Source organism: Lucilia sericata, unplaced genomic scaffold (genome assembly GCF_015586225.1).
Source record: "Lucilia sericata isolate MDLA Ls3-8-SP2 unplaced genomic scaffold, ASM1558622v1 Contig000146F_arrow, whole genome shotgun sequence".
Taxonomy (NCBI): Eukaryota; Metazoa; Arthropoda; class Insecta; order Diptera; family Calliphoridae; genus Lucilia; species Lucilia sericata.
In genome coordinates this window covers 31,877-176,055 of record NW_023994178.1, presented here as the reverse complement: position 1 = coordinate 176,055, position 144,179 = coordinate 31,877, and the positions used below count along the sequence as shown (strand labels likewise).

Sequence of the window (144,179 nt, the reverse complement as noted above, 5' to 3'; positions counted from 1 at the left end):
TACTCTTCTCTGGATCCAATAACGAAGGCTGTTTAAAATTATTGAAATCGGTCTGTTACGGATTTTACCTTTAAGTTTTCTTTGTGTTGAGAATAATTGATTTAAAAACTCATTTTAAAATTTTAAATCATATCTTCACTTCATATTAAACTGATATTGGTCTTTAATAGAATTAAACATATTTTGACGATTTTATTATTTTATGTTGGCAATTCCTTTTTATGTTTATGTTTATGTTATATGTATACAGCTTCTTTTAATTAATAGATACGCAATTAAATTTGCTCTTTGAATAAGTGATCTTTTTAGTGACAAATAGTGTTCTTTCCAGGAATAATTTTTGGAAAAAATAATACCTAGAATTTTTAATTTATCGACATTTTCAACAGCAGTGCTTTCTAAATTTATATTATAGGATTGGTTGTCACAAACCCTTTTCCTGCAAATATGTAATTTTTTGGTCTTTTCCGTAGAAATTTTGGCTCCAGATATTGAACACCAATCATTAATTTTGGTGAATACATTTTGCAATATGTTATTAGCTTCAGTGTTACTATTCTTTTTACAGAAGATGTATAATGACTCATTTATCATCGCTAAAATCATGGTCTAGGTTTCTTCGGCATTGTATAGACCCATTACTAAAAGGGGGTTTATTTAAGAAATTGGTGATATTTTGGATTTCAAATGACAAAATTAGTTATATCCCTAATGCATTTGTATTAAAAATATGATTCTGTTCGAAATATTTTTAGTATTTTTGCTAAAAATATTTACCTACGGAGGTGGGTACCTTGGCCTTCGAGACGGACAATGGATTTCCGACTTAGAATCCTCAGATAATAATAACAATAACATCAGATTCTCTCTCAATATCTGAGGCAAAGAGGATCAGGTGTCCCGAGGAGTTGACAACCGAGAATAAACCTTAAAATGAAAAAGAGCTCCCCGTCTTCTAATATACAGTCGAAACGAAGCTATGCCATACTCAGAGGAACCTCAAGTCAAAATCCTGCGAGTAAGGGTGACAATACCAAGCCAGATATTCCGAAGACGAAAACGTCGGCGAAATCAGCCTTCTTTTGACATATCACTTATTCAAAACTCTTAAGTTCATAAAATTTATCAAATTGGGATATCACTACAATTTTGGTACAGACTAAATTCCTTAGTATTGTATTTTCCATATTCCTGCAAATAACTGACAGTTTTCAAGCTATGACAATTTTGTATACCTCATTTTAATCCAGAAGAAACACACTTTCTTTTGATATATCACTTATTCAAAATTCCTTGGTAGGTAGGTAGGTACTTTCACATTTTCAAGTACGACAATTTTGTATACCTTATTTTAATCCATGAGAAACGCACTTTCATTTGACATATCACTTATTTAAAAATATTAAGTTCATAAAATTTATCAAATTGGGACATTATTACAATTTTGGTACAGAGTGCCTTTCTTAGTACATTGTATTTTCCCTATTCCTGCAAATAACTTTGACAGTTTTCAAGCTACAACAATTTTGTACATCTAATTTTAATCCATAAGATACCCACGTTCTTTTGACATATCATTTATTCAAAAATCTTAAGTTCATAAAATTTATCATTACAACTTTGGTACAGACTAAATTCCTTATTATATTGTTTTTTCCATATTCCCTCAAATAATTTTGACAGTTTTCTAGCTACGACAATTTTGTTCTCATTATACCCTACACCACTATAGTGGCTTATTTGGCACAAGGACGCTATTTGGCTATTGAAAATTATTGAAATCGGTCCATTATTTCACCTGGCCCCCATACAACCGGATCCCCCCGAATAGGGCCTTTAACCTCATAATTATTTTAAATGATCTACTATCTCTACAAAAATTGAAAAAACTTAGATTTTCGTAAAGATCGGGGATTATTTGACCCTAGCCCCCATACAAAGTCCCCTTCAGAAAATGACTTGAATGTCCACAATTCACTTATAAACACTAGGATAACGATGAAATTTTGCAAAAATAAGTTTTATATAAACATAAATCGATATTAAATTTATAATTTTTAAGGATCGGACCAATTTTTGCCCTAGCCCCCATACAACGGGACCTACCGATTTGGGCCTTTTAGCTCATAACTACGACAAATATACTACTATCATTCAAAAAATTGGCACAACTATAAAACATAGATCCGGACATTAAATTTTATAAGGATCGAACAAATTTTTGACCTAGCCCCCATACAACCGGATAAATAAATAAATTACTTGAATGCTCCATACAACCGGACCTTCCGATTTGGACCTTTTATCTCTTAACTACATACGTCTAATATACTACTATCTATCAAAAACTCGGCACAATGTGCTGATGTTTGTAACACGCAAAAATATTTGTTTTAATGTATACCAGTCGGTTCAGAATCACAATTTTCAATATAATTTGTTAAAATTTGTCACATACTCTTCTCTGGATCCAATAACGAAGGCTGTTTAAAATTATTGAAATCGGTCTGTTACGGATTTTACCTTTAAGTTTTCTTTGTGTTGAGAATAATTGATTTAAAAACTCATTTTAAAATTTTAAATCATATCTTCACTTCATATTAAACTGATATTGGTCTTTAATAGAATTAAACATATTTTGACGATTTTATTATTTTATGTTGGCAATTCCTTTTTATGTTTTTGAAAGCTCATTTTGTTATCGAACTTCTTTTATTTACAAACTTAACCATTAGCTAAATTGACCAATGATTACACGACATCTGCCAAGCTTGTGTTAGATCAAATGACAGATTGACACGTGCGAAACAAGGAAAAATAAATAGGAAAATTCATAATTACTACGCGTAGTACTTTTGGGCAAAAAGTCAGTTGACAACGTGCTTTCGCACAGAAAAGTCCTAGCCTTGTGCTAGGACGGACGAAAAAGAAAACAAGTGAGAGTGTTATATTCGGCTGTGTCGAATCTCATATACCCACCTTCCCTATAAACATCTGGGTGATATTACTCATCAAATTAACTGAGGAGGACTTTATATGAGAGAGAGGTTTTATTATTGACCGTTTATTATAAATCATAATTTCGAATATCACTTTCTGTCACTTTCCGTATGAAATTTGGTAGGAAGATTTACATTCCTATAAATGTTTCTTATATCAAATTTCATAATTGTTCACGTATTTTTAAATCAGCAGTGATCGTTAAAGTAATTTTCTTATGGACCGATCCTCAATAAATTTGGTAGAGAGATTTTAACTCGTATAAAACATACACAGATGAACAAAAGTCACCGTCATTTGCCTTATTAAATGTTTGGAGAGCTCCTGAGCTCTAAAAACAATTTAAAAAATAAAAATTGTTAATTCTACATAAACTATAATTTATTTAAAATGTTTTGTTGTTAAAACTATATTATTTTCACTAGCCTTATTTAGAAAAACAAATATTTTGGATTTTTGGCATATATGTATTTCTCGTGGACAAAATTCACCGTCACTGTATCTTAATTTGCTAAATATTAATAAATATTATAGCGATTTTGCTTCTATAAACGCTTTTATAAAATTTTCTGTAATATGGTTACTTCAACACTGATCTGGCACAATTTTATAACGATACTTCGATTTAGAAATTTTCTAGAACCACGCGTCTTTCCTTTGCAAAAGAGCAAGAGAACAGATTTTTGGGATAAAGTAATATTCATTGATGAGAGTAAATTGTGCATATATAAATCGGACGGACATGTATGTGTGTCGAATTTCATCGCTTTTCTCGTATTTCTAAGCCAGTAATGAGCTTTAACCCATTAGATCCCAACCATCTTCAAATCAATAAATTTAAATTTTTGTTGCAAAATACATCTTATTATGGGTTAATTTAAAATAAAATTTAAAAACAAAAAATTTATAAATTTTGGAAATGCGATTTTTGAGCTGTACTCGGATGGGTACAGCGGGACAATATGGGTATAAATATAAATAAATAAAAAAAATTTAAAAGCTATTTGTATTATTATACCCTTCACCACTATAGTGGGAAGGGTATTATGCGTTTGTGCTGATGTTTGTAACGCACTAAAATATTAGTACTATACCCACCTCGCAATCAAGATAAGTAAAATTGGTCCATTATTTCACCTAGCCCCCTACAACTGAACCCCCCGAAAAGGGCTTTGGAGCTCATAATTCAGTATAATATAAATGTATCTCGATAAAAGTTCGCAATACTAAGTTTCATACAAGCCTTGATGACCCTGCCGAATTTCGAAATGATCGGACTTCATTTGACCCTAGCCCCCATACAAAGCCCCCCTTCGGAAAACGACTTGAATATCCGCAATTCACTTATTAACACTAATATTGCAATGGAATTTATCACAGACAAATATTATATAAAATATTATAAATCTATCTAGCCCATTTTATCGGGATCGGTTCACATTTGCTCCTATCCCCCATATAAAGCCTCTTTCAGAAAATTAGTTTTTCGTCAATAAATTGCTTAAATAAATCGGAATCAAGGTAATATTCCAGATAAATGCTTTATTATGAAAAATAGATCACATTTAATATTCATAACTGGTGTAGGGTATCATATGGTCGGCCACGCCCGACTATACTTTCTTACTTGTTTTTTTTTAATATTTTGGTACATTCCTACATAAAAAATCGAATCAATTAGTATTGATCATTTTTCCATTAGATTAATTATGAAATGTATTGAATTTCTTTGTGAATTACCGTATTCAGTGCACTTTTTCGACACTTTATTGATATTTGTGCTAAAATAAATTAATTAAAATTCATCATATGGAATGTATTCTTCACTGACACTACTGTCATACACTTCCCATTCACCAAAAGTGTTGTCTGGTAGATCCTCCAGTAATTAACAGTATTTATCAATTCCTCTTTTTATCAATTTCTTCGCAATATTTGGAAAAATAATGGAAAATCTAAATGTGAACTGATTTTATTATAAAGATAATCAGTAGCACCTACAAGCCTTCTAAAATATTTACCAAAAAGCACATAAACATCCTTAATAGATAATTAAGATATATGAAAAAATAGACATGGGTAGTCCCATTGTACCCAAGCGAGTACACCAATATTTAAGCTTATAAAAATTAACTTAAAAACTAATTTTTAATTATTTTCTAAGAAAATCCTAATGGTCTGATCTGTTTACTTTATTTTTCTGTAAAATTCTAATCCATTCAACTCAAAATGTATGAGTTTGACATCAAATTGCAATGAAAGGGGCGAAAAATCGAAAAATTGAAAAACTCTGTTGACAAAAAAATTATTTAAAATTTACCGTTATGTTTTTATGACTTTATAATTCGGTACATTTACCCCCTTATTCACAAACAACATTTTTATTTTATAAAAGGTTTATAAAACAACATTTCCATACAAAATCTAATTTATAAACTGTTTATAAAATAAAAAATTTGTTTGTGAATAAGGGGTTACTCTTTAGATCCCAAAGTAATGTTCCAAAAATCAAATTTTTCAAAAAACTCAGTAATATGGATAATCTAGCTTTGTTTGTTTCTCGGTTGTTTTTTTGTACCCAAGCGAGTAAAGTGGGAACGAATGGGTTAAAGTTATTTTCTGAAGGAGAGCTCTGGCTCGTAAGAAACTTACTTATGTCGAATTTCATCTCTATACTCGTATTTTTAAGCCACTAATGGTCGTTAAAGTAATTTTTTGAAGGGGGCTTTATATGGGGAGTAGGGTTTATTATGGACCGATCCTCATAAAATTTGGTAGGGAGATTTTGGATCATATGAAACATATTTGTGTCGAATTTCATCGCTATACTCGTACTTTTAAAACAGTTTTTCCCGTTAAAGCTGTTTTTCGGCGGTCCACTTGTATGGGGGCTATCCGAAAACGTGGTCCAATATTGCCCATTTTCAATACCAAACAAACCTTACCTACATAGAATATGTGTGAAAATTTTCTAAAAAATTTGTTAGAGAGGTTTTGGATCATAAGAGACTTAAATATGTCAAATTTCATTGTTATAATAGTATTTTTAAGTCATAATGATCGTTAAAGTAATTTTTTTACCTTATATGGGGGGGGGGTGTGTTAGGGTCAACTATGGACCGATCCACATAAAACTTTGATAAAGCGATTATGGCTCCATTGAAACTTATGTGTGTCGAATTATATTATTCTTAAGCCAGTAATGAGCGTTAAAGTCATTTTATGAAGGGGACCTTATATGGGGGTAGTGTCAATTATGGACCGATCCACATAAAATTTGGTAGAGAGGTTTTGGATCATAAGAGACTTAATTATGTCAAATTTCATTGCTATACTAGTATTTTTAAGCCAGTAATAAGCGTTAAAGTCATTTTTTGAAGGGGACCTTATATGGGGGTAGGGTCAATTATGGACCGATCCTCATAAAATTTGGTAGGATCATAGGAAACTTATTTGTGTCGAATTTCATAGCTATACTCGTACTTTTAAAACTATTTTTCCCATTGTGATTTCCTTTAATAAAGAATAAAGAACAAGAACATATGAGAGAATACAGAAAAGTAAGAGAGAGAAAAAGTGAAAAGAGTAAGTAATTCCCCCCATAAGGGATTACAAAAAGAAAGTGGACATGGAAGGGAAATATCATTGTCCGTTGCTCTGATGAAACCTCATATGTCGCCTAAGTCACATCCTACTACATCTCCCAGTTCATCGAGGAATCTTCTACCTAGCCATTTCAGTCTCAGACTATGTACTCTGGGCAATAAAGTGAAAGATTTAAAAAAAAAAAAATAAAAAATAGAGAAAACATTAAAAGATGAACTCAAAAAAAGCTTACAAAAGTGAAGAAAGCTGAAGATAAAAATACAAGAACAAAAAGAACAATAAAATCCAAAAAGAAAATCGCTGAGAACAAATGATGAAAATAACGAAGTAAAATAAATTGAAACGAGTAATGTAAAAAGGAGACCAGCCAAAACGAAATAAGAGAAAAAACCAACAAGACCAGAGTCACCATCATTCAACATGCATTTTCCGGCACATCAGAATCCAGCTAATACATCAACTTAAGTATTAATACCGTAGTTATATAGATTTAATTTTATTATTATTATTAATAATATAGAATTTAACATTATTCATTATATCATTGTTATTTTGATTCCTAGGATATTACATGCAATAATATTATATCCTATATATATTTATATATATGTATAGTCAAACTCGTTTATAACGAACTCCGCGGGACCAGTCAAATTTGTTCGTTATAAGCGAAGTTCGTAATAAGACAGGTGAAGTTTTTGTAGTTCCAAAAATAAAGTGGCATTTTACGAAATTTTAAGAATATGATTTATAAATTTATTTAATATTCTTTACAAAAAACACCATTGATTTTATTTGTTCATATTTTTCTTAACAAATTTAAGTTTTTTTTTTCAACAAAGCAAAATATATCCTTATGATTTCAACACATAATTTTGAAGTTCGTTATAAAAAAGGAAAATTGTATGAAATTGTACTTGAAGGACTGAAAAAGTAGTTCGTTTTATACGAGGATTCATAATAACCGAGTTCTTTATAAGAGATGTTTTTTGTATGAAAATAGTAACCAAAATTGCGGGACTTGAAAACTTGTTCGCAATAACCGAGAATAATCGAGTTTGACTGTATATTAGGGTGATCGACTCGATTTTTCAACCGGTTTTAAAACCGATTTTTTCTGCTTTACCAGTGTCGGTTTTTTCTAAATGTTGATTTTTCGAATATCGAATAACCCGGTTTTTTCACTTTTTAAAAACCGGTTTCGAATACTTTTATTTGCTTTGTATTCAAAGATTATTTAAATGAAATTTTGAAGTAAATAATACAGCCCGTTTAAATTTAAAAATATTCGAGTCCAGGAACTAGGATATATTTTTCTAAAGCACCATTGGTTAAACTTTTTTGATCTTCCTAATTAATTAAAAAATTTTATTTGTAAAATTGATAACTGTTTAATAAAATTTTATTAATCTTAAGATTATATTCCAATTACAATAATTAATTTACCGCTGAAATATTATGGAAGTGTTGGAATGCCTATGAAAATTTCCTAAAAGGGCTTTAGAATAAGCTAGGATTACATAGTACCTTATGTTTAACAGAAGTGTCCACTTTTTTCCTAATTTTTTTTTATATTAAAGAAATAATGTAAATCAGACGACTAGATCTAAAGTTATAATCTGTTAAACTGTTAAAAATCATTTCGGGCCATGTTTTATTAATCAAATTTAATCATAAACATTAATTTCTTCAAATTAACATATATTTTTTTATTTATTATGAAAAACCGGTTAACCGGTTTTTTCTGAATTTGAAAAATATCAACCGGTTTTTTTGAAATGTCAACTATTCGAACTATTCGAAAACCGGTAATATATAATTATGTATGTATGTATGTATGTATGTATGTATGTATGTATGTATGTATGTATGTATGTATGTATGTATGTATGTATGTATGTATGTATGTATGTATGTATGTATGTATGTATGTATGTATGTATGTATGTATGTATGTATGTATGTATGTATGTATGTATGTATGTATGTATGTATGTATGTATGTATGTATGTATGTATGTATGTATGTATGTATGTATGTATGTATGTATGTATGTATGTATGTATGTATGTATGTATGTATGTATGTATGTATGTATGTATGTATGTATGTATGTATGTATGTTTGTATGTATGTATGTATGTATGTATGTATGTATGTATGTATGTCTGTATGTATGTATGTATGTATGTATGTATGTATGTATGTATGTATGTATGTATGTATGTATGTATGTATGTATGTATGTATGTATGTATGTATGTATGTATGTATGTATGTATGTATGTTTGTTTGTATGTATGTATGCATGTATGTATGTATGTTTGTATGTATGTATCGGCTGCACCGATTTTCTAGCAATTTTCACAGTGTCTTCCTGTATATCTGGAAGGAACTATAGGCTAATTTTTATTTCGAAATTTCAAATGCGAGGGGTGCCACGCCCACATACAAACTTAGTATTAAAAGTCGCATATCTCAGAAAGTACAACAGCTAGAGTCTTCAAATTTTGTATGGACATCTTTGACATCCATAAGATTATTTTCGGACAAAATGGGCGTGGCACCTTCCATATGAAGAAAATATTAAAAAAGTATATCTGAGAAAATATAACAGATAGAGTCCTCATATTTTGTCGGAACCAATTTAGTGTCAATATGATTATTTAAGGAAAAAGGGGGCGGACTAGAAGTAGGGGGCGTGGCACATCCCATATGAATTAAATACAAAAACTCCCTTATCTGGGAAACTATTAGAGTTAAAATCTTAAAATTTTGTACGAAGAACTTTAACATCCATGTAAACATTTTGGGTAATAAATTGGCGGACTACCAATGGGGGGCGTTGCTCCTCCCATATGAATGAAATATACAAAAATTCGTTTATCTGGGAAACTAAAAGAGATACTTTATTAAAATTTTGCACGAAGAACTTTAATATTTATCTGAACATTTTGGGGAAAAAGGACGGACTTTCATTAGGGTGGCTTGAAAATACAAAATCTCGTATATCTGGGAAATTATTATATTATTCAAATTTTTCATAAGTTACATTAAAATCTAATTTGGATAAATTGGCGAACTTGCAATAATTTGCGTGGCATCTCAATATGCAAAAAAATTTATATCTGAAAACTATTATAGTTAGAATTTTCAAAATCGTAGTGTTTTTATACCCTCCACCACCATCAGTGGTGATAGAAGGTATAATATAACTTTGTCATTCCGTGTGTAAAACAAAGAAATATTCATCTGAGAAGTATATATATATTCTGGGTCCTTATCAAATTCCAAGTCGATTTAGCTATGTCCCTCTGTCTGCCTAGAACACGCTCACGTTAAAACTAAGCAAAAGAAGTAATACCCCATTTACACATACACGAAATCTAGTACTTATGAGATTTCGAGCCAAATCTACTTGATTTTAACTAGATTTCCCATACAAAACAAAATCTACTTCGTAACTAGATTTCGTTAAAATCTGCTCAAAATCTAATAGTTTTTAGTGATGCAACTCTGTTTTTTCTTAAATAATACTAAAAAATACGACACTAAACAAGAAAAAAGAGGAAAACAAAACAAACAAAAAAAATTAAAATGTCGACAAAATTTTTATAAATTGAAAAACATGAATGAAAAGTTAATCTAAAATAAAAGGTAATGTTATATTTAAATATCTATTTTTTTATTTTAAATGGAATTTTGATAAATATCCCATTTTTCCTTCTTATTTTTCATATCACACACTTTTTCAAGAAATATTAGAAAAAATGAAATCTTCTTAAATGTCAAGAATAGTAAGTGTAAACGGACTAGATTTGGAAAAAGATTTTAAATGAAATCTACTAGATTTCGTGTATGTGTAAATGGGGTATAAACCAAATTCACCGAAAATATTCATTGTTATCCTAAGCAGTTTGGTATTGAAAATTAGCCAAATCGGTTCACATCGGCAAAATTTATGAATCAAAATATAAAACAACTCCGAAAAAATACGTTTTTTGCACATTCCGATGTAATTTTCACGAAAACTATGTAATATAATTCCATGAAAATCGTCACACAAAAAAATCTGCACAAAAGCTTGATTCCTGTTGAAAATTGCTAAAATCGGTCCACAATTTCATATACCTCCCACACAAAAGTACATATTCTCGGAAAATGAGTTTTTTTGTTAATAACTTCCGTCAGAATGTTGATATCTTCACAAAAATTTACAAACTAAAATTTTATGTCAATAGAATTTATTCAGAGAAAAAATTTTCTGGATCGGTCCATAATTGGACATAGCTCCCATACAAGGTCCCCTCCCGAAAATCACTTAAACGCACATAATTCATTACTAAATTGTGATATCCATATAAAACTTGGTACAAGTATTGCCCTCACATATAGAAATGTTACTATGAAATTTATTTCCGATCGGTCCATAATTGGTTATAGCTCCCATACAAGGTCCCCTCCCGAAATACACTTAAAAACACATAACTCATTACTAAATTAAGATATCCATATACAATTTGGTACAAGTATTGCTCATATACACAGAAATATTACTGTGAATTTTTTTCCGATCGGTCCATAATTGGTCATAGCTCCCATACAAGGTTCCCTCCCGAAAATCACTTAAACGCGCATAACTCATTACTAAATTAAGATCCATACAAAATTTGGTACAAGTATTGCTCATGTATACAGAAATATTACTATGAAATTTTTTTCCGATCGGTCCATAATTGGTCATAGCACCCATACAAGGTCCCCTCCCGAAAAACACTTGAAAACACATAACTCATTATTAAATTAAGATATCCATATAAAATTTGGTACAAGTATTGCTCATATGCACAAAAATATTACTGTGAATTTTTTTTCCGATCGGTCCATTGGTCGTAGCTCCCATACAAGGTCCCCTCCCGAAAATCACTTAAACGCACATAACTTATTACTAAATTAAGATATCCATATAAAATTTGGCACAAGTATTGCTCTTATATACAGAAATATTAATATATCAATATAAAGTTTGGTACAAATAATTGCTCTTATATACAGAAATATTACAGTAAATTTGTTTTCCGATCGAACCATAGATTGTCATAGCTTCCATACAAGGTCTCTTTCAGAAAAATACCTAAAGGCACATAACTCATTACCAAATAGTGATACCCATAAAAAATTTGGCATAAATACTTTTTTTGTACAGAGAAATGTTATTTCAAAAATTAATTAATTAATTAATTAATTCAAAATTTAGCACAAATATTGCTCTTATATACATAAATTACACTATAAAATTGTTTTACGATCGGTCCATATTTGGTCATAGCTCTCATACTAGGTCCCCTACAGAAAATCACTTAAATGCACAATATTACCAATGATAATGATGTAGATACAGAATTTTGAAATTTTGTCTTTATATACATACATAATTGGTCATAGCTCCCATACAAGGTCCTTTTACGAAAATCTCTTAAACGCACATTACGCATTACCAAATAAAGCTATTGATACAAAATTTGGCACAAATGTTATTTTGTATACAAAAATTATATTTCAAGATATTTTCACGATCGGTTCATAACATGAGTGCGGTTGGTCCCATACAAGTTTCCCTTCAGGAAATCACTTAAACACACATTATTTATTACGAAATTACGATACAGGTACAAAATATTACTGAAATATAGCTTTTATGTACAGAAATTTTGCTTAAAGAATTTCTTACGATTGGTCTATAATTGGTCATATCTCCCATACTAGGTCCTGCCCCTGAAAGCACTTTAACCGTATTTAACTAGTTGCATTATCAATTTGAGTAGAACAAAATTATATATATTTTGAAAACCCTTAAATCTTTCACACACATGCATACATGCAAATTATTAAAAATGTATCGATAAAGCATATCTTAGGGCGCTTTAAAAATATAAAAGAAAATGGCGTTTGTAATGTTCAATAGATCTTGGCATTGTAACGTATTTAAGCTGTTTAAATCTTGGGGTTTTTCTATTTAAGACATGAGAAAACTTATTTCTACAAATATTTGATCAATTAAAAAAGTATTAATATAAAAGTAGCTGGTGGAGGGTATTTAAGAATATAGCACTCTAACTTGTTTTATTTACATTACTTTAAGGGTAGCAAAGCACACTGGGTATAGCTAGTTGTATATAAAAAACCCTAGTATTAATATGAAAAAGAAAAACCTAAATAAGAATCACTTGAATTTTTAAGACTTTTATTTCTCTTTTGTATACTACATGAAAAGAAGAATATTTTTGTTTCAGTTTAAGTTGATCTTTTGTAAGTGATGTTGTGTTTTGTTAAAAAAGTTATTTTATTGTAAAAATTTTAAATAATTATGATGATCTCAAAAGCAGGAACGGATTTAAAAATTAAGGTAAATTTATTTTATACATTCTAGTTTTAATACTGACAATTTCCTCTTGGTTTTTTACAGAAACTGTAAAGGACGATGGCCGAGAATTTCAAAAGAAAATTAAGTTTAATTTCATTTATCTTCGTTAAAATTGTTTAATTATATTTTTATTGAATTAACTATGATACATGTTTATTATTTGATGATCATTTTTAAATAAACTTGGATAATTTTAAAATAAATATAAAAAATATATTTTTTTTCTATAACAAAGTCGGAAGACATGGTACTTTAACTTACAAATGCAAATAAGATTGTAATCTACATACATTACATTCTTATTTGCAAGCGTCATAGGCGTCTCATTAACTTCGCTTAGAACTCCACACATTATGTAAGTGAAATTTTAATTTGTCTTAATGATATTGTGGCTTACATGTGAGGACTCAAAGTCATACATTCGTTTTGGGCCACACAATACTAAAATATTTTAATGTAAAATGATTTATTATATATAATTTGTATTTATTTATGTAGTGTTCGTTAATTCAAATTAATTGTAATGCCATCTATGTATCAATGTCTGTGTTACTTATAAACTACAACTCTATTAACAGAGTTGTATTGAAATGTAATATATGTCAACTGTGCGTTTTTCTATGTATATGTGTGTCGATGATCTGTGTGTATAAAAGGCAGACAAAGATCAGTTGGTTTTGGACTGTTCACTAGGTAATATGTTTGTTTGACATTTGCCTTAAAAAACTAGACACTAGACGAAGTTTGTTTGACTTGTCTTTTGTTTATACAATATGGATAGAGTTTGTTTGACTTGTCCTATGTAAAATTATAAGGGCATCGTTTGTTTGACCTGCCTTTATTAAAATTATGTGTTGTTTCTTTTTATGTGCGCGTGTAAAATGTTATAATTAAAATTTTCTTTAAATAAAACCTTTATAACGTGATACGAAAAAAATATATCAGTGTTATTTTGTAATATTTCGTTAATACTGATAACGACCTTGGACAACGCTGAGCTACCCCAGCGTAGATGAGAAATTCCGTCGTTACAGTGGCGCCCGAGCAGGGACATAAAAATAATGACCGAAAGGCATTCAAAAAGAAAATAAATTAAAAACTGTGAAAATTTATGTTGTAATCCGGTTTTGTTTAAAAGAAAAAGATATATTTGTGAATCATGTTGAAAAATTCCTGGGCCTATACCTTAAGAAAGGATGAGTTGGTATCCTACTTGGATGAGTTTGGAATTCAACCAGCCCGCAGCGTGGACGAGAAGAGAAGGCAGATGGCACAATTTGTTGGTAGCCCACACTCTCCTGACCAATGACATCGTTTACTGGAGTTGCAGGCAAAGTATGAAAATTCCTCAGGTAACTTTCCAAAGCAAACCATCTCCAAGCATGTCACCATCGAAAGCTCCCAAAATATTAATTAACGGAGAATCGAGCCCACTAAAATTAGAATCAGGTATGTCATTACAAAATATTAATACCAGGAATACAGAGTTAGATGATTCATCCGAGAATAAAGTGGAGAAAAAAGAAAAAGAAAGACAATTAATGAAGAAACGCAATTAATAAAAAGCACAATTAATGAACATTATTGACTTAGTAGGAAAGTGGGGTATATGATGGAGGAAAGGATCCTCTACTATTTATTGAAAGATTGGAGGAAATGGCGGAACTATACAATGTCGATAAAAATTTCTTGTCTAGAACCATGCCTTAGTTATGCAAGGAAAGAGCATTGATATGCTTCCGAAATAACAACAATCATTGGGATACATGGGAATCTTTCAAACCAGATATTTTGAAAAGCTGGAAGATGATATCCGTAGGAGAGTTCAGCGATCAAGGGAAACTTTCAAAGAGTACGTGTTAGCCGTACAGAACTTGATGAGACATACGGAGATGACCGATGAACAAAAGCTAGAGCGGATTTACCGTAACGCGCATCCAAACCACCTGTGGTATATACATCGAAGGGATTTTACTAATTTAAACGAACTTCTATCCCTCGCAGACGATTTTGAAAGTATACCCACTACAAACAACCTTCCGGATAACCCCCGAGCTCCCATCAACTATGATTCTATCGAAAGGATTTCGAACCAGCCTGGTTAGAAATAACGCCTCAACATTAACCATTACCTATGGAAGTGATAAATTTAAGTTGTGATGAAAACCGAATGTGTGCAAATGTTAAAGTCGGAGAGAACACCATAACTGCTACTATTGACACAGGTGCAACCAGCAGTTATATTAGTGAAAATTTGGCTTATACCATTTTTGCTGCTTATCCAAAAGATACCACCAATCTTGAGGTCATACTAGCCGATGGATCAACTAACTAAATATGGAGTGCTATTGAAAGTCCTGTAAAAATTGGTCAAGGTCAACGAAACGTCTGTCTCTATGTTTGGATGATACCCTCTCTGGATGTGACCCAACATGTATGGTAATACAAAACCAACCTGGTTGTTCCGGAAATCCATCATCAACACCGACAGAAGAAATTGAAATATCACATACCCCTCCTACATCTGAGGACCAACAAACTTCACTTGATCAGGTAAGTGTATCCGTTTCAATGATAGACAGGACAACTTATAATGACCACGACGCCGAAAATCAAGAAACAATTAATACTTTTATTGAGAAAGAATTACAGAAGATTAGAGATATTCATGGGCCGACAAACCTAACGGAGCACCATATCGTCATGAAGGATGACCGTCCCATAAAAATTAGATACACTAATAGCAACCCGACCATGCATAGAACACACGTCCAGCCCATATAATTTTCCTATAACACTAGCCTAGAAGAAAAATTGCTCATGGAGACTCTATATGGATTTTCGCCAGCTAAATAATCGTTCAACCCCCGATGCCTACCCTTTACCGCGTATTAGCCACATTCTGGACCGACTAAGAGAAGTGAAATACATCAGCTGTATCGATTTAGAAAATGGCTATTGGTAAATACCAATAGCTAAAAATAGCTCAAAATACACAGCGTTCACCGTACCTGGCCGTGGTCTCTATCAATGGAGAGTGATGCCATTTGGACTACACTCAGCGCCAGCCACATTTCAACGAACCCTCGATCAAGTTATTGGAGCTGAAATGGAACCTCATGCTTTCGCGTATTTGGACGACATCACCGTTACGAGCAAAACAATTACTCAACATATGCAACACCTGAAGGAAGTATTTATTCGACTGAGGAGAGCCATTTTAGTAGTAAATCCTGAAAAATGTGAGTTCTTCAAGAAAGAAACCAAATATTTTGGCCATGTATGTGAAGAAGGCATCAAAACCGATCCCGACAAAATTGCGGTCATTTCGAAAATACCAGCTCCTAAAAATGTGAAGGATGTACGTAGATTTCTGGGAATTACATCGTGGTACAGGCGTTTCGCCCCAGACTTCGCAACATTTTCACAACCATTAACATCGTTTTTGAAGAAGGGCAAACATTTTAAGTGGAGTCCAGAACAACAAAACCTTTGAAGAATTAAAACACAAACTCACCGAGTCACCCATACAGGTTTGTCCAGATTTTTCCAAAACCTTCAAACTACAAACCGATGCAAGTGATTTCGGGTTGGTAGCAGTGCTCACCCAAGAAATCATGATGACCCTACCGCTGGCCATCTTGGAATTCGAAAAACAATTAACCTTGTTTGTAATCGTTACTATTGGCCAGGTATGTTCCGAGATATCTGCCGCTATGTGAGAAAATGTTCATCGTGCCAAAAATATAAAATCAGCCAACAAAAGCCAGCAGGCGAGATGCTAGTCAGAATACCAGAGGAACCATGGGCTACTATCTGTCTAGATTTTGTTGGATCATTACCACCAAACATGGAAGCACTATGTTACTTGTAATAACAGATAGATTTTCAAAATGGACTGAAATTGTACCCCTTAGGAAAACAACGTCGGAAAGCCTAATTTAAGCCTTCAGAGAACGCGTGTTGTCGAGATTCGGAGTTCCCAAAGTCGCTATAACAGATAATGGATCACAATTTACCAGTAAAGTGTTTCGAAAATATTTGGAAGAAATTGGTGTGTCACAACAATTCACTGCACCTTACACACCACAACAAAATCCTACGGAACGCGTCAACAGAACGATAAAAACGATGATATCGCAGCTGTCGTAGAACAAACACGCCATTTGGGATGAACTTCTTCCGGAAATCACCTTGGCCATAAATACAAGCTGTTCTGAATCAACAGGCTATTCACCAGCATACATAGTACAAGGTCGAGAACCGTGATTACCAAACGCATGATACGATGAAGTGACCATAGGTACAGGAGTACCAACACTTAACCCAAAAGAGAAGGCGGCTCAATTAAAAGAAGTTTTTTGGTTAGTGAGAAGTAATCTAGCCAAGGCCTCACAGGATCAAAACGGCATTACAATTTGAGACGTCGAATATGGAAGCCACATATAGGAGAGGAAGTATTGGTCCGTCAACAAAAGCTTTCAAAAGCCGCAGACCAATTTGCAGCCAAAGTAGCACCCAAGTTTGATGGTCCTTATGAAATAATCGAAATGCCATCCAAGGTCATTGTGAAACTAAAGAGTCGGAAGACAATGACATTAAATCTGCCTATATCTCTACACATACCCAGCAAAATCTTTGCTTACAATGATTACCATTAAGTACTTTATTAATGACTTACTTTGTATGTAAAGTCTAAAAAAATATCAAAATAAAGAAACAAACAAACATAAAACAGTTACTTTTTCTTTTTTTCCTTTTTTTGTGCACACGATATCGAATATCTATTTTTAGACAAACAGAAAATAAAATAGTATTTGTGTGTGAAAACTATTATTTGACGCACAATAAAACAGCTAAGCAGTGGTGTAGTGAGTGGAGCATCCAACTGGCAGACGGAAGGTATTGAGTTCAACCCCAGTCTGTGTCGACTTTTTATTTTTATTTTTTCATAAATATTCTATAAATAACTCTACTAAAAAAAACAACTTATTTCCAACCAAATAATATTGACTTACTTTTGGAACATCTCAAACAAAAATAAGTACTTTTTCTAGTAGAATTGTAAGCACTTTACTCGATGAATTCTGGTGATTTTTCTAGTGAATTTGTAAGCAAATATTTTGCTGGGTATAATTATAAAAAAACTTTTTGCATTTTATTTTCTTATTATTATAAATGTGCTGTTTTGTCTATTCGATAGAATAACGAATAAAATGGCAGAAGAAACAGAAATCTAACAAATACATAAGAAAGTAAAAAGTATACTAAGAGTGAGAGGTCCTATTAACGCGCATGATCAGCCAACCAGAGTTACATATGTCAGACGATGATCCTTAAACATCTTGACAATAAAATTTCGTGGCCAGCGTCAACATTTGAATGCCCGAAGACAAACAATATTGGGAAATTTTATCGGTACCATCACCATCTTCATCATCAACATCCACACATGCATCAACATACAACACAAAGTTCAACCTATAGAGAAATGGGGATGCACATCAGATTCATTGAAACCAGGATTTTTTCAAACTGTTGCAGCCGAATTATTTAAAAATTTGTTACCCGACGAAGGCAGACACAATCCTACGACAAAGATCAGTTGGTTTTGGACTGTTCACTAATCTAACAAATACATAAGAAAGTAAAAAGTATACTAAGAGTGAGAGGTCCTATTAACGCGCATGATCAGCCAACCAGAGTTACATATGTCAGACGATGATCCTTAAACATCTTGACAATAAAATTTCGTGGCCAGCGTCAACATTTGAATGCCCGAAGACAAACAATATTGGGAAATTTTATCGGTACCATCACCATCTTCATCATCAACATCCACACATGCATCAACATACAACACAAAGTTCAACCTATAGAGAAATGGGGATGCACATCAGATTCATTGAAACCAGGATTATTTCAAACTGTTGCAGCCGAATTATTTAAAAATTTGTTACCCGACGAAGGCAGACACAATCCTACGACAAAGATCAGTTGGTTTTGGACTGTTCACTAGGTAATATGTTTGTTTGACATTTGCCTTAAAAAACTAGACACTACACGAAGTTTGTTTGATTTGTCTTTTGTTTAAACAATATGCATAGAGTTTGTTTGACCTGTCCTATGTAAAATTATAAGGGCATCGTTTGTTTGACCTGCCTTTATTATAATTATGTGTTATTTCTCTTATGTGCGCGTGTAAAATGTATAATTCAAATTTTCTTTAAATAAAACCTTTATAACGTAATATGAAAAAAAATATATCAGTGTTATTTTGTAATATTTCGTTAATTCTGATAACGACCTTGGACAACGCTGAGCTACCCCAGCGTAGAGGAGAAATTCCATCAAAAAAAATTTATATCTGAAAACTATTATAGTTAGAATTTTCAAAATCGTAAAGTGTTTTTTTATTTACATTGCTTTAAGGGTAGCAAAGCACACTGGGTATAGCTAGTTGTATATAAAAAACCCCTAGTATTAATATGAACAACGTGGCAACTCTCTAAGCTGTCATAGGATAACTGATCAAAACAAACAAAAAATAGATAATAAGAAAAATCTAAATAAAAATCAGTTGAATTTTGAAGCCTAACAGAACGCGTGCTTATTTTATAAAGTGTAAATACACAATATTCACCATAGACCCAACAAAGTATATATATTCTGGGTCCTTGTGAAATTCCGAGTTGATTTAGCCGTCTGTCTGTCTAAAACACGCTCACTTTAAAACAACGGTGGCCAAACATGCTATTCTGTTATTCTCACTTATACACACGAAATATGAATTTCTCAGCAACAAAATAACCCAGCGGTAAATGAAACAAAGTACTAAGATAATATTCGATGACATCAGTATGACGTTCTAAGCGAGCAATTTAAGTACTTAGAGTGCAATGTATGCGTAATCCAACATATCATGCACTTTAATTATAACATAGATTACGATTTAACCAGAGAGTTAGCTGTATTTTTCATGTTGTTTTTTGTTTTCATTTCTTTAAAAAAAATATAGAACTAAAGTACCATAAGTTTATGTTCTCAATGAAAAAAAAAAAAAAAAAAACAATCAAAACAAATATACATAAGAATGTCAAAAGATAAACAAATCAAAAATATTAAATTAATTAAACATGCGAAGTAAACCAAATTAATTTCTTTGAATTTTCAATTCTTTTATTTTCTTTATTCCACATTTTAAACTTATAAATAAACAGTTTTTAATAAAATTTAAGTTTTTTTGTTTTGGTAAACAGCTGTTTGTTTTTGATTTCAGTGTTACCACTTTATCGTTTTTTATGCTAAAATCGTTTGAATTTTTTGTTTATATGTTGAAATAAACAATTGGCAACACTAAACTTTCTTACAACATTCGAAAAACATATGAAAAATTGTCGTAGGAGTTTTTTGAGTTTTGCATAGAAAATACCAACAACATTGTTATGACTATTGTAGTAGCTGCTGACATACAACTCTACAACATCGATTGAGAATTGAACATATATATTATATATTATGTATACTACATGAAAAGAAGAATCTTTTTGTTTCAGTTTAAAGTTGATGTTTTGTAAGTGAAGTTGTGTATTGTTAAAAAAGTTATTTTATTGTAAAAATTTTAAATAATTATGATGATCTAAAAAGCAGGAACGGATTTAAAAATTAAGGTAAATTTATATTATACATTCTAGTTTTAATACTGACAATTTACTCTTGTTTTTTTTTACAGAAACTGTAAAGGACGATGGCCGAGAATTTCAAAAGAAAATTAAAATTAATTTCATTTATCTTCGTTAAAATTGTTTAATTATATTTTTATTGAATTAACTATAATACATGTTTATTATTTGATGATCATTTTTAAATAAACTTGCAAAATTTTAAAATAAATATAAAAAATGTATATTTTTTTCCATAACAAAATCGGAAGACATGTTAATGAGACGCCTATAAACGCTTGCAAATAAGAATGTAATGTATGTAGATTACAATCCTATTTGTATTTGTAAGTTAAAGTAAACTTACAAATGCAAATAGAATTGTAATCTACATACATACAACTTCGCTTAGAACTCCACACATTATGTAAGTGAAATTTTAATTTGTCTTAATGAGCACATCGATGAGACAGCCTAGGACACTTTTATGTTTAATCTAAGTGGAAGAATAAGTGAAAGCATCACCACTGACTGCCACGAAATATCACTTAGATAAGCGAGTACATAATGTGTATTTTTACCGCAGGGAAACTAAACACAAAACAAAAACAATTTAGTTTATGAAATTATACACAGAGAATATTTTCAAAAGCCGTTACAAATAAATGTTAATATGAATACTTTTGACAGATTTATTACACACATAATTATATATAATTATATTTGTATTTTAATTTATTCAAGCAATTAATTGCCAAAATTTTATTGGTTAACCGATCGACGATTAATCATTTAAATACCTAATTGACACATGTAACAATATATAGAAAACATACAGTATATCAGTGTTGCTCAAACACACTACTACCATAGAGTACCATAGTTTTATTTGTGTTGGTAAAGCAGCAGAGAACAGAATTCAATTCAAAATAAAAGTATACTAATAAAATGACTATAAACTATAAAGTACATATATGCTAACTGTCAAATGTTTATTATGGATTTTGACAGCCAGCGTATATCAAAGTCTATATATAAAAAACTATCAACTGTTCTCTCATGTTCTCCTACATTAATTCGGCTTTCTCAAAATTTTGTTGTTGTATTTCTGTGTGTATTTTAAAAAAGTCGCGTACAGACCTTGCTTCGACAAGTGCTGATCAGCAACTGATTTGATTTTGTTTTTCAAGTTGAGAGCAAACCCACTGATATTGCTCATTATAAAAAGAAGAAGAATTAAACCTATAGTGTATGTGTATCAACTTAGCGTCAGCAGAATTTTCTTACCCTATCACGCGTGCTATGTAATGGCAATCTTGCGCTCCTCTGCAGTATATGCATTAATACCTACATACATACATTAATATATAAAACCACGATCGGCAACTCCTATACACAGTGTATTTTGGCAGTTACAAAATTTAGACAGACTACTCACACGCATAGAAAACACAATTCAGTCTCATATGAGCTGTCCTTGAAGGAGGTTGTGTTGTCGCTGGTTTCTTGCTTTTGCAATGAAAATGAACGAAAATATAATTATGCAGGTATAGATAATTCTAATTATCGTGGACTTTTTTAGCATCTACACTACATATTAAGTAGTTTTTAGAATTATAAACTTTATAAATGTTTTTTCTAACAACCTTAGTAGCAAATAACAAATATTTACCTAAATATATATGTAATTATGTTAAATCTTGACCCTTAATGGGTATATAGTTCATTAAAAACTTAGTTTTTTTTATTTCTATTTCAATATTTAAAATAAATATGTGCAAATAAGCCCAAAAATATTTGCTACTTTTAAAATAAAAAAATATTCGTTTTGTTTTAGATTAATATTACATATTTCTAAATTTCAGTTTTCCACGCATGCCTTATTGTGAAGATGAGAGTACAACTATTTCTCATTTCTTGTTTTTACGCTCTTACACTTATACAAGTGCAAAATGTGGTAGTATATGTCTGCTGATCGCGGACATAAAACAACAAATACAACAATACGTACATACATCAATGCATAAATCAATACATTAAAACATATGTATGTACATAAATACACGCGTAAAAAGTTATGAGTAAAAATTTCAGACTACCTCGAAAAAATTACGTTTTTTCCAATTCTTAAGTAATTTTCTCAGAAATTGCAAAAGATATTTCGATGTATTTTGTAACACATTATTTTTTAGTCTGGGATCAAGTATGTTCAAAATCATAACAATTGATCCAATATTTCCCATAGCCCCCATACAAAGGTATACATACATATATTCCCAGAAATTAGTTTATCGTTAATAACTCCTTCAAATATATCGGTATCAACACAACATTTTGTACATGCAAATATAATATAAACAGAAATCATACTACCAACGTAGATCTGTTTCGGTCCACAATTGGTCATGGCTCCCATATAAGGTCCACCTCCGAAAATCACTTAAACGCACATATTTCATTGAAATAAAGCTATTGTGATAAAATCCGAGTTGAATATGTTTTGTGTACATATAAATCATTCTACAAATTTTTTTTCGGATCGGTTAATTATTGGTCATAGCTTCCATATAAGGTCCACTTCCGAAAATCACTTAAACCCATATATTTCATTGCCAAAAAAGCTATCTTGTCGAAATTCGACACAAATATGTTTTATCTATATATGAATCACTCTTCGAAATTTTTGTCGGATAGGCCCGTAATTGGCCATACCAAAAGGTACACTTCCAAATATCACTTAAACGTATATATGTCTACGAATAATAAAGCTATCGGGATAAAATTCTACTTGAATAAGTTTTGTGTGCATATAAATCATTCTACTAAATTTTTTTCTGATCGCTCCATATTTGGTAATAGCTTACATAAAAGGTCTACTTTAAAAAATCACTTAAACGCACATATTTCATTATCAAATAAAGCTATCTTGATAAAATTCGACACAAATATGATAATGTACATATGAATCACTCTACGAAAATTTTCCAGATGGGCCAGTGATTGGTCCTAGATTTTATATAAAGTCCACTTCCGAAAATCACTTAAACGCATATATTTCATTAATTAAAGTTAATTAATTAAAAAGCTATTGGAGTAAAATTAGACTTGAATTTTTTTGCATATACATAAATCATTATACGAAATGTTTTCCTAATCGGTCCATAATTGGTAACAACTCCCGTAAAAGGACCATTTCCGAAAATTATTTAAACTCACATTAACAATCAACGTTTTTGGGATAAAATTCGACATAAATGTGTATTTTGTATATATAAATCATTATACGGATTTTTTGCGGGATCGGTCCATAAGTTGTCTTACCTCCCACATAAGGTTCACTTCTGAAAATCACTTAATACCACTTAATTCGTTATTAAATGATTATATCCGGATAAAATTCGACATGTTCGAGTATGTTCTCTGTATAGATAAATCATTATATTAAAATGATTTCGAACTGACCTATTAATATAAATTTTTCTGGGCCTAATCAAATTTAGTTCCACATATGCATAAATGTTAGTTAGTACCCCCAATACGGAAACACAAAAAAATTTTTAAATTATCTAAAAATTAGGTAGTTAAATGGGTTCTAATAACAATTATAGTACTCTAACTTGTTCATTTTCAAATTGGTCTTAATAACTTTGCATGAATAGAATTTTTGTTTCAAGAAGTTATTACAATAAGAGCGGGTTTTTGAGATGGTAATCAAATGCCAATTAATAATCAGATTAGTTAGTCTAAAAATAAATTTAATCTTATGTTAATCCCCTTTGATGTTTTTGAGTACAAGATTAAACTTCGCAGTGTTGCCATACAAAACAACAGAAAATGTCACTGTTTGTTATCAAAACAATGCATATTTTATAAAAAAGAAGAAGACAATTGTAAATTTAATATGAAAATTAATGAAAACTTAAATTAGAAACAAAAAAATTTATTTTGAAGTGTCCATAATTTATACTAATCAATAAATAGAACATTTTAATGTTTATATTTATAAAAATTTTATTAATTTTTTTGCATTAGCTGTTTACACTTTTGCATTTCGTGCTTAAGATTAAACCACCTCCATTGGGCGCATAAACTTGCAAACAAAATTAACTAATTGAGTACTCAAAAACATCTTTCGAGGATTAATTTTAATTTAATCGCTAATCTTTCACCTAAAGATTGGCCCTAAATAAACCTTTTATTAAATACACTGACTCAGTTATCTTTTGTTGTTGTGTAATTTCCTATATTCTGAATTATTTAAATAAAGTTTCTAAATGACATTTCTTACCTTCTTCGGTATGTACTTCTAAATGGCCAGCTTCGATTAGTTGCAAGAGAACATTTTGTGGTACATTAGAGTTATCAGTTGGTTGGTGGATACGAGTTTCTAATGAATGAAGCCCATTTTTGTTTCCCAAATTGCCTTTCTGTAAATATTTGCAAATTCGTTTTGATTCAAAAGTTGTTGGATAAAACATTTCTTTTTTATTATCTTTATTATCGGTACTGGTGCTTTTACAATCACTTGAATCAATGTTAATGATATTTTCCTCCGGTGCAGATTCGGTATTAAGGCAATTATTGCTGCTAACATTTGTAATACCTTCGAGGTCTGATGACTCATCAGAATCATTTGTTGATGAAATAGGAGATCGAACTTCCTGAAATGAAAGATGTAACAAAAAATTAGCATTAGTATTCTTTATATCCCAATAAACACTCAAAAATTCAAATTCAAGGATAATTTATTTGTTATATATAATTTCTTATTTTGTACTTATAAATTTTCTTTATTACAAAACGTTACACACAGAAAAAAGATCGATAAGAAATCGGTTTCCATTATAAATATTTAGTAAAGTTAACTAAAATTCCATCGCCGCTATTAAAAAACTATACATTTAAGTAATTTTCTATATTTAGAACTGAAAATCTATGATTGTAATCAAATTATGGTTTTAACAATTTCCGAATTATTATATTAACCAAATTAATCTTTCATATAATTTTTTTTTCTAATTCGGTAAATACAACCGAATTAAATTTAGCATTCAAATGTAATTATTTCAAATATTAGTATTTGTAACCGAAAAATAGGTTGAAGCTACAAATTTTTAGGTAAATAAACATTATTCCTCCATCACAACCAATTATCAGTAGAAAAAGTTAAATAGTCTAAATAAATTCGAAATTTCCAACCGATTATTGACGTTGTTGACGTCTACAAAAATATTTATTAAAAAAAATTGTTATTTACAAATATTTGGAAAAGATAAATGGAATTGCTGTTGCGGCTTGATGTTTAATGATACAGGCGTATAAAATAGAAAAAGGTAATGTTCAATCAAAAATCCATTTTGTAGTTGCTTTTAAGAGATTTCATTGCGTTTGCAGGAATTAAAGCAAGTAACTTAAATCTACAAGAAATGCAAACTGTTCAACGTAGAATATTTCGCCAAAAACTGAAAGAAAAGTCGCTCCAACCAAAGGTCAAACATGTACATAATATTCCCCTAAATGAGATGCGAGAAGTATTTAAAATGTGTGTATCTAAAAGCAATTTTACATATTTTATAAAATGTTATTGTTTATAAATAAAATCCACAAATAAATGCATAATAATTAATATTTCAGTTGTAAATACTAATAGTTTCAATTCTCATTACCGAATTATTTTTTTAAAATAATTCGGAGTTTCATGTATTCGGAAATGCTAATCGAATTTTTCAGTTACTGCAATAGAATTATGTGGTAGTTGTTAGAACCGACTAAATTCGATTGGAAACAAATTCGGTTACTCCAACGAATCTGTTTTCTCTGTGTACGAAATATATTCTATATTCGCATTTCTTTATTTCAAGCAACAAACCTCACCAACTTATAATTCCTCTTCCTGAGAAATTATAAGTTGATTAAAATATTTATTTTATTTTAAAATAAATATTTATTAAACAAAATAACGACTTTTATACATGGTCCTTCGAACCGGATACATGATCCTTCTCGCCTTCAGAGGTTGAACCAGTGGCTTGGACAAATTTAGAAGTTCTCAAGAATTTGAAGTTGTTCCCATCAACGGTTTGCCGACGGAAAATCAAGCAAGTAAAACAAAAGCTGAACCAAAGTGAGTATTCATGAAATTTTTTTGTTATGTGAAAAATTTGCCAAGTGAAAAGTGCCAATGATAAAAGTGTTGTACTAAGCCAAAATTTTATAATTTGCCAAAGAAAAATTAAAAAAAAAGTTTTCATAAACAAAATCTGGAAAAGTGCCGTGAAAAGCCAAAAATTTGTTATAAAATCTGGAAAAGTGCTGTGAAAAGCCAAAAAAATAAAAATAATTTTTTTTTTTATACAAAAATCTGGAAAAGTCCCATGAAAAGCCAAAAATTTTTATATAAAAAAAATTGGAAAAGTGCCGTGAAAATCCAAAAAAATTTTTTCATATAGAAAAAATTATAAAGAGCTGGAAAAGTGCAAAATTCCAAAAAATAATTTTTTTTTTAAAGATGGCGAAAAATTTTAATTTTCCAAAAATGCCACAAATTTCCAAAATAAAAATGTCGGAATATTAACAAAATAAAAAAATCTTTTAAAGTGTATTTAAATTGCCGAAAAAAAATTTAAAAATAAATATATAATTTTCTTCCTAAACATATCTGTGAAAAAAGTGAATAATTTCTTTTATTTAAATTTGCAAAAAAAAAATTGTTATGAGTGCATAAAATGTACAAAAAACCACCACCTTTTTCATGATAAATGTGATCAAAAAAGTTCCCAGCGGTAAAAATACACATTATGTACTCGCTTATCTAAGTGATATTTCGTGGCAGTCAGTGGTGATGCTTTCACTTATTCTTCCACTTAGGTTTAACATAAAAGTGTCCTAGGCTGCCTCATCGATGTGCTCTCGCTTAGAATGTAAGCCACAATATTATTAAGACAATTTAAAATTTCACTTACATAATGTGTGGAGTTCTAAGCGAAGTTAATGAGACTCCTATAAACGCTTGCAAATAGGAATGTAATGTATGTAGATTACAATCCTATTTGCATTTGTAAGTTAAAGTATTTTGTTATTGAATAAATATATATTTTTTTATATTTATTTTAAAATTATGCAAGTTTATTTAAAAATTATCATCAAAATTATAGTTAATTCAATAAAAATATAATTAAACAATTTTAACGAAGATAAATGAATCTTAATTTTCTTTTGAAACTTTCGGCCATCTTCCTTTACAGATCCTGTAAACAATCAAGAGGAAATTGTCAGTAGTTGTGTTTTGTTGCTAACGTTCAAAGGCAAAGTGCTACCAATTCAAAAATAAAAATACAAATATTAATGTGTTTATTTATGTCAAACAATAAAAAAATATTTTAAAATAAAATTTAAATCAAAGAAAATTACCAAATAAAAAAACCTTTTCAAGAAATTGTAAATAATTTCAAGATTTAGCAGATTTCTTCTGTGGAGTGATGCCAAGTCAGGTAATGTTCGTTTTGTTGCTAACTTTAAGCGTTAACACTCAGTGATAGCAACAAAACACAACTAGTATTAAAACTAGAATATGTATATGATTAGTGTTTATAAAAAACCGACTTTTGGAAAATCCGGTTTTTCGGTTAACCGAAAATTAACCATTTCTAGAAAACCGGTTTGTCGGTTAACCGAGTATAAAAAAACCGTTTAAACCGGTTAACCGAAATTTTTGGAAATCTTTAAAATATTATAATACATATTTACTTGAAAAATTTCATTTTGCGAAATATTATGAATTACTTAATAAGATACTTGCACTTTTTAGTATAGATATGTACATTAATATTTCATAAGAAAACAAACTTATACAGATCTGAAGATATTATTGATTCTATTATTCTATTATTGATCTTTGAATATATAATGCTTCTATATCAATAAAAAAATTATGTCCAGGACTATCAAGTATAAATAGTGTTCAGGATCGCGACGATTCATCGGGAACGGAAGTAGACGACGACTGTCTCGACATAGACATTGAGCCCCTGCTTTAATTGTGACCTCCCTCCACTCGGTACGTCTGTGGTTGTTCAAATTACAGTGAATGACGCTTAGGAATATTGACAGGCGTCATCCTGACTTCCTGTTAATCAACCTAAGCGCCATTACAGTTTGTGAAAAACCCCAGCAGCATAAATTCTCGGACAGCAACAACAATCCTTATGTTTCGATAAATAAGGTCCGTTTTGAGAACGTTTGAGAAACTTCTCGATTTTTATTATACTCACGCAGTAAACAAATAAGTGCATCCTGAATTTTATCATCAAAGTTATTTATTCGTCTTTATAGAAAACAAATTTCTTCATATAATGGTTGGTATTTGTTTAAATAGTTAATTTTTCATTGATTTAAATGCCAACTTTTTACTAATTTCCTGATTGTCTGAAATTGTAAATCTCCGTCTTATATACATAATATATGTTTAACATTTCCTACCATTTATTTAACAATCTTCATATGCACAAACGGAAAATAATGTCTAGAATTATCTATCCAAAATTTTTAAAAATCACAATAAAAAATCGAAAACATACAATTTTGTACTCAAAATTAGATTTTTTGAAACCGGTTAATCGAGACTTAAAAACCGAATAACCCGGTTAACCGAAAACCAATGTTTTAAAAAAAACCGGTTTGCGAAAAACCGAAATATGCAATAAAAACCGTTTTTTCGGATAACCGGTTTATAAACACTATATATGATGTAAATTTACCCCAATTATTTTAAATTTTTACTATAAAAAAATTTTTTTAACAAAACACAACTTAACTTACAAAAAATCAACTTTAAACTGAAACAAAAAGATTCTTCATTTTAGGCAGTATACAAAAGAGTGCTATATTCGGCTGAGCCGAATCTTAAATACCCTCCACCAGCAACTTTTGTATTAATACATTTCTAATTAATAAAATATTTGTAGAAATAAGTTTTCTCATGTCTTAAATAGAAAAATCCCAAGATTTAAGTGATTTTCGGGAGGGGACCTTGTATGGGAGCTATGACCAATTATGGACTGATCGAAAAAAATTTTCACAGTAATATTTCTGTGCACATGAGTAATACTTGTGCCAGATTTTATATTGATATCTTAATTTAGTAATGAGTTATGCGCGTTTAAGTGATTTTCGGGAGGGGACCTTGTATGGGAGCTATGACCAATTATGGACCGATCGGAAAAAAATTTTCAGTAATATTTCTATGCATATGGGCAATACTTATACCAAATTTTATATGGAGATCTTAATTTAGTAATGTGTTATGCGCGTTTAAGTGATTTTCGAGAGGGGACCTTGTATGGGAACTATGACCAATTATGGACCGATCGGAAAAAAATTTCACAGTAATATTTCTGTGCATATGAGTAATACTTGTACCAAACCCTATATGGATATCTTAATTTAGTAATGAGTTATGCGCGTTTAAGTGATTTTCGGGAAGGTTCCCTTGTATGGGAGCTATGACCAATTATGGACCGATCGGAAAAAAATTTCGCAGTAATATTTCTATGCATATGGGCAATACTTGTACCAAATTTTATATGGATATCTGAATTTAGTAATGAGTTATGCGCGTTTAAGTGATTTTCGGGAGGGGACCTTGTATGGGAGCTATGACCAATTATGGACCAATCGGAAAAAAATTTCACAATAATATTTCTGTGCATATGAGTAATATTTGTACCAAATTTTATATGGATATCTTAATTTAGTTATGAGTTAAGCGCGTTTAAGTGATTTTCGGGAGGGGACCTTGTATGGGAGCTATGACCAATTATGGACCGATCGGAAAAAAATTTCACAGTAATATTTCTATGCATATGGGCAATACTTATACTAATTTTTATATGGATATCTTAATTTAGTACTGAGTTATGCGCGTTTAAGTGATTTTCGGGAGGGGACCTTGTATGGGAGCTATGACCAATTATGGACCGATCGGAAAAAACTTTCACAGTAATATTTCTATGCATATGAGCAATACTTATACCAAATTTTATATGGATATCTTAATTTAGTAATGAGTTATGCGCGTTTAAGTGATCTTCGGGAAGGGACCTTGTATGGGAGCTATGTCCAATTATGGACCGATCCATAAAATTTTTCCTCTGAAAGAATTCTATTGACATAAGATATTAATTTGTAAAATTTTGTGAAGATGTCGACATTGTGGCGGAAGTTATTAACAAAAAACCCATTTTCCGGGAATATGTACTTTTGTATGGGAGGTATATGAAATTGTGGACCGATTCTGGCAATTTTCAGCAGGGATCAAGATCTTGTGCAGAAACGAATGTATGGTGATTTCCATTTAATTATCTTGCATAGTTTTCGAGAAAATTACATCAGAATGTGTAAAAAATGCTTATTTTTTCCGAGGTTGTTTTAAATTTTGATTCATAACTTTTCCCGGTGTGAACCGATTGTGCCCATTTGCAATACCAAACAACTTAGGAAAATGAAGAACATTTTGGGTGAATTTGGTAAAGCTCTATTGCTTCGTTTTATCGTGAGCGTGTTTTACACAGACAGACGGACATAGCTAAATCGACTCAGAATTTGATAAGGACCCAGAATATATATACTTTGTTGGGTCTCAGATGAATATTTCTTGGTGTTACACACGGAATGACAAAGTTATATATACCCTCTATCACCACTGATGGTGGTGGAGGGTATAATAAAACGGTACTTTAGTTCTGTTTTTTTTTAAGAAATATAAACAAAAAACAACATGAAAAAGGCAGCTAACTCTCTGCTTAAATCGTAATCTATGTTATAATTAAAGTGCATGATATGTTGGATTACGCATACATTGCACTCTAAGTACTTAGATTGCTCGCTTAGAACGTCATACTGATGTCATCGAATATTATCTAAGTACTTTGTTTCATTTACCGCTGGGTTATTAACAAAAGAGAATAATTATCAAAAGAGAATTATTAACGTAGTATATACATACATACACACGCACACACAATTGTTTACTCTTAAATATAACAGCTGAGTCAGCGTTGTCAACTATTTTATACCAAAACTCGCTGTCCATTTACTCAAAACGCGCTAAAAAGCTCTAAAATTAAATGTAAATATAAGGTCACTAAATATATAGTACTAGTGTAACCTGGGTGCCTCGCTACTCAATGAAAATTAAGTATAAAATTTTTATTACTTTTATAGTTAAGTACTAAGTACCAAACATCTCCCTTTTATAAGAACCGTGTGTCATTTGCTTCAGATCCCCACTGTAGAAACTTTAAAACGTTTGATTCTTGTGCGGATTCTTATTCAGTCAGAATTCTGCATGTTCAATATTATAGTACCATTTGAAGGACGAAAAAGTTTAAATTTACCCTTTTTCCCCCCGTGGATCCGCTCCTGTGTATGGATATCACATATAAAACTCGAACGACTCAAATCTGCATTCATTTGTTCCAGAAAAATTGTGCTTTCGAAAAGTACCAAACAATTTACCCGAATTTGGTCCTATATAGGCCCTAGTTCTCGAATTTCAAAATAATATACCAATAGTTTATTTTGTGTGAGTTTATTTATATATTTTTTAAATATTTTTTCAAATTTTATAAAAATTGGCTCAATGAGCTTGAATAAAATTATATTTCCCGTATTCCCCTCTTTGGTACTTTTTTTTCTTCCCAATGAAATAGAAACTATTTTGTTTTCGTAAATATAACAGAGTAAGTCCGTAAAAAATTTTGATTATGTTTATTAGTTAAAAAGTTATAAAGTACCAAAAAAGGTACCAAAATCACCTTTGTTACTCATTTTTACCACTTAAAAGTACGAACTTCTAAAAAGTACCAGGCACCCATCTGCTCATATTAAGAGTAGATACAGGTGCATTTTTTGTATCACTAATATTATGTAAGATAAGTAAGAAAACCATTTCCAAAAATCCCTCCTTAGTGGATCTACATAACCAAAAACACATCCACTGTTTAAATTTCATGATTCTATGTCCAAATACAAAGCATGCCATTAATTAAGGTTAATACAAATATGTATGTTCGATTTTCTTATTCAATGACTCTTCCTACCACCTCAAGATCCTAATAACTAATCAAAGCGATTTTTGCAAAATTTCCCATAATAAATTTGCATTTAAACCCTTCATTTCCAAAAATACCAAGAGGCAAAACTTTGTGAAAAAATAAGTAATCAAGGAATTGTTTCCTTCGCAGTGAAATTATCAAAAAAAAAAAAAAAACAGAAAACTTTTATGAATCAACATTTTGAATTTTTTATATAATTTTATAATCAATTCAATTCTCGAAATCAATTTTCCCTTCGAAGAGAATGAAAATTTAAAGAGAACACAAATTTATCTTCTATTGGTGAATATTTCTTATTTTAGTTTTTTAAATATTTATGTAACTACTGTCCAAAATTATTCTGCTTATTTATATTGCTCCACTAGAGTAATTTTATGTTATTAAAAAGAAAGAAAGAAATGAAAAATTTCTTCAAAAACAAAATAGGTAAAACGCGCTGATTCAGCGCCTTTTTCCAAAAAAGCGCTAAGAGTAAAAAATGCGACTTTTGTGTTGTTAAAAGGCGATAAATCTAGCGCCAAACGCGCTAAACTGGCAACGCTGAGCTGAGTAATAATAATAATCATACTCTCTTTAATCAGCTTATAATATAACTATGAACGAAGAAAAAGAAAACAACGAAAACAAGCACAGTGGGTCATATCAATAAAAAATTCTGTGAAAAATTAAAATTTACTGAGAAACGATGATTACTGATATTAAAAGAATATTAAACGAATTAATTGTTCTCAATAAAGCAGAAAGTAATCTTAACTTAAAAATATAATAAAGAAAACTACATTACAAGGAAAATACATAGCGACGGAAAAATTTATCAGCAGTTAAGAGGAGTTGGAATAAAGAGAAATTAACACAGTTGTAAAAGCATATAGTGAATTTAAAGCTCTTCGGTGGTGTGTTGTGCATTTTTATGTCAACCAAGAAAAAATAAAAGAAATTAATTCTAAGATTTCTGAAATAAGTGATCAGAGATCTTAAAAATCCAAATCTCTTTGGATAAGACAATTTAAGTGCACAGTGAAGAAAAAACAAGTCTACATCAAATCCAAATAAGATTTTGGAAATAATAACAAAAAAAATTTTAAATTCTCGAAAAAAATAGTTTCTCTTTTTATAAAAAAAAAATTGGCAAAATAAGAAATTAATAATAAGGCAATTGCTTGTCTATACAGGAAAAAATCGGAAATTTTTTAATAATTTAAGGAAAAAAAGGGAAAAAAATTCAACATTAAAAAGTATTTTTTGGCACAAACTAACAAAAATTTCCAAAAAAGAGAAAATCAAATTTAAAAAAAACCATATCTAGTATATTAAAAGCAATTGCTTGCTTTTAATATACTAGATTTGGTTCAACAAAATTTATGATGATTTTTGACAATTAACAACAATTTCAATTGCTTGCTTATAACTAAAAAATTTTAAAAAAAGAGAGATAAGAATATATTTTCTTTAAAGTAATTTCTTGTTTTAAAATTAAGCAAGAATTATTTTTTTTTAAATACTCTTTGACAAAACGGTATATCTTATGAAATATCTGATTAATTAAGTGACTTAGATATCCAATTACTATCACAATTATACAGTCCACTATTCTACATTAAAGATTCTTACAATCTCATCAAAAGAAATCCAAGGAAAGGATTACTTTTGAATTATTGAAATTCGAATTACAAAGAATTCAATAATAATCAGTGAATTTACGATTCACAACGGTGCTTTTACGAAGAAAGTAATTTATTACAAAAGAATTCAGTGATAATAAGTGAATTTCCGATTCACATAAACACAACGTGCTTTTACGATTATAAAAGAATTCAATGATAATAACGTGAACACAACGTGCTTTTACGAAGAAAATAATTTAAATCCAAAAGAATTAAATATTAATCCGCGATACGAAAACGTGCGAGTACTGGTAGATAATCAAATTCAGAATCTTTTCAACATTCCCGCAGCCGTGAAGGAAGACAGCGAGTCTCTACAAAGGATCCACAGTTCCGTAACAGATAGCTTAGCAATGCTTCAGGGGTTAGGTGTGTCAACAGATTGTTGGGATCCAATGTTAGTTAACTTAGTTTACTCGAAGTTACCTCACGAAATGTTAGCGCATTGGGAACAGTCTCTAAATACTAGTTGAGAATTACCACCTTGGTCAGATTTAAGTGATTTTCTCTTAAATAGATGCGAAGTAGTAGAAAGAATTTCGACTATAAAGGTTGCAAAATCTCCTTCTCTTAACAACAGTGATTCTAAATCACCGATTCAGATGTACGCATCCCAGGAAAGGCTTGATTTGAAATGCAACAGGATCACAACTTAAGAATCTGTCCTCAATTTCGTAAACTCTCTATTCAAGAAAGGGTAGATTTCATATTCAAGAATCAATATTGCAACAATTGTCTCTTACCTTCCCACACTAAAAAACATTGCACCAGCAAAAGTATTTGTCTAAATTGTAACAAATGTCATCATACATTGCTTCACATGCGATCATTTAATCCTTTTCGAAAAAATAACGATCAGACCAAAAATGGTCAAACAAATCCGCACAATAGGTCTGATCCCAAAGCCTCAAATAATCAATCTTATGATTTAAATAAAGACGATCAAGAACCGTATACTTTACAGACAATGAAACCTAAGATTAATGCAAACTATGCTACAGACAGCACAAATATTTTATTGCGAACGGCATTAGTGCAGATTGAATCCAGAGGGAAACTATTCACAATCCGTGCGCTAATAGACCCCGGTTCCGAAAGAACTTTTCTCTCGGAAAAGATTCAAAGACGACTCAATTTACCATCAAGAAAATCTTATTCTGAAATTATCGGAATTGGAGACCAATATCAAACGGCAGAAAAAGAATGTGACATAGTCTTGGTATCAAAAATAAAGAATTTCAGACTTCCAGTAACAGCTATTGTATTACCAAAAGTAACGAACCAAATTCCCTCCACCTCCTTTAACGTTGCAAATACAGCTAAACTTGCTGATCTTGATCTAGCCGATCCCCATTTTAATATATCTTCGCCTATTGACTTAGTTCTTGGAAATGATAGCTAACGTTTTATTAATCTGGATGGAATTAGACGAGATGTGTGTGGTTCGGCCACAGCATACAGAACCGTATTTGGATGGGTTCTAAGTGGTTCAGTTCAAACAAAACCTATTTTTCGTTTTCAACAAGTGTTAAATCTGCAGAAGAAAATGATTTAGATAAATTGATTCAGAAGTTCTGGGAGCAGGAAGAGTTACCTTAGGCCCGTCCAATCTCCTCTGAAGATGAATATTGCGAACAATTCTACGCCCAAACGACGAAGCGTTTACCAAATGGTCGTTACATCGTAAGATTGCCATTCCGACAAGATTTTTCAGAGACCCATCAAGCCCATCAAGATTTGTTGCTCTAAGTCAGTATGTACGTCCGGATTCAAACATTAACAAAAAATCCTCTACACAGAATCAATATAATGAAGTTCTCAAAGAATACATTACCTTAGATCACATGGATGAGACAACGTCAAAGGAATTATTCTCAAATAAAAAATGCGACTCGTTTTATCTCCCACATCCAGAAAGTAAGACAACAAAAGTTAGATTAGTGTTCAATGCGTCCCGTAGAACAAAATCAGGTTTTTCATTTAATGATGTGTTATACACAGGTCCCACACTACAAGCAGATCTTATGACAGTAATAATAAACTGGCGATTTTATAAGTTTGTGTTTAACGGTGACATACAAAAATGTATCGTCAAATATTAGTAGATCCAAGAGACAGACCATTCCAGCGAATACTTTTCCAAAAGTCCCCCCGGGAGCCTATCAAAGATTATCAAATGAAGACAGTTACATTTGGGCTATTAGAACATTACTTCAATTAGCATCTGATTATAAAGATCAATTTCCAAAAGCTGCAGCGATACTGCAAAAAGAAACATATGTCGATGACATTCTTGCAGGAGGTCATTCTATAGCAAATGCATTAGAAGCACAGGCTTAACTTATTAAAACGCTTGAATTCGCAGGTCTTTTACTAAACAAGATCACGGCAAACAACTCCCAGTTGTTAACTTCTTTTCCCAAAGAAGACTTATATGATTCAGACTTTCTCAAATTTCACGACGCTAGTACAATGAAAGCTCTTGGCATTCGTTGGGACGCAGTAACTGATTCCTTCAGTTATTATTTTGAGCCTATCCCTCAGGTATCTCAAATAACAAAAAGAAAAATAGTATCGTCCGTTGCCAAGTTGTTTGACCCCGCCGGTTGGATATCTCCAGTAGTGGTCAAAGGAAAACTTCTAATTCAACAACTATGGCTAGAAAAAATTGATTGGGATGATATGGTAAGTCCAGATTCTCTCCGAATCTGGAACGAAATTATCACTGATTTACAAAAAATTCAAGAAATCCAAATTCCTCGTTGGATTCAGTTCACTCCCGTGGACAATATTCAAATACATGTGTTCTGTGACGCATCAAAATTAGCCTATTGTGCTGCCATTTATATACGCATAGAAACGTCTTCTTTAGTCGTCTTCTCCAATCTGTTGATAGCCAAAACAAAAGTAGCTCCTTTATCAGCAATCAGATTACCTAGACTTGAACTGTCTGGTAGCGTTATGCTCGCAAAACTTGTACATCATACCATCACCTCACTTAACCTAGCTGAGACCGAAATAAATCTATGGTGTGATTCATCAATTGTCTTAGGATGGCTAGCAAAACCACCAGCTACTTGGAAGGAAATTTATGTGGCTAATCGTATCGGACAAATTCATACATTACTCGTTATCCAGAGACCCTAGCGATTTAACTGCCTTGACTCCAGGACATTTTCTTCGAGGTGGTCCAATTATGTCTTTTCCTGAACAAACAACTGATAATTTATCATTAATCAACCGATGGGAAAAAATTAAAGCTATTCATCACAAGCTGCCCTATAATGGAAAGAAGAATATTTAAAATCCATGCATAAAAAATATAAATGGAAATTTTCTACTCCCAATTTAAAAATAGGTGACTTTGTGGTAGTAATGGATGATCTTTTGCCCCCTTGCGAGTGGCGGCTAGGTCGAATTGAAAAGGTTCATAGTGGTACTGATCATTCAGAGTTTCCTGGCCATGAGACCGACTCAGCGGAACCAGGTAGCGCGTAGCCTCCACTACTGCGTTAATTGTCTGGCAAGGACGCACGTCGTGGCTGAATGCAGCAGCAGTGACACCTGCCTATATTGTCAACAATTGCACCACACGCTGCTGCACCCCAACAGACGCAATCGCACCGTAAGGCGTAGTGTGCACGAATGGCTGGGAGAACGGACCAAGGACTACCGGCTCACCTGTCCGAAATGGGGTGTCTGTAGTGACAGCTATCCGGCCCACCACTTCAGGCCACACCAGAAACGGCAACAACAGCAAAAAACGCCGCTCCACTAACTCGAGAAATGGCACCACTAGCACCCGCATAAGGCACCACGCCATCCGCCGCCGCAATCGCACCAACTCCCATACCAGCAATCGCACCAACTCCCACATCAACAATCGCACCACACCCACATCAACAATCGCACCAACAACAACCACAACCAGCCACCGGCTCCCGATCAAAGGATTCTGTCCGAGGCGATCCGACCTTAGTCGTGGTACTATGCGCCTCCTCCGAACCATAATTTGCACAAGTGCAACGAGGGGCGCCATGTATAAATTAACATAATGTATTTTTTTAGTGTTGAATTATACAATTATTTATTATTATAAGTAGTTATAAGTTTTCTTTTCTTTCGTTAAATGAAAATCGCGTTTTTAAATGAATTGTAAACACTATTCTTAACATTGTATAAAAAACTTATGTTAAACTTAACGAAAAGAATTAAACCGATATAACGTTGTTCAAAAAAGCCTTCAAGGCATAAAAATATAAAATGAAAGTTCAGGTTCAACAAGTAAGAGTGTTATATTCGGCTGTGCCGAATCTTGTATACCCACCATCAAAGCATTGCCGAAAAGGAATGCTTCCTAATAAATAAACTCATTTTCTGAAGGGGACCTTATATGGGGGTAGGGTCAATTATGGACCCATCCTCATAAAATTTATGAAAATGATTTTAGTTTCTATAAAACTTTTTTATGTCGAATTTCATTGCTATATATGCTTCTTAAGGTCAGATTTGAGCACTAAAGTCATTTTCTGAAGGGGACCTTATATGGAGGGTAGGGTCAATTATGGACCGATTCTTATAAAATTTCACGAAGAGATTTACGTTCCGATAAAATATGTTCCATGTCGAATTTCACCGCTATAGATGTTTATTTTAGACAGTTACGAGCGTTAAAGTCATTTTGTGAAGGGGACTTTATATGGGGGGTAGGGTTAATTATGGGCCTATTCTTCTAAAATTTTACAAAGAGATTTATGTTCATATAAAACGTGTTAGTGCCGAATTTCACCGATATTGATGCTTCTTTTAACCAGTTATGAGCAATAAAGTAATTTTCTGAAGGGGGCCTTATATGGGGGCTAGGCGAAATCGTGGACCGATATTGCCCATTTTCAATACCAAACAAACTGCCAACTAAAAGTATCTATGCAAAATTTCAGCTCGCTAGCTACTTCCGTTTGGACTCTATCGTGTTTTCAACAGACAGACGGACACTCAGACGGACGGACATGGCTAGATCGTCTTAGAATCTAATAAGGACCCAGAATATATATACTTTTATGGGTCTTAGATGGATATTTCAATGTGTTACAAACGGAATGACAAAAACAATATACCCCCCATCTTTTTTGATGGTGGGTATAAAAACAACAGTCAAAGGGTTAGTAAGCATCTCTTGCTTAATAAAATATTAGCTATAAAAAAACTAATCTCTTCGGTTTTTTTCATTTTCCTATTTCTTTATTTCAAGCAACAAACCTCACCAACTTATAATTTCTCTTCCTGAGAAATTATAACAAAATTTGGGCCAAAAATATATCTTTTCGGTTGATAGTAACCCCTTAAAATAATTTTAAGCATAAAAACCATTCGATTATAAAATCTGTCTTTCGTATAATATGATCAAATATGAAATACAGGAGAAATTCGTATACTTTTGTGAGGTAATTTTGTGGACTTTTTTAAAATAAAGCTAAATTAATTTAAGTAAATGTAAATTTTTCAAGTTTTAAAAAGCGTGATTTAAAACCTAAGGACTGTCTAGACAATATAACAAGTTAATTTATTTATTTTGCACACAAAACGTATTTTTAAATTTGGTTTCTTTTCATGGAATACCCAAATTCGAATACTTATGAGAGACACTGTATGTGCGTACATAATTTTAATGGGAAACTATTTGGTTATGTATGTCATATTTATATATAAATTGATTGTCTTATAAATTTAAATTTTTTTCATTTACAAAATTATAAAACTCGCGAAATAAAAGTTGCGTTGAAACAGGGAATTAGGCCTGAGAATTCTAAGGTCATTGCAGGTAAAATCGCAGCGTTACAGATTAGGAACAATAATTATATCGATTTCACAAAGCAAGCGGAAGAACTTGCAGATGCACTTAAAATATCACTCGTTATAGAAGGCATAACTAAAACAAAAACACACGAAATGGCAATTGAGCAAACGGTTAATGTGTGTAGGTTGAATGCTAAGTCAAGTCTGGTTAAATCTATAATTGCATCGACAGCTTTTAGTGATCCTAAGGATGTGGTAGCTAAATTAATTGTTGAACAAACAGTTGAGACAACTGAAAACCAGATTTTATCAATTCAATCTTGTAGGTACAACCCACATTTTTATAGAAACCACAATCAAAACCGTTTTAATAACAATTTTAGTCGTGGCAATGGTTATAGACGAGGCAATTCAAGAGGCTACGGGAACTATCGTGGTAATTATAATAATCGCTACAATAATAATAATAATGACAATTATAACAAGCAAGAGTGTTATATTCGGCTATGCCGAATCTTATATACCCATCATCAAATCAATGCCATATAAATAAACTTTGATATTTTGAATATTTTATTATTATATATCGATACTAATGTGAACATCAGGGTAATATTTGAAATAGTTCTCTTAATGGGGGTTCAACAATTGACAGTGAAGATTTCGGATTTGACGGAAGGAAAATTTCAGTTCCTTATTTATTTCAAATTTTATAGTTCTATTTATATTTTAAAGCCAGTAATGAACATTAAAGTAATTTTCTTAAAGGGACCTTATAAAGGGTTAGGGTTAATTATGAACCGATCCTCATAAAATATGGTAGAGAGATTTTAGCTTAAAATTAGTTTATGTCGAATAGCATTGGGGTATTCGTATTTTCAGCCAGTTAAAATAATTTTCTTAAGGGGACCTTATATGGGGGGGTAAGATTAATTATGAACCGATCATTCCTAAATCTCGTAGAACGATTTTTATTTATACAAATCATATTTATGTAAAATTGCCAAGCAGTAATGAGCGTTGTAGTCATTTTCGGTGGGGTAATTATGGACTGATCCTCGTAAAAATTCGTAGAGAGATTTCGGTTCCTATAGAACTTATCAGTAGTTGTGTTTTGTTGCTATCAATGAGTGTTAACGCTTAAAGTTAGCAACAAAACGAACATTACCTGACTTGGCATCACTCCACAGAAGAAATCTGCTAAATCTTGAAATTATTTACATTTTCTTAAAAAAGGTTTTTTTATTTGATATTTTTTTTTTGATTTAAATTTTATTTTAAAATATTTTTTTATTGTTTGACATAAACACATTAATATTTGTATTTTTATTTTTGAATTGGTAGCACTTTTATCGACGTTAAAATTAACTTGTATAATTTTACACGTTAACTCCTAACGTTTATAAATTTTAAATTTATATGAAATTGCCTTTGAACGTTAGCAACAAAACACAACTAGTGTCGAATTTCATCGCTGTACTCGCATTTTTAAGCCAGTAACGAGTGTTAAAGTATTTATCTGATGGGGATCTTAAATGGGGGGTAGGGTCTATTATGGGACGACCCCATTTTTTAGAGAGATGTTAGCTCATACAAAACTAGTTTATGTCGAATTTCATTGATCTACTAGTATTTTTAAGCCAGTACTTAGTTTTCAAGACATTTTCTGAAGGGGCCTTATATGAGGGAGGGTCAATTATAGACCGATCCACATAAAATTTGGTAGAGAGATTTTGGTTTGCATAAAACTTACATCTGTAAAATTTTATTGCTGTACTCGTATTTTTAAGCCAATAATGAGCGTTAAAGTAATTTTATGGAGGGGACCTTATATGGGGGGTAGGGTCAATTATGGACTGATCCACATAAAATTTGGTGGAAAGATTTTGGCTCCTAAGATATTTACTTATGTCAAATTTCTTCGCTATACTCGTATTTTTACGCCAATAATGAGCGTTAAAGTAATTTTCTGAAGGGAACCTTATATGGGGGGTAGGGTCAATTATGGACCGATCCACATAAAATTTGGTAGAAAGGATTTGGCTAGCATAAAACTTACTTATGTTAAATTTCATATAGTCGTATTTTTAAGCCAGCAATGAGTTTTAAAGTAATTTTACGGAGGGGACCTTATATGGGGGTAGGGTCAATTATGGACCGATCCACAAAAAATAAGGTGGAAATGTTTTGGCTCCTCAGATACATACTTTTGTCAAATTTCTTCGTTATACTCGTACTTTTACGCCAATAATGAGCGTTAAAGTCATTTTCTGAAGGATACCTTTTTACGGGGGGGGGGGGGGGGGGGGGGGTTAGGATCATTTATGGACCGATTCACATAAAATTTGGTAGAGAGATTTTGGCTCGTATAAAACTTACTTCTATGAAATTTCATTGCTATACTCGTATTTTTAAGCCGGTAGTGATCATTGAAGTAATTTTATGGAGGGGACCTTATATGGGGGGTAGGGTCAATTATGGACCGATCCACAAAAAAATAGATGGAAAGGTTTTGAATCCTAAGATACTAACTTATGCCAAATTTCTTCGCTATACTCGTATTTTTACGCCAATAATGAGCGTTAAAGTCATTTTCTGAAGGGGACCTTATATGGGGGGGTAGGGTCAATTATGGACCGATCCACATAAAATTTGGTAGAGAGATATTGGCATGAAACTTGTGTGTGTCGAATTTCATTGCTATATTCGTATTTTGAAGCCAGTAATCAGCTTTTTAGTCATTTTCTAAAGGGGACCTTATATGGGGGTAGGGCCAATTATGGTCCAATATCCGCCATAATTCAGAATTTTATTCAAAAAGTCAAAAAACTGACCTATGCGAAATTTTGTGGTATTTGCTTCATAAACAACGAATTTGTGAATGTTTGAAGCTCTTTATACAATATGCCGGGGGGTACATTTGTATGGGGGCTATGTGAAGTCGTTGACCGATTTTTCCCATTTTCAATACCAAACATTTCTGATCAATAAAAAATATTTTGGGAAAATTTCATCTCAATATCTCTTTTTTGTGGACGCTATCGTGCCAACAACAGACAGACGGACGTAGCTAGATCGTCTTAGAATCTTACGAGGTCTCAGAATATATATACTTTATGGGGTCTGTGAACAATATTTCGATGTGTTACTTTTTTGATGGTGGGTGTAACAAGAATGGAAACAACTTTTCAAACAATAATAGATACAGGTCAAATAATCGAACAGTGAGGACTCTGCCTTTAAACGCAGATGTCCCTCAGCAAGATCTGTTGGGGGAAACAGATCAGAAATAGATAATTCCAAACAAGTACGTTGGAAACTGTAGACCATTGTAAACCAACCAAATCAGTTTTCAGTTTAAATTTAAATTACTCGGACTTTATCCATTTAAAATTTACAGATTCAGACAAAGTACAAAGTACATAATACTTTCTTAGTTGATTTTCAAGCGGATGTCTGTAAGCGGTTGTCTATAATAGTTTCAATATTACTACAAAAGGTATACTTGGTAAGGATTTTCTTAGAGCAAATAAATTCAATATTAATTACGACAATATGTCTATTTCATTTTGGTATTACAATAAACTCTTGAAAATTCCCATTGAACATGGCACAGATAATGACAAATGTATTTTTCCACCTAGGTCGGAAGTCTTTAGAATTTTGAATATCGGAAAATTATCCGAACCGGTTTTTCTAGACTCATAGGAAGTGTGTGATGGAGTATTTGTAGGTAAAGGTATCGTAGATTCGGAAACATCAATTATTAGGATAATTAACGTGACAGATCAAGTTAAATATATTAAAAATTGCAATATTAAATCGGAGAAAATTTCAAATTATAACATTTATACACTTAATACGGTAGAAAAGGGAAACGAAAGAATTGAAAAACTCAAAAACATACTAAAATCACAAATTCCAAGCGAAGTAGAGGGGAAACTAATGACTTTGTGTGAGAAATATTCTGATATTTTTGCGCTTAATTTTGGCCATGTACGTCTGTCTGTCTGTGTGATTGTTGAAATCAGTTTTCAGAAGACCCCAGATATCTGCGAGATCCGAATTTGTGTGTGTGTCGAATTTCATCGCTATATTCGTATTTTGAAGCCAGTAATCAGCTTTTTAGTCATTTTCTAAAGGGGACCTTATATGGGGGTAGGGCCAATTATGGTCCAATATCCGCCATAATTCAGAATTTTATTCAAAAAGTCAAAAAACTGACCTATGCGAAATTTTGTGGTATTTGCTTCATAAACAACGAATTTGTGAATGTTTGAAGCTCTTTATACAATATGCCGGGGGGTACATTTGTATGGGGGCTATGTGAAGTCGTTGACCGATTTTTCCCATTTTCAATACCAAACATTTCTGATCAATAAAAAATATTTTGGGAAAATTTCATCTCAATATCTCTTTTTTGTGGACGCTATCGTGCCAACAACAGACAGACGGACGTAGCTAGATCGTCTTAGAATCTTACGAGGTCTCAGAATATATATACTTTATGGGGTCTGTGAACAATATTTCGATGTGTTACTTTTTTGATGGTGGGTGTAACAAGAATGGAAACAACTTTTCAAACAATAATAGATACAGGTCAAATAATCGAACAGTGAGGACTCTGCCTTTAAACGCAGATGTCCCTCAGCAAGATCTGTTGGGGGAAACAGATCAGAAATAGATAATTCCAAACAAGTACGTTGGAAACTGTAGACCATTGTAAACCAACCAAATCAGTTTTCAGTTTAAATTTAAATTACTCGGACTTTATCCATTTAAAATTTACAGATTCAGACAAAGTACAAAGTACATAATACTTTCTTAGTTGATTTTCAAGCGGATGTCTGTAAGCGGTTGTCTATAATAGTTTCAATATTACTACAAAAGGTATACTTGGTAAGGATTTTCTTAGAGCAAATAAATTCAATATTAATTACGACAATATGTCTATTTCATTTTGGTATTACAATAAACTCTTGAAAATTCCCATTGAACATGGCACAGATAATGACAAATGTATTTTTCCACCTAGGTCGGAAGTCTTTAGAATTTTGAATATCGGAAAATTATCCGAACCGGTTTTTCTAGACTCATAGGAAGTGTGTGATGGAGTATTTGTAGGTAAAGGTATCGTAGATTCGGAAACATCAATTATTAGGATAATTAACGTGACAGATCAAGTTAAATATATTAAAAATTGCAATATTAAATCGGAGAAAATTTCAAATTATAACATTTATACACTTAATACGGTAGAAAAGGGAAACGAAAGAATTGAAAAACTCAAAAACATACTAAAATCACAAATTCCAAGCGAAGTAGAGGGGAAACTAATGACTTTGTGTGAGAAATATTCTGATATTTTTGCGCTTAATTTTGGCCATGTACGTCTGTCTGTCTGTGTGATTGTTGAAATCAGTTTTCAGAAGACCCCAGATATCTGCGAGATCCGAATTTTCAATAATTCTATCGGATATACGATCGAATAGAACGCTATTTAAAATCAGCCCAATCGGCCCATAAATAACGAAGATATGAGTAAAAATCCGAGACCACCTCTGAAAATTTCATGAAAAATTTACATTTTTCGTGCATGCTTACACAAAACAGTAAACAAACAAAAACAACACACAGTATCAAACGGTAATTTTTTTTTTTTAGTTTTTAAGATTCCAATCTTACGGGCTATTTATGGTCAATCATTTGTTACCAAATGTATAAATAAAAATCAAAATATTTTCATTTTCAATTTTTATTATTTACCCAACGTTTCGTTTGTTTGTTTCAAACTTCTTCAGGGGTTTCCTTTTTATTTTCGAATTCTAACGACAAAACATATAAATTTGTTCACTATAAATCATTGAAAACTTAAAATGTAACAGTTTAACTTACGAAATTCTATTGTTTACATTGTTTGTCAATTAACTTATTATTTAAAAAACTGGACTTCACGACACAGAAATTAATAAATAAATAATCATTACAAAACAAACATATACCGTAAGTCAAACTTAATACTAGTATCACAGAACTTCAACTGATTTAATAATTAAATATTGCAGCAGAATATTGCAGCTTTGTGTTATCCTTGTCCTCTTTCGTATTCATGGTATTGTGTATTTTTTGTTGTATTCTTAAGCTTTCAAGAGTGTATCGTTTGTTCTCTTTTTGTTCTCTGTCCAATATCTTTACATTATCAAAATCCATCTTATGATCACATTCTTTTAATAATGCCGTCGTTATTTTTCCTTTTTCAATATCTGTTTTGTGTTCATTAACTCTCGTCCCTAACATTCTCTTTGTCGTACCAATGTAAACCATGTTACAACTCTCCCGTTCATTACCGTCACATTTTATCTCATAGACCACATTATCATTCTTTAGTTTGTCAATTTTTGTTTTGTTGTTTGTAAATAGATGCCTCAGTGTCATATTTGACTTGTAAGCTATTGTTGCTGTTTTCTCTGTGATCATGTTCTTCATTGTTTTTGTCTCTGTTAGTTAATTTTTTTTGTTATTGTGATTTCTTGTTTATAAACACAAAGCAAAGAATGAACATCACGTTACGTTGTTATTGGCTAGAAACATGAAATTAAGTATGTAGAGCCTGGATTAGGCGACACATTAAAGTGGACTTTTAGGTACTTTTTCGTTCTACAAAAGGTACTTTTTGAATTTTCTATAATATTGAACCCTCCACCACCATCAGTGGTGATAGAGGGTATATATAACTTCGACATTTCGTGTGTAACACCAAGAAATATTCATCTGAGACCCAACAAAGTATATATATTCTGGGTCCATATCAAATTCTGAGTCGATTTAGCTATGTCCGTCTGTCCGTCCGTCTGTCTGTCCGTCCGTCTGTCTGTCCGTCCGTCTGTCTGCTTAAAACAAGCTCACGTTAAAACTAAGCAAGGGAAGTAAACCAAATTCACCGAAAATATTCATTGTTGTCCTAAGCAGTTTGCCATTAGCCAAATCGGTTCACATCGGCAAAAGTTATGAATCAAAATATAAAACAACTCCGAAAAAAACGCTTTTTTGCACATTCCGATGTAATTTTCAAGAAAACTATGCAATATAATTCCATGAAAATCGTCACACATTCGTTTCTGCACAAAAGCTTGATTAAGTGAGATCCCGTAAAAGGGGACTTTTTGGTACCTTACCGTTTTGCAATTGGTATTTTTTGATTTTTTGTAATAAAACTGTTTTTTTTAACACATCATATAGAACTCTTACTTGTTCAGTACTCGATTTGTTCTCCGGTTTTCATCAAGGGATATAACTTCTTTTAGTACAAACTGTGGTTCATTTAGATGAAAAGTTTTACCATTTGGTTTAAACGTGGCTCCAAATTCATTTTCACGCATGATGCTTTTTCAGGTTTACCTCCAAACCAAGCATATTTACATATCGATGATATAATCGTTATTGGCTGCAGTATGTCACATCATCTTAAAAACTTGGAAAATGTATTTATGACGTTTAGAAAATTCAATTTAAACATAAATCCATATAAGTGTAACTTTTTTAGACCCGAAGTAACGTTTCTTGGGCATAAATGCACTTCAAATGGTCTTTTACCAGACGATTCAAAAATAGAAATAATTCGAAATTACCCAACACCTACCGATAAAGATGCAGTTAGGAGATTTGTTGCCTTTGCAACTTATTACAGACGATTTATACAGAATTTTGCTTCAACAGCTGCACCTTTAAATTTCATTACTAGGAAAAATGTACATTTCCACTGGGATGATAAATGTCAAAATGCTTTTGAGAAATTGTGAACAAGCTTAGTTTCTTCAACACTACTACAATACCCAGATTTTTCGAAAAAGTTTATTGTAACGGTGGATGCATCGAAGATAGGTTGTGGCGCAGTGTTAAGTCAAGACTTTAATGGCAGGCTTACCAATATATTTCGCGTCAAAATCATTTATTAAGGCTGAACAGATAAAACCGACAATTGAGCAGGAACTCCTGGCTATTCATTTAGCTATAACACAATTTAGAGCGTATATTTACGGAATTTATTGTCAGGTCAGACCACAGACCTCTAGTGTATATACAGAAACTAAAAGACCATGGCATTCGAATTTTAGAAAAATTAGAAATTATGTTGACTAATCCTATAGAAATAATAATTGATGACAAGGAAAAGAATAGATTAATGACCGTCTATCATAATGATCCACTCTTAGGAGGGCATTGTGGACGTAGAAAACTATACGCAAAACTGAAAACTAAACTATAGCTAAATTCGTGAAAAACTGTGAAAAGTGCAATCTGAATAAAGTAAAACCAGGAAATAAAGAGAAATTAGTCATAACAACACCTATTCAAGCATTCGAATTATCTAAATATTTAGTAACTATAGCTATACCAGACAAAAGTTCAAACACCATAGCTCGTGCAATTTTTGAAAATTTCATTTTAATTTATGGTTCTTTTAACACACTAAAATCGGATTGTGGCACAGAATTTAGAAATCAAATATTAACGGAACTGTTAAAATGTTAAAAGTTGAAATGATCTTTTCTACTGCAGTGTTTAATGAATCTTTGAGATCTTACATTAACGAAAATCTTTCGGAATGGGATACTTACTTAAAATATTTTACATTTTTCCACAACACCACTCCAAATACAGTTTTTGATAATAAGTTTTCACCATATGAATTAATTTTTGGGAAAGTGGCAAAAATGCCAAAAGAAATTACAAAAACTACTATTGAACTAATATACAATGTTGAAAACTACAGTAAAGAAATAAAATATCGTTTACAAAAAATTAGTAAAAGAATTGATAGATAAACATAAATTACGAAATAAAAATTATTTTGATAAATATGCAAAACCTTTAAATATAGGAACAGGTGATAATGTTTTAATTCAAAAGCAACCATATGATAAATTTAAAAGTATTTACGATGGTCCATTTATCGTTAAAAAAATCAATGGATGTAACGTAACTGTATATGATAGCAAAACGAAGAAAGAGAAAACAATTCATAAAAATAGAATCCGAATATTTTGAAAATTATTAATTGAAAAACATCCATTTTACCAATATTATTAAAGAACAAGTTTGTAATTTCATATAGGTACATATTCATATTCATTTTGAAAAAGGGAGGAAATGTGATATGATTTACTTTCAAAATTTAGAACACATATTTGAAAAATTTCAAGTACAATAAATACATATGCAATTGTAGTAAGTAATATACAAAAAAATATACATAACAAATTATAATTATAAACTTATAAGTTTGAATTTATTATACTTATTATAAAGTTAATTTAAATAATGTATTTTTAAATTAAAAAAAAGCAAGAACTAATCAAGTCTGGTACCTCTTGTTTAATTCTTCCTTTTTTAATATAAATAGGGAGATGTAGTGAAGTGAAATTACTATTCCCATCCCTGTACAAAATACAACACTTAAGATCTTAGAATAAGGATTTAAAGAATAATAAACAATTAAATAAAAAGAGTCAGTCTGCACTAAACATTAACAGTCTTATGCAAAAAAACTTACAACATGCTTACTAATCGTTTTTAAGCTAAATTCGATAAAAGTTTATCCAAAAAGGATAATTAGCTTAAAATACCTGTAGTAAACCATTGTTAAATATACGAAAGTTAATAATGGTTCAACCGTACTTTAAACCTATATTAAAGTCAAATGTCATTATTTTATTACAATTTATAACTGTTGACGTTTTGTGAAAAATATTGTTGTGTTAATTTTTTAAATAAATTATAAGAAAATAAATAAATAAAAAACAATATGGATACAGTTTTCCTTTTACTTTCAGGCTTTGTCTCCATATTTGTTCTTTTCTTTTTGCCAAAAATATAAATTTTGTTTATAAAATAGTTTAGTGATGTATAAAATATCAATGCAAATTTAAAGAAAACGTTACTCGATTACTTTCTTTAATCAAAATATAATATTGCAATTACATTAGTTGTTTTATTTGATTTATACGTTGTTTTTATTAAATAAACAAATACAACCCCATTTTTATGTTATTAAAAACAATTATTTTATATAAAAGCATAAAAAAATAATATTAGACACGAATACCAAATGAACTAATAATCGTTCATATACAACATTATGAAAATATTGACAGAATAAAATAATGGTATTGCCAGCATCAAATCTAAAAAAACATTAAAATGTATTTTAGTTAAAATACTGTTTTTGCATATACTTTTTTAATAATGGATTATTAAGCTAAAAGTCGTTGTTAACTAATGTACACTTTAAGGTCATAATAAGGTTTTTTTGCATAAGACTGTAAAACAATAAAGTTGTGTTTTTAATAAATGGTGTTATAATATTATATACATATATGATTCTAGGTTCAATAATTCAGAAAATAAAAAAGTACCATGAATGACGAAAAATTTCCAAAAACTCCCCTTATAAAAGGGGAATGAAAAATAATATATTTTTCATTCCATCAGGATATACATACATCAAAAAATAAAATTTTAAATTTTGAAATTTGTACAGAAGTTAAATAGATTCGTTTAATAAAATAAGATTTTCTATGGATCCCTTCATGGTCCAACCCTGATTTTTAATATGTTGTTGTTCATGTTATAAACTAATTTTAGTAAAGGAATAAAGAAAGTGGGAGAGAGATACCGCTTTTAAGATATCGTTGACTCAAGGACATTTTTTGATATCATTATCCTTATTTTAAAACCATAATATTTCTAATAAAATATTGTCAAGCTACGACACATAGGCATTAATTACAATCTTAGAATATATACAATATCAAATTTAATCCTTTTTGGAAAAACTTTGTGAAATATGTACCGAATTTCATCAAGAGCGGGTGTGTTCAAAATTTTTTCGATATTAAATATGAAAAATTTAGTTTAAAATGCCTATAAATTAACAATACGATCTAACTTTTTAAAATCCTTTGGGGAATTGGGTCTATTAACCTTCCTATACCTGCGCCAAAAACTATGACACCAATACCAGCGTCGCACAGTGGTATAGGAAAAAAAAAGAGGGAAATAATTCGGTAACTTCTAAACGGTTAATCCGATTTTAATGAAATTTGGTGTGCACAAAGAGGAGGTGTTGTCGAGCTTAGGTTTTGAATTTGGACCTTATAGGCCAACCAGGGGCCCGGCGGGGGGTCATCAAATTAGGACACCTCGGCTATGTTAAATTTTTAAAACGATCCTATTTCTTCATTTGAGTTCCGATTTAAAAAAAATTTCGTATATAGAATCTCCTCATCGAGCACTATAAAAAATGTTGTCATAGCAGTAAATTATCTCTTATAGTTTAGGAGATATTCGCATTTGAAAATTAAAATTTTAAAATTTTTACCGTCCTTACTTTAGTTTTTTTTGATAATAGCAGGTCCAAATATTCCCGATTTTCGCCACTTTTTTTTTATTCGCTTAACAACAAGTTTGTATGTCAAGCAGTGAAAGAATTATGTAAAAATCATGACTGAGTCCAAAGCTATAGGCATTTTAATTTAAAAAATTAAAAAAAGGCGATTTTTTGTCATTTTTTTGGGGAAAAAGTATATTTTTCTTTTTAAGTTATCTAAAAAGTTTCTAAGAAGATGTATATAGAATTTATCCTTTTTGGAAAGCTGACTTTACATAAAATACGATAAATGAAACAAAACCTAAAAATTTTTGATGCCGAGGGGACCAGGTCCATCCAAAAAAACCCTATTTTTTATGGAAAATTCAATTTTGAGCAAAAATTCTCAAATCGCATAGTCGATATCAAATTATAGTGACCTGTTTTATATGACCCAATATGTTCTTAATCATTTTGTAACGGGTTTCGATAACCCCGCCCCTGGTATGGATATAATAGGCAAAAAACTAAAAAATCCCATTTTTGGGATTTTTTAAAACTTTTTTGGGAATTCCGGGATTTCTAATAAGAAAATTCGAAATTTTGATTTAATTTTGGATTTTAAGTAAAAAAATCTACCTAACTGTAAAATTTCATCAAAAAATATTCATAAATAAAATTTTTATTGCAATTAGAAAAATTTGTATCTTCGCAAAAACTGAATAAAAAACATTTTTTAATTTTTTTTAAAAAAAGTATTCCGCGAATTTTTTAATTTTCAAAAATTATATACAGTTTTGAAAAATAGACAAAATTACCTTTCCATTGATATATAACATGCCTACCTAATGTTTTTTAAGTGACAAATTAATTAGGGAAAACTCAACATCTTTTAGAAAATTTACCTAGCACTATTATTTTCATCCATATATGTAACAAATTTAAGAGTTAACCTTATGGATGAAAATAATAGTGCTAGGCAAATTTTCTAAAAGATGTTGAGTTTTCCCTAATTAATTTGTCACTTAAAAAACATTAGGTAGGCATGTTATATATCAATGGAAAGGTAATTTTGTCTATTTTTCAAAACTGTATATAATTTTTGAAAATTAAAAAATTCGCGGAATACTTTTTTTAAAAAAAATTAAAAAATGTTTTTTATTCAGTTTTTGCGAAGATACAAATTTTTCAAATTGCAATAAAAATTTTATTTATGAATATTTTTTGATGAAATTTTACAGTTAGGTAGATTTTTTTACTCAAAATCCAAAATTAAATAAAAATTTCGAATTTTCTTATTAGAAATCCCGGAATTCCCAAAAAAGTTTTAAAAAATCCCAAAAATGGGATTTTTTGGTTTTTTGCCTATTATATCCATACCAGGGGCGGGGTTATCGAAACCCGTTACAAAATGATTAAGAACTTATTGGGTCATATAAAACAGGTCACTATAATTTGATATCGACTATGCGATTTGAGAATTTTTGCTCAAAATTTAATTTTCCATAAAAAATAGGGTTTTTTTGGATGGACCTGGTCCCCTCGGTATCAAAAATTTTTAGGTTTTGTTTCATTTATCGTATTTTATGTAAAGTCAGCTTTCCAAAAAGTATAAATTCTATATACATCTTCTTAGAAACTTTTTAGATAACTTAAAAAGAAAAAGATACTTTTTCCCAAAAAAATGACAAAAAATCGCCTTTTTTTAATTTTTTAAATTTAAATGCCTATAACTTTGGACTCAGTCATGATTTTTACATAATTCTTTCACTGCTTGGTATATAAACTTGTTGTTAAGCAAATAAAAAAAAATGGCGAAAATCGGAAATATTTGGACCTGCTATTATCAAAAAAACTAAAGTAAGGACGGTAAAAATTTTAAAATTTTAATATTCAAATGCGAATATCTCCTAAACTATAAGAGATAATTTACTGCTACGACGACATTTTTTATAGTGCTCGATGAGGAGATTCTATATACGAAATTTTTTTTAAATCGGAACTCAAATGAAGAAATAGGATCGTTTTAAAAATTTAACATAGCCGAGGTGTCCTAATTTGAGGACCCCCCGCCGGGCCCCTGGTTGGCGTATAAGGTCCAAATTCAAAACCTAAACTCGACAACACCTCCTCTTTGTGCATACCAAATTTCATTAAAATCGGATTAACCGTTTAGAAGTTACCGAATTATTTCCCTCTTTTTTTTTTCCTATACCACTGTGCGTCGGCCTGTGGAACATACATTTGTACAACTTATATAATTACTGTTATTAAAAAAATCCCAATTATAATGGGATGAACGTTTAGTAAATAGTGTTTTAAGCTATAAATTTTGCGGAAAAAGGCGTATTATTTAAGAATTATAAGGTTTTTTTACAACCATTACAAAAAGCAAAAAATCTTGAGAGTTACGAAGACAGGAAAACAAATTGGTACATTTTAAGGGACATAAAATTTACGTTTAAAAAATATATACTTAATTGCCTGACACTGTTTAAAATAGCATTCAGAGCATATCACTTCGTCATGTTCTAAACGAAATTTTTTTGTATAATTTTGTATAAGAATTGTAGTTCTAAATGCTGATTAGATGGACGTATAAAATGGCCTATTATATCATTCTGAGTTGACACTGCAACTAACAGTTTAAAATTTTCTTTTTTATCTTCGTTATATGAATACCCAGCAAAAATATAACAAAGTACTTCCAAAAGAATAACATTTATCACCATTTCAAAAGTGGCACTAATTGAATTTTTTGCCTTCTGAGGAAGTGACGTTTAAAGCCTTCCGAAGAAGCGAACATAATTCTATTTTTTCAATGTTGAAGATATATTTTTTGTTCTTACATTTTTAAGAGATAAAAAATGTTATATTTGGGCTTTTGTATTAAATGTGTCTATTATCCTAATTAATCTTAATATTATTTACGTCAAATTAGTTGTATTCTATAATAATACAATTTCACTTTCGAATAACTTTCAGAAAAAGACGATTAAAATTACTTCTTGAGAATGACTTCAGAATTAGTGAATTTGGAATCAAATAAAATGAACATCCCTTATATGACAAGCCTGTGTTAAAATCATCACTTCTTCAGGTCTTTTTCAGTACTTCCATGGAGTAAAATCTACTTCTTTTTCGCTTCTTTGGAAATTCTTTTGTTGCTGGGCTTTTTTTATATTCTTCTTAAACACTTATTTTTTGATGATTTTTTACAACTTTAGTTATTATAAAATGCTATTAAATAGGTCGAGCCCCAAAATGTAGTAATGGGTAAAAGATAGAGCCCTGCATGAGTGACTCTATTTGTCACCCACAATGAGTAATCCACTGCATTGCACTCAACTCATTTTGTATTTTGAATATTATTTACAAAGAGTGTGTACATTTGATTTTAATAATTCAAATTTTTGTTTTACTCAATCATTGCGAGTATTTTTGTGTAAGTGTACGTCTACATTCAAATCGAGTAAGTTAACAACTTACGTATATTAAAAGAATACAAAATAAATATTTTGAATCGAGTTTTAAATGCCAAAAGAAAAATAATTTAAAAAGAAAAATAATAAAAAAAACATGATATCGCAAATTAATTTAAAAATGAAAACAATGAGGTATATCTAATTAATAAATACTAAACCGTATGATAATTTTTTAATTTATATTATATTTTATTGTAAATTGGAACAGAATTCTAGCGACGCCGTTGATAGCCCAGCATCCGTTTCCAGTGGAACTAGCTTGTTAAGCCATGATATAATAAAAACAAAAATAATTAACCAAGAATATAAATTAAGCAATAAAACGGGACGTAGTAATGTATGGAAAATGATTATAAACGACTCAGGTGAAGAATTGTTAAATGTAGTCGCGTGTCGATTTTGCTTTAGCGTGTATAAACATAACAGTAAATCTACTACAAACTTGGTATGACATAAATGCTACATCGCCACAAAAGATCGGGATAACGTATACAACGTTTTCGTGGATAGTGACACAAAAAGGAAAGCATTGTATATATTTACCAAATGGATTATTGAAAACTGCAGACCTTTTACATTGGTGGAAGATTCCGGTCTTCATGAACTTGTTACCTTCGTTTTGACCATCGGCTCAAAATATGGTAAGCACGTCGATGTAAAATCATTACTTCCACACTCAACAACAGTAGGAAGAAATGTTTGTAAGCTTTACGATGTAGCATTTTCTGAGATAAAATCCGACATCACTAAAGTAAAGGACATTGGGTTCGCTCTAACCACCATTTACACAAATCATTTTTGGCAATAACAATGCATTATATAAAAGATACACAATTGAATAACGTTTTGTTGGGAATACGCAGCATGAATGGCGAAAAATGTACTAGTAAGTTGTATATACCATTATAAAATTTTAATGGCCACTGATTTCTTATTAATTATTCTGAAATCCTTTAGGTGATAACATATACTGCAAAGTTTGTAACATACTTAGCGAATTTGATTGTGTATTCACTGAAAATGTTACCGTCGTGACGGACAGAGGATCAAATATGGTTGCTGCTTTCCGCAGCACTGCCCATATATATTGTATTAATCATCTACTGAATAATGTTATTCAGAAATCCATAGATGCAGTCCCAGAAGTAAAATTTATTTGCGATGTAGCCACCAATATAGTGGGGTACTTTAAAAAGTCTGGGATAAATTCAAATATAAGAAAGTCCTTAAAAAGCTTTTGTCCATCAAGATGGAATACTTTCTATTATCTGTTGTCGTCATTAAAAAGCAGCTGGGACGAAGTTGTTTTCATATTACAAGAAAGGCATGAAATCTTGATATAATTCGATATAATATATTCGACCCTTTGAAGAAGCCTCAAAGATACTAGAGGGAGAGAAATATCCAACAATTCATTTGGTCTACATTTATGTAAACAGCCTTCAAAAGAAATGCGCTGAAAACAACGAGGATATAAGTATTGCCCAGGCTTTGAAAAGCAAGCTTAGGCACTACTTGGATACTGTACACAGAGGGAAAAAGAAATATACACGCTTGGTACCAAATTGGCACCAAAGAGTTTGTAATTTTTCAATAACAACCGTTGTCAAAGTATATACATACGTACGACAACACTATGTCGCAACGTTATCAACATTGCAACAATTCGTTGTCGAAATCTAAATTTTTTACACATACGTTTGTTAACATTTAGACAACGTACAAAAAATTAAATGTTTTAAAATATTATTTAAGTCACTCATGCAGGGCTCTAGTAAAAGAAACACTTTAAAGTTATGTATTTTAAGTTCATTTAATTAGTTTTTTATTAATATTTAGTAGGATTAGTAATTTTAAAAAAAAATTTGGTAAATCTGTCAGTTCTGAGTCGATTAAGCTATGTCCGTCCGTCTGGCTGGCTGGCTGTCCATGTAAACCTTGTGCGCAAGGTACAGGTAGCAATTTTCAAGATAATTCGATGAAATTTGGCACACACTCCTTTTTCGGCCCAAGGACGAAGCCTATTGAAAATGGTTAAAATCGGTCCATTATTTCACCTAGCCCCCATACAACAGAACCCCCCGAAAAGGGATTCTGAGCTCATAATTATGTTAAATATACCTGTATTTTGATAAAAGGAGGCACAACTAAGTTTTATACAAGCCTTGGTGACCTTGCCAAATTTCATAGACTCTAGCTCCCATACAAAGTCCCCTTCAGAAAATTACTTGAATGTCCAAAATTAACTTATAAACACAATTATAGCGATGAAATTAAGCACAATAAAATATTATGTAAATATAAATATATTCACAAAATGTTTTCAGGCTTGGTCCATATTTGCCCCTAGCCCCCATATAAAGCCTCTTTCAGAAAAATAGTTTTTCATCCATAAATTGCTTAAATGTATCGTAACAAAGTAATAGAAATTAAATGCTTTGTTATGAAAAATAAATCACATTTAATATTCATAACTGGGGTAGGGTATCATATGGTCGGTCACGCCTGACTATACTTTCTTACTTGTTTTTTATATAAGTTAGTACTAGGGATGCCAATCCCGATCCCGAAAATCCCGGGATTAGAAAATTCCGAATCCCGGGATTTTTTCAAAATGAATCCCGGGATTTGTTACTAAAATTTTTTTTAATTCTTTTTTGAGCCATAATTCGCTTGAAAATTACGATCTTAGTTTATTTTTGACTTATGCAGAACAAAATTCAGCACAGCTAATCTTGTACATTTTGAACCTTTTATTTTTTAAAGTGGTATGATACCATATATAGTACATACAAATTTATTTATTCATTTCGTCGCAGAAAGCATACACATTCTTTGTCTATAGTAGACTCATTATATTTAGGCCGCAAATTTGGACCATAATTAACACAAGAAATCCTAAAAGGACCTTCTCTAATTTGATGCCAATATTAATATCAATACATTACAATCAGCTATTTGATGGAATTCATTTTTAAAATATAATCGATTTGAATCTACAAAAATCATACATACAATTTCTGCGGCTTTTCATACAAATTATCATATTTTTATACCCTTCACCTTCGTGAGAAGGGTATATATAAGTTTGTCATTCCGTTTGTAATTTCCAAAAAATATGTTTTTTTTAATTGATTCTCTTAAATGGAAAGTATTTTGTTGTCTGCGTAGTTTTTGCAAGAAAATAATAAACCATTCCTCGATCGAAATTCATCATACCTTTTCAAATCGATTGATTTCAAATCGTTCGAATTCCATCACATACCGGAATATTTATTTTATTTCGGCACAGTCAAATATAAAATGTATTTTTTAAATGATATCTAGAAGGTTTTGCATTTCAAGCTTTCTACGAATCTGAGTGATAACGGTAAAGGTAAATTAAATTGTTCTGAATTTTCCAAAGAAAAGGTTAATTTATGATATAAATTGATATTCGAAGGATTGAACGTTATATTTATTATACCCTACACCACTACAGTGATTAGGGTATTATACATTTGTGCTGACGTTTGTAACGCATAAAAATATTTGTCCTACACCCACCTTAAAGTATACCGATCGACTCAGAATCACTTTCTGAGTCGGCCGTCGTTTGACCCTAGCCCCCATACAAACGTCCAAAAATTTACTTATAACCATTAGTATTGCGATGAGATTCAGCATAACTAACCTTTATATAAAATTACATCCCTCTTCCTAATTTTTTGAGGATCGGCCCATATATTTAGATTTTCATCAATAAATTGCTTAAATGCATCGGAATTAATGTAAAATTCAACAAATTTTTTATGAAAAATAAATAATTTTTAAAATATACCCATGGTGTAGGATATCATACAGTCGGCCATGTCCGACTATACTTTTCTACTTGTTTTTATTTGGGAAGTATGTATGTAGTTACCAAATTTCTGAAATTATGATATTCTAAAAGATTTTATTTAAGAACTGGAATTAATTGGATTGCTTTAATTTAAATTTATCTTCTGTCGATTAATTTCCACAAGATTAAACAATTTTCTTCACAAACAATAAGATTTAAGATTTTCATGTATAAAATAATTAAATTTATGTAATCCCGATATCCCGAAAAATCCCGGGATCCCGGAATATTTCAAAATCCCGAATGCCGGGATTTGTAAAAGCCGTCCCTAGTTAGTACGTATTATTTGACAGTCCTTTTTTAGCACTTTTTTTCAACGAATTTGCTCTTTTTCGACTGTCATTTTGCACTTTTTTCTCAAGGAGTTCTGGCAACACTGCTTCTGTGCATTCGTTAAGTTTTAATTTGTGTTGGGGCGATCTATACAGTTGCCACTCTCTTCAGTCTCTTCTTTTTTCTTATAAGATCCGTTCAACAGCGTGTACTGATATATTTTTATACCATCCACCACCATCATTGGTGATAGAGGGTATATATAACTTTGTCATTCCGTGTGTAACACCAAGAAATATTCATCTGAGACCGAACAAAGTATATATATTCTGGGTCCTTATCAAATTCTGAGTCGATTTAGCTATGTCCGTCTGTCTGCCTAAAACACGCTCACGTTAAAACTTAGCCAAGGAAGTAAACAAAATTCACCGAAAATATTTGTTGCTGTCCTAAGCAGTTTGGTATTGAAAATTAGGCAAATCAGTTCACATCGGCAAAAGTTATGAATCAAAATATAAAACAACTCCGAAAAAAATACGCCTTTTTTGCACATTCCGATGTAAGTTTCACGAAAACTATGCAATATAATTCCATGAAAATCGTCACACATTCGTTTCTGCACAAAAGCTTGATTCCTGTTGAAAATTTCTAGAATCGGTCCACAATTTCATATACCTCCCAAACAAAAGTACATATTCTCGGAAAATGAGTTTTTTGTTAATAACTTCCGTCAGAATGTTGATATCTTCACAAAATTTTACAAATAAACATTTTATGTCAATAAAATTTATTCAGAGAAAAAATTTTCTGGATCGGTCCATAATTGGACATAGCTCCCATACAAGGTCTCCTTCCGAAAATCACATAAACGCACATAATTCATTACTAAATTGAGATATCCATATAAAACTTGGTACAAGTATTGCCCTCACATATAGAAATATTACTATGAAATTTTTTTCCGATCGGTCCATAATTGGTCATAGCTCCCATACAAGGTCCCCTCCCGAAAAACACTTAAACGCGCATAACTCATTACTAAATTAAGATATCCATATAAAATTTGGCACAAGTATTGCTCATATACACGGAAATATTACTGTGAAATTGTTGTCCTATCGTTCCATAATTGATCATACCTCCCATAAAAGGTCCCCTCCCGAAAATCACTTAAACGCACATAACTTATTACTAAATTAAGATAAAATTTGGCACAAGTATTGCTCTTATATACAGAAATATTGAGATATCCATATAAAGTTTGGTACAAATAATTGCTCTTATATACAGAAATATTACAGTAAATTTGTTTTCGGATCGGACCATAGATTGTCATAGCTTCCTTACAAGGTCCCTTTCAGAAAAACACCTAAAGGCACAAAAAATTTAGCATAAATACTTTTTTTGTATACAGAAATGTTATTTAAAAAATTTTCCACGATCGGTTCATCTTTGGTCATAGCTCCCATACAAGATTCCCTCCCGAAAATCACTTAAACGCACATAACATATTACAAAATATTGATATCCATACATTTAGCACAAATATTGCTCTTATATACATAAATTACACACTATCGGTCCATATTTGGTCATAGCTCTCATAGGTCCCCTCCAGAAAATCACTTAAATGCACAATATTAATTACCAAATAATGATATAGATACAGAATTTTGAAATTGTGTCTTTATATATGTACATACATAATTGGTCATAGCTCCCATACAAGGTCCTTTTACGAAAATCTCTTAAACGCACATTAATTATTACCAAATAAAGCTATTGATACAAAATTTGGCACAAATATTAGTTTTGGAATACAAAAATTCTATTTCAAGATATTTTCACGATCGGTTCATAACATGAATGCGGTCGGTCCCATACAAGTTTCCCTCCAGAAAATCACTTAAACACACATTACGATACAGGTACAAAATTTTACTGAAATATAGCTTTCATGTGAAATTTTGCTTAAAGAATTTCTTACGATTGGTCTATAATTGGCCATATCTCCCATACTAGGTCCTGCCCCTAAAAGCACTTTAACCGTATTTAAATAGTTGCATTATCAATTTGTGCAGAACAAAATTATATATATGTATTTTGAAAATCCTTAAATCTTTCACACACATGCATACATGCAAATTATTAAATATGTATCGATAAAGCATATCTTAGAGCGCTACAAAAATATAAAAGAAAATGGCGTTTGTAATGTTCCATAAATCTTGGAATTGTTACCGATTTAAGCTGTTTAAATCTTGGGGGTTTTCTATTTAAGACATGAGAAAACTTATTTCTACAAATATTTGATCAATTAAAAAAATATTAATATAAAAGTAGCTGGTGGAGGGTATTTAAGATTCGGCTCAGCCGAATATAGCACTCCAATTTGTTTATATTTATTTTTTATTATACGGGGATACAATTTCTCTGGAGCTCATAAGAGTAACGATAGTGGGTGAATGATCTGAAGATAGTTCCAACGAAGGTTCAATTTGAATAACTTATGTGAGGATGCCTTTTGGCACGCCAAAGTCACACAAAGTATTTTTCGTAAATCTGTTGGCTAGTATGTAGGTTGTCAAAGTGCCGGTTCACACAGGTAAACTTTTTTGGGAAACTTTTGATTTTGTGTGTGAGAGAAAACACCTCCCTTTAGGGAAATCAGACCTGACCTTCATAATGTGTGCTTAGCGGCATAATAGCCAGCTTCCAGAAAACGGATTTCCTGTAATTGAAATTCTGGGGGTGCATATATCGATTTCGGTGATATTCTTCGAGACATATGGTAGAAGCCAGATGATAACACTAGTTAACAAAGATATTGCTCAGGATATAAAACCTATATGGATTTTTTTATTTTGGTCGTCTGATGCTATACGCACAATTGGGACGAACAACGAATTTTCATCGTCAGAACACACTAAAGTATATAAAAATACGCACAATCAATGCGTATGACGAAATTCTTCGTACTTAACGAACTGAGCGATAGGTTTATTTCTATTTCATATGCAGACGAACGACGAATAAAATGGTTTAGAGTGACCGTGGCTTCCAAAACGAACCAATACAAAGTTTGAACACAATTTCATTGCGGTATTTAAATCTTGTACACATGTAAAGTTTCAAAACATAGCAAAGGGGTTTTTTTATTTTCCATTCTAAAATATAGAAGTATTGTTTTCAGTAAGTCAAAAAGCATCAACTTTAAAACTGATGCGCTGATTGCCATTTCGCTGCGTTTCTAATACTTGTCGATGGCGTTTTGAAACAGTATGCATTGTCAATGTCAATGCGGCGTTATTTGTTCTTACACAAAGCAACTGACGTTTTGGAAGTTAGCCCGTATTTCATTTTAGATTTTTTGTTTTTTCTAAATAAAGTTACATTTTCTTTAAAGAAATGTTTCTTCTTATGCTTATGGTAAATAAATAAAATTAAAACAATTTTTATTGACATTGTTTTCTTTCCATATTCAAAAGAAAAATATATTTAATGAATTTTTGAAATTAATTATTTGATTTAGAAATATGGTCACCCCATTCAGTATGTAAACAAAAATAGATTTGAAAATTAATTAATTTCGTACAATTTGTTTGTACATATTTTGAATAAAAAATATTATTTAATCGTGAGATTATGTCGATAAAGAAATATCGGAGATTTAAAAATAATTCGCAGTGCCTAAAAGTTTATTGTGTTCCATGTGACGAATTTTCACAACCAATTTTCGTCAAGCAGTTCTCAGTGTTGAACGAAATTCGTAGTTCGTCCCAATTGTGCGTGTACCACAAGTCCAAAAAAATATTAAAACAAATCTAGGTCGTAAAATTTTTTAATTAATCATAAAGAAAAAAATGCTAAAAAAGGGTTAATTTAGGAGGAAAACATTATACATATATGTAAAGTTGTAGCTATTTATACTCTACACCACTTTAGTGGGGAGGGTATATTGGGTTTGTGCTGATGTTTGTAACGCATAATAATATTGGTCCTATACTCAACTTAAAGTATGCCAATCGGCTTAGAATCATTTTCTAAGTCGGTTTAGCTATGTCCGTCCGCAATTTTGAAGGTAATTCAATGATCATAATACATGATCTTCTATTGTCCCAGGGACGAAGATCGTTCCATTATTTCACCTAGCCCCCATACTACTGAACCCCTGAATAAACCTTGTAATCAACCTACAGGTCGCAATTTTGAAGATAATTCAATGAAATTTGGCACATGATTTTCTACGGTTTCTATTGAAAATTGTTAACATCGGTCCATTATTTCACCTAGCCTCCATACAACTGAACCTGACGAATAGGGCTTTTAAGTTTATAATTATGTTTAATATACTCGTATCTCGACAAAAAGCTGCAAACTCAAGTTCTATACTAGCCTTGATGACCCTCATGAATTTTATAATTATAGGGTCTCATTTGACCATACCCCTATACAAAGCCCCCTTCAAAATTTGACTTAAATATCCACAATTTTATTCAACAATAAATCGCTTAAGTATATCTGAGACAAGGTACAATTCAACTTAAATGCTTTATTATGAAAACTAAATCACATTTTATTTTTGTAACAGGTGTAGGGCATTATATGTTCGGCCTCGACCGACTATAATTTGTTACTTGTTTTTATATAAAAAATATTACTGGTCTTCCTCACAACTTTCTAATAATGGATTCCTGGATTCCATGAGGGGATTCCATGAGGGGAGCGGCACCTCCCATATTAATTGAAGACAAAATTTCGTTTATATGGAAAACTAATGGAACTAAATTCTTCAAAATTTGCACGAAGAACTTAAATATTTATCTGAACATTTTGGAGGAAAAAAAGCGGACTTTCATCTGGGGGGTCTTGAAGCTCCCATATGAATCAAATAGAAAAATTCGTATATCTGAGAAACTACTAGAGCTAGAATCTTCAAAATTTACATGAAATATTTGAAATTCATGTGAACATTTAGAGCATAACGGGCGGACTTTCAATGGGTGTTTTGGCACTACATATTAGAGCCTGAATCTTCAAATTTTACTTGAAGAATCTTAACATTCACCTGAACATTTAGAGTAACGGGCTGACTTTCAATGGGGAACTTGGCACCTCTCATATGAATTAAATATAAAATGTTGTTTATTTGGGAAACTAATGGGACTTGATTTATAAAATTTTGCACAAATTAGTTTAGTATTCATCTGAATATTTTGGACTTTCATGTGGGGAGCTTGAAGCCCCCACATGAATCAAATAGAAAAATTCGTATATCTGAGAAACTATTAGAGCTAGAATCTTCAAATTTTGCATGAAGAATTTTGAAATTCATGTGAACATTTAGAGCAAAAATTAAATACAAAATTTAGTGCATCTTGGAAACTCTTATATTATTCAAATTTTTTATAGATAGATGGAAATTGGAGATAGAAGATTGGTGTTTAATTTGGACACATATGGAAATATACACGTATCCCAATATATAGAATATTTAATATAAAAAAAATAAAAAAATATATTTTTTGCTTTTATAAACTAAAAAAAAATTAAAAATTAGCTGGGCCGGATGGCATTTTGCCAGCACTTTTGCAGATGGAAGCGGAACTGGTTTCCGTAAATCTGTCTCAGATGTTCAATGCATTCAAGAAAATTCACACATACACCAGTTAAATGGCAGGATGCAAGGGTAATATTTATACACAAACCAGGGAAACCTAGCTATGAGACGCCTAAGTCATATCGACCGATAAGTCTTACGACCTTCCTATTTAAAAGCTTGGAACGGATACTCAACAGCATGGTTAAAAGCAGTATAGCAGGCAAAGACCAGATGGCTACCAGGCCACTCGGGAGTAGTCAGCAACGGAAGGTCGAATGTAATAGCTTTAAAGGGAAGGGAGCTCGTGATAGTTAACCAGACGAACGCAAAACCTTTCGACGCAACAAAAGTTTAATTAAAAATATGGGTGAGAGAATCCCATAAGGCCTCATGGAATAATGAAACGGTGGGTAGAACCACAAAGATTCTATGGGGTGTCCCTGATGAGAGCAAGACGAGAAATCTTCTCAAAAGTCTGAGGTTAGTATGATGGTACGTATACAAAATTGGACGTGCGAATTTAGACGAATGTATAGCATGTGGAGAGGACAGCGAAACTCTGGAGCACCTTCTTTGCCACTGTCATTTATTCGTCGTAGTTAGATCTTGGAAGTCATGTTATTCCGGAAATAACGTTTCTGACTAATTGGAAAATTCTTAAGATTTTCGTCCAGGAAGCTGAACATTGAAAAATAATACATCCAGTGAACATTTTTTTCATGAAAAGGAGCGCACAACAGGTCCGATAGTGGCTTAGGAGTATTTCTTCGGATTTGATCCTCCCATCAACATAGCCTAAAAATATTAATTTGTAAACAGAAACAATATCCAATTCAAAATAAACAAGTAAGAGTGCTATATTCGGCTGTGCCGAATCTTTTATACCCACCATCAAATCATGTGTCTTTCTACTACAATATAATCATTTACTGTATTTTTCCCAAACTGATTTGTCATATATAAATAGTAGGCTTCACGCAATATTTTTGAAATTGTGATATCATACCTTTTATGACAGTTTTTGGAACAGCGCTAATATTGGCGTGATTATTTTGTTAAATTTTCAACTCCTACATCTGCATATCAGCGGCCAAAATACCGATATTGGGCGACATTTTTTTATAGACCGAAAACTGCTACTATTCTACAGGAATATTTAAGATATATAAACTTAATTTGACAGAATTTAGATGCACTATAAATGCATAAGAGCAAAAGAAAAAATGCAAAAATGCCCTTAAAAAATAGTGTTAAAATTTTTAATTTTTTGTAATCCCTTTAGAAGCTATGATGGTTGTAATGTTGGCCATCACCATCAAACAATGGTGTTTTTCATCATCATCTCCGAATTTAATAAAACTTCATCCAATTAATGTTCCATATATAACTTGTATAATGACAAATTTTGGGCCTTATAACTTTCGTGGATTTCGAAATATAGCATTGTAAAGTTTAAAATCTGAAAATTTAAAGTCTCATCACATCTAAAGGGTTAATGATAAAATTTTTGATTATGCACAAAGAAAAAATTTTTTGAAATATTTTTTGAAAAAGTGCATCTTTGGATAATACTAAATGCACTTTTGAAGCATTATAAAAGTGTGAAATTAAGCTCATTCTTATTGATTTTTCCTATAAAATCAATTATTATTTCCTATAAATTCTACAGTTTCTGTTCTGTAAAAAATCTCGCTCAAAATCAGTGGTTTCCGCCTCAGATATGCAGAGGAAGGAGTTGGAATTTAAAAAAAATATTACAGCATAGTAATCACTGATACAAAAACCTTCTAAAAAGTTGTGATATCACAAAAACGGGAAACATTTTATTTTTTGAAACGAAGCCTAATAAATAATAATACATATAGTCAGGGTGATGGTAGTACTTTTTTTTTTTATCATATTTTATAATTTTTTTTAATGATTTGATGTCCTGTAAATTTACTTATAGTAAATTTTAGACCGATCCTCCTAAAATGTTGGCTTGTATAAAACTTGTTTTGTCAATGCTTTCTAAGCCTTTTATGAAGGATTTGATCCTAGTTCTAGTTCATGTTGAATTTTATCGTCACTTATGGGTGTTAATATCATTCTATGAGAAAGGCCATTTAAAAGGGATAAGGTAAATTATGGACCGATTCTGAAAAAAACAATTAGAATTATGTTCCTATAAAACTTGTTTATGTTGAACTTCATTGCTTTACTATAATTTTAAAGAAGTTGTTTCTTTTATGTTGAATCAAGTTATAGTTATGAGCGTTGAAGCCATTTTATGAGGAGGTCCTTTTATGGTGGTAAAATCAATTATGGACCGAGCCTCTTAATATCTGGCAGAGATATTTTAGTTTCTAAATAACATGTTTATGTAAATTTCCTTTATATGCTTTTAACTTTTAAGTAATTTTCTGAGAAGAACCTTATATGGGGGGTAAGGTCAATTATGGGTCGATCTCCATAAATTTTGGCACATAGATTTTAGTACCCCGAAAACTTGTTTTCGTCGAATTAATTTACTATTATTTTGAAGCAAGTTATAAGCGTTAAAGTCATTTTCTGAACTATACTCGTACTTTTAAAGTAGATATGCCGTTAAAGCTGTTTTTCGGGGGCCCACTTGTATGGGGGCTATCCGAAAATATATACCTATATTGCCCATTTTCAATACCAAACAATCCTTATCTATAGAGTATATATAAATGACTTAACACTAATTACTGGCCTAAAAAGACAGTACAGCGATGAAATTCGGTATAAGTAAGTTTCTTACGAACCACAGCCTCTCTACAATTTTTTTAGTATCGGCCCATAAATGACACAACACCTCATATAAGGTCCCCTTCAGAAAATTACTTAAGCGATCATTACTGGCTAAAAAATATGAGTTATGAAATTCGCTACCGAATTTCACGAGGAATGTGTCGGTAATTCACAATACCCCCCATATAAGTCCCTTTTAGAAAATTACATTAACGCTAATTACTGGCATAAAAATGCGAGTACAGCGATAATATTCAATATAAACAAGTTTTATATGAACTAAAATCGGTCTACAAAAAGTTATGAGGATAGGTCAATAATTCACCATACCCCTCATATAAGATCTTCTTTAGAAAATTTTATGAAGAAAATTCAGAAAATAACTCTTACTATAACTGACCCTAGCCCCTATAAAACGTTCCCTTCAGGAAAGGTTATTAAAATACGAGTTTTCCTTATTTAAAATACGAGTATTGCGATGAAATTTGGCATAAACAAGTTCTATGCAAAACGAAATCTATGTATAAAATTTTATGAGTATCGGTTTATAATTGAAGCATATAAAGGTCCTCTTCAGAAAATTACTATACGCTCACGGTTTAAAAATTCAACAAAAATATTTTGTTTTTAAAAATAAATATTTTGTTAGTTCAAAAGACTCGGTCCATAATTGACTTAAGCCATATTCCAAATGTCACCCTGCACAGTGGGGCAGAATGGAAATTTTTTGGAATTAAATCTGGCATTTCTAAACGGCTGATCCGATCGGGATAAAATTTGGCGTGAGCGTAGCCAAGGAGTATTCGAGTTTAAGTTTTGAAGATGAACCCTGCAGATGCCCTAGGGACGGCGCTGTGACGGCTCAAAGTAGGGTACCTACGACATGTAAAATTTTTAAACTCGTGCCATTTTTTTGTTTTTCACCCAAATACAATTTGTATATTTTCTGAAAGCGCTCGACGAGATCTTGAAAAAACATGCTTGGACATACTACTTATCTCTTATAATATCAGAGTTATAGGCATTTAAAAATTTAGTGATACAAAATTTACCATACCTTGGTCCGCCTTTTTTTGATTACCGGGCGTAATTTTGGACCAAATGGACTCAATTCTTATTAGTTAGACAACAAAATTTCCAATAATATACAAAAAATTTCAGATCAATATCATTTACAGATCCAAAAATATACGTTTTTTAATTTAAAAATTCAAAAAATTTTAGATTTTTGCCGTTTTTTTACCAAAAATGTGTCTTAACTCTTTTATTAATAAAATAAAATTTTCTTTAAGAACATATAACAATTTTATAGTTTTCTAAAAGGTATCTTTACGCAGAACGCTTTAGCGTCTTTCTGCGTCCTTCCGAATATGACCTATTTTTTATCAAAACTTCAACTTTGGGCGACATGTTCTAAAATCCCAAAGCTGGGATCAGAAAACTGAAAGCAGTTTTGGAAACCTCAATATGTTTTCTATTTACTCCAAAAGTATTTTCCCAGCCCTGAAAGAAATGTGGACCCTATGGGCAAAAAAGTAAAAAAGCGTTGAAAATTTCATTGAGTTTTGTTCATAAATAAAGATTTTGTCATATATTACATATTTGTTTAATTTTTAAAACTATGATTAATATCAAAATTTTTTTTTAGTTAGATATGGAAATTCTCGATTCTTTACAAAAATTTTCAAGCCAATATCTCAATTACATTCAAAAATATGATCATTTAAACTTGTATCCTTTAATTTCATATTTTTCATATTTTAGTATTAAATATGACAGAACATATTTAAATCTTATATTTACATATTTTCTATTTGTTTGCTTATCCTTATAATTGAAAGGTCCTATTATGCTTAAATTTTCAGAAATTTATAACTATTTTTTACCTAAATTTGTTCGACAGATCATCTCATTCTGTTTCGTTTATGATCATGTAGGTAACAATATTTCGATTCATTCACTAATAAGAAATATCAATGACTGAATTACAGGTTATAGTCCTAAATGTTAATAGGTAGACAATTCGTAATTTTTTATTTTGGAATACCTGTACCGGAAATGACAAGAATTGGTATATAAGTAAACTTCTCAGATTTTAAGTACCATATTTAATAAATCTACAATGAAGATTACATTAAAGTACGAAGAGTTGTGTTCCGTTTTATGGAGTGTATCTTCAAAAGGGCCAGAAAGAATTGAAGACATTTCAAATTATATAAAAACTACATATAGTAGAAAAGTAGACAAAACAGGCATATCAAAAATTGAAAACTTTTTAAAACTTTTTGATGTAAAAAGTAAGTCTGTGGATGGAAATCAAAAGAAATTTCGATTAAAATTTTGTAGTTGGATGGAAACTACTACGGAAATCTCAACTTACAACACATCAACAGGAGCGCCTTGCAAGTCATACGAAGACTTATGTTCAAGGTCAAAAAAAAGAGGGTCACACAAAAACTTTTTTCAATCTCAAATGAGGAAATTGCTGATACATTTAACGAAATGCTGAAAAAGGAAAACCAACCTATGGATATCGTACATATTGCAACTATTCTTCCTAATGCATCACCAAAACGACTTAAGCGAATTGTGGAAAGTATACCAACTCCAACATCACAATCAATTTTTACTGAAGAGAAAGCAATAGCGCTTATGTTGGAACTGGGTCTCAGTCGAAATAAGTACCAAATATTAAGGAAAGCTCTGCATGAAAAAGGACTCAATATATTACCATCATACAAGGCGATACAGGAAAAAAAAACTATCCTACCATCACCTATTGCTGTTAATGATGTGGAAGCTTGTATTGATATATCATTTTTGCTCGAAAACACAGCATCAAGTATTGTGTCAGACTTTTCAGAAGACCAACTAAGGAAAATTCATAACTGTGATGTTGTCTTAATGTGTAAGTGGGGATGTGACGGTTTATCAGCACTTCCAGAATACAAACAAGCTTGTGGAAGTCGGACATTAGCAGACTACAAAAGTGTATTTATGTCATCATTAGTGCCATTACGAATTCGTTCATATTCCCTTAATCCATCATCGTCAAGCATCGGAAATTCATTTGAAGATATATGGATCAATACAACTCCTGGTTCAAAAAATGTTTGTAGACCCATTGGATTTGAATATATAAAGGAGTCAAAGAAAACAACAAAAGATTTAGTGGAATATTTAAAAGATGAAATAAATGCACTGGAGCCCATTTGCATAAAAATAAAGGAATTCTCTATTAACGTATCATATCAGCTAAGCTTAACAATGATTGATGGAAAGGTCAGCAATGCCATAACAGAAACTTTTTCCTTCTGGAGATGCTCAATATGTAATGAGAAAAAGTCGCAATTCTCAAATATAAACAAAAGCAGAAGTATTAATGAAGAAGCCCTGTCTTTCGGAATTTCACCACTTCATGCCAGAATACGATTTTTGGATTACTTTTTACACATAGCATACGACCTCAAATATAGAAGTGTGCCAGAGAATCTTACTAAATCAACAAAAAATAATGAAGAATTGAAAGAACTGAGAGCTGCGGAAAAAAGCAGAATCCAAGAAGAATTTAAAGTTCAGATGGGATTAAACATCGACAAACCACTTTCAAGTTGCGGTAGTACAAATGACGGTAATACGTCGAGAAGGTTTTTTTTTGTGATTTTGAAATTACTTCAAAAATAACTGGAATCGACAAGGAGTTGCTTCGAAGATTTTAATGGCACCGAATAGTAAACATAAAATTAATGAAAATTGATTTGGGGAATACACATCTGAAATTTCTAAATTACTTGTATCTCTGTATCCATGGAGGGAACTAACACCAACAGTACACAAAGTATTGTGTCATGGTCAAATAATAATTGAATCGAATATTCTTCCACTTGGAGAGTTAACAGAAGAAGCCCAGGAAGCGAGGAATCGAGATTTTAAGCATGTTCAACTATTCAGCTCAAGAAAATGCTCCAGGCAATCACAGAATGAAGATATTTTTAATAGTTTACTTCTATCTTCTGATCCTGTTCTTTCAACTATGCGAAAAAGATGGATTTGTTATGAAACTCTATCATCTCAAAACAAGGAAGATTTAAAGGACTTATATTACCTTCTGGATATGTATACCGATATGACAGATTATTTTATAGAAAATAAGTAGTGTTAGGAATTAACTATATAAGTAGGTTGTAAGAATTAATTGTATTATGTTTAAGATAAACAGTTCAAATAAAAAAGCTATTATACTAACTGATGATATTGTATTAAATTCTGTTTTATATTTCGGTGGGCGGGAAAGGTGGTTTGTGTGGGGTGATTTAGGTGTTGTTGTGCGTGGCTCATAATAAAATTATATTTTTTTATTGTACATATATACAATGTTATAGTCTTTAATAAAATAATTAACTAAATAATTTTTAAAAATTGTCCAAATATTTTATTCAACACCAAAAGTATGTTCTGTCATACTTAATACTAAAATATGAAAATGATGAAATTAAAGGATACAGGTTTAAATGAACATATTTTTGAATGTAATTGAGATATTGGCTTGAAATTTTTTGTAAAGGGTCGAGAATTTCCATATCTAACTAAAAAAAGATATTAAGGGATAAATATGGACTAAATTGTTGTAGCTATCTGCGACCCTATTAAAATTTTGATATAAATCATAGTTTTAGAAATTAAACAAATATGTAATATATGACAAAATCTTTATTTATGAACAAAACTCAATGAAATTTTCAACGCTTGTTAAATTTGTCAGTTCAAATAAGAAAATGCTAAAAAAAATTGAAAAGGTCAAAGGGCATCCCGCAATTCCCAAAAATAGGAATGAAAATCCCAAAAATGCGATTTTTTACTTTTTTGCCCATAGGGTCCACATTTCTTTCAGGGCTTTTCTTTCTTTTGGAGTAAATAGAAAACATACTGAGGTTTCCAAAACTGCTTTCAGTTTTCTGATCCCAGCTTTGGGATTTTAGAACATGTCGCCCAAAGTTGAAGTTTTGATAAAAAATAGGTCATATTCGGAAGGACGCAGTGGCAACATTTTCAAAAAATAGGACAAGTTTTTTACGCTAAAGCGTTCTGCGTAAAGATACCTTTTAGAAAACTATAAAATTGTTATATGTTCTTAAAGAAAATTTTATTTTATTAATAAAAGAGTTAAGACACATTTTTGGTAAAAAAACGGCAAAAATCTAAAATTTTTTGAATTTTTAAATTAAAAAACGTATATTTTTGGATCTGTAAATGATATTGATCTGAAATTTTTTGTATATTATTGGAAATTTTGTTGTCTAACTAATAATCAAAAAAAGGCGGACCAAGGTATGGTAAATTTTGTATCACTAAATTTTTAAATGCCTATAACTCTGATATTATAAGAGATAAGTAGTATATCCAAGCATGTTTTTTCAAGATCTCGTCGAGCGCTTTCACAAAATAAAAATCTTTGTATTTGGGCGAAAAACAAAAAAATGGCACGAGTTTAAAAATTTTACATGTCGTAGGTACCCTACTTTGAGCCGCCACAGCGCCGTCCCTGGGGCATCTGCAGGGTTCATCTTCAAAACTTAAACTCGAATACTCCTTGGCTATGCTCACGCCAAATTTTATCCCGATCGGATCAGCCGTTTAGAAATGACAGATTTATTTCCAAAAAATTTCCATTCTGCCCCACTGTGCCCTGATGTTTATAGGGCAGCATTTCTTTTACGGCATACGGTTTGATGGTGGGTATATGAGATTCGGCACAGCCGAACATAACACTCTCACTTGTTTTGAATTGAAGTTTCATTTTATTTCAAGTGTGATAGTTTAGAAACAAAAAATATTTGTTCATTTTATTTTGGCAGTATGAAAGAAAAATCTAACGACTTCTCTCATAGTTTGTGGTACGATTGTATGTCAAAAAGTTACACAGAAGAATGTGATAAATTTACAAGTTTAAAGCCAAACAACTATAAACCTTTAATTGCTTTGTATTTTCTAATCAGTAAAATATGTGCATAGCTACTAGTGTCATTTGCGTTATAGGTATGTACCATCATATAAAATGAAAAAAAAAAAATATCAAAACGGGAACTTTGCTTACGACTTTACCAATATATTACTCATCAGTAAATACTGAATGGCACATAACTCTAAATATACACATACTTATAATTAAAAAAAGTAAATACTTGCATATATGTTTGTATACATATGTATACAAAGATATACATACATGCAAATGTATGTAAGTCAGTTTCATCGATTTAAAAAATTATTTAAATATAAAAATTTTCGCAAAGGGAAACAGTGTATATAACACTATTTTGTTGAATAGGGTTCCTCCTTTTTTGAGAGTTTTAAAAAAGATAAGTATACAGAATCACTCTCTTATTTGTGCTCTTAAAACATAAACAAGCTGAATAACCTCTATATTAAAATTGAAACAATATTCACTTCAGTCAATAATCGAAGTTCGTGCGGTCAAGATGGCTTCAAATGAATTGTATATTGTAAATTTTAAAATCCAGTTAAATTTTCGATATATTCGTATACATACATATGTATGTATAACATATAAGAACGAATGTACATACATAGATACCCATGTATATAGTTTATGAGTTAACTACTAGGATTGGCTTGTTAATGAATTAATTTTAACTTAATTATTATTATTAAGCGGTTTAAGAATAATTTTTAAATTACGCATAACTACATTTGTCCTTATTATCAAAATATTTATTTTTGTTGTAAAGGTGATCTCTTTTAAGTAATCATAACATTATGTTGGTATCACTTTATGAGTTATTTTTAACTTAATCATGAGTTAAACAAATATAAAAATTGTAAATGGTTATAAAGGTACGTATGTATGTAAATTAACTTAATTATTTTTTATTTGTGAATTTCTTAAAATTACTTAATCTCTAAAATTCTTTAGTAACTGAAAATGTAATTTATACAAAAATGTATGCAAAAAGAGTGCCAAATAAAACAATTAAACAAATAATTTGCAATACAAAAGTTTTGAAATTCATCATGTCTATTCCTTTAATGAAAAATTAGTTTATTCCAAGAAGCTATTTTTCAAATTTGTATCCTGCTGCCAATATTTGGTGAGCTAAATCAAAGCTCCTTTTTTGAAGTTTTCATAATTTTATCCATATTTCTTACAAAGAAAATATACCTATTGGTACTTTGGCATCCCATAAAAGGTCTTCGAAAAGCGCTTCAACGTCATATCAATCAAGTTTTGTGCAATTAAGCAATTTTTTTAATTTTTCGGAAAGATTATTGTATTTTAAACTTTTTACATTCCATCAAGTTAGTATGAATATATTAAGATATGAAACGTTGAAATCAGCTAAAAACTGATAAAAATAATTTTTTTTCGTAAAAACAAAAATTTATCAAATCTGTCATTGATAAAGTAAATTATCAATTTGAATAATAAAGCTTATATTTGTGTTGCATCTTACTTTGATATTTTACTTTAGCAAAGAAAGATTTGGTAAATTTTTGTTTTTAGGAAAAAATTCTATTTTTTCAATTTTTATCTGATTTCAACGTTCCATATCTTATTTTATTTATAAAAGCATGAGCTAAAATAAAAAAATATTTAAAAATATCTTTTCAAATAAAGTGTGGGTCAAAAATTTAAAAAAATATATTTAGATCTAAATATTTTTCACATTTCCGTAAAAAATATAAAAGTGTGTGTAATTTTTAAAAAGTACAAACAAGACTCTTTGAAACAGTTAAAAAATATTAAATCGGTTAAGAAAATTTTGAGATATAATTTTCCGACAATTAATGCAGAATCAAATCATGCTCATACAGATCCTGCTAAATAAAAAATAAATTCTGAATGATCTTGAATTGTAAAAAAAATTGAAAAAAATATATTTAGATCTAAATATTTTTCACATTTCCGTAAAAAATATAAAAGTGTGTTTACTTTTTAAAAAGTACAAACGAGACTCTTTGAAACAGTTAAAAAATCTTAAATCGGTTAAGAAAATTTTGAGATATTGAATTCTCTAAGAATTTGTTTTTGGAATGTTAAGGGCCTTAGTCAACATAAGAATGAAGTAGAACAATTCCTGCTACTTCAGGAAATTGACGTACAACTCGTCCCTGAAACACACATTACCCTAAAGAATTTTTTCAGAATTAATGGATACTACACTTACGATACAAAACATCCAAGTGGCACAGCCTGCGGTGGAACCGTCATTTTAGTGAGAAAAAATATTAGACATTTCCCAATGTCAGAATACAAAAAAGACCATAAACGCAAACGGCCCTAAATAACCAAAAATTCAAATTCGATTTTATTTGTGATTCTAATGTATTGCATCAAAACAATGTATTGCCTCAAACACCGAAAATTGGACTCCTCCGACCGTAATTATCAATTTTATTGACAGAAAACGAAAGGTTATCTACAAAAACATTTAAATATTAAGGGTTAAGGTAAAAAGTCCAATTTATCCTTTTTTATTCCTTTTCATAACAAATGATAGATTTCACTATTAAACAATTTGTTTATTTACTACAAATAAATCGCGCTGATAGAAACAGACTTTTCATTTTAAATAGTTTTTTGCTTCTCCTGTAAAATTTTAAAAATGTTAGATAAGGGCGTTTGCGTTTTAGGTGACGATATACACTATTAATCGTTACATGAAACGCAAACGGCCCTAACTAACCAAAAATTCAAAATCGATTTTAGTCGATTCTAATGTATTGCATCAAACAAATGTCCACATAAAAAATTGGACACCTCCGAGCAAAATTAGCGAAATTTATTGACAGAAAACAAAAGGCCCTATCTACAAAAGCATTTAAATACTAGCTACGTGTACCCACGTTGCCCGGGTTTCTTCGAAAAGTGAAGAGAATATTTTTCTATCTGTAATGACTTTTTTTGAAATATATATCAAAATTTAGCTTATAACGATAAAATAGTTATTATATTTTTCTGCATTTTATAATCCTTAAAGTGAGTTTCTGGACCAAAAAGTCCCTTAAAAATTTAGAAATTAAAAATGAGCTTAAATTAGGAAATTTTGACTAATTTGTAGAAATATTTAAGAAACTTTTTTTGAGAAATTATACTGAAATCAGCATTTTCAATCACTAGTAGGGAACTATGTACACTTTCAAATTATTTGTTTTATTTTTTCCACGTGCAGTAGATTTTAACAACTGTTCAGTTTAACAGTGTAACCTAACACCGTACTTTGAATTGTAGTGCCCCTGGTGTAAAGAGGCAAAAGTCTTCGGGGGCATTTTATTAATTTCAAAAATACGTACCAATAACAGTGCAAAATTTCAAGCTTTTTTTTTACTGTTCGAAAAAGTACATGCAATTGACACGCTTATGAGAAATTCTGCACCATCATTAAAAATTTGCTCTCATTGATTTCAAATTCCTTTAAAAAGGAACAAAATTAAGTTTTTTTCTGTCTTAGGAAAATATGAAGAATCCTTGAATCTTGACAGAGAAAACAAACCTACTTTTAATTTGACAAACAATTTTGAGTTGTTCATTAAAGAGTAAAACCACCGTTTTTTCGTAATTGTTTCTCAAAAATACATCCATTTATAAAAAAGTATGTTTAAAAATATTATTTTTATTCATTAGCTTTTATGCATCCACACTAAAGTTTTGGATGGATTTAGACACCACTTATTAAATCCGAAGAAATAAAGGTGAAATATAGTTAGATATTCAAAAAGGTTACCCAAATAATTTTACTTATTAAAATATCCACATCTTCCTCTAATTGATTAAAAAAATACACTGTCTGTTGCCAAATTTCTGGAAAATTGGTTCATGTTTTTTTTAATATTTAGCCTAGAAATTTGTGTTATAGCTCTTTTTTTTTAAGTGAACATAAAAATGTGCCTAACATCCAATCAATATCATATAGTCATTTTGATGATTCTAGCTCTAATAGTTTCCCAGATATACGAATTTTTGTACTTAATTCATATGGGAGGTGCCAATCCTCCCTAATGATAGTTAATAATGATTATTAAAATATACAACACTGTCTGTTGACAAATTTCTTGAAAATTGGTTCATGTTTTTTTTTAATATTTAGCCTAGAAATTTGGTGTTATAGCTGTTATTCTAAAAGTGAACATAAAAATGTGCCTAGCATCCAATCAATATCATATAGAGTCTAACAGTTTCCCAGATATAATAATTTTTGTACTTAATTCATATGGGAGGTGCCAATCCTCCCTAATGATAGTCCGCTCATTTGTGTCCCAAATGTTCACATGGATGTTAAAGTTCTTCGTACAAAATTTGAAGATAGTTTCATAGAAAAACGAATTTTTGTATTTAATTCATATGGGAGGAGCCGCCCCACAGTGAGATATTTGGCACTTTTAGAACGACAAAAATAAAAAATAAACGCTTTCCAATTGACTTGACTGTTATTATAGTTAACAATAAACATTCCATATATGTGCTCAAAGTTGCTCCTTTTTTGTAAAAAGCGCGGAATTTATATTTTATTTTAAATTTTAATAAGAGTATACATTTTTGTTAATGTTCTATTCAAATATTTGCGAATATTTTTACAATTTGAAAAAAAAAAAAAAATTCTAAAAGTTACTACCATAATATTCAAACGTTGAAAATGTGTTTAAATACTAAAATGGGTTTTATTAAATTTTTGCAGAGACTGTGCAACAGATATTGAAAATTTGCATTTTCTTATAAATAAATCGTAATCTCTATAAAATTGTCTTTATAAAAATATATAAAAGTTCAAAATCGATAGCAAAAGTTTTGAGATATGTACCTATATGCGACCAAAAATTAAATTTTTATCAATGTGTAATTGTAAAAAATGGGCGTGGCAGCAGTCTTATCGTGATAATTTTTATATGGAATGTTTGGCCAATTGTGTGCTAACTGTAAAAGTTGTTGTAGTTTCTAAGATATGCGACTTTTAATACCTATAATATATGTGGGCGTGGCACCTCGCCTACTTGAATTTCCAAAACAAAAGGTAGCCTATAGTTCCTTCCAGATATCATTATAACAGATTTCATGAAAAAGTTGGCGTAAAAAGAGGCGTGGCGTGGCATCCGATCCAGATCTTATATAGTATATAGTTCCTCCTGAGGTCATACCTATCGGTATACCAAATTTTATGTAAATTGGTTCTGTAGTTTTCTGTACGTCTTGATTGAAAATTTTGTATAACAATTATATAGAAAAAAGTGAGCATAAAAAGAATCGTGACGTCCAATCACGATTTTATATAGCCTATTGTTCCACTTTAGAATAAAACTATTAGTGTTCAAAATTTCATGTAAATCGGTTCAGTAGTTTAGCCGTGAAAGCGTAACAAACGGACAGTCTCATTCATATAATTATAGGATAGGATAAGATATATGTATGTAGGTAAGGATACTTTTATAAAAAGTGGACGTAAAAGGGGGCGTGGCATCGGATCAAGATCTTATATATAGCCTATAGTCCTTTCCGAGCTTATTCCTATCCGTATGCAAAATTTCAGGTTGATCGGTTTAGTAGTTTTTGCAAAATTGGTGTAATAATAGTTTTACAAAAAGTGGGCGTAAAGAGGGTCGTGTCATCCGAACATGATCTCATATAGCCTATTGTTCCTTTAGGGGTTAGACCTATTAGCGGTCCAAATTTCATGCAAATCGGTTGAGTAGTTTTGCCGTGAAAGCGTAAAAAACAAACAGTCGGTTTTATATATATATATATATATAGGATTAAAGGTAAAAAGTCCAATTTATTCATTTTTATATACGCCATTGTCAACTATAATAACAAATAATAAATAGGTTTTATTGTTAAACAATTTCTTTATTTATTACAAATAAATCGCGTCGGTAGAAACAAATGAATTGTTTTTTGTTTCTCCTGTAAATTTTTAGAAATGTTACAATAATATTCCCGACTAATTGACTTTGTAATCAAAAATATAAAACGATCATTTATTTCAGTGATCCCTTCACTGGACCTCTCGTCAGACCACTCACCTACAGTTTTAACGTTATTAAAAACCCCAAAAAAATTTGGAAAACTATCATTCTGAACAGAAAAAAATGCACAATTTTTTTTCTTAACAATTGTTTGCTTAAATTTAATTTCGATTTTTATAAATATTTTTATTTGGGTTTATTACGAATTTGTTTGATGTTCACACAGAAGGAAAATATTTTCTAACAAACACTTTATTGAAATAAATTTAATTTTCAGTAAATATTTTTACAGATTCAATAAATGTTTTTGTTTGAGTTTTATTTTTATGTCAGCATGCAACAATAAAACCAGTTTTGGAATGTACTAAAATGTATTGATATAATTCTTATTTGGTCTATAACATTTACCCCTTTATTCACAAACAACATTTTTATTTTATAAAGAGTTTATAAAATAAAATTTGCACACAAAATCTAATTTATAAACTGTTTATAGAATAACTACCTTATTCACAAACAACATTTTTATTTTATAAAGGGTTTATAAAACAAAATTTCCATACAAAATCTAATTTATAAACCGTTTATAAAATAAAAATTTTGTTTGTGAATAAGGGGGTTAATGTATAAGTGTTTCAGTTTTCACAGTACAAAATAATAGTTTCTAGAATTAGAAAGATTTTCATAAAAGTGTTGTAAGTATATATGTAATTTTTAACAAATTTTAGTTTTAAATTTTTTAGAAAAATTTTAGTTAAAATTTAGTATATATTTTTTAAAAAAAATTTTTAAAAATTCAATAAAAAATTTTGTTTATTATTATTGCCAAATACAAAAAATAATTTAACTGTTTCAGATAACATATTTGCTTGAATCTCAATACAAATACTAATAACTTGTGTTATTGTTTCGGTAAAATAATTGTTTGGAAATGTTGCGAATATTTATTAATGTTTTTCGTAAATAGTATATTATTTTATTAAGAAAAATCCCGAAATTTTTCAATTTCATAAATAAAATATAAAAAAGAATGAAACGGTTGTCAAAAGTACCTAAGTCTACTGTCATCCGGTACCTAACTCTAAGAATGTATTAGTAGAATTCTCAAACCAACATACATACATAGTTGCAAAAAATCGTATTGAAAAATATTAAAAAAAAATTATTACATTTCAATTTATACTTTGAAAGGTTTCTTAAGATATTTTGCACATATTTTATCTATAAACATTCTATTTTTTTTTAATCTTTAATATTGAAAAAATAAATTATTTATTTGAAATATCTTTTTCGTTTTTTTACAACATTGTTTTTTTTTAGTTTTTATTTCAACCAACAAAAATTCAATTAAAAAAAAGTATTTTTTTTTTTTTCGTTTGTAAAAAATATATTATTTTCGGGCTATAAAATGTGTTTAAATTGTGCAAAAAATTATAAAATATAATGTTAAGGGATAAAAAAATATTTCAAAGTACTATTATCTTCAAATTTTCGCGAAAAAGTTTTGAAGTTTTGAGAGAGAATTTTTACATATGTGTTGGATTTACACAGCACTCGTCTGTGAGAAGAGCGTTATTGTTGTAAAAAAATGACAACGTTTCACTTCTTGTTTATTCTTTGGTTATAGGTCCTATTTTAGTAAAATTTTGAATTTCATTTTTTTCTGTATCGTTTTCCTAACAAGAAGACGAACTGGTTAAACAAAAATGTATGTAAGCTCAAACTTGCCACAAAACATTTCATTGAAAAATGACCATGAAATACAATCCGCCGTCGATATATTTACGGATATCTTACAATATGCTGTCAAAGAACACTCAGATGTCAATGGCAAAAATCGCGATCTCCGAACATAAAGGTTTAACTTAATCAGTGCCAAAGAAGACTTCATATCGCCTTAAAAAATAATAACGAATCTAATCTGAGAAATTATCTCAAAAACTTAGACCCTACTAAGAAAACATAATAAGTCTCTGGAAAGCTGTTAAAAATATGCAATGCCCTATTGCATATGAGTCACGCTTAAAAATTACATATATGAAAGATCTTTTCAAATCAGATCTAAAGATATGATCTGTTTACGTCGAAATATTTGCAGGAATTCCCCAAAGGAGTATTATTCTATATATTTTATATACTGCAGATATACCAACGAGCGCACTGACACACACATTTACATTTGCGGATGATACCGCTTTTGTAAGCATACATGATTCTGAACAACTGCAGTCTCACATCGGCGAATTAGAAAAGTGGCTGGACAAATGGAAAATAAAAGTCAACAAAATGTACTCGCGTTGAATTTACTTTAAGACGAGAAAATTGTCCTCCGTATAATATAAAAATTCATCAACAAAGTCATGTGAGATATCTTCATCGCCGTTTAACATGGACTCCTCACATTGAAGCCAAGGTTTATTAATAAAATTAAAGTCCGCTCAATTGTACTGGCTAATTGGACCACGGTCTGCTCTAGACTTGGAGTACAAAGTGCTTTTGTACAAAACAGTTATAAAACCGATATGGTTATTTGGCATTCAACTGTGGGGAACATCCTCCTCATCTAATGTTGAAAAATTACAAAGAAAGCATTCAGCACTGTTAAGGTACACACAGGTGCCCCGTGGCAATAGTAATATTCATAGGGATCTCAATGTCCCCATAATACGCGAGGAGATCGAACTCTCTTTTTAACCTTGCCAGGGAGTTGCTGTCATTTGAAGGTCAAAGACGACTGAGAAGAACGGAAACCCTGGATTTTGCCAGATAATTAAATTATGGAGAACTTTTGTTGAAATTGCAGCGGCAATAACAACCTTAGTTATAGTTTAGGCAGTGTTGCCAGAAAATGTATTTCAAAATATGCTAAAACTTAAAAAACTAAGTGCTAAAATGTTCTACAGAAGAAAAAAAGTGCTAACATTTTTTAATATAACAAAACAATATAAATGATTGTTATACCCTACACCACTATAGTGGGAAGGGTATTATGCGTTTGTGCTGATGTTTGTAACGCATTAAAATATTAGTTCTATACCCACCTTAAACGATTTAACGATGTCCGACCGTCCGTGTGTCCATGTAAACGTTGTTATCAAAGTACAGGTCGCAGTTTTTAAGACGAATTAAGGACGAAGCCTATTGAAAATGGTTAAAATCGGTTCATTATTTCACCTAGCCCCCATACAACTGAACCCCCCGAAAAGGGCTTTTGAGCTCATAATTATGTATAATATAAATGAATTATGTATAAAATCGATGAAAGTTTACACAACTAAGTTTTATACAAGCCTTAATGACCTTGTCGAATTTCGAAATGATCGGATTTCATTTGACCCTAGCCCCCACACTAAGCCCCCTTCAGAAACTGACTTGAATATCCGCAATTCATTTATTAGCACTGTTATTGCAATGAAATTTAGCACAGACAAAAATTATATATATTATATAAATACAAATCTATCCAGCCCATTTTATCGGGATCGGTCCACATTTGCTCCTATCCCAGGTCACTTAACAGCATGCATTTCGAATCAATTCTTTTCGAATTTGTATTATACGATTTCGAATTTTATTTTTAATTATAGCCATTGAAATAAAAAGCCTTTCAACTTCGGCATTAGAAAAAATGACAATAAAAAATACACAATTCATTAAATGCATTTTCACCGATAAAATTTTCAAGATTATATACATACTTGAATTTAAAAAGACATTGTATCAGTTTTTTCATCAAAATGTTGTTTTGTAATAGCCAACCACTGATTTCCATTAATATTTTTATCAGTTAAACTATACTCAATTTTTAATAGAAAACACAGAAATATTTTTTAGTTTTTTTTTTATCAAGCAAGTTATGCTAAAAAGCATTTAGCATAATTTTAAAAAACTTCAATGCATTTTCACGATGCAAAATGCTAAATCTAGCGCTGAAAGTGCTAAAATGGCAACACTGAGTTTAGGTTAAGATTTTAATACTTATTGTAAATTTCTACATAAGAATGATTCAGTAAAGAATAAATAAACTGAAAAAAAATAATAATAATATGAAAATGGGAATGGGAAAATGATCTACTCATCTAGATAATATAAAAGGCATTATATAGCGTAATGGGTGTTTTTGAGTGTCACAGTTTTATTAAAATAATTTTAGTAAAAATATCGTATAAAAGTCAAAAAAAAAGTTAAAAAAACGTTTTTTTCAATACCTTTCGATTTTTAGGGTATATTGAAGATTCTAAAAATGGTACTATAATCTACTCTACTAGACCTACAAACTTCACTAGGTCTCGCGATGAGTGTATTGATTTTTTGTAATTTTGTCATACCGTGTTATTTTCTATATATATGCAATATTATCGCGATTTATTGAAAATTTTGTAGCATTGTTGTAATAAACAATCCTCTCTAAAAGATAATCTAATACCCCATTTACACTACAGCGAAATCTAGTACTTATGAGATTTCGAACAAATCCAGTTGATTTTTACTAGATTTACCATACAAAATAAAATCTACTTTATTAGTAGATTTCGCAAAATCTGCTCAAAATCTAGTAAACATAGAAATGCAACTATGTTTTTTGCAAATATTACAAAAAATACGACGCTGCAGAAGAAAAAATTATATTTGAAACAAAACACACTAAAAATGAAAATAATGTAATTTTTCGGACTTCGGCCGGGCGCAAGGTTTTTATCCTGGGGGATACATTATACACTGGCTTCGCTAAGAATATAATCTCCCTGTATGAAGAGTGTTCAGCCTTATGCCGGATATTTAGGAAATCTTTACTAAGCAGAGCCAGTGTTGGTCATATTATTGAGTGGTAAATCTTTGCGTCCGGCCGTAGGCCGGCTATTTGGGAAATACTTATTTAGCGAAGCCGTTGTTGGACATACCATAGAGTAGAAAGTCCTTGCGCCCGGCCGCAGGCCGGCTATTAAGGAAATCTTTATTAAGCGAATAAACTGAAATGTATTAAACTTTGAAGACCCACTCGAAAGTATGAGCGACCCACCTTTTTTATAGATGTCACTAAAACCGACTTTGTTATTTTTAAATGGTAACTTATTTAATTTTAAATAAGTTCCATTCACTTCCGAATAACTTCCAAAAAAAGAGCATGAAAATTTCTTCTTGAGAATGTCTTCAGAAGTAAAGAATTCGGAATCAAATAAAAAGGACAACCCTCCTATGACAAGCCTGCCCAGCAAAAAAAGAACATCCAAAGAAGCGAAAAATAAATAGAATTTACTTCATGGAAGTACTGAAAAATAACTGCAGAAGTGATGGTTTTAACACAGGCTTGTCATAGGAAAGATTTCCTTTTTATTTGATTCCAAATTCACTACTTCTGAAATCATTCTCAAGAAGTAATTTTTATGTTCTTTTTTGGTAGTTATTTGGATGGGAAATTGTATTATATAATGCAACTAATTTGACTTAAATAATATTAACATTAATAAGGGAAATGGACACATTTTATATAAAATCCCAAAAATTTTTTAAACATAACTTCCACAGAAGGTAAAAAAATAACTTAGTGCTACTTTAGAAGTGGTGATAAATGTTCTTCTTTTGGAAGTACTTCGTTTTATTTTTGCTGGGGATATCTATAAAAAAAATTTTTAACTCAAGAATAACATTTTTTCAATATTTGGTTCTTAATTTTCTCCTTTCTTTCAAAATGGACCTTATTGTTGTTTTTTTTTTCTCATTTCCTTTAAAAGAAATTTGTGTCTGACATACTATCGAACAGTACTAACCATATAGTAGCATATAGTCGAAAGGGATTGTCAAAGACCTAAGTCCGATGTCAAAAACCTAACTGGTGAGAATGTATTAGTAGAAGCACAAAAATAAACACAGTTGTTCATAAGGTACTAAAAAATAAATGTATTTTTGACACGTTATTTTTTGTATGTTATTACTGGCATTTTATATACTAGTAAATGAAAATATTAGTTAATTAATTTTTTTGAGAAGATATCTCATCTTAAAACATATTATAAAAACGTCTTTTTGTTATTTTTTCTGCACTAATGGAAAAAGAAAAAAGTATGTGAAATGCTTTTTTCATTTTCAATACGAAAATTTACAACTTTTCTTTTTTCAGTTCTAATTAAAATGAAATGTCAAAGTATTAAAAATATTTTTTTTTTTGTAAAATATAAATTATTTTCGGGGTTTTAAATAATAAATATTAAGTTTAAGTGATAAGAAAAACTATTAAGTGCTAATACCCTCGCAATTTCGCGAAGAAAATTATTAAATATTAAGTTTAAGTGATAAGAAAAACTAGTAAGTGCTAATATCCTCGCAATTTCGCGAAGAAAATTTTAAGTTTTGTGAGTGCGTTTAGTTCTCTCAAGTGTGTTTTATTCTCTCAACAACCCCTTCAGTTTCGCCTATACCCCACTACTATATGGTACTAACCTTGGCGCAAATTTCTTCCAAATCGATTTTTTGAGTTGAATTTAGCGCGATAGGGCCATGTTAACTGGTGGCACCACGGCTCTGAAGGGGAATTCGATTTTTTTTTTTAATTTTGGTACTAAACTCTTTTTGGATTTTAGCAGCTAATAATTGGAAAATGTATGCAATTATTGTTCCAATAAGATATAAAACACAAAAATCGGTTAAAAATTTTAAAAGTTATTACAAATTCCTCCGATCATTTAGTGTTACAAACCACAATAATGAGAAACAAATTTTGAGAAATATAAGATAGCGTAACCGTATTTGGAACTCCAGTTCCAAACTTTTAGCAAATTTGTTAATCAAATTTTAAAAAATCTCCAAAATTGTAAAGAAATTAGATCGATATCTCTCACATGTTAGCGTTACCTGATTTGAATTTAGACTGTTAGGCATTTTATATAAAACTTATAAAGATTATATAATTTAAGATTATAGAAAACCTATATTTGAAGTTTTAGTGAAATCGAATAATGTTAACCCATAGACGGCGAAGGTCAAACTCAAGCTATGCAATATTGGGAAATCCTCTTGAAACCATAGTGAAATATTATTTTGATTTAAACCGATTTAAATGAAACTTAGGATAAATATATTTATGATGACAACGAAAAAATTGAAATTAACCTTTAAACGTAAATATATTTTTATCTATATATGAATATAAAAAATAATATGTATGTATGTATGTATGTATGTATGTATGTATGTATGTATGTATGTAATGTATGTATGTATGTATGTATGTATGTATGTATGTATGTATGTATGTATGTAGTATGTATGTATGTATGTATGTATGTATGTATGTATGTATGTATGTATGTATGTATGTATGTATGTATGTATGTATGTATATGTATGTATGTATGTATGTATGTCTGATGTATGTATGTATGTATGTATGTATGATGTATGTATGTATGTATGTATGTATGTATGTTGTATGTATGTATGTATGTATGTATGTATGTATGTATGTATGTATGTATGTCTGTATGTATGTATGTATGTATGTATGTATGTATGTATATGTATGTATGTATGTATGTAGTAGGTATGTATGTATGTATGTATGTATGTATGTATGTATGTATGTATGTATGTATGTATGTATGTATGTATGTATGTATGTATGTATGTATGCATGTATGTATGTTTGTATGTAAAGTCGCGTATCATAGAAACTACTGTAGCTAGATTGCCAAAATTTTGTATGAGTAACTTTTACATCCATATGTTGACAAAATGGGCAGCCTAGCTACAGTGGGCATGGCATATCCCATATAAACAAATCTTAAATTAGTATATCTGAAAAAGTATGTTTAGTATCGACAAGAATATTTAGGGGCCGTGGCTCCCCCATAGGAATTACATACTTAAATTCATTTATCTGGGAAATTATTGCAGTTGGAATCCATGTGAATATTTGGGAGAGAAATGGGACTTTCATAAGGGGGCTTAGCACCTCCCAAATGAATTAAATACAAAAATTCGTTTATCTCAGAAACTATTAGAGCTAAAATTCTAAAATTTTGCACGAACAACTTTGACATCCATGTCAACATTTGTGTAATAAATTAGTGGACTTCATTTTATGGGCGCACAGTGAGACATTTGGCACTTTTAGAACAACATTAATCAAATATTAGTGATATTGAGTTCTTACAGTTAGCACACAATTGGCCAAACATTCCATATAAAAATTATCACAATAAGACTGCTGCCACGCCCATTTTTTTCAATTACATATTGATAAAAATTTATTTTTTAAAGAGAAGTAACACTCAGGCGTTAATGCCTATAAATACATAGGCCGTGTTACTTTCTTTGGAAAGGGATAGAGTAGAGGAGAAAGGTGGTGAAAGTGAAGGCTAGAAGAAAGCTTTTTTTATTTACAACTCTGTAATTGCAAGTTATGTTTATTTTTAGAACAGTGTTGCAGCGCCTCTGGTGTTGAGTAGGCGCATTAGTTTAAGCTTTTTATAGCCAATTTGTATTTATTTTACTTCATAAGAAAATACTTTATAAGAAAATGCAAATTTTCAATATTTGTAGCACAGTCTCTTTAATAAAACCCATTTTCGTATTTAAAAACATTTTCAACGTTTGGAGTCTGTTTGAAACGTGTTAGTGTTATCCGATTTGTCTCAAATGCTCAGCATTGCAGTTTTACTGCATTCTCTTTTATAATTTTTACAAACATGTTTTATTAATCATCCCTAATGAATATTATGGTAGTAACTTTTAGAATTTTTTTCAAATTGTAAAAATATTCACAAATATTTGAATAGAACATTAACAAAAATGTATACTCTTATTCAAATCTAAAATAAAATATAAATTCCGCGTTTTTTACAAAAAGGAGCACCTATATGGAATGTTTATTGATAACTATAATAACAAGCAAGTAATTGGAAAGCGTTTATTTTTTTATTTTTGTCGTTCTAAAAGTGCCAAATGTCTCACTGTGGGGCGGCTCCTCCCATATAGAATCTTCAAATTTTGTACGAAGAACTTTAACATCCATGTGAACATTTGGGAGACAAATGGGTGGACTATCATTAGGGAGGATTGGCACCTCCCATATGAATTAAGTACAAAAATTCGTATATCTGGGAAACTGTTATAGCTAGAATCTTCAAAATCGTAAAGTCTGACTTTTATTTATATTGATTTTTGGGTAGCAAAGCACACAGGGTATAGCTAGTAATTATATAAAATATACGTAATAAATTAACAAAAAATTCGATGCCATTTTCAAGAAAATAGTGCGTGATAGAGAAAAACATATACCAGATTCGGTTTCAGCAACTATAATATTGTCGAATTGGTTTCAAAAGTTTTCACAAACCATCAACTCGTTGGCCTATGTTATCTGTTAGTGCTATTCAAGTGGTGGATAATGTATCTACATACATATACGAGTTTAAAAATATAAACTAAATCTTTAACTATTTATTGCACACAAAAGTATTTACTTGTGTATAACCATACATTAGGGTGGGTCGAAAATACACTTTTCTCTCGGATAAACTTTGTTATGAATTTTAACTGAATAATTCTTATGTCAAATAAATTTTGTAAGTTTAGTATGAAAGGTTAAACTTTGTTATTATTTTACGAAAAGTTTAGATTAATTGGTTAAGTATAGGCATGGTAGGACGGGTTTTGAGAAATGTTGCACTCAGTTTTATTGTTTATATTTTTTTTTATCGCTTGAAGTGTACTTTTGTTACCTAATTAAATTTTTTTCAGTCCGAGTAATAGTGCAAACGTCAAATATATGACTGTAAAATATATTTCAATTGTTTTGAGGGTAAGAGCTCGCGCATCGCTGCAAAAGTTTGTAAACTCGTCTATATGGGGAAAATTTCACTTTTTCGAGTTTTTTAAATAAAGTAATAAGTATTAATTTTCGCATCATTTATAGCAAAATCATAATTTATACAAAATTGCTTTTAAAAATGATAAAAGTACTTAAAATTGGTTAAAAAATTTGAATTATTAAAATTTCTCCCCCCAGAATTTTGTGGTTCTGATGACACATAAAAGTAAATATAATAATTTTTTTTAGTTCTAAAAAATTTTACAAAAAAATATAATGTATAGATTTAAAAATGTGCTAACACGAATTTTTGTTCAAATTGGATAACAATTACTCGGTTTAGCCTGTGGTCAAAAAGAGATTATTTTAATTAATTAAACTCCCGATAGAACTGACCGATAGAGCTGAAAATTTCTGGCCTAATATTCAATAGTACTATTATTGGTGCAAATTTCATCCAAATCGGAAGACATCGATTTTAAAAGTTGGGTCACTTGACACGAAATTACCCATATGTATATCCCTTGTTAAATTCATTTAAAGTTTGAAGTTGCTTTTTTAACAGCATTGGTCTTTTTCAGAGACAGAAAATAATTATTATCTATGAAATTTTTGCTTAAAAAATCAGTATGAAAGAATCGTCCTAGAAATGTTTTGAATGTACCAAAATGTTTCCCAGACCTTTTTTAATCGATTTCTTTAATAAACTTTTTCTTGATTTTTATAATAAAAATTGAAAATAAAAATAATTTTTGATTTTTATTCTATTTGTTTCAATAAAAAATTATTTATGTTTTTTTAATAATACTCAATCAGTAATTTTTATTTATTCAAACAAAAAATATAAATCAATCAATGATTTTTATTTTTCTAAACAAAGAACAAAAATTACCTAAAGAATTTTAATTTTCCAATTTTCGAATCTAATTTCTGCACAATTACAGCAAATTTGGTCGATGATATCAGTGATAAAGAAATTTTGCCAATTTTCTATTAATCTCTGTTTAAACCCGATCATTTTTAATGTGTTTTAAAGGCAAATATCGCATATTGAGTTTTATAATTAATTTCAAAAAATAAAAATGGTTTAAAAATTATTTGTGTTTTTTATTATTGATTTTTATTTGAATAAATTCTCAGTAATTTTTACGGAAAATATAAAAAAATACAAATCAAAAGCAATTTGTATTTTCTGAGAAATGAAATACAAACCAAATAAAATTTTTAATTTTATTTTTTTAAATAAAAATAATAACAATTACTGTCTCTGGATTTTTTAAACTTAGACTAAGCGTTATCCAATTTGAACAAAAATTCGTATTAGCACATTTAAGAATCTTTTTTTGTAAGAATTTTTAAAATATTTTTCTTATATTTACTTTTATACGTGGTCACAAAATTCTCGGGAAAAGTTTTAATAACTCAATATTTTTTCGAAAAAGAGAAATTTTTCATATAACCATTTACAAATATTCCATGATCCGTGTGAAAAGCGCATTTTCGACCCACCCTACCATAAATGTATGTTGCTACGTACATATATTTACGTACGTATGTATATACATACGTACAGTACTAGTAATTTTAATTTATTTTTACCACATGTGTCTTCAAATATTGATAGAATTGATTTGGGATTTTCAAACAATTTGATTTGTTGATGAACCATTATTTACTAAATAACGGATCTGATGGTGTAAACGATTTTTCAATAATATAAATTAAAACATATTTCTTAACTTTTCATTTCGCATATGTCACCTTATTTGGAAGCTTGAACGTTGAGTATATAAACATACTGCTGCCTACATCAACAAATATATTAATAATATACACTGTACCAAATGATTATAGCACTTTTTTAATTATATCGGATACCGTGCCGGAAATCGATTGCAATGTGTAAAATTTGGTAAAAAAAATAGGACTACTTTGATTCCTTCACAAATACTACCATTCAAAACTATATTTTTTTATTATTTAAACAAAATAATATCCTTTAGAGCAGGGGTTCCTACCTTTTTTACTTCGCGCACCCCTTGAGAAATTTATTTAATTTCGCGAACCTCATATATATTTTGATACCTAATTGTACTAAATTGATTGTTCGTTCAAAAATTGTGTTTCTTATATAAACCTAATACATAAATTCCCATGTCGAATAAAATTAGAGATATCATATATAACATGATGTTTAATTTTGTGACCGAACTTTAAATTTCTCGTGTATTTCTCGTCAAGGTAGTGAAAAGGTTTATTTATCAAGTGTTGTGGACTAGTGTTTAATGAGTCTGGTTTCTACAATATGTTGCGATTGCAGAACGGTGAGCTGAGTATGTAGGCTTATGTGTCTCCAAAGTTTTCGGGAATATAATACAAGAAAGTTGGACTTCATTGGTTGGAGTGAGTTTTCCTCATAGAATATCTTTTGAACACTTTGTGAAAGTACTGTGAATTTAGTATTTAAGTATGAATTTAAAAATAGCTACGTTTTATGTTATTGCATAGTTTTGACATTTCGTCGCGAAACTCTATGGACTTTCTAATTTATTTTTTATGAATACCCAGCAAAAATAGAAAAGTACTTACAAAAGAATAACATTTATTACCACTTCAAAAGTAGCTCTAATTGATTTTTTTTACCTTCTGAGGAAGTGATATATTTTTTTGGTATATATTGTGATATATGAGCAATTATCAAAGTTTTTTAATTTTAAAGTTAAAAAAATCAAAAAATTTGTTTGATAGCACGTTCAAAATATTTTGTGTCAACATAAACAAACCCTAATGAATCCTGATGAATCCCTTCGCGTTAATCATTTTGATCGAGAGGCGCAAAAGTTATAGCGGTTTTCACTTAAATATTAAAAAAAAAATTAAAAATAGTATTTATATATGTAATATTTGAAAAAAAATTGCACATAATTGTAAAAATAATTCAAATTTAGCGCATTAAATACATACCATAACATTTATTTTAAAAATTTTTTAAAATACACAGTAAGAAATTTAATTTCAGTAATTTTTTAACTTGTTTCTTATAGTCTTTGAAAAATCGCGAATTAGTCAAATTTAAGAAAAAAACTTTGAATATCTGAATTATACGAGCTTGATTTCTAAGGGAATGCTATTAAAAAATTATAGTTTGAAGGAATTAAATATTTATAGAGTGATGCTTTTTGATGCTAGGTACATTTTATTTGGCCCACAAAAACTACAATTATTTAACTTTTTTGATGCGCCCAGTTTTACATTAAAGTATAGAGAAAACTTGCAAATGGTGATAATTTTGACGAATTTTAAGCATCATCCATGATGTGCTTTGGCAAAATGTGTTTAGATAAAAGTGACGTCTTTGTAGCTTACAAGGACATTTTAAATACTTTTATGATTCCAAACCATTGGGTTTGTCATTATCTTCATGTCTATTCATTAAAGGTATTTTCAGACTACAATACTGAGTATTAATACTTGTCAAAAATGTTTGTATCATAATACAATTTACTAGTCTAAATATAATTTGTAATTTGATTTTCAAAAATATTACTGATTTTTTTGGCATACGGTCGGTATTCATAAATTTTTTAAAACAATTCAAAAACTTTTTTTTTTTCAATCGTATTCGGTATGTATTTTATAAATACAATAAAAAACAAACAAAAAGTGTAAAATACATTAAAAATAAGAACGAAAAGTGCATAAATAATTGAAAATTGGATAAAAAATATTACAAATATTATAGTGTAAACATAAAATGTATTTTTCTGATTGATTTTTTGAAAATGCGAATTATTTTCATAATATTTTTAATTTGAAGTGTGTTAATACTCAGTATTGTAGTCTGAAAATACCTTAAATGTTTGTATAAGTCGATTTGATATATAAAATCGCAAAAATAAAAAAATGTAAATTTGCAAAATTTTTAAAAAAGTTCATAAAATTATTGCATTCGAATATTTTTGCATGCTCCTCCGATTTTAATTTCAAAATAACAAAAAACTCAATTTACGCAATAATTCAAATTATTTCCTATATAAGTGCGAATGTGCCGCGCTAAAAACTGATATTTTAAAAAATTTACGTTCAAGTTTTCCAACTTTTGTAGCTGTCGTACCCATCTCTCATTCAGGGCACATTAACGAGATATATACCATACTGTGTATAATTACATCAGCAAACCACTGTTGTCCCAATTTTTGTATCTTATTAAGGGGCGTCGGCGCCCGTTCAAAAAAACTGTAAACAATTCAAACTGGAAAAAAAAGAATAAGTGTCTTTAGTTAGCACTATAACGAATAGTGTCCAAAAGTTTAAAGCTATGGACCAATAAATAAAAAAGGTGAAAAAATTAGTTAGTGACACACGTTTTTTTTTTAATTTTGTAAACTTTCAAAACCGATTACGTTTAGAAATGAAGACCTAGAGTTTTACAATTTTGCAATTTTTAGGCTGGAAGTCTTGTGTATATAATCCTGTAAAAAATTTGTTTGACAATTTACTCTTACCAAAGTTATTAACAATTTAGTTTAATTTCAAAGGAATTAAAAAACTTTGATAATTGCTCATATATACATACATATGTATGTGGTATATTTTTTTACATTTTTATGGGTTAAAAAATTTTGTATTTGGGCTTTTGTATTAAATGTGTCTATTACCCTAATTAATGTTAGTATTATTTTGGTAAAATTAGTTGCATTCTATAATACTACAATTTCAATTCCGAATAACTTCCAAAAAGAGCATTAAAATTACTTCTTGAGAATGACTTCAGAAGTAGAGAATTTGGAATCAAATAAAAAGGACATCACTTCTTCAGGTTTTTCAGAGTTAACAAAGTATCATGTCGAAACTATAAAATATGTTTTGCATAAAGGGGGATACAATATTTTACCACCGTATGCAAAGGTACTAGATGAGAAGAAAAAATGTTAATCCAGTGAAGTTAAAATATCAGAAAAAGAAGCCTCAGTTGATTTGCAAAGTATAATGGATCACACCACCAAGCGTTAATTTAAAAGTTTTTCTCACGAAAATATTAATAATATGATCAATTTGCACTCTTATGTAAAAGTGGGGTTGCGATGGCTATTCCAGACATTCAGAGTACAATCAAAGTTTAGCACCTGATGTTACTGACAAGAACCTGTTATTAGTATCGATGGTTCCCTTAAGTCCCATCCATCATCAACAAGATATTGTCGTTCAATTTCTTTCGAATTCGCTAAGGAGACTAAAGAAAAAGTCCTAACAGTTGTTAAGAAAATAAAGTCCGAAATTATCTCTTTAGGAAATACGATTGTTATAGTATTCGACAAACAATGCAATGTAACACAAAATTTAGTATTCACGATGCTACATGGCAAAACGGATCCGAAAGTTTCAAATACTGCTTCAGCAGCCGTATGCTATATTTGTAAAGCGAAGCCCTCTGAAATGAACCATTTGGATATAATATCAACAAAAACCATTGATAGTGAAGCTTGTAAATTAGGTATTTCATCATTACACGCTCGAATAAAATGTATGCCTTTTCAAAAGTGGTCTGCAATTGAATCAGAAAATAAGATATTAAAACAAGAAAACGAACTTGCGAGTGGATGCTGTACAACAATAACCTGGGTCGTATAATGACGGAAATATGTTTCTTTTCTAATCCTGCTCTCGTAGTAGATTCCGAATTACTCTCTAAATAATTACACGTTGCTTGCATCATCTGATCCCTATATAAAAGTATAAGATGTCAACCACGTAAACATATTTTGGAACTAGATGATGTAGTAAAGAAATGATAATTGATGAATAAAACGTTTAAAATGAGTTTCAAAGTTTACTCATTTTGTTAATACTTCAATAAAATTATTATTTAACTTTATATCAAGCCCTTTTTGCAAAATGTACGTAAGCGACATGATTTTTGATTTTCGTTTTTTTGTGGAAATTGATGATTTAGGTCCATTAGCATCATCTCGTTGCTATAGATCCAATAGTTTCAACAAGAAAAAGAAAAAAGACGTAAGTACACATTTATTTTCTGTTTATGAATTTTGGAACAGAAGGCGTCGGTTACTTCTAAATTTTCTTTTAAAATATATTAAATTTATAGAAAAATTTTTAACAAATTAAGGTAATAAATTTGTTTGTGATTGAAATGCCACATATCTGAGTATAATTGCTATAAATTCATGTAATTATCACTATGCCATTGCAATTTATTTATGTGCTGAAATTTATAATTTTCTATAACTTTTTATGAATTTAGTTCATTTTTATTTCTAATTACATTGAATTTATATTATTATCATTTAACCAACTATTATATTGGGTTGTAAATTTCAGGATTTCGGATGGCAGACCTGTATATGGACTCTTAATGAATCGAGTGAATGGGGGCTAAGTGAAATCATGAACAAATATTGCCCATTTTTAACACCAAATAATATTTGTCTTCAATGAGCACTTTTGGAGAATGTCATCACTTAGGAACTAACGTTCGGAACTTATCCGGTTTTCAACAAACAGACTGACATACGGGCGTCGCTAGATGATCTTAAAATCTTATAAAAATATACTTACTACACTCTTAAATTTTAGATATATACAAATTATATAAAGATATACACAAAAAATTTATTTTTTAGACAGAGAATTTAGACGTAACCGCCTCAACATTGTTTGTATTAAAAAAATTTGTCTCAGCAAAAAAGACGACAAAAAAATCGGATATAGTGTAAATATAAAATCGAGACAAACTGCATCCTATATTTTAGATATAATAATATTTATTAACGGAGTTTTGGAGAAATGCTATGTCCTACTTCGAAGATAATTAAAAAAAAGCTCTTCTGTAAAATTTAGTTTTTGTCGGTTACGTCTTTTGTGCGAAAAGAGCTCGATATCATAGTCCCCCAGAAAGAGAGGCAGATAAAATAAGCACCACTACACATGCATAAGTGGCGTTTTTTCAATGAGATTGCACTAAAAAAAGGTTTGGCTATTTCCAATTTCAAAGATAAAATTTCATTACAATAACATGGAAACTTTTACAAATAAAATGCAATCAATGAACATAAAAATGATAATTTCTTCACATAGTGTAACATTTTAATTTTTTACATTTTAATTGATAATGTGCAACAAAAGTATTAAAGAAGTACGATCTTAGTTACTTTCATTGTTATGCATTCCACAAAAATATTTGCAGTGTACGTTGCTTTTGCGCATTGTGCTCTTGTTTTTGCAAATAGTGTGTTTGTTTTTACAAATTGTGATTGAATTTGTAAAACAAATCGACATCAACCTACTTTGTTGAATGCTGTCAAGCAACTAAATGAATTTTTTTATTTTTTATGCTCTTGTTGACAAGTTCGTCTACGATCGTGTTGTGTACATGTAAATAGCCGAAAATCTTCGTATTCTGAACAATACTAGCGAAGAAGTCTGCTTTATATTATACTAGCTATACCCAGTTTGCTTTGCTACCCTAAAAACAATATAAATAAAAATCCCACTTAACGATTTTGAAGATTCTAACTATAATAGTTTTTTTTTTATACAGATATATATAATGAGATGTCATTCAAATTATGGCAAGTTCGCTAGCTTTTCTAAACGTTAATTAAGATTTATTTTCATGGGTTACATGAAAATTTTGAATAATCTAATAGTTTCCCAGATATACGAAATTTTGTATCTAATTCATATGGGAGATGCCAATCCCCCATTGAAAGTCCGCCCATTTTTCTCTAAATGTTCACATGCATGTCAAAGTTCTTCATGTAAAATTTGAAGATTCTAGCTCTAATAGTTTCTCAGATATAAACATTTTTCTATTTAATTCATATGAGGGTGCCAAGCTCCCCTTGGTTAAAGTCCGTAAGACTCTAGCTGTTGCAGTTTCTGAGTTATGCGACTTTTGAGACTAACTTTGTATGTGGGAGTGGAACTTCGCCTACTTGAAATTCTAATACAAAAGGTAGCCAATAGTTGCTTCCAGACATAGAGGAAGATACTGAGAATATTTCAGAAAAATCGCTTCAGCGTTTAGTAGTCTATAAAGTCCAATCAAACATACAAACACACATTCATTTTTATATATATAGATTCATATGGGAGGTGCCAACTCCATTGAAAGTCCGCCGTTATATTCTAAATGTTCAGATGAATGTCAAAGTTATTTAAGCAAAATTTGAAGATTCTAGCTCTAATAGTTTCTTAGAGCTACGAATTTTTCTATTCTATTCATATGGGGGCTTCAAGTCCTCCCAGATGAAAGTCCGCTCTTTTTCCTCCAAAATACTCGGATGAATATTTAAGTTCTTCGTGCAAAATTTGAAGAATTTAATTCTATTAGTTTCCCAGATAATCGAATTTTGGGTTTATATAAAACTTGTTTATGTCGAATTTCATCACGATAGTATTATTTTTATTTACGATACTATTATTTTCAGAAAGATACCTACATATATGTGCGGTGACCATATACCCAACAAAAAATTATAAGAAAATGTAAGCGATAAAATTGGGTAGAAGCAATACAATGCTTTCTTAATTAAAAAAGCTTCCAAAATGCAATAAAGTAAGGCAGTGGTTTTGTAATTTTTAAAGTTCTGGTATATTTTATTAGTATGCTTACTTAAAATGCATACTTTATTGATTATTTATTATGTCGGTGTTGCAGAAAAGTTTTAGAAAATCGATTTTTGGAACTTATTTCTAAATCTGGATAATTTTTGATATTTTATCATAATATTCATCTGTGTGTCCATGTTAACCTTGTGCGCACGGCACAGCTCGCCATTTTCGAGATAATTACCAAAATCATCCTCAAATGGGGCAAGTACGAAGCCTATTTGAAATACTTAAAATCAGTACATTATTACACATATCCCCATGTAAGCGGACTTTTCGAATTGGTTTTGTATAAGCATAAAACTGTCAAGATTGGGCCACATTTGACCTTAGCTGTATAAAAACGTCCTTTCAGAAAAATAAAAATTTATGTAAGGTTCATCACACCCTCCTATATCACATTTTAAATATACTCATATCTTAATCATGCCCTATATACTTTCTTACTTTTTTTTTTCTGTTGTTTAAAAAGAAATTGTTGCTAACGTGCGATCAAATAAAATTGACAAATCTAAACAAGTAACTGTTTATATTTTTTTGGTTATTTTATTTTTTTTTTAAAATTTGTTATGAAGTAAGAAATATTGAGAGCATGACTTGGAATAATCCAAGAAGAAATAAATCTAAATAAAACGAGAGTCTGCCTTATATTAGTGCTTCGCGCGTTCATTAAAGTAAGGTAGACAATGGTTTTTCTTATTAAGTTGAATTAAAGTACAGAATTAATAGAAGAAAACACACCCGATTGTATTAATTTTTACATCTTTTTGCTTCCGCGAAGCACTAACGTAAGGCAGTAGAACCTGTTTTAGCGATCATTTACGAACAGATTAAAATTATATACATAAGGGTGTTTTATGATGCTATATATATATATATAAAAATGAATGTGTGTTTGTTTGTATGTATATTTGTATGTTTGAACGTTATAGAATTAAATCTGTATATTTGAGATAATATAACAGTTAGAGTCCTCAAATTTTGCCGGAACCACTTTAGTGTCAATATGATTATTTAGGACAAAAAGTAGGCGGACAAGCATTAGGGGGCGTGCCATTCCCATATAAATTAAATACAAAAATTCGTTTATTTTGGAAACTATTACAGTTAGAATCTTAAAATTTTGCACGAATAACTTTGATATCCGTTTAAACACATTGGGTAATTTGGTTGACTACCAATGAGGAAGCGGCACATCCCATATTAATTAAATACAAAAATTCGTTTATCTGGGAAACTAAAATTCCTTCAAATTTGGCACGAAGACCTTAAATATTTATCTGAACATTTTCGTTTATCTGTTTATACTTAAAGAATTTTGACATTCATCTGAATATTTAGAGTATAATTTTATCTGGGAAACTATTAGAACTTGATTCTTAAAATTTTGCACAAATTACTTTAATATTCATCTGAATATTTTGCAGAAAAAAATGCGGACTTTCATCTGGGGAGCTTGAAGCCCCACATGGATCAACATCAAGAAACTATTGGATCTAGAATCTTCAAATTTTACATGAAGAACTTTGACATTCATGTGAACTTTTAGATAATAACGGGCGGACTTTCAATGGGTGGCTTGGCACAACATATATGAATTAAATACAAAATTTCTTGGAAACTCTTATATTATTCAAAATTTTCACAAATACATAGATAGAAATTAGCGATAGATAGAAACTGTAGAACTTGCAATAATTTGCTTGACATCTCTCATATGTAACATATTATAAATCTGGAAAACTATTGTAGTTAAAATCTTCAAAATCGTTAAGTGGGTTTTTTATTTATACATATTGCTTTTAGGGTAGCAAAGCACACTGGGTATAGCTATTTAATAAATAAATAAAAAAGAGGTTTTTTGAAATTATCATGTTTATTTCAAAGCAATTTGAATAATACATTATTTAGTTATGAAAATGTTTAACAAATTTCACAGGTTTAATAAAATCCAAAAAGCCCTAGGTTACATTGAACAAATTTTTCAGGAGAAGAAAAAACCTAAAATGATAAATAAACCAAAAATGTTCAGCATTTTCTCAAGTTAAGCTTATTTCTTATTGACAAATTATTATTTGAAGAAAAATTTGCGGTTTTTGTTTTACTTACGGAGATATGAAACTTACGTCCTTGAGAATTTGTTTTTTCTGAAACCCAAAAGGGCCTAAGTTACATTAAAAATAGTAAGTTTAAACATTTTCAACAAATTCAAATCGGTTTTTGTTGGTCAAATAGGCCGAAACATGGAAGGCATAAGGCTTCCTTGTTTTCATAAAGATTTTCGGAAATTGGAATTTTTCTTTGAAAAATCTAAATTACAAGGATTCGCTAAAAGTGGCATTTTTGTTTTATTTGATGCCAACTTATAACATTTCACAGTTTCGAAGTTAAAAATTCAAAAGAATTTTAAAATTTTCATGAGTTTTAAGGTAATTTTAGAACATAACCTTTTAGAATTTTTTTGATAGGGACGTTGATTTTAATTCTAGGAGTATAAAATTAAGGAGGAACATGTATTTTGATACGGTGCATCATAATCAATTAAAAAGTCGATTTTGATTTTTTGTAACTTAGGCCTTTTTTGATTCCATATAACGATATGGGGAATTTTATGTCAAGGGAATTTCGTGTCAAGTGAACCAACTTTAAAAATCGATGTCTTTCGATATAAGGATCATTCCAATTTGCACTAAGGTTAGTACTATTGGATAGTAGGTCAGACACAAATTTTCAGCTGTCAAGAACTGCCGGACTTAGAGGACATTTTGGTCATACAGGGTTTTATTCAAATGAGTGTAACTTTTCACCTACTGGTCCTAGCAAAAATTGTCCAAAGGAGTTCAGATAGCTATTTATTCATTCCATCTAAATTTTTTTTCTAATTTTTTAAAAATTTGTATTAAATTAAAAAAAAAAAAAACAAGTTACCCCCATTATCTCAATGTGTGGTTATATTTTTATCTGGATATAATCATTTAATAATGAATTACATGGTATTAAGTGATTTTCAGAAGTAAAATTCCGTATAACGATTTATATATACAAAATACACATTTATGTCGAATTTTATGCTGATGACTTTGATTGTCAATGTGTGTTTAATAATTTTGGAAATGATCCTTATATGCGAGTTGTGACCAATTATGGACCGATCAAGAAAAAATTTCGTATAATGATTTATATGCAAAAAAATTCAAGTCGAATATTACTCCAATAGAATTATTAATTAATAAAATAGTGCGTTTAAGTTATTTTCGGAAGTGGACTTTATATTTTTATAAGATAGCTTTATTTGACAATGAAATATGTGAGTTTAAATGATTTTAGCAAGAGGGCCTTATATGAGAGCTATGACCAACCGTGGCAAAATTGGTATTATGATTTATATGTACACAAAACATATTCAAGTTGAACTTTATACCAATAGATTTATTAATTAATAAAATATGTGCGTTTAAGTGATTTTCGGAAGTGGTCTTTACATAGGAGCTATGATCAATTTCGGACCTCTCCAAAAAAATTTCGTAGAGTGATTCATATGTATGTATGTATGTATACAAAACATATTTGTGTCGAATTTTATCAATATAGCTTTATTTGACAATGAAATATGTGAGTTTAAATGATTTTTGGAAGAGGGCCTTATATGGGAGCTATGACTAATAATGGACCGATACGGGGCAAAATTGGTATTATGATTTATATGTACACAAAACATATTCAAGTTGAACTTTACACCGATTGCTTTATTTATCAATGAAACATATGCGTTTAAGTGATTTTCGGAAGTGGACCTTATATGGGTGCTATGACCAATTATGGTCCTATCCGGAAAAAATTTCGTAGAGTGATTCATATATAGACGAAACACATTTGTGTCGAATTTTATCAAGATACCTTTATTTGACAATGAAATATGTGCGTTTAAGTGATTTTCGGAAGTGGGCCTTATATGGGAGCTACGACTAATAATGGACCGATCCGAAAAGAAATTTGGTAGAATGATTTGTATGTACACAAACATATTCAGCTCGAATTTTATCACAAAAGCTTTATTTATCAATGAAATATGTGCGTTTAGGTGATTTTTGGAGGTGGACCTTATATGGGAGCTATGACCAATTGTGGAATTATGGAGATCTACGTTGGTAGTATGATTTCTTTCTATATTATATTTGTATGTACAAAATTTTGTGTTGATACCGATCTATTTGAGGGAGTTATTAACGATAAACTAATTTCCGGGAATATACACCTTTGTATGGGGGCTATGGGAAATATTGAATCAATTGTTATGAGTTTGAACATACTTAATCCCTGGCACATAAAAATAATGTGTGACAAAATTCATCGAAATATCTTTGGTAGTTTCTGAGAAAACTACTTAAGAATTGGGAAAAACGATATTTTTTCGAGGTAGTGTGAATTTTTTACTCATAACTTTTTACGTCGTAAACCGATTTTACTGATTTTCAATACCAAACTGTACCGGATAATAAATAATGTTTTGGATGAATTTCTATTGCTTCGTTTTAACTTGAGCGCGTTTTACACAGACAGAAGGGCGGACATAACTAATATGGATCAAGAATATATATACTTTGTTGGGTGTCAGATTAATATTTCTTGTAGTTACACACGGAATGTCAAAGTTATATGTACCCTCTATCACCACTGATGGTGGTGGAGGGTATAAAAATATGTTATTCTTCAAAATGGCCCCTTTTTTTGCTTAAAAGAAAGCTTAGACCATTGCCTTTAAGAGCTTTGTGATTACTTAGTGGGATTCGAGTGGGATATATACGTATATCTTTATATAAAAATGAATGTGTTTGTATGTGTATATGTTTGTATGTTTGAACGTTATAGTCTACTAAACGGCTGAACCGATTTTCTTCAAATTTTCACAGCGTATTCCTGCATATATGGAACAGGTAATGGGCCACATTTTATTTTTAAATTCCAAGTGGGCGGAGAGCCACGTCCTCAAATTTTGTCGGAGCCTCTTTAGTGTCAATATGATTATTTAGCACAAAAAGTAGCCGGACTAGCATTAGGGGGCGTGGCACCTCCCATATAAATTAAATACACAAATTCGTTTATCTTGGAAACTAATACAGTTAGAATCTTAAAATTTTACTCGAATAACTTTAACATCCATTCAAACATTTTGGGTAATATATGGGCGGACTACCCATGAGGGGAGCGGCTCCTCCCATATTAATTAAATAGAAAAATTCGTTTATCTGGGAAACTAAAAGAACTAAATTCTTCAAATTTTGCACGAAGAACTTAAATATTCATCTGAACATTTTGGAAGAAAAAAAAGTGGACTTTCATCTGGGGGGGCTTGAGGCCCCCATATGAATTAAAAAGAAAAATTCGTATATCTGAGAAAATATTAGAGCTAGAATCTTCAAATTTTTCTTGAAGAGTTTTGACATTCATCTGAACATTTAGAGTATAACGGGCGGACTTTCAATGGGGAACCGTGCACCTCCCATATGAATTAAATATAAAATTTCGTTTATCTGGGAAACTAATAGAAATTGATTCTTAAAATTTTGCTCCATTCATGGGAACATTTAGAGAATAACGAGCGGGCTTTCAATGGGTGGCTTGGCACCACATATATGAATTAATTGCAAAATTTCGTGTATCTTGGAAACTCTTATATTCTTAAAATTTTTCATAGATAGATAGAAATTGGCGATGGATAAAAACAGGCGAACTTGCAATAATTTGCTTGACATCTCTCATATGTAACATATTGTAAATCTAGAAAATTATTGTAGTTAGAATCTTCAAAATCGTTAAGTGGGTTTTTTATTTATACATATTGCTTTTAGGGCACCAAAGCACACTGTGTATAGCTAGTTTTTTTAATAAAATAAACAAATTTTACAAAATTTTTTCATGAAATGAATCGCCGTACTTACAGTATTTGACATCTACGTGCTGGGTGACACAGGGAAACTTTATTTGGAAAACTTTTGATTTTGTGTGTGGGAGAAAGAGTTGATATTTCTTTCTCTTACACACAAAATCAAAAGTTTTCCTGTGTAGACCGGCACTACATGAACCAAATGCAAAAAAAAAATACTTGTAAAATGTTGTTGTTGCAGAACTGCCACCACCAAGGCGAATAGATTTATAAGTCCAAGGCGAATGGACTATAAGGTGTTGTTTGACAGCGTCGGGTTTGGAAAAGAATTTTTTTTATATGGAGTTTGACAACTTCGGGCCAAATTTCCATCGACAAAAAAACAAACAGCTGTTGAAATGACTTCACCTTAATAGTTTCGCCATGGTTAAGTCATTTCGATTTACGGCGAATTCATGACATTTTTTATATATAAAATTTTTTAATATAGAGTTTGACAACATTTTTTACACATTCTGATGTAATTTTCACGAAAACTATGCAATATAATTTCACCACAATGAGTGGTGATAGAGGGTATATATAACTTTGACATTCCGTGTGTAACACCAAGAAATATTCATCTGAGACCCAACAAAGAATATATATTCTTGGTCCCTATGAAATTCTGGGTCGATTTAGCTATGTCTGTCTGTCCGTCCGTCTGTCTGTGTAAAATACGCTCACGTAAAAACGAAGTCAAATAAATTATTGAAATTTGGCCAGCATGTTCCATATTGTCCTAGGCAGTTTTGTATTGAAGATGATTCACATCGGGGAAAGTTATGAATCAAAATTTAATACAACTCCGAAAAAATAAGCATTTTTTACACATTCTGATGTAATTTTCACGAAAACTATGCAATATTATTCCATGATCATAATACATTTGTTTTTACACGAGAACTTTTTTCATGTCGAAAATTGCAGGAATCGGTCCACAATTTCTTATACCACCCATACAAAAGAACATATTCGCGGAAAGTGAGTTTATTGTTAATAACCTCCGTCAGAATGTATGATATATTCACAAAATTTTACAAATTGAAATTCTATGTCAATAGAATTCATTTAGAGAAAAAATTTTCTAGATCGGTCCATAATTAGTCATAGCTCCCATACAAGGTCTCCTCCCGAAAATGACTTAAACGCACATAACTCATTACTTAATTCAGATATCCATATAAAATTTGGTGCAAGTGTTGCTCTTATATACAGAAATGTTACTGTGAAAAGTTTTTCCGATCGGTCCTTACTTGATCATTGCTCCCATGCAAGGTCCCCTCCCGAAAATCACTTAAACGCGCATAACTCATTACTAAATTAAGATATCTAAAATAAGATATATTTGGTACAAGTATTGCTCTTATATGTATACAGAAATATTACTGTGAAATTTTTTTCCGATCGGTCCATAATTGGTCATAGCTCCCATACAAGGTCCCCTCCCGAAAATCACTTATACGCACATAACTCATTACTAAGTTACTAAACATAACTCATTACTTAATTAAGATATCCATATAAAATTTGGTACATACAAAAATGTTACTGTGAAATTGTTTTCCGATCGGTCCATAATTGGTCATAGCTCCCATACAAGGTCCCCAATTGTGCGTATACCATAAAGGCACACAACTCATTACCAAGCAGTGATATACATAAAAAATTTTGTCATAAATACTATTTTTGTACATAGAAATGTTATTCCAAAAATGTTTCACGATCGGTTCATATTTGGTCATAGTTCCCATACAAGGTCACCTCCACAAAATCACTTGAATGCACAATATTCATTAATGATATAGATACAGAATTTAGCCAACATTTTGTCTTTATATACATTAATGTTACTGTGGAATTTTTTACGATCGGACCATAATTGGTCATAGCTCCCATACATGGTCCTCTTACGAAAATCTCTTAAATAGCAATAAAGCTATTGATACAAAATTTTGCACAAATATTAGTTTTGTATACAAAAATTTTATTTTAAGATAATATATGTGCGAATATGGGTGCGAACGGTCCTATACAAGGTTCCCTTCCGAAAATCACTTCAACACACATTACTTATTACTAAATTACGATATAGATACAAAATTCGACTGAAGGGCGCTTTAAAAATATAAAAGAAAATGGTGTTTGTAATGTTCAATAAATCTTGCAATTGCAGCAAATTTAAGCTACCCAGCTAAAAACGATCATATATGATTATATATGAATCATATATGAATCATATATGGACCATATATATTCATATATGTTCATATCCGAAAAATGGCGATATATGATCATGTCATATATGGAATCATATATGAAAAAATTTTCCGTATATGGATAAGTGTGGAAATATATGAAAATATATGGAGATTATGCCCAATTCCGCCAATTATTGGATATGAACATATATGAAAATATATGCTTCATATATGAATCCGTATATAATCCATACATAATCTTTTTTAGCTGGGTATTTAAATCTTGGTGTTTATCTATTTAAGACATGAGAAAACTTATTTGTACAAATATTTGATCAATTAAAAAAGTATTAATATAAAGGTAGCTGATGGAGGGTATTTAAGATTCGGCTCAGCCGAATATAGCACTCTAACTTGTTTTTCTCTTCACTTGACTGATACTCATTGATGTCGGAGTTTGTTATTGTTTACATTTTTATATTTAAAAAATTCTGTAAAAAGACAGAAAAACTTCGTTAGTATTTTGAATAATTTATGTAAAAAGCACTTTGTAAACAAATATTTTTCTTATATAAATAATGAATAATTGGTACGCATGTACCAACTTAATATAACAATAATACTTTTTCTACTAAATGTTAACAAATTAAGCAGTATTGTTTGTTATATTGTTTATTTAAATTTGTAGATAACGCGATTAACTAAACAAATTCTGTTCCGGAACACTTTATACAGTAGTTTTACGATTTAACGACCATTCAATTCTACGAACATCGCATTTAACGAACAAGCTAATTTTTCCTATTGACTACCTTAAATAACGAACAAAACTTGTTTTTTGTACTCTGTTTAACGAACTAATAAAAATATTATTATTTAAATGAAGATAAAATGACATTTATCAAAAATAACAAATAACCTAAGTTGTAGCAAAAAACTATACCGTTGTTTTAAGCGGTGCTTTTATACCCAAAACTGTAACACATTCTTGGTTCTTATTAAATTTTAGTTCGATGTAGCTATGTCCGTCCGTCCTTCAGATAATGACTTTAACGCTCAATACTCGCTTAACAATACGAGTACGCCGATGAAATTCGATACAAACATGTTCTATACTAAGCGAAATCTCTAACAAATTTTATGGGAATCGGTCCATAATTGACCTTACCCTCCATATCAGGCCCCCTTAAGAAAATTACTTCAACGCTCATTACTCGCTTAAAAATACGAGTATAGCGATGAACTTCGAGAAATAACTTTAAAGCTCATGACTGAATTAAAAATACAGCGATTAAATTCGACACAAATATGGTTTGAAGGTGGGTATATAAGATTCGGAATTTTGTGTTTTGTGCTATTTTTATAAAAAAATGAATTAATTTTTATAAAATACATTTAAAAAATATTTTATGTACCTATTTTTAATTATTTTCCTACCAAAAACCCACGTTTTAGTTAGTACTGCATATAACGAACTTTTCAATTTTACGAACAGGCCTGACAACATATGGGTTCTTTAAATCGGAAAACTACTGTATAACAAACCTACATGAGGTATTTACACGACCGGTGGCAGCTGTCCCAATACGTTTTGGTCAAATTTTGAGATCTAAAAAAAATTTAATAAATTGTATTCTATTTTAACTGTGTATATAATGTGTGTAAATCTTAAAAATTTCTCCGCCGGAGTAGAATTTTGCATTTACAACAAAGATTCTTTCATCCGGTATATAATTTTTCCCTAAACATCACTGACATCAGTGCGTATCAAATGCAAAAACAAATTACATGGAAAATTTTGTTGTTGCCGAACTGCCACCACCTTATCTGAATTCCCCTTGGAAATAACTTAATTGTTTTAATTCTTATCCTAAAGCATGTTTTAATATCCACAAAAATCATATTTTCAGTTGTTTGTTTTATTGGTGATTTGTTAGCGATTGGAATTTTAGCAAATCTTTATTTATAAACAAAAGTTGTAATTTGTTGTAAATTAGCGTTCGCGTACTTTTCTGGATATTTTTTTGATTGAGAGCAAATTAAAAATTATTCTATTATAAAGTTACTGGCAAAGAATATAAAGAAATTGGGGCTTGTCAGTTGGTACCTAAAGGAGTTGTCATTCGGTACCTAACTCTAAGAATGTATTGGTAGAATTTTTGTATAAGTATTGGAGCTCCAACCACTTTCACCACTCTTCCAAACATGCATACTTGCATAAAATCGTACATAAAATTTTTAGGAAAAATAAATAACATTTAAATTTCTACATTCGCAGATTTTTAAATTTATTTTGCCAACATCTGATCAGTAAACATTTAATAAATATATTTTACGGACTTTAAATCTGTTTTTTGGAAAAAATAAGTTTATTTTAAATAATTTTTTCATTTTCAATGCCAAAATTTACAACTTTGTTTTATCAATTTTAATTTTAACACACAAAAATTAATTATCAAAAAAATTAAAAAAAAAATATTTTTTTAGTTTGTGAAAAATAAAAACATTTCGGGTATAATGCGATAAAATTGTATAAAAAATAAAAAACGTTATGTGTTTGTGAAAAATTGTCTTTCAAGTCCTATTATCCCGTTATTTTCGCGAAAAAGTTTTGAAGCATTGTGAGAGACTTGAGTTCTCACAAGTGTGTTGAATTTACACAGAACTCGTCTACTACTATCTCACCAAAAATTGGCCCAACAAAGTTTTATATAAGCAAAAATGACCATGCCGATTTTTATAATCCCAGCTAAAAATATTCATACATGTTCATATATGGGACCATATATGTTTATACATGAAGCTCCATATATGTTCGGATCCGAAATTTGGCGATATATGACCATATATGTTCATACATATTCATATATATTCATATATTTCCCCTTTTCCCATATAAAATATACACATATTTTTACATTAATGCATATGTACATATGTATGTATGTACATATGCATGTACATACATATAGTATGTATAATTTATTATTTTAAAATTATTTTTACGCACTCTCTAAATACATTCATAATATTATAATAATAAAAATACACAAAATTGAAAACGTTGAAGTATAAATTAAAAAATCTAAATATTTCTTAAACTACTTACATATTACTTATTAACTATAAACTTTCGGCGTTAAAATTCGCTGATTTTATGGGTCGCATCTCATGTTGTCCTCAAGGAATTCATCCGACGGTTTTTGTCCATCAGGTACACCATCTGAAAATAAACAATATAAGACACTTTATTTTATGGAATTTGGTTTTTGTTATTTTAATGGCGTTCAAAGATTTTAAAATTGTATGAAATCTGATTTACTTACATTTTTTCAAAATTGTGTCCAAATGTATCAGCTAGCTACCTGCCACTGTCATTTGTTCTTTGTCAGTTTTCCATATTCATATTCATTCATTAACATTTCCATGGTGTTTGTTCGTAATACCAATTCGAAGTTGCATTTCACTATATTTATTAATTATTATTTATTTACAACCAATTTTACATACATATGTACATACTCTGTCCAGATCTTCAAGGAATGGAGTAGCTTCCTCTATTATCACAATCAATTTGCTCTTTCTTTTTCAATTACATATTTCTCAAAATATTGAGTATTATTTCACACTAAAATTTATCAAAAATTAAATAATTCTTATTTACAGTACTTACCTACTTACTTCTGGGATTCCGGCGTTTTGTTTATAAAAAAACATAAACTTCTTTTCTTTTATGTATTGGGCATTTACTTATCAATGATGCCGACGTAAGCATTAGCAAATACTCGCTACTGAATAGTTGACGAGTGTTCTCGCACAAGCGATTTACAGCAGCGGGTACATGCGTATATTTTAGTGAATGAATATGAGTAATAATGCATTCTTTCTATTCAAAGAAAAATATTCAACATGATAAATAGATTTTTAACCACATTAAGAAATTTTTATATGTGATTAAATTATGATCATTTGGAAAATAAAATTTTTGTATAAGAAAATGTTGTAAATATTTTTAGCGATTTTATATGCATATTAATAAACAACTATTTTGGAAAATTTCCAAATGTCAATAAATATAATTTTGATATATTTTTACCTACTTTTTGCGTGAACATACAAGTGTAATAAAATCAAAATCAAGAAAGGAATTGTAAAAATTCTTCTACCTAATTTTGTATATACAAATACAAGAAGTGTGTTAAAAATATAAAGGATTCAAATTTCCAGACTTCGTGCGACAGTCTTTGGCAAAACCCTAAAAACAATATATGCACTTCAAATTAGAGACGCCGCGCCAACCAATGCAATTTCGACAATTTTACTCCTTTAAATTTCCGTCCATTTTCTTCCAAATGTTCACACGAATATTAGTATTTACTCCATATAAGTGTGCCACGCAATCTATATCCATTTTTTGCCCAAAATATTAATGTTGATACTAAAGTGGTTCCGAAAAAAATTAAGTGAAAGGAAGCCTACCCTGCAGGAAATGAAGCGACAATTGTCTAAAAGCCACTAGTACTATTACTAGTACTGCAGGCACTAGTACAAAAGGGGTTAGAGTTTTAATGAAAAAATAATAGTACTAGAAGTAGTTTAAGGGGCACCACTTGCAGACTGTTTTTTATTTGACATATGTTGGAAAAAAATAAATTATTTAAATTATAAAATTAATATTTTCAAACATTTTGCATAAAATAAAGGAAATTTACAAAAATTTTCTTTTAAATCAGAGGATAAATAGTGAATGACTGTTTAGGTGCAGTTGCATGCAGAACCCTATGAAGGTACGTCTGTTAAATCTAAAAATTGCAATTAGTTATTTATTTTATCATACGCAAATGTTCATATTTAAGGCGATGTATTTAAGGCGATACCTGAATGCAATTTTGTGGACATTATATACATATATGTATATAACCCATGTTGGTGGTTCGGATAGAAACCAGTATGTATTTACAACATTTAATTTTTATGAATGAAACAATAAAAAAAAAACTAATTTTGTAGTAATTTTTACTTGGAACCAAGCAGGAGGATTAAAAGGAGCAAAATTACCAATTATGGGGACTTTTTGTAAACACTGGAACTAGTAATTAACTGGTTCTAAAGAACCCAATTTGGTCCAAGTGTACTAGTAAAAGTCTAGAACTATTAGTACTAGTAATTTTTCAAACACACTCAATGTTAATTTGAGTTAAGTTAAGTTTACAGTTGGAAACTACACCATTTCAAGTTTAATTTGAGAAAATCCAAAGTTATATTGTGAAACACCAAAATGAATTTTAGAAATCCAATTTAATATTGAGACATACCAAATTAAATTTAGGAATCAAAATTGATATGAAGAAAAAACAAATTGAAATTTGAATTTTCAACTTAATATTGAGAAAAAACCAATTGATATTGAGAAGTCGAAATTAATATTGAGATAATACGAATTGAAATTGACAAAATACAAAATAATATTAAGAAAACCTAATTTTGTATTGAAATTTATATTTTTTTAAATCCATATCCTATTTAAACATTTTATAAGAAAAATATTTTCATACAAATTTTAAATTTCTTATTTTCATTTATTAATTTCTCAATTTCAATTTGTAATTTCTTAATATAATGTTGGGATTCTGAATTTCAATTTGTTTTTTCTCGATATGAATTTGCATTTCTTAATTTAATTTTATTATTTCTCAATATTAGTTTGGATTTCTCGATTTCAAATGGGGTTTTCTCAATATTAATTTATATTTCTGAACTTTAATTTGAATTTTCTAAATTTTAAATTGAAATTCTCAATATGAGTTTGTATTTTCTCAATTTAAACTTGAAATGGTGTAGTACCGGTGATTTTGGTACTAGTAAAATACTAGTTTAGTACTAGTACCATTTCCTGGAGGGTATAGTTCCTTCCAGACAGACAGGGTATAGTTCCTTCCAGACAGACATATTTACATACATACATACATACATAGATACATACATACATACATACATACATACATACATACATACATACATACATACATACATACATACATACATACATACATACATACATACATACATACATACATACATACATACATACATACATACATACATACATACATACATACATACATACATACATACATTGATTTTTGAACTCATATACTTTCATCATCCCATTTCATTTTCATACATTTTCATACATGTTCATATATAATCATATATATATGATCGTTTTTAGCTGGGATGATAAAAATATCTTAAACGTCCAAAAATTTATTTATAACCATTACTATCGCGATAAAATTCAGCATAACTAACCTTTATATAAAACTAGCTATACAGTGAGCTTTGCTACCCTAAACGCAATATGTATAAATAAAAAACCCACTTAACGATTTTGAAGATTCTAACTACAATAGTTTTCCAGATTTACAATATGCTACATGAGAGATGTCAAGCAAATAATTGCAAGTTCGCCTGTTTTTATCCATCGCCAATTTCTATCTATCTATGAAAAATTTAAAGAATATAAGAGTTTCCAAGATACACGAAATTTTGTGATTAATTAATATATGTGGTGCCAATCCACCCATTGAAAGTCCGCCCGTTATTCTCTAAATGTTCAGATGAATGTCAAAATTCTTCAAGAAAAATTTTAAGATTCTAGCTCTAATATTTTCTAAGATATACGAATTTTTCTATTTAATTCATATGGGGGCTTCAAGCCCCCCAGATGAAAGCCTCCAAAATGTTGAGATGAATAAATATTCATCTTCGTGCAAAATTTGAAGAATTTAGTTTCCCAGATAAACGAATTTTTGTATCTAATTTATATGGGAGGTGCCACGTCCCCTAATGCTAGTCCGCCTACTTTTTGTCCTAAATAATCATATTGACACTAAAGTGGCTCCGACATAATTTGAGGCCTCTAACTGTTATATTATCTCCAATATACGAATTTAATATTTTCTTAATATGGGTGTGGCTCCCCGCCCACTTGGAATTTAAAAATAAAATGTAGCCCATTACCTATTCCTGACATGCAGGAATAGGCTGTGAAAATTTGAAGAAAATCGGTTCAGCCGTTTAGTAGTCTATAACGTTCAAACATATAAACATGCAAATAAACACACATTCATTTTTATATATTTACTAACTTTACCCAGTGTGCTTTGCTACCCTAAAAGCAGTATAAATAAAAAACCTACTTAACGATTTTGAAGATTCTAACTGCAATAGTTCTCTAGATTTACAATATGTTACATATTAGAGATGCCAAGCAAATTACTGAAAGTTCGCCAATTTCTATCTATCAATGAAAAATTTGAATAATATAATAGTTTCCAAGATATACGAAATTTTGTATTTAATTCATTTATGTAGTGCCAAGCCCCCAATTGAAAGCTCGCCCGTTATTCTCTAAATGTTCACATGAATGTCAGAGTTTTTTATGTAAAATTTTAAGATTCTAGCTCTAGTAGTTTCCAGATATACAATTTTTCTATTTCATTCATGTGGGGGCTTCAAGCTCCCCAGATGAAAGTCAGATCTTTTTCCTCCAAAATATTCAGATGATTATTGAAGTAATTTCTGCAAAATTTGAAGAATCTAGTTCTATTAGTTTCCCAGATAAACGAAATTTTATATTTAAGTCATATGGGAGTTGTCAAGTTCCCCATTGAAAGATTCTAGCTCTAATAGTTTCTAAGATATACGATTTTTTCTAATTAGTTCATATATATGTATATATATATATATATATATATATATATATATATATATATATATATATATATATATATATATATATATATATATATATATATATATATATATATATATATATATATATATATATATATATAGATATATATATATATATATATATATATATATATATATATTTATATAGATAGATTACATTCCTCTTCCCAATTTTTTTAGGATCGGCCCATATTTGACCCTATCTCCCATATAAAGCCTCTTTTAGAAATGTAGTTTTTCATCAATAAATTGATTAAATACATCGGAATTAAGCTAAAATTCAACAAATTTTTTATGAAAAATTAATAATTTTTAAAATATACCCATATTGTAGGGTATCATATGGTAGGTAGGTAGGTCGATAGGAGGATGTATACTACATCAAATCCGAAGAAATACACCTAGGTCACTATCGGGCCTGTTGTGCGCTCCTTATCATGAAAAAAAAAAAGTGAAAGAATTATTTTTCAGTGTCCAGAAACTCTGTTTCCTGAACGTAATTCCTAAGAATCTTCCAATCAGTGTTAGTCAGGAATGTTATTTCCGGAATAACATCACTTCCAAGATACTTGGATCTAACTTCAACTTCTGTTAGTTTCCCAGATAAACGAAATTTTATATTTAAGTCATATGGGAGTTGCCAAGTTCCCCATTGAAAGATTCTAGCTCTAATAGTTTCTAAGATATACGATTTTTTCTAATTAGTTCATATGGGGGCTCCACGCCCCCATATATATATATATATATGTATATATAAATTGATTTTGCACTAAGAACTTAAATATATATATATATATATATATATATATATATACATACATATATATATATATATATATATATATATATATATATATATATATATATAGACAGTGGACGTCCAATAGTACGTATACTCTTTATTACGAATGTCCAATAATACGAATTGCAAAATTGTTGCATTGTCTACTCTATAGTACGAATAAAGTCACAATTTTTCTGTTCGATAGTACGAATAACGCATTTTTTATGGGAATGTTGGTTGTATTTACGTATGAATGAACTTTTTATTTTATTATTTCGGTATCATTCACCTTAAGCTCAGTAATTTTGAAGTTTTTTTGTATTTATTACAAGTGTTTTGTATTTTTAAAAATCCTATACACACAATTTACTGCATGTGTATTTACAAATCAACAATTATTTAGTGTTATTAATTTATTTTATTGGAATTTTGATGACCCAAGAGAAGAAATTAAATTGGATGATAACGCCAATGAGGAAAGTATTTTATTAGTTCCAGACAATAACTCTGCTGAGAACAATATTGAAGCCTCAAAAGCGCTGTTATTGATAAAGCCGTAAGAATCATTTTACAAAGTAATAAACATCGATGTTAAATGATGGATTTTTTAATAAGTAAAATGATATTTATATACATATGTATGTATGAACTGTTAATTTTGAAAGTAGTGTGACTCCACATTCCAAACAATGGGTTTAAGGATAACTATTCTAATTTTTAAGAGAAAATTATAAATTAGAGAATTGTGGTATATTCCATTCAAGTTTCTAATAAAAGTTTTATGTAATCTGAACATTTTAACACATTTTAGAACACATATGTAAATTGCAAATTGTCTTTGGCACAAATCTTTTTAAAAACATTAAAATTTAAAACCTTCTACTTATATCTCATTTCAACCATTGGACTCACGATACTTTCAAAATTAACAATTCATATACGTATGTCCCTTTTATGCCTGTTTATGTACAAGAAATTTATTTAAAATAATACACATTTATTATATTTTGTTCCGTTATGTAATTTTTATGAAAAATAAAACAAAAATAAATAAAATCCAATATTTTATGTGTATTATTTAAATTTAAACATACAAAATGTGTTGTTCAATAATAAGAATTTTTCGGTATTACGAAAGGGCCTGACACTATATAATTCGTACTAGTGGACGTCCACTGTATATATATATATATATATATATATATATATATATATATATATATATATATATATATATATATATATATATATATATACATACATATATATATATATATAAGCTCTTCTGAACATATAGTTATATCTAATACTTCTTCTCCGATTCTATTGTCGAAGGTAGCTTTATTACCTAAGTTCGATGTGATCAAGTCTTTAGTATTAAGAAAATCCATAAGGGCTTGTCCCCTGCGATTGGTGTTTGTACGACCCCAAGCTACATGGTAGAAGTTGGCATCACAACCTATTACAATTTTCTTATTTTGCCTTTGTGCCTCTTCGACCAGTTTCATTAGCTCCGACGTTGTAGTGTCGGTAGTGTCGGAGAATCGAAAGGCAGGTAAACAGATGCAAGGTATATGTTGCCACTACCTTGCTTCAGTACCGTTGCATCCGATGTGGATAATCCTGTTGAGAGGACAAAACATAAATTCTTGTGACATAAGATACATGTTCTCGGTCGAGACCCTGTATCAGCGTAGAAAAGTTGGAAATTTACGTGATTTAATCCAGAAACCTTGTTGCGAATCGTCCAAGGTTCCTGGATTAAAGCTATATGTATCTTACCTGTGTTAATTTTAGCCATCAGAACATTGGTAGCCGTCTCGCTCCGATGGAGGTTTATTTGGATAACCTCAATCATTGTCATCCATTCAAACTGTCTTCCAGCGAGCTAGTGATCACATCCCCGCTCGTTGGATTCCGGGTAACCTGAAGTGGCTATTGATGCAGTGGGTACCATTGATGGCACTGCGGTGGCCTTATCAGGCATAGGAAGAGCATTCTTTTTAATCGACACTTTCCCAATTTTGGACAGCACTGCTGTTCTGTCTTCTGGCGAGTGAGTGATTTCATCCTCGCTTTTAGGATTTGAATCCTCCAAATTACCAGTACTTGCTAATGATGCTTTGGGTACCGTCTTAGGTGTTTTAGTGTCCATATCGGGGCCGGTTTTGACATCCCTTTCAATCGACACCTCCCCAATTTTGGAAAGGGCAGCTGCACCTTCTTTTGGCGAGTTAGTGGTATCTCCCTCGCATTTAGGATTTGACTCCTTAACGTTATCAGTAGTTGCTACTGATGCTGTGGTCTTAGGTATTTTAGTGTCCTTTTCGAGGCTTGTTGTAACAGCTCTTCCAATCGGCACCTTCCCAATTTTGAATATGACAGCTTCAGAGGCGAAGTAAGCCCTACCTTTATTCTTGGCAAGACTAGCCATAGATTTCTGGTCGATACCTATTACAAATAAAGTTCCCTCAGGTTCTTCTTTCCTGTAAAAGACGTCCCATTTTTCCACGGCCAGCTCAGCATTTTGACCGCCAAGAATTTCAAGTATACGTTCATTAGCCAGTTTACTGCCTCGCTCGCTCGCTCTTCTTTGTCAGTCCCAGCTTAGCGCCGTCCCAGGGAGGAGGGATACTTTCCACCAAGTTCTTTAGGGTGCTCACACATTGGTGAGATGCCAACCTCATCAACATCATGCCCATTCTGAACTCGCAGCTCACGTTCTCTATTGGTTGTTGGCCCTTTGAAGCGATTGCGTGGTCCACTATCTTATTGTTCACCAGATCTTCTACCTTACTCTGTTGGTCTATTGGAATTTTGCCTGTCGGATTACCGGCATCGCAACTTTGGCGTAAGACGGCGGCTCTTTTCCTTTTCCACTGTCAAGCCTATCTTTCCTCGTTTTTCGGGGTTTCTTTTGGGGTACCCTTACATTCGAGGTTGATTTCACCGACGTGGTCGTCTTCGGGATATCTATCTTGGCGTTGTCACCCTTACTCTCAGGATTCTGACTTTAGGTTCGTCTGAGTGAAGTATGGCTTGGCTTCGACTGTGTATTAGAAGACGGGGAGCTCTTTTTCTTCTTTGGTTTATTCTCAGTTGTCAACTCTTCGGGAGACCTGATCCTCTTTGCCTCAGATCTTGTGAGAGAGTCCGATTTTTCCTTTGGAGTGTCGTTGGATTGACTAACTATAATTTCCTGAAGCATCTTTTTCAACTTCCTCCTCTGTGCTCCAGAAAGTCTTTTCTTAGTAATAGGTAGTTTAGCTATGCTATCACTCACCTCTTTCACCATTTGCTTTACTTCATCCTTTTTGGGATTTGCTATAATGGTGTTGTTATTATCATCTGAGGATTCAGAGGCGGAACCCTCACCTATATTTAAAGGCTGAGGTAGCTTAGAGCTCTCTCCGAGTTATTTAGGCTCTGCACCGTAACTTTCATCTTTTTATTTTTATTTTCCATGTTGTTTTTTTTTCCGGTTTTTGGTCCGCGGGTAATATAATATTCCCATGTGGTGGACAATCTGCCCTCCCTCAGCTTGATTCAAACTATCATATAGTCAGCCGAAATTCCGAAATATTTTAACAATTTGTTGAAAAAAGTGATTTTCTAAAAGAGAGGATATATGGGGACAAGGGTAAATATGGGCCTATCCTTATAAATTTTGGTACATGGTTTTACGTTTACATTAGAGTAATGTATGCTGGATTTCATCGTGATACTAGTGGTTATTAGTGAATTATTGACCTTAAAGTCATTTTCTGAAGGGAACTTTGTATAGGGGCTAGGGTCCAATAAAGTCCGATAATTATGAAAATTGGTAGTATTATTAAGACGTATATAGAACTAAGTTTTGCCGATTTTTGTAGAGATACTACAATATTTAACATAATTATGAACTCAAAAGCTCTTTCCGGGGGTTAGGGTTGTATGGGGGCTAGGTGAAATTTCAATAATTTCAATTTCAATAATTTTCAATAGGCCGATGGTCCAAATTTCATCAAAATATCCTGCATATTGCGACCTGTACCTTGCGCACAAGGTTTTCATGGACAGTCAGCCAGCCGGACAGACGCACGGACATGGCTTAATCGACGCAGAAAGTGATTCTGAGTTAATCGGTGGGTGCAGGACCAATATTTTTGTGCGTTACAAACATCAGCACAAACGTATAATACCCTACCCACTATAGTGGTGTAGGGTATAAAAATGAATGTGTGTTTGTTTCTATGTTTATATGTTTGTATGTTTGAACGTTATAGAGTACTAAACGGCTGAACCGATTTTCTTCAAATTTTCACAGCGTATTTCTGTATGTCTAGAATAGGTAATAGGCTACTTTTTATTTTGAAATTTCAAGTGAGCGAGGAGCCACGCCCATATTAAGAAAATATCAAATCCGTATATTTGAGATACTCGGGGGAGTTTTCCCGTTTTTCCTACCGAGCGCGTCCCCGGGTGGCGGATAGGGGGTGGTGATGGACCATTTGTCCTTTCCCAGCTTTAATTTCACTTAAGCTGAGGGAGGGCAGATTCTCCACCACCTGGGAATATTATATTCCCTGCGGACCAAAAAACTGGAAAAAACAAATATGGAAAATTAAAATAAAAAGATAAAAGTTACGGTGCAGGGCCTAAATAACCCAGTACCGGCGGCAAGTGTTGATCTACTCGCGAGTCACGTGTCGTCGTCATCCAGCAATCGTGAGCAAAATACTACTATGGAGGTGGGTACCTTGGCCTCCGTGGCGGACAATGCGTCAAGTGTACAGCATGCCACTGGCAAAAATATAGGGGTGAAAGAGAAGGATGTACTCGGAGTGAGCTCTAAGCTACCTCAGCCTTTAAATATAGGCTACCTCAGCCTTTAAATATAGGTGAGGGCTCCGACTCTGAATACTCAGATGATAATAATAACACCATTATAGCAAATCCCAAAAAGGATGAAGTAAAGCAAATGGTGAAAGAGGTGAGTGATAGCATAGCTAAACTACCTATTACTAAGAAAAGACTTTCTGGAGCACAGAGGAGGAAGTTGAAAAAGATGCTTCAGGAAATTATAGTTAGTCCATCCCACGACACTCCAAAGGAAAACTCGGACTCTCTCACAAGATCTGAGGCAAAAAGGATCAGGTCTCCCAAGGATTTGACAACTCAGAATAAACCTAAGAAGAAAAAGAGCTCCCCGTCTTCTAATACACAGTCGAAGCCAAGCCATACTTCACTCAAAGGAACCTCAAGTGAGAATCCTGCGAGTAAGGGTGACAACGCCAAGCCAGATATTCCGAAGACGAACACGTCTGCGAAATCAACCTCGAAGGTATGGGTATCTCAAAAGAACCCCCGAAGAACGAGGAAGGAGAAGCTAGACGGAGGAAAAGGAAAAGAGACGCCATTTTACGCCAAAGTTGCCAGAAGAAGACACCGGGACGATCTCTGCTATGCAGTTTACGATGCCGGTAATCCGACAGTCAAAATTCCAATAGACCAACAGAGTAAAATAGAAGACCTGGTCAACAATAAGATAGTGGACCATGCAATCGCTTCAAAGGGCAAACAACCAATAGAGAGCGAGAGCTGCGAGTTCAGCATAGGCGTGATGTTGTTGAGGTTGGCATCCCACCAATGTGTTAGCACCCTAAAGAACTTGGTGGAAAGTATCCCTCCTCCCTGGGACGGCGCTAAGCTGGGTCTGACAAAGAAGAGTGAGCTTCCGGTGCTCCACTGTCTACATAAAAGTAAACTGGCTAATGAACGTATACTGGAAATTCTTGGAGGTCAAAATGCTGAGCTGGCCGTGGAAAAATGGGATGTCTTTTACAGGAAAGAAGAACCTGAGGGAACTTTATTTGTAATAGGTATCGACCAGAAATCCATGGCTTGTCTTGCCAAGAATAAAGGTAGGGCTTACTTCGCCTCTGAAGCTGTCATATTCAAAATTGGGAAGGTGCCGATTGGAAGGGCTGTTACAACAAGCCTCGAAAAGGACACTAAAAAACCTAACACCACAGAATCAGTATCCACTACTGATAACGTTGAGGAGTCAAATCCTAAAATCGAGGATGTTACCATTAACTCGCCAGAAGAAAGTGTAGTTGCCCTTTCCAAAATTGGGAAGGCACCGATTGAAAGGGCTGTCAAAACCGGCCCCGACAAGGACACTAAAACACCTAAGACAGTACCCAAAGCATCATTAGCAAAAATAAAATACTGCTATTCCTATGCCTGATAAGGACACCACAGTGCCATCAACAGTACCCACTGCATTAATAGCCACTTCAGGCTACCCGGAGGAGTCAAATCCAAAGAGCGAGGAGGTGATCACCAACTCGCTGGAAGACAGTTTAATGGATGACCATGATTGAGGTTATCCAAATAAACCTCCATCGGAGCGAGACAGCTACCAACGCTCTGATGGCTAAAATTAACACAAGTAAAATACATATAGCTTTAATCCAGGAACCTTGGACGATTCGCAACAAGGTTTCTGGATTAAATCACGTAAATTTCCAACTTTTCTACGCTGATACAGGATACTGTCACAAGAACTTATGTTTTCTCCTCTCAACAGGATTACCTACATCGGATGCAACGGTGCAGAAGCAAGGTCGTGGCAACATATTCCTTGCATCTGTTTACCTGCCCTTCAATTCTCCGACACTAGCACCAACGTCGGATCTGATGAAACTGGTTGAAGAGGCACAAAGGAAAAATAAGAAAATTGTAATAGGTTGTGATACCAACTCCCATCATGTAGCTTGGGGTAGTACAAACACCAATCGCAGGGGACAAGCCCTCATAGATTTCCTTAATACTAAAGACTTCATAACATTGAACTTAGGTAATAAAGCTACCTTCGTCAATAGAATCAGAGAAGAAGTATTAGATATAACTATATGTTCAGAAGAGCTTATAAACGAAATTCAGGATTGGAGAGTTTCGGACGAGCACTCCTTTTCTGACCATCGGTACATAAGATTCAAAATACTAAGCCACCACCAAAGCCGATAAAGTTTCGGAATAAATCTAAAACTAATTGGACAATGTTCGGGACCTTACTAAAGAACCGTTTAGGTCAGGACACTTTTCAATGTCAACATAAAGAGGATATAGGTGCCAAAGTGGAAACGTTCACAAGTGCCCTGGTTGAATCGTTCGAGGACAGCTGCCCTCTGCGAGAGCGGAGATCTGCCCAGGAGAAATTCTGGGTAACTGGGGAGATCCGGAATCTTGGGAAGACTCTTCGCAAACTATTTAACCGGACACGGCGTAAGAAGACCGCAGTATACTGGGATGAGTATCGTAATAAACTTAGTGAATATAAGTAAATCGTTCGAAATGCCAAACGAGATAAAAAAATTCCTATCCAAAACTCATGTCCAACCAGAATCTATGGTCGATGATGCGGGCAGGAGGCTGGAGGATATGGAGGAGACAATGAAACTCCTAATGGACTGTCATTTCCCACCCGGTATATCGAATAACATAGATGAACGGAAATAGTTATTACATCTGACATGGTTAAAGGGACAATCAAGAGCTTTGCTCCCTATAAAGCTGCAGGGCCGGATATAGTTAAAAGATAAATGGACGAAATCGGAAGGTCCGGATGCATGGGGAAGTTATGAGCTAAAAGACCCAAATAGGGAGGTCCGGTTATATGGGGGCTAGGGCAAAACTTGGGCCGATCCTTATAAAATTTATTGTTGGGAATTATGTTTATATAAAACTCATTTGTGCCAAATTTAATCTTGACACTAGTGTTTATATGTGAATTGTGGACATTCAAGTCATTTTCTGAGGGTGACTTTGTATGGGGGCTAGTGTCAAATAATGCCCGATCTTTACAAAAATCACTATAAATACTAAACCATATATAAAACTAAATTTTGCCAATTTTTGTAGAGATAGTAGATCATTTAACATAATTATGAGGTCAAAAGCCCTATTCGGGGGTCCGGTTGTATGAGGGCTAGGTGAAACAATGGGCCGATATCAACCAATTTCAATAGCATTCGTCCTTGAAAGGAGAAGCGCATGTTCCAAATTTCATCAAATTATCTCAAAAATTGCGACATGTAGAGTGCGCACAAGGTTTACATGGACAGACAGACGGACGAATAGACGGACATAGCTTAGTCGACTCAGGAAGTGATTCTGGTATACTTTAAGGTGGGTGTAGGACCAATATTTTTGGGTGTTACCGACATCAGCACAAACGCATAATACCCTCCCCACTATAGTGGCGTAGGGTATAGTAAGGGTTCTAATTTAAACGTTAAAAACCCTCGTAAACTGTGAAACCTGTGCATGTTTCCATTCTCGCAATTGAATTGTATGGGAATTGATGAACAGTCTCTGCGTTTAATAGAACCGCTCTGTATTGAACACTTTTTTACTAAAGCACTTGAATATTCACATTTTAAAAGGATTTTTCTATAATTTTTTGATTAAAAATTAAATTTTTATTTTTTAATTTCATTTGACATATTTTTAAAATGTTTACAAATATTGTAATTGAACAGAATTTGAAAAGGGGTTTCATGAAACAAATCGAATAAACTTGCACACTTGCACAAATGGGAAACATAAGCATTTAAATGAAAACCCTTAATGTTTTTGAAGTGAATTCTGAAAGTAATAATAAGCTTAGTGTTAAAAATCGCAACTTTCAATGACCGATAACATAAAGTTTGACCTGTCAACGCCAAACGGTTTGGGGGTTTTAATTCTCTAACCTAGTACTTATCATGAGAATTTTTGACCCCCCAGACCATGACCCTCATTTTGTTGCATAGTGTAATCAACAAATTCATTGGTCTCATAAAATTCAATGTCATCATTTTTTATTAAATTTGACTTTGTAAGACCAATGTACTTTGTTGTCGTTTTTGAAAACACTTCCGACATTAGGTTCTATGATAACTCCGATTCTGATTTACATTTTTTTAAATTAATGACTCCAAGCAATATAATTTTAATTGAAGCTTTACCAATTAAAATTACTTGTTATTGTAATTAAAGTTTTGTAATTGAAGTTTTGCTAATTACAATTATTTGTAATTACAATTGGAGAATTCTAATTACAATTACTTGTTATTTGTAATTATTAATAATCTAATAACAATTTGTTATTGCTCAATTACACATTACAAGTATGTAATTGTAATTGCAAAAACATCAATTACAATTACATGTAATTGGTTATTGCACAATTACACATTACAAGTAATTGATCATGTAATGAATTACTTTGAGTAATCACTAAAAAACCGCTATGTGAATCCCTTTACACGAATTAAATTTTAATTAGCTAATTGGCAAATTGGTTTAAATTTAATCTCAAAATAAAATTGACAAATAAAATCTCAGTTTTCTTTTAAAAAGGTAAATTTCCAAAAAGAAACAAATTTTAATCTAAAATGATTTCCTAAATCGATATAAGTAAAGAAGTTTAAATGAAATACAAATTATGATCTAAAATATTACTTTTAATTAAAATACCACAATTTCAAAATTAAAATTATCCATCCCTGTGTTTTAGTGAATGCGAGAGTATAAAATTTTCTCTTTTCTTATTTTTCTCTCTTGCAACAACTGACCAATCAATCAAAAACTTTTATTGTGATTTTCTAAAAAAGAAACAAAATTTTTACTTGAAAATGAAATTAATAACTATTCATATGTTTTAGAACCTACATATGCCGAAGTCGGTATTTTTATACTCAATCGACAAAATCATACTTGTTTCTTAGGGAAGTGGGGAAATAACTTGGGTATTTTTATCACTGATAGAGGACATCAAAAACTACTAGACGCATGGAGGGCAGGGGAAATTCCACTTCCTACGTTTTCTAGAACCATTTATTTTCGAATTTTGTGATTTTGTATAATTGCACAACTTTGACCCACTAGTTCCCCACCTAATATTAACGAAAAAATTATTTTAAATATGTACATAGATTGATTCTTACATTACGCAGTGAGACAAAATAAACGAAAGTTTAAATACCTGGGTAATGGTACTAATTTTCTGAAGGGTGGATCCGAAGTTTACCTTCAAAATCTATAAATACGCGTAAAAACCGGTTTCTTGTATATTTCAGCACTTATAATCCAGTACCTTAGTTGAATATAACCGATTTTAAGTTTCTCAACCGATTTATAAAGCAAAAGCAGAGACCTTCATAATGTCATATATGATGTAAAGAAATATCTGTGCATTTTATGGGCAACCGTGTTTGTGATTTTACTTTTGCACTGTTTTCAAAGTTTGGAGATGTTTTTACAAAGTATTTTATATAGGAACCGTACTATTCATTAATGCATTAGAAAACTATGTCTATTCATGAGTAAAATCTATTAGCAATTGACGACGTTATTGATCTTTTTCTTAATACAAAAGTGGTCAAAAACTGATTTTCTGAAAGAAGCTTTATATGGGCCGATCCTCATAAAATTTTGTGGAAGGTTAATATTTATATAAGGTTATTAATGAAGAATTTCATTGTGATATTAATATAATTAATAGAATTGTTGAATTAAAGCACACATCGGCAGAGCGTAAAATTTTCTTTCCACACTAACACTACTTCACTTTGTGTTTTTGCATTCCATGCACTGAAAGAAAAGTTTACAAAATTTTTTAGTGTTTTTGTTGTAGTGAGTTCACTACTTTACAGTGTACTGTATTATAAATAACAAAAAAACATTAAAATTTCTGGATTTTTTATGAATAGGATTGGAAAAAATTTAAACACGGCCTATTATTTTTGAACATTGCTCTCGGAAATGCATTTATTTGCAATTTTAGATACAAAATGAATCTTAATATATACTCCATGTAAATAAAAGTAAAGAAATAATGGAAGATTTTGAAAAATGAAACAAATAATGGATCGTTAGGTGTATAAAAATATCCTCCAACAACTTTTGCGCTCATATACAGTACTATAAATATCAATTAACTGACAATATTTACAGGATAATGTTGTAAATAGGCTTGTATATCAAGAATTAACATAGTAGCGGGTATTACATTTGTTTAGGAGTTTATGTCGTTTATTAAAATTCCCATTATTTTTTACAATTACTCAGAAAAAATTTTTTTTACGTATTTACTGATAATTTTTCTTGAGATATTTTAAAATTAAAATAAATATTAAATATCAAATATTCTCATATGCAAAAATAACTTTCGGCAAACAAGAACCTATCTTTATGTTTAACAACAGAGATTTCTCTATGTGTAACTCCATCAAAAAACTTCCAAGCTCTCATTATCTTAGTTTGGAAGTTACGTACGTGTGTTGGAAAATAAACCAGAGAGCTCAATTGAGAGCTCGCTGCGCTTGTATGAATTAAAGCCATTTTATGAAGGAGATGTTTTCGCAAAGTATTTTATATAGGAACATAACTATTTATTAATGCATTAGAAAACAATATCTACTCATGAGTAAAACGCAACATTTCTTTTTAAAATCCATTAGCAATTGACGACGTTATTGATCTTTTTCTTAATACAAAATTGGTCAAAAATTGATTTTCTGAAATAAGCTTTATATGGGGGACATGGTTAAATATGGGCCAATCCTTATAAAATTTTGTGAAAGGTTTATATTTATGTATATAAAGTTATTTATGAAGAATTTCATTGCGATATTAATATAATTAATAGAATTATTGAATTAAAGCCATTTTATGAAGGAGAGTTTGTATGGGGACTAGGGTCAAATAAGACTTATTTACTCATGAACTGATATAGTTTTATATTGCATTAATAAATAAAATGTTTCATATATAAAATACTATGTAAAAACATATCCAAACTTGCAAGACGGTGAAAAACTAAAATCAAAACTATGTTTGCCGATGAAATGCACACATAATTCTCTAAGTTATCTAAACATCATATATAAAGGCTTAAGCTTCTGCTTTTTGAACTTAAAATCGGTTGAGATTCAACTAAGTTACTGACGTATAAGCGCTTATAGGTACGAAAAACCGGATTTTAAGCGTTTTTCAAGATTTTGGAGGTGTTTGGAACATTTCAAAAACAGATTTTTGTTTTACTCGGATCCACCTTTCTTTTCTGAAAGTATCACTTCACAGATTTTTTATATCGCTCTTTTAGAATTTTTCTAAAATTGCTCTATTTTTACTTATTCGGCGTTAATTGGTTAATTAAAATACAAATGCAAACATTTTATGCATTAAGAGAATATAAACAAAATTAGATCTATTTAACGGTATGTTTAGAATTACAACACTACACATTTTTTCTTGAAAAAAACATCGTAATCAAACTTTATATTAATTTTAATTTATATTTTTCAGAATGAGCAAATTGAAGAAAGATCTAAAATAAATGTTAAGTTTAAATATGTATATAAATAAATAAATTTGAAAAATGTTTTTTATAATTTACAGAATCACAAAAGCAAATATGTACTAAGGTTCGAAACTAAGGCCGATCAAAGTTATAAAAAAAAATAGATTATAAAACACTCAATAACATGTTCCCTATTAAAAAATTAATGTTACAAAAAATGGATGAAAAAGCATCAATAATTGGAGAAGAACTATTTATTAATATTATAAATAAAAAAGTACGAATTTACTTGGAGACGAAATAATAATAAGATTTTTAATGTGATGGTGTCCAAAATAAAAAAACATTATGTTTGGGTAAATCTCTTTGAGCTTAAAGAAATGTTTGGATTAAATTGGATTTGGAAGCGTTGCTGAACTCCCTGAGCCGAAACAAAATCCATAGGTCACTGGTTGATCCGACCAAGAGTTTGGGTGAATCTCTTAAGGAAAAGGCAACAGGAAACGATGTTAAACTCTCTGAGCCTAATCAAAATCTCATATATTTGGTACTCAGAATAATTTAATAAAGATTATGAAAAGAAACGGAATAAATAAAACAAACAAAATTAGAATTTCTTTAAATTTTTTATTAAAGTGATGGACAACGAAATTCTTACCAAGGAATAGTGGACTGTGTGATGGCGATTATTTGTATTTAATTTATTTTATTGATTTTTTTTCACTTACTTTTGGTTCAAGTGTGTACTTGATATAATATTGTATTGAGAATACTTAAAATTTACTTCAAATTCAAATCTAATAGGCTTTGATTTTATTTATCAGAAAAATTTTAAAATTTGGAAGAAAATTCATTTCAAAAATACAATTGTACAAAGAAGGTAGCAAGAAAAAGAAACATTTTTGTTAAAAATTTTGTTATTCGACGAGTAAGATTTTTTTTTTTTATTTGAGTGCAAGGAATTTGTTTACGAGGAAAATACCATAATTAAATAAGTTTATTGGTAAGAGTAATATTGTCGTTTTCATGTAATACGGAAATTAATGAATTTTTATGTTTAGGAATTTAGAAATTACATATATTAATGTTATGGCCAGTAGTGCATTCTGATGGTTGAACTTTTGTTCCAAGAGAGAATTATTTTGTGTATAGTTGACTTATAAATCGGGAAAAGAAGCATTGTTTGGAATAATATATTAATTACCCAATATTGGAATTTACTAAAGTGCAACCCAAAAACGTTCAAAATTCTATCAAGGAGTGTCATAAAGACAGTGAAATTACTTTTTATTATTCTCTGGAAAGAGAATAGGAGGACCGACCAATCCTCCTATTCTAAATATTGGGGTGACCAGATAGAAGATTCGGTTGTACGCTTTATTATAGAATCAATAGCCTAAATTGTTAAAATAACGTTATAAAAGCTTTCATATATCACAATTTTTGTCCGAAATTTATATCTTTTCATTTGGAAATTTTGGATTTTATTTTATAATAGAATTTTTATCCGAAATTGTCTCATCTCCTAAATTCTAAATTGAAATTTTTGTCATTTTTGGTGTATTCATTTTAATTAATTCATTTTAATTGTTTATTTTTTTTTTTTACTTAAATCTATAAATATTTTTGAATAATATTCGTTAAAACATGGTCACCCAAAAATTAATGTAAAACCTTCGAAATTAATCTAAAAATTTAAAACCTATTTCATAAAGACACCTTACATACTAACTACATATATAAACATCTTCATAAACATATATACATATATAAACACATACTAAATTACTTAAACCCATCAAAATTTTTGAACTCAAACTCCGTGTTATAAACTTTTGGTTGACTCCTATTAATCCCAACTTCGAATAGTCTCAAGTCTTCTGGCGCCAGCTGACATCGAGGGACCAAATATTGTAAGTTGAATTTTCTTTTGTTTATCAACCAAAATTAATATACAATATAACTTAAAAATTAACGAAATATGAATATGGATTAATTGATCTTTGAGATTTAATTGTTTATTGATTATACTTTTTTATTCATATTACGTTTATTTGACACTATATTCTATACACCCTACACCATAATTTATATCATCCACCAATTTAAAAGAGAAAGAAAATATCTTGTTAAATTTTGTTGTTATAAATATATTAGTTGTTGTTTGAATGATTACCTTAATTATTTAGGGTGACCACTTATTTAGTTAAATTAGAGAACTTAATGTTTAAATAATATAATTTGATTAATTTAATTTTATTGATATTTTGAAATATTTATTTAAATTAATTGATAACTCCTTTAAAATAAATATTTAATTTTGTTCGTTTGTAATGATTTGAAACATGAATTTTTGATTTTTATTTGTTGCTACGAAAAGTGAAGAAATAGGTATGGGGTAGATAAATAGGGTATTCCGTATTTAGTTTTCATTGGGCTGACAATCTATATATTTTATCTGTCAGCAAGGAGGGAGGGTTTAGATCAGTGTAGCTACTTCCAACTTTAGCTACACGACATTCATCGACTACTAATTTTCTTTTATTCTTCTATTATATCGTGATGTTTTTTTTTTACTACCTAAGTTAAAATCTTTTGTTATGATTTCAATATTTACCTTATTTTATATTTGGGGAACTTAACACACCCACCCATACGACGAGCACAGCCGAAGTTAAAGGTAGTCCCTTTCCCAATCAATCATAACCATTCGGAATCGTTACAGAGATTTTTTTTTAATGGAGTTTCTGAATCTCCAGCAGCACCTGGATCTTCCGCATTAACGTTCTCCTGCTCAACGTGAGCCGGAATATCGTCAGTACTACGAACTAAAGGCATACTAACAAATCCTAATAAAAACAAAATTTACCGAAAACCTTACAAAATGAATCTAGTAGAGGAAACAAATTACAATAAGTATCCAAATAATGAAAGATTTCCAAATTGTTAACAAAAATGTTTTATTACACTTAGAAGAAAATATTACTACTACTCGGTGAAGAAAGTAAGTAGGGGTTTCAGAACAAAAAAAAAATAAAAAAAATAATAATTTAATCGAATATTTCGATTCCTCATCAACTACAGTATGAAAGAGAAGACAGAAGACAAAGGTGAACTCACTCAAACTTCCGGGAAATTTTCGACACAAGTCAAAATCTATGTCCGCTAGAAATTCGTGTGATAAAAACAGAAACATATTGGTTATCTGATGTTGGAAAGTAATCAAAACCATCAATATACTTTAAATCCAACACACCAGAAAATCAAAATGAAAGAAAAGTAATTTTGAAGAAGAAAAGAAAATCCAAATTATCATAAAAGAAAATAAAGAAGGAATTAACAGAAGAGTAAGAGTCGGACGACCATTGAACCAATATTAAACCAGATCAACTTCTCTAGCTCGAACCCAAACCCTGATAACTATTATCTCATAAAATGTCAATTTCGGAATTGAAAGTCGTATACACAACAAACAATTACATCCAAATTGGCAAATAATAAAAAAATAGTTAAAGAAATAAAAATTAAAGTAAAGTAAGAGATATCCATATATCTATGTTCCACACAATAGGATTCAAAGGGCCCTCAGCATCTAGATGTCATTGCACTATAGAATTTCTAAACTTACGACAACTGAGGCCCCACGTTGGGCGCCAAAAATCTCTGTAACGATTCCGAATGGTTATGATTGATTGGGAACGGGACTACCTTTAACTTCGGCTGTGCTCGTCGTATGGGTGGGTGTGTTAAGTTCCCCAAATATAAAATAAGGTAAATATTGAAATCATAACAAAAGATTTTAACTTAGGTAGTAAAAAAAAACATCACGATATAATAGAAGAATAAAAGAAAATTAGTAGTCGATGAATGTCGTGTAGCTAAAGTTGGAAGTAGCTACACTGATCTAAACCCTCCCTCCTTGCTGACAGATAAAATATATAGATTGTCAGCCCAATGAAAACTAAATACGGAATACCCTATTTATCTACCCCATACCTCTTCACTTTTCGTAGCAACAAATAAAAATCAAAAATTCATGTTTCAAATCATTACAAACGAACAAAATTAAATATTTATTTTAAAGGAGTTATCAATTAATTTAAATAAATATTTCAAAATATCAATAAAATTAAATTAATCAAATTATATTATTTAAACATTAAGTTCTCTAATTTAACTAAATAAGTGGTCACCCTAAATAATTAAGGTAATCATTCAAACAACAACTAATATATTTATAACAACAAAATTTAACAAGATATTTTCTTTTAAATTGGTGGATGATATAAATTATGGTGTAGGGTGTATAGAATATAGTGTCAAATAAACGTAATATGAATAAAAAAGTATAATCAATAAACAATTAAATCTCAAAGATCAATTAATCCATATTCATATTTCGTTAATTTTTAAGTTATATTGTATATTAATTTTGGTTGAAAAATCTCTGTAACGATTCCGAATGGTTATGATTGATTGGGAACGGGACTACCTTTAACTTCGGCTGTGCTCGTCGTATGGGTGGGTGTGTTAAGTTCCCCAAATATAAAATAAGGTAAATATTGAAATCATAACAAAAGATTTTAACTTAGGTAGTAAAAAAAAACATCACGATATAATAGAAGAATAAAAGAAAATTAGTAGTCGATGAATGTCGTGTAGCTAAAGTTGGAAGTAGCTACACTGATCTAAACCCTCCCTCCTTGCTGACAGATAAAATATATAGATTGTCAGCCCAATGAAAACTAAATACGGAATACCCTATTTATCTACCCCATACCTATTTCTTCACTTTTCGTAGCAACAAATAAAAATCAAAAATTCATGTTTCAAATCATTACAAACGAACAAAATTAAATATTTATTTTAAAGGAGTTATCAATTAATTTAAATAAATATTTCAAAATATCAATAAAATTAAATTAATCAAATTATATTATTTATACATTAAGTTCTCTAATTTAACTAAATAAGTGGTCACCCTAAATAATTAAGGTAATCATTCAAACAACAACTAATATATTTATAACAACAAAATTTAACAAGATATTTTCTTTCTCTTTTAAATTGGTGGATGATATAAATTATGGTGTAGGGTGTATAGAATATAGTGTCAAATAAACGTAATATGAATAAAAAAGTATAATCAATAAACAATTAAATCTCAAAGATCAATTAATCCATATTCATATTTCGTTAATTTTTAAGTTATATTGTATATTAATTTTGGTTGATAAACAAAAGAAAATTCAACTTACAATATTTGGTCCCTCGATGTCAGCTGGCGCCAGAAGACTTGAGACTATTCGAAGTTGGAATTAATAGGAGTCAACCAAAAGTTTATAACACGGAGTTTGAGTTCAAAAATTTTGATGGGTTTAAGTAATTTAGTATGTGTTTATATATGTATATATGTTTATGAAGATGTTTATATATGTAGTTAGTATGTAAGGTGTCTTTATGAAATAGGTTTTAAATTTTTAGATTAATTTCGAAGGTTTTACATTAATTTTTGGGTGACCATGTTTTAACGAATATTATTCAAAAATATTTATAGATTTAAGTAAAAAAAAAAAAAAATAAACAATTAAAATGAATTAATTAAAATGAATACACCAAAAATGACAAAAATTTCAATTTAGAATTTAGGAGATGAGACAATTTCGGATAAAAATTCTATTATAAAATAAAATCCAAAATTTCCAAATGAAAAGATATAAATTTCGGACAAAAATTGTGATATATGAAAGCTTTTATAACGTTATTTTAACAATTTAGGCTATTGATTCTATAATAAAGCGTACAACCGAATCTTCTATCTGGTCACCCCAATATTTAGAATAGGAGGATTGGTCGGTCCTCCTATTCTCTTTCCAGAGAATAATAAAAAGTAATTTCACTGTCTTTATGACACTCCTTGATAGAATTTTGAACGTTTTTGGGTTGCACTTTAGTAAATTCCAATATTGGGTAATTAATATATTATTCCAAACAATGCTTCTTTTCCCGATTTATAAGTCAACTATACACAAAATAATTCTCTCTTGGAACAACAGTTCAACCATCAGAATGCACTACTGGCCATAACATTAATATATGTAATTTCTAAATTCCTAAACATAAAAATTCATTAATTTCCGTATTACATGAAAACGACAATATTACTCTTACCAATTAACTTATTTAATTATGGTATTTTCCTCGTAAACAAATTCCTTGCACTCAAATAAAAAAAAATCTTACTCGTCGAATAACAAAATTTTTAACAAAAATGTTTCTTTTTCTTGCTACCTTCTTTGTACAATTGTATTTTTGAAATGAATTTTCTTCCAAATTTTAAAATTTTTCTGATAAATAAAATCAAAGCCTATTAGATTTGAATTTGAAGTAAATTTTAAGTATTCTCAATACAATATTATATCATGTACACACTTGAACCAAAAGTAAGTGAAAAAAAAATCAATAAAATAAATTAAATACAAATAATCGCCATCACAACTGTCTAATCTGAAGTTAGATTTTGATCTGGCGCAAATAAGCATTTATGATATTTAGGAACCATAACATTACTTTTAGAACACTGCACAGTGGTATAGGAAAAAAAAAAGAGGGAAATAATTCGGTAACTTCTAAACGGTTAATCCGATATTAATGAAATTTGGTATGCACAAAGAGGAGGTGTTGTCGAGTTTAGGTTTTGAATTTGGACCTTATAGGCCAACCAGGGGCCCGGCGGGGGGTCCTCAAATTAGGACACCTCGGCTATGTTAAATTTTTAAAACGATCCTATTTCTTCATTTGAGTTCCGATTTAAAAAAAATTTCGTATATAGAATATCCTCATCGAGCACTATAAAAAATGTCGTCGTAGCAGTAAATTATCTCTTATAGTTTAGGAGATATTCGCATTTGAATATTAAAATTTTAAAATTTTTACCGTCCTTACTTTAGTTTTTTTGATAATAGCAGGTCCAAATATTTCCGATTTTCGCCATTTTTTTTTTTATTTGCTTAACAACAAGTTTATATACCAAGCAGTGAAAGAATTATGTAAAAATCATGACTGAGTCCAAAGTTATAGGCATTTAAATTTAAAAAATTAAAAAACGGCGATTTTTTGTCATTTTTTTGGGAAAAAAGTATCTTTTTCTTTTTAAGTTATCTAAAAAGTTTCTAAGAAGATGTATATAGAATTTATACTTTTTGGAAAGCTGACTTTACATAAAATACGATAAATGAAACAAAACCTAAAAATTTTTGATACCGAGGGGACCAGGTCCATCCAAAAAAACCCTATTTTTTATGGAAAATTAAATTTTGAGCAAAAATTCTCAAATCGCATAGTCGATATCAAATTATAGTGACCTGTTTTATATGACCCAATAAGTTCTTAATCATTTTGTAACGGGTTTCGATAACCCCGCCCCTGGTATGGATATAATAGGCAAAAACCAAAAAATCCCATTTTTGGGATTTTTTAAAACTTTTTTGGGAATTCCGGGATTTCTAATAAGAAAATTCGAAATTTTTATTTAATTTTGGATTTTGAGTAAAAAAATCTACCTAACTGTAAAATTTCATCAAAAAATATTCATAAATAAAATTTTTATTGCAATTTGAAAAATTTGTATCTTCGCAAAAACTGAATAAAAAACATTTTTTAATTTTTTTTAAAAAAAGTATTCCGCGATTTTTTTAATTTTCAAAAATTATATACAGTTTTGAAAAATAGACAAAATTACCTTTCCATTGATATATAACATGCCTACCTAATGTTTTTTAAGTGACAAATTAATTAGGGAAAACTCAACATCTTTTAGAAAATTTACCTAGCACTATTATTTTCATCCATATATGTAACAAATTTAAGAGTTAACCTTATGGATGAAAATAATAGTGCTAGGCAAATTTTCTAAAAGATGTTGAGTTTTCCCTAATTAATTTGTCACTTAAAAAACATTAGGTAGGCATGTTATATATCAATGGAAAGGTAATTTTGTCTATTTTTCAAAACTGTATATAATTTTTGAAAATTAAAAAATTCGCGGAATACTTTTTTTAAAAAAAATTAAAAAATGTTTTTTATTCAGTTTTTGCGAAGATACAAATTTTTCAAATTGCAATAAAAATTTTATTTATGAATATTTTTTGATGAAATTTTACAGTTAGGTAGATTTTTTTACTCAAAATCCAAAATTAAATAAAAATTTCGAATTTTCTTATTAGAAATCCCGGAATTCCCAAAAAAGTTTTAAAAAATCCCAAAAATGGGATTTTTTGGTTTTTTGCCTATTATATCCATACCAGGGGCGGGGTTATCGAAACCCGTTACAAAATGATTAAGAACTTATTGGGTCATATAAAACAGGTCACTATAATTTGATATCGACTATGCGATTTGAGAATTTTTGCTCAAAATTTAATTTTCCATAAAAAATAGGGTTTTTTTGGATGGACCTGGTCCCCTCGGTATCAAAAATTTTTAGGTTTTGTTTCATTTATCGTATTTTATGTAAAGTCAGCTTTCCAAAAAGTATAAATTCTATATACATCTTCTTAGAAACTTTTTAGATAACTTAAAAAGAAAAAGATACTTTTTTCCCAAAAAAATGACAAAAAATCGCCTTTTTTTAATTTTTTAAATTTAAATGCCTATAACTTTGGACTCAGTCATGATTTTTACATAATTCTTTCACTGCTTGGTATATAAACTTGTTGTTAAGCAAATAAAAAAAAAAATGGCGAAAATCGGAAATATTTGGACCTGCTATTATCAAAAAAACTAAAGTAAGGACGGTAAAAATTTTAAAATTTTAATATTCAAATGCGAATATCTCCTAAACTATAAGAGATAATTTACTGCTACGACGACATTTTTTATAGTGCTCGATGAGGAGATTCTATATACGAAATTTTTTTTAAATCGGAACTCAAATGAAGAAATAGGATCGTTTTAAAAATTTAACATAGCCGAGGTGTCCTAATTTGAGGACCCCCCGCCGGGCCCCTGGTTGGCCTATAAGGTCCAAATTCAAAACCTAAACTCGACAACACCTCCTCTTTGTGCACACCAAATTTCATTAAAATCGGATTAACCGTTTAGAAGTTACCGAATTATTTCCCTCTTTTTTTTTTCCTATACCACTGTGCACTGTGACAAGTAATTGCACACAGAAAAAGATTGGTTGACATTCAGTTTCCATACTTAATATTTGATGAGAAAACCTGAAATTTTATGAATTTGATTAAAAAACCAAAATGCTTAGTATTAGAAAACTATCATTATAGAAGACTATAAAATTGGTTACAACAACTATTTTCGTTTTAATTTTAATTTATTTAATTTGGAAAACAACCGAATTAAACTTGTCATTACTCTGTATAATTTCATAAATTAGTTGTTGCTACCAAATAAATGATATTAATTAATGTAACTCGATGCTCTGAAAATAGACATTTTATACCCTAAACCACTACAGTGGGGAGGGTATTATACGTTTGTTCTGATGTTTGTAACCCATAAAAATATTGGTCCTAGACCTTAAAGTATACCGATCGACTCAGAATCACTTTCTTTTTAATGTTCTTTATTCATTTTCTTTAATTTATTTTTTTCAAAAAATCGAAGTTTGTCATACGAAAATAGAGCACGCTCTGATCGAAAAAATTACATACGTATTTCCACATGTATTTTACATATGCAATGTTTCATATGTATCAGACGATATGCACAACTTTTACAGATGGAAATTTTGACAGTACATATGTAAAATACATGTCGTCTAATACCACCTTAAGTGTACGTAACATATAAGTTGGCAGTTTACTTGTTTATCAAAATAAATTTTCAATAGCAGGTCGTAACACATAAATAAAACTTGTAAATCTTGTAATAAATATTCTTTGGTACCACCTATTAGAAAATACCTTTACGATACAATACATATATATACATACCCATCTTTTAAAATTGATGTCTTCCGATTTGGATGAAATTTGCACCAAGGTGATTACTACTGTATGGTAGGCCAGACACAAATTTTCAGCTCTATTGGACGTAGAGGCGGTCAAAGTTGGAAATTATGGTCATACAGGGTTTTATTCAAATGAGTGTAATATTAAAATTTAGCACGAAGAACAATCACGTAAATTTCTGGGCCGAAAATGGACGGGAGGTTCAGAACCTCCCATATAAAATAAATACAAAAATTCTTATATCTGAGAAACTATTAGAACTAAAATCCTCAAAATTTGCAGTAAAAACTTTGACATCCACATATACCTTGGAAAATAAATTGGAGGACTAGCAATAGGGGGCGTTTCAGCTCCAATATAAATTAAATTAAAAAAATCGTATATTTGGGAAACTATTAGAAGTTTGGAAAATTAAATACAAAAATTCTTATACATATATGAGAAAAACTATTAAAGAGAGAGGAAAAAATGGGCGAACTTTCAATAGTAGACCCGACCCCTCCTATCAATGTAATACAAAATTCGTATATCAGAGAAACTATTAGAGCTAGAATCAGCGTTGCAATTTTGGGCTTTTCCTACCAAATTTGGTAGTATTTTTTCGTTTAGTAGGATGGTAGTTTAAATCTATTTTTGGTAGGTTTGTCAAAACCCATAATTTTAATGAATTTTAACAAATAAATTATATAATTAGTAGAAATCACTAAATTTAGTACAACGATTTACTCATTTTTATACACTGTTTTAAAATATTTACATTTATATCAACATTATCATATAGAGGGATTAATTTCTTAAAACACATAATTTTTATTTATAACAACATAACTCAAATTTCAATATATATGTAAATATTTGTAAGTAAATTATGAAAGTTAAAGTAATTTTCTGAATACGACTTATATGGGGGCTAGGTTTAAATGTTGTTTTAAATTCGTAGAGGGATTTAAGAATGCGCATAACATATTTATAACGAATTGTATCTAACTATATACATATGTAGGTATATATTATTATTTTATTCTACATATGTATATAAAAATGAATGTGTGTTTGTTTGTGTGGACTTTATAGACAGCTAAACAGCTGAAACGATTTTTCTGAAATTTTCATAGTGTCTTCCTGTATGTCTGGAAGGAATTATAGGCTACTTATTACTTCAATATTTCAAGTTTGCGACGTGCCACGCCCACATTCAAAATAAGTATTAAAAGTCGCATTTCTCAAAAACTGCAAAAGTTGGAGTCCTCAAATTTTGTATGGACAACTTTGACACCTTTCATATGAAGAAAATCTTAAATTAGTATATCTGAGAAAATATAACAGATAGAGTCCTCAAATTTTGTTGGAACCACTATAGTGTCAATATAATTATTTAAGGAAAAAGGGGGCATACTAGCAGTAGGGGGCGTGGCATCCCCATATGAATTAAATACAAAAATTCGCTTATCTGGGAAACTATTAGAGTTAGAACCTTCAAATTTTGCACGAAGAACTTTTGCATCAATGTAAATAAATTGAATAAATTGGCGGACTACCATGGGTGGGGGCGTTGCTCCTCCCATATTAATAAAAAATACAAAAATTCATTTATCTGAGAAACTAATAGAGCTAGCTTCTTAAGTGGTATTGGAACCTCACATATGAATTAAATAGAAAAAATCGTATGTCTGGGAAACTATAAGAGCAAAAATCGTTTGAAATCAATCTAAACATTTTTAAATTGGAACCTCCCATGAATGAAATAAGAAATTCATATATCTGAGAAACTATTAGAGCTAGAAAATTATACATTAAAAAGGTTGACATTCATTTGAACATTTAGAGAAAACTGGGCGGACTTTCAAAGGGACCTTGGCATTTCCCATATGAATTAAATATAAAATTTCGAACATCCGGAAAACTATTATATTATTAACATTTTTCATTAAAATCTAAATTAACGTTTTGAAAAATTGGTGAACTTGCGTGGCATCCCCAATATGTAAAAATTGTATATCTGTAAAACTATTATAGTTAGAATCATCAAAATCGTAAAGTGTTTTTTTATATACATTGATTTTAGTGTAGCAAAGCACACCGGGTATAGCTAGTAGGAATATTTTTGTGTTATTTTGAGAGTATTTTATTGACAGTTATATTTAAAATTTTGTTACAACTAGATTTTTCATCAAAAAATTTAATTTCATAATTTTTAATTTTCATTTCAAATTAACTTGAATATCATATGCATTCACAAAAATTAAAATTTATCATTCGCTTTCGCTAAACCTGCCATTCGCAACATCCCTGTTTTACAAAATTCGTGTTTTCAAGGGCGTATCCCACGCTCAATAAAAAAAGGATCTCAAAAAATAAATGAATTGTGTTGTAGTGTGTTTTATTTTAGGGGACGAAAAATCATACTTTTCTCAAAAAAAAGTTTTATATCATTTAAAAAAATTGGTAGGTTTCAAACGATTTTGGTATTTTTTTAAACAAAATTTTGGTAGGATTCAAATGTGGTCAGTGGCAAAGCTGGCTAAAATCTTTTAATTTTGAACGGGTAGCATTTAAATCCATACTCACGTTTGGTAAAATTGCAATTGTTGTCTGGAATCCCCATATGAAACAAATAAAAAAAACCGTATATCTGGAAAACCTTTAGAGTAAGAATCCTCAAAAATCATAAAGTGAAATTTTTAATTTATAAGTTAGCAAAGCTACCCAGCTGTAAAAATACACATTATGTATTCGCTTATCTAAGTGATATTTCGTGGCAGTCAGTGGTGATGCTTTCACTTATTCTTCCACTTAGATTTAACATAAAAGTGTCCTAGGCTGCCTCATCGATGTGCTCTCGCTTAGAAATTAAGCCACAATATCATTAAAATAAATTAAAATTTCACTTACATAATGTGTGGTGTTTTAAGCGAAGTTAATGAGACGCCTATAAACGCTTGCAAATATGAATGTAATGTATGTAGATTACAATCCTATTTGCATTTGCAAGTTAAAGTACCATGTCTTCCGATTTTGTTATAGAAAAAATAAATATTTTTTATATATATTTTAAAATTATGCAAGTTTATTTAAAAATCATCATCAAATAATAAACATGTATTATAGTTAATTCAATAAAAATATAATTAAAAAATTTTACGAAAATAAATGAATCTTAATTTCCTTTTGAAACTTTCGGCCATCTTCCTTTACATATCCTGTAAACAATCAAGAGGAAATTGTCAGTATTAAAACTAAAATGTATGAAGTAAATTTACTCCAATTTTTAAATCCGTTTCTGCCAATTAGATCACCACAATTATTTTAAATTTTTACAATAAAATAACTTTTTTAGCAAAACACAACTTCACTTACAAAAGATAAACTTTAAACTGAAACAAAAAAATTCTTCCTTTCATGTATTATACAAAAGATAAATAAAACGGTACTTTAGTTTTTTTTTTTTAAAGAATCGTAATCTATGTTATAATTAAAGTGCATGATATGTTGGATTACATAAATTTAATTATTTTATACATGAAAATCTGAAATCTTCATGTTTGTGAAGGAAATTGTTTAATCTTGTGAAAATTAATCGACAGAAGATAAATTATTTATTTTTCATAAAAAATTTGTTGAATTTTACCTTAATTCCGATGTATTTAAGCAATTTATTGATGAAAAACTAAATTTCTAAAAGAGGCTTTATATGGGAGCTAGGGTCAAATATGGGCCGATCCTCAAACAATTGGGAAGAGGCATGTAATTTTATATAAAGGTTAGTTATGCTGAATGTCATCGCGATACTAATAGTTATAAGCAAATTTTTGGACGTTTAAGATAATTTTTAATGGGGGCTAGGATCAAACGACGACCCAGAAAGCGATTCTGATTCGATCGGTATACTTTAAGGTGGGTGTAGGACCAATATTTTTATGCATTATAAACATCAGCACAAACGTATAATACCCTCCCCACTGTAGTGGTGTAGGTTATAATAAATATAACGTTCAATCCTTCGAATATCAGTTTAGATCATAAATGAACCTTTTCTTTGGAACATGTTATCTACATTCAGAACAATTTAATTTACCTTTACTGTCATCACTCAGATTTGTAGAAAGCATCCCAGCAAAAATAAAACGAAGTACTTCCAAAAGAATACCATTTATCACCACTTTAAAAGTAGCACTAAGTGAATTTTTTAACCTTCTGAGGAAGTGATGTTTAAAGACTTCCGAAGATTAGAAAATAATTATATTTATTCAAAGCTGAAGATATTTTTTTGTTCTTACATTCTTGGGAGATAAAAAATTTTACTTTTGGGCTTATGTTTTATTATATGTTTTTTTTTCGCTTCTTTGGAAGTTCTTTTTTTGCTGGGTTGTAATGCAAAACCTTCTAGATATCATTTAAAAATTTATTTTATATTTGACTGTGCTGAAATAAAATAAATAAATATTCCGGTATGTGATGGAATTCGAACAATTTGAAATCAATAGATTTGAAAAGGTATGATTAATTTCAATCGAGGAATGGTTTATTATTGCAAAATACTACGCAGACAACAAAATACTTTCCATTTAAGAGAATCAATTTAAAAAAATATGATATTTTGTATGAAAAGCCGCAGAAATTTAATATTACACAATTTTTGTATTATTTTTGTAGATTCAAATCGATTCTATTTTAAAAATGAATCTCATCAAATAGCTGATTGTAATGTATTGATATTAACATTGGCATCAAATTGGGTTTCAGAGGAGGTGCTTTTAGGATTTCTTGTGTTAATTTTGGTCCAAATTTGTGTCTACTATAGACAAATAATGTGTATACTTTTTGGGTCTAAGACGAAATGAAAAAATTAAATTTGTATGTACTATATTTGGTATCATACCATTTTAAAAAATAAAAGGTTCAAAATGTACAAGAATAGCTGTGCTGAATTTTGTTCTGCATAAGTCAAAAATAAACAAAGATCGTAATTTTGAAGCGAATTGAATGAAATTATGGCTCAAAAAAGAATTTAAAATTTTTTTTAGTAATAAATCCCGGGATACATTTTGAAAAATCCCGGGATTCGGAATATCCTAATCCCGAAAAAATCCCGGGATTTATTTTGCAAATCCCGGGATTCGGGATTTTCTAATCCCGAAAAATCCCGGGATTTTCGGGATTGGCATCCCTATACTGGTGTCATCGAATATTATCTAGGTACTTCGTTTCATTTACTGCTGGGTATATATATAAAAACTAGCTAGTATCTATGTATAAAAAACTAATTTTGTAGAAATCAATTTTGTATTTTAATAAACAATAAATTCATAATAAGAATCAAGGCGTATGGTAAATTAATATTATTTGAATAATTATTGATGCTGAGACTACCGAAAAATTTCAGTTAATTCAATCGAATCATGTGATAGTACAGGGAACCGACCAAATTAGATTGCAAACCAATTCTGTTACTACAACGAAACAGTTTTCTCTGTGTGTATATTGCAACACATAGGAATCAGCATTTGTATATCGTCACCTGAAATGCAAACGAGCGTAACAACCAAAAAATGAAAATCTAGTTTTTTAGAACTCCGACTGTGAATTTCAAAAGGGCATAACAACAAATTAGTCATTTCCACAAGTCAGAAAGTCTAAAAAAGCAACATAATTGACAATGTCTGGAGGTACATTTACAAATATTCAACCATGTTTATTGATGTTGCCATATAACACCGTCCGACACTCAAAATTAGACACGAACTGGTTTTGGTCACTTGTGTACAAAACTAAATCAACTGATATTATATTTATGTGCAAAATTTTTCACGGTGAAGAAATTGTATAACTGTTTTTTGTTTTAAATAATATAATTTGTTAACTTTAAAAAGTACAAAAAAAATCCAAGATTATTTAGAAAAAAGAATAATGTAAAACAATATTTAAAATTTTATATGAAAAACACTAACCAAAACTAAGTAGTTTTCATACAAATTTAAAAAATTGTTTTCTTTTCTTCTTTCTGAATTCGGTCATTAGTGCATATAGGTAGGTACCTATATGAAAAAAGATCATACTTAATATGTATTGGTCAAAGCTAAAGCAACTTTTTAATACATACCTTTAAATTTAATACTTAATAAAAAAATTAATAGCTTATCCGTAATTTTTTTAAGAGGATAAAGGTCCACACACATGTAATCCTTTACCACGAACTGCGACTGACAGCTCGTGTTTACTGTATGTATTTAAATGAAAAATAATAATAAAAAAAATAATACAAAATATTTCCCAAATCTTCTTGTTCGCTTGACATCAAATTTGACATTGTTTGATAAGTAGAAGTATTTTAAAATATTTTTGGAAAAATTTACTTTTTAAAACTCCGAGGTCCTATTAAAGGATCACGAAATATAAAACAAAAAACGCAGTTTTTCTCCATTAAATTTATAGTTTCAGACGGTTTGTGTCTAACGAATATTTTCTGTTTTTGCTGGACGGTGTAATACATGGAATAATTTTTATAACAACAATAGTTTTCATTTTATTTATTTTTTTTCTCCTGTAAAATTTCAGGTGACGATATGTATGTATATTAGGGTTGCCAGATTCCGATTCGCAAAAAGCGGGACATTGGGTTTTAAAAAGCTGGACAAAACAAAAAAAGCTGGACAAAACAAAACAAGCTGGACAAAACAAAAAAAGCTGGAGAAAATGTTAATTTTAGTATGTGTAAATAATTTCACAGTGATAAAAAAAATTTGCAAGGTTTTGTTTATAAACAAAGATTGAGATTTGAGCAAATCTCAATCGCTAATAAAACACTAAAAAACAAATAATTGAAACTTTGATTTTTTCCTATAAATAAATGGATATTTAAAGTTAACATAACATGTAGTATCATTAAAAATATATTATTGTTTTAAAACTTCATGACACAAACATATTATTAAAATAAAAATTTACACAAAATCGCTGAGAGAAAGACAAACTAAATTGTTTTAAAAACGCTAGATTGACAATATTTGTTATGATTTTTCACAACAAATAAACTCTTTTAAAAACTAATTTATGATAAATAAAATTAATATAAATCTAATTACAAATAATTTTTTAATATTCGTGTGTTATTAATTTATATATTTCTTTCAGAAAATATAAAATTTACCAAATTTTCGATT

General features: G+C 30.4%; 1 protein-coding gene and 1 long non-coding RNA gene across 2 annotated transcripts in view; one reads left to right on the top strand and one right to left on the bottom strand.

Moving 5' to 3' along the window:
* The window catches only part of LOC119601169 (serum response factor homolog), a 92,900-nt gene extending 67,365 nt beyond the window's left edge, over window positions 1–25,535 (bottom strand). The window contains exons 1-2 of the mRNA XM_037951926.1: window positions 25,500–25,535; window positions 24,981–25,353 (exon numbers count right to left, since the gene is read on the bottom strand). Of these exons, the coding sequence (XP_037807854.1) occupies window positions 24,981–25,353; window positions 25,500–25,535 (409 nt within the window). The remainder of the gene's footprint in view (window positions 1–24,980; window positions 25,354–25,499) is intronic.
* Window positions 25,536–74,094: 48,559 nt separating this feature from the next.
* Window positions 74,095–127,647, top strand: LOC119601174. The gene is made up of 2 exons (XR_005231187.1): window positions 74,095–74,485; window positions 127,144–127,647. It is a non-coding gene; the product is annotated as an uncharacterized LOC119601174 (long non-coding RNA).
* The last annotated feature ends 16,532 nt before the right edge of the window (window positions 127,648–144,179 follow it).